Source organism: Sus scrofa, chromosome 1 (genome assembly GCF_054392235.1).
Source record: "Sus scrofa isolate SSC_HxYL_T2T_F1_AM1 chromosome 1, Sscrofa_HxYL_maternal_Yorkshire_Landrace_v2.0, whole genome shotgun sequence".
In the NCBI taxonomy this organism is placed as follows: Eukaryota; Metazoa; Chordata; class Mammalia; order Artiodactyla; family Suidae; genus Sus; species Sus scrofa.
The window spans coordinates 277,037,304-277,159,199 of NC_139383.1; the positions used below are offsets into that span (position 1 = coordinate 277,037,304).

The following is a 121,896-nucleotide window of genomic DNA, read 5'->3' on the forward strand; positions in this document are numbered from 1 at the left end:
ACATCGCTGATTATAAGAGAAATGCAAATCAAAACTACCATGAGATACCACCTCACACCAGTCAGAATGGCCATCATTAATAAATCCACAAATAACAAGTGCTGGAGGGGCTGTGGAGAAAAGGGAACCCTCCTGCACTGTTGGTGGGAATGTAAACTGGTACAGCCACTATGGAGAACAGTTTGGAGATACCTTAGAAATCTATACATAGAACTTCCATATGACCCTGCAATCCCACTCTTGGGCATCTATCCGGACAAAGCTCTACTTAAAAGAGACACATGCACCCGCATGTTCATTGCAGCACTATTCACAATAGCCAGGACATGGAAACAATCCAAATGTCCATCGACAGAGGATTGGATTCGGAAGATGTGGTATATATACACAATGGAATACTACTCAGCCATTAAAAAGGATGACATCATGCCATTTGCAGCAACATGGATGGAACTAGAGAATCTCATCCTGAGTGAAATGAGCCAGAAAGACAAAGACAAATACCATATGACATCACTTATAACTGGAATCTAATATCCAGCACAAATGAACATCTCCTCAGAAAAGAAAATCAATCATGGACTTGGAGAAGAGACTTGTGGTTGCCTGATGGGAGGGGGAGGGAGTGGGAGGGATCGGGAGCTTGGGCTTATCAGTCACAACGTAGAATAGATTTACAAGGAGATCCCGCTGAATAGCATTGAGAACTATGTCTAGATACTCATGTTGCAACAGAAGAAATGGTGGGGGGAAAAACTGTAATTGTAATGTATACATGTAAGGATAACCTGACCCCCTTGCTGTACAGTGGGAAAATAAAATAAAATTTAATAAAAAAAAAAAAAAAAAAGAAAAGAATGGCATTTCTATACACTAACAATGAAAGAGCAGAAAGAGAAACTAGGGAAGAAATCCCGTCTACCATCACATCCAAAAGAATAAAAAACCTAGGAGTAAACCTACCTAAAGAGAAAAAAGACCTGTACTCTGAAAACTATAAGACACTGATGAAAGAAATCAAAGAGGACACAAATAGACGGAAAGATATACCATGCTTGTGGATTGGAAGAGCTAATATTATCAAAATGACTATACTACCCAAGGCAATCCACAGATTCAATGCTATCCCTAGCAAATCACCAAGGACATTGTTCACAGAACTCAAACAAAATATTTTAAAGTTTGTTTGGAAGCACAAAAGATCCACAAGAGCCAAAGACATCCTGAAAAAGAAAAATGGAGCTGGAAGAATCAGGATCCTGGACTTCAGACTAAACTACAAAGCAAAAGTCATCAAAACCATATGGTACTGGCACAAACACAGACATATAGATCAGTGGAACAGGATAGAAAGCCCAGAATTAAACCCATGCACCTACAGCCAGCTCATCTATGACAAAGGAAGCAAGGATATCCAATGGAGAAAGGACAGCTTGTTCAATAAGTGGTGCTGGCAAAACTGGACAGACACATGGAAAAGAATGAAAGGAGAACACTCCCTAACACCATACACAAAAATAAACTCAACATGGATTCAAGATCTACATATAAGACCAGACACTACAAAACTCTTAGAGGAAAACATAGGCTAAACACTCTCTGACATAAACCACAGCAACATCTTCTCAGATCTACCTCTTAGAGGATTGACAACAAAAACAAAAATAAACAAATTGGACCTAATCAAACTGAAAAGTTTCTGCACAGCAAAGGAAACCCTAAACAACATGAAAAGACAACCCACAGAATGGGAGAAAAGCTTTGCAAGTGGTTCAACTGACAAGGGATTAATCTCCAAAATTTATAAACACCTTCTGCAGCTCCATACCGAGAAAAAAAAAAAAAAGCCTATGAAAAACTGGGATGAAGATCTAAACAGACAGTTCTCCAAAGAAGACATACAGGTGGCCAAAAAACACATGAAAATATGTTCAACATCACTCATTAGTAGAGAAATGCAAATCAAAACCACGATGAGGCACAACCTTACACCAGCCAGAATGGCCATCATCAAAAAGTCTACAGACAATAAGTGCTAGAGAGGGTCCTGAGAAAAAGGAACCCAAGTACACGTTGGTGGAATTGTAAATTGGTGCAACCACTGTGAAAGCAGGATGGAGATTTCTCAGAAAACTAAACATAGAACTCCCATTTGATCCAGCAATCCCACTCCTGGGCATCTATACAGAGAAAACCATGACTCGCAAAGATACATTTACTCCAATGTTCATGGCAGCACTACTTGCAATAGCCAAGCCATGGAAACAACCTAAATGTCCATTGACAGAGGAGTGGATCAAGATGTGGTACATACACACAATGGAATATTACTCAGGCATTAAAAGGAATGAAATACCGGCATTCTTAGCAGCATGGATGGACATAGAAATTATCATGCTAAGTGAAGTCAGCCATACAATGAGACACCAACATCAAATACTTTCACTGACATGTGGAATCTGAAAAAAGGACAGACTGAACTTCTTTGCAGAACAGATGCTGACTCACAGACATTGAAAAACTTACAGTCTCTGAAGGAGACAGTTTGGGGGGTGGGGGGATGTGCCTCGGCTGTGGGATGGAAATCCTGTGAAATTGGATTGTTATGATCATTATACAACTACATAAGTTCATTTGTGTAATAAAAAAAGAAAAAATGATAATATAGCAGTATTATCAGTAGCCAAAAGATGGAAACAACCCATGACCTTTAGCAAAGGATAAATCATATCTGGTCTATATATACAGTGGAATATGATTCAGCCTTAAAAAGGACAGAAATTTTGAAACAGCCACAACATGAATGAACCTGGAAGACATTATCCTAAGAAAAATCATGCAGTCACAAAAGTGTAAATACTGTAATATTCCATTCATATGAGATTCCTGGATGTATAATTAATAAAGACAAAATCAGAATGGTGACTTTCAGGGGCTTGTATGGGGAGGAAAATGAGGAGTTATTGTTCAGTGGTCATAGGGTTTCCATTTGGGCAGGTGGATGGTGGTGATGGTTGTATAAGACATGAATTACGTACTGCCACAGAAATGTATGCAGAAATTATTGAAATGTTAAATTTTGTTACATATTTTAGCACAATAAAAATTTCAATTTAAAAAATATATCACAAGAGTCAATGAATTTTGACAAAAATAGCAATCAAAAGGAGAATGACACAAAAAAGTAAATAAATCAGCTCATTATTTGGGTAGGATATGTAAGCAGACATCAGAAACTAAAGATGACAAAGATATAGGAGGCCATTAAGCAAGATCAAATAACTTTCTGAAAATGTGTGCTTAACTCTGAGGACTCATTCGCACATTGAGGAAGCAGTATAGGCTCACACCACAGCCCTTGATGATTAGTAGGTCCACAGAGCTTGACTCATTGTCTTTGTTAAAATTTTTCCAATAAATGGTTTTCTTCACATCTGCCATTGTCTTTCTCTCCCCTTCCATACCACGGCTTTAAAATGGCATAGTTCTGAGCATACAGGAAAAGTGAGTGATGTGAGAATTTGTCTGATGACATCACCAGAGAGCTAAGATACTACAGATGCTGTAGGACCAAGGACCTATATCAGAATTCAAAGTCATCTGATTAACTAGAAAATGTTGAAAAACTGACCCCACCTTCTTCCCCAGAGTGAAAATGTGGAAATTGACAAACATCAATTAGGAACATAGTGAGAAATTCAGTAGCCTTCAAACCATCTGGACAAAGTGCCACCAACTTAGGGTGAAGAGGAATTTGTTTGCTGCCTGTTTGTGTTTAGAGCTGAGACAAAGAAAGACTCAGGCTGTGAGGCTATCTGACCAGGTCAAATGCATACACATATTTCAGAGGTCCTCATGTGGCCCTCTCTGCCCTACAGCCGTCCAAGGAAAAGAGAAGTAGATTGTGAGTATATTATATATACAGACACATACATGACACAGAGTGACACAAAAACAAAACTCCAGGTGCTTCTATTTGTCCTTCTCCAAGCTATACTCATCCTAGTTGGAAGTGAGGTTTGTACAGATTCATACGAACTTACTTACAACATTATAATGAAACATTTTGTTACTCACAATTTTTAAAACATGCAAATGAGAATACTTCCAAGCTGTTTGAGGGATGTAAAATGGGGCTGCCAATATGGAAATTGTTTGGAGCTTGCCCAAGACATTCAAAATAGAACTACCTCATGATCCAGCAATCCCACTTCTGGGTGTAGACCAGAAAGGATTGGAATAGGGATCTCAGAGATGGACCTACTCTCCCTTGTGCATTGCAGCTCTGTGCACAAAAGATAAGCTATGGAAACAAGTTGAATATCCATCAACAGATAAATGTATAAATGTGGCATGTGCATACAATGCAATGTAATTTTGCCTTATAAAAGGTAATCCTGTCATTGATGACAGAAGGTATGACCTAGGAGGATATTATGCTAAGTGAAAGAAGCAAGCCCTAAAAAGACAAATACTGCATAATTTCACTTGGAGAAACTCATAGAAGCACAGAATAAATGGCAGTCTCCAAGGGCTATGGGGAAGGGTAATGGTAGTGTTGATATTTAATTGAAATAAATTGTCAGTTATGCAAGATGAATTTGTTCTAGAGACCTGCTATACAGCAGAATGCCTAGAGTCAAAAACACTATATTGTGCACCTAAAAATTCCTTAAAAGAGTAGATCTCATGATAAGATTTCTTACCACATAAAAAAGACACGAGGAAATTTTGACAGGAGACAGATAAGCTGATGACCTTGATTGTGGTGGTAGCTTCACAAGTGTGTGCACATGTCCAAATTCCTCAAATTATATACAATAAATATGTGCAGATTTTTGTATATCAATTTCACCTCACAAGCTGTTTTAAAAAAAACATGCAAAGACCACATCCAGTCACCCACAAAACTCACAAACCATACACACTCGCACACACAGAAACTCCACTACACACACTGAGAATCACGTATGATCAAACCCAACACACAAATAACATAAAAAGAAGAAACATGCAAATAGCAACACAAGAACATACATGTGTATTGCAGATTTTCAGCCTCCATGGACTATTATTAGCACTGAAAAATAGGACTTTCCAAAAGGTGGAAATACTCTATCGTTGTGTTGTCCAAAACAGTAGCACCAGTCTCTTGTGGCCACTAGAGACTTGAAATATAGCTAGTGCAACTGTGGTATCCAAATTTTAATTTTAGGTCTTTTTAATTAGTTCTAATGTTATAGCCACATGAGGCTGGTGGCATCATGTAAGTCAGTGTGTGACTCAGTCACTAAAAACACATGGTTATACGATCAATGTAAACACATTTTCTCTATCTCTTCTTTCTTGTCCTCACATCAACACACTCATCTAGGCCAAGTGATGGTTCCCCACATTACTCCACTCTCTGCTGGTCCAGGCTACTACCTGAGGACTCACCTCTTATGCATCCATAGCCTAAGAATATTTAGCATATCCAAGCCTGTTTACAAAAAGGAGAACAATGAGCAGGATCCAAATTTACTAACAGGACTGAGACCCCAGGGAACACACCCCCAAGCTTATGGTTAGAGAAGAAGACAACTGAGTTAATTGCCCAATTTCTCACATTCCTCTGGAGATGGATCCAGTGCAGGGACCAAAGGGACTGAACTACAGGAGTCCCAGAAGATGTCTCTAGTGTCAGTGACACATTGGTCTTCCCTCTACCTGCTCATGTGGAGAAGTAGAGACCATGAATACCCTTGAACTTTGAAGAACCTACGATGGAATCTCCCACTCCATCCACTGCAGAAAGAAACAAACAGAGTAGGACCAGCCCTTGAGAGCCCACACCACTGACCGTGTAGTGTGTTGGAGCTCACATCCATCACCATCACTTATTCCATCCACATGAAACCACAAAAGAGCTACAAACCCAAAGCCATCTTGAGAAAAATGGGCAATACTTTAGGCATATACTTCCTGATTTCAAATCAAATTCAAACCTTTAGAAATCAACACAGTATATTACTGACTTTAAAATACACATATCAAAAATGGAACAGAATATGGAGCCCAGAAATAAACACGCACATATATGATCAACTGATCTTTGACAAGGGAACCAAAAACACACAATGGGGAGAGGTGAGACTCTTTAATAAATGGTGCTGGGAAATTGGATATCCATACACAAAAGCATGAAAGTGAATTCCCAACAGTGAAAACAACTGTCTGTACCATCCCATCCTGGAACTAAAAATGTTTTCCACCTTCGTTGGCTACAACATTCACAGCCATGTTCCAATAACATGGATGGATCTAGAAGGTATTATGCTCTGTGAAATAAGGCAGAGAATCAAAAATTAATATCATGGTATCTCACTTATATCTGGAGTCTAAAAATCAAAACAACAAATCAACAAAACCAAATGAAAACAGACACATAAATACAGAAATGAAAATGGTGGTTGCCACAGGGGACAGTGTCTGGGGGTGGGGGTATGAAATAGATGATGTGGATGAAGAGGAACAAACCTCCAGTTATCGAATAAAGAAACCACCTTGATCTAATATACAACACAAACAATACAATCCATAATCCTGTAAAAGCTTTTGGACAAAGTTGCTAGATTAATAATTGTGGTGATCATTTCATAATGTATGAAAATGTCAAATCACCATGCAATATACCTGAAACTAACATAATATTGTTTGCAAACTACATTTTACACAGCCCCTGACATGGACTTGAACCCTGGACCCTCAGATTAAAAGTGTGATGCTCTACTGACTGAGCTGCCCAAGCCAAGCAAATTATATTTCAATAAAGTTAATATAGTGGCTTGGTGCTAGAATATTCCACAAACTATCATTCATAATACTGAAAGATTTTATGAACTTTTGTGTCCTATGCTAAAGGCTTTACCCATGCTAAAGGCTTTACCCATGCTACTTAATTAGTACCAAACATAAAACTTACACTCCCAGATTTTTTTTAAATTGCACAGCTTCATTAAGAACTTGTGTTCTTTAGAGTTCCCTGTGGTTCAGCAGGTTACAAACCTGACTAGTATCCATCAGGATGCAGATTCGAACTATGACCTAGGTCATTGGGTTAAGGATGCTGTGTTGCCATGGGATGCATTATAGACAGCAGATGCAGCACCAATCCTGTGACTCTGTGGCTGTGGTGTCAGCCATCAGCTTCAGCTCTGATTCTACCCTTAGCCTGGAGACTTCCACATGACTCAGGTACAGCCCTAAAAAGAAAAAAAATTCCAATTACTACTGATTTTATCATTGATTAAGTGCTTAGGGTGGTGTTTACCAGCTACTCTACAGTAACTTACTATTTTAACCTTTGTAATTTTATCATCTGGTATATATTTTGAGGCTATATTACCACAACACTTTTCTTAATACAATTAACCCACTATATCTAATGTTCATTGATGATTCTTATTTGTAAAAAACTATTGTAAATGTGGAGGCCAAATGATGATTTTCTAATTTGATCATTTCCTCTATGTTGATTAGCTGTATTCTCCTACAGGATGGAACTTCCCTTACTCCACATGCATTTGTTTCTTCATTGATTTATTTATATCATCAAGGACTCATGAATTCTTATTTACTCTCTGAGTTGTAACCCATTACTGATGTTATTCATTTTGAAGCTCTAATTATCCACATTTGGCTATTGAGAGCCCCTGCAAGCTGGTTTCTGTTTCCCAATGATTCAATGAGCACTTTTTATTTTCATGCTCAGAAAAATTTCCTTGGTCTTTTCATCTCCTTGCCCCAGACCTAAAATCAGCCATTTTTCTAAGTCACTTTGGTTCCTGTTAGAAGACACCGATATTTGAAAATCAAATTTGGCATTACATGTGTTTGTTGCTTACAAGGGTTCTAAGTGATCTCAGAGAATACAGACAGGAAATGTATATAAAAGAAACACAGGATGTAGAAACTAGAAACAAGCAAACTAAAGGAATGGTTACCCCTAGGTCAGGAGTGGGACAGAAAGAATGGGAGATAGAAACCAGACAGATATTGATATATAATTTCAATCTGTTTCTACACATTAAAACCCATGGTTTCAAACTGGTATCTTCAATTCTAGTTTGACAACATAGAGTTCTTTCTAGCCTCTCTTTTTCCATGTACATTGCACCTTTGTCCCAGTGAGGAGTCAGTCCCTTTTCCAGGACAAGTTTACTAATTTACTAAATCTCTGAATACACATAATTTCAGAATCTTGAACCCAGACCACTATTAATGACAAATTAAATGCAACCCCCAAAATTTGCTTCCAAAAATACGCTTACAGTTTTTTAGTTATTGTGATAGTAGTTTATAAACAAAATTCACTCTTCAACAATAACCTAGTTACTTTATTTTCCCCTAGTCTGATTATGGTATCAACTCAAAATATAGTTAGGCTCATTTTTGTTTTATTCTATTTTGATTTATTTTCCATTTCCTTCATAATATTTCTTACTAGGTAAAAATTAACATAGTCCAAGAACTCAAGGAAACAAAATTAGAAACGAAAAAGGAGAAATCACAATGGATACTGCAGAAATACACAATACCATAAGAGAACACTACGAACAACTATATGCCAACAAGTTTGACAATCTGGAAGAAATGGACAATTTTCTAGAATCTTACAGCCTGACAAAACTGAATCAAGTAGAAACAGACCAATTGAACAGACTGATCACTAGAAATGAAATTGAAGAGGTCATAAAAACACTCCCTACAAATAAAAGTCCAGGACCAGATGGCTTCGTAGGTGAATTCTATCAAACATATAAAGAAGAACTGGGGACCATCCTCCTTAAGCTTTTTTGAAAGGTTGAAGAAAAAGGAATACTCCCAAAGACATTCTATGATGCCACCATCACCCTCATTCCAAAATCAAAGATACTGAAAAAAGAAAACTATCAGCCAATACCTTTGATGAATATAGATGCAAAAATTCTCAACAAAATCTTAGCAAACCAAATCCAACAACATATCAAAAAGATCATACACCATGACCAGGTAGGGTTCATCAGAGGTTCACAAGGATGGTTCAACACACACAAATCAATCAGCATCATACACCACATTAACAAAAGAAAAGTCAAAAATCATATGATCATCTCAATAGACGCAGAAAAAGCATTGGACAAAGTCCAACATCCACTCATGATCAAGACCCTCGACAAAGTGGGTATAGAGGGAACATTCCTGAACATCATCAAAACCATTTATGATAAACCCACAGCAAATATAATACTCAATGGGGAAAAAAATGAAAGCATTCTCACTCAAGTCTGGAACAAGACAGGGATGCCCACTCTCACCACTGCTCTTCAACATCGTTTGGGAAGTCCTAGCCACTTGTCACAGCAATTAGACAAACAAAAGAAATAAAAGGCATCCATATAGGAAGAGAAGAGATCAAACTGTCACTGTATGCAGATGACATGATACTATACATAGTAAGCCCTAAGAACTCAACCCCAAAACTACTTGAACTGATTCATAAATTCAGCAAAGTAGCAGGATATAAGATTAACATTCAGAAGTCAGTTGCATTTCTATATACCAGCAATGAAACATTAGAAAAGGAATACAAAAATACGATACCTTTTTAAATTGCACCTCGCTAAACCAAATACTTTGGAATACACCTGACCAAAGAGGTAAAGGACCTATATGCCGAGAACTATAAAACTTTAATCAAAGAAATCAAAGAAGATGTAAAGAAATGGAAAGATATTCCATGTTCCTGGATTGGGAAAATAAATATTGTGAAAATGGCCATACTACCCAAAGCAATCTACAGATTCCATGCAATCCCTATCAAATTACCCAGGACATTTTTCACAAAACTACAACAAACAATCCAAACATTTATATGGAACAACAAAAGACCCAGAATCGCCAAAGCAATCCTGAGAGACAAAAACCAAGCAGGAGGCATGACTCTCCCAGACTTCAAGAAACACTAAAGCCATAGTCATCAAAACACTGTGGTACTGGTACCAAAACAGACAGACAGACCAATGGAACAGAAGAGAGAATCCGGAAATAAACCCTGATACATAGGGTCAATTAATCTTTGACAAGGGAGGCAAGAACATCAAATGGGACAAAGAAAGTCTATTCAGCAAGCATTGCTGGGAAACCTGGACAGCTGCATGCAAAGCAATGAAACTAGAACACACCCGCACACCATGCACACAAATAAACTCAAAATGGCTGAAAGACTTAAATATACGACAGGACACCATCAAACTCCTAGAAGAAAACATAGGAAAAACACTCTCTGACATCAACCTCATGAATATTTTCTCAGGTCAGTCTCCTAAAGCAAGAGAAATGAGACCAAAAAGAAACCCATGGGACCTCATCCAACTGAAAAGCTTTGGCACAGCAAAGGAAACCAAAAAGAAAACAAAAAGACAACTTACAGAATGAGAGAAAATAGTTTCAAATGATGCAACAGACCAGGGCTTCATCTCTCTATATGTATGCAATTTATACAACTCAACAGCAAAAAAGCCAATCATCCAATGGAAAAATGGGCAAAAGACATGAATAGACTGTGCTCCAAAGAAGATATACAAATGGCCATCAAGCACATGAAGAAATGCTCAACAACCATGATTATTAGAGAAATGCAAATCAAAACTACCATGAGGTAGTATCTCACATCAGTCAGAATGGCTGTCATTCATAAGTCCACAAATAACAAGGGCTGGAGGGGCTGTGGAGAAAAGGGAACCCTCCTGCACTGCTGGTGGGAATGTAAACTGGTACAGCCACTATGGAAGACAGTTTGGAGATACCTTAGAGATCTATACATACAACTTCCATATGACCCCGCAATCCCACTCTTGGGCATCTATCCGGACAAAACTCTACTTAAAAGAGACACGTGCACCCACATGTTCATTGCAGCACTATTCACAATAGCCAGGACATGGAAACAACCCAAATGTCCATCGACAGATGATTGGATTCAGAAGAGGTGGTATATATACACAATGGAATACTACTCAGCCATAAAAAAGAATGACACAATGCCATTTGCAGCAACGTGGATGGAACTAGAGACTCTCATACCGAGTGAAATGAGCCAGAAAGACAAAGACAAATACCATATGATATCACTTATAACTGGAATCTAATATCTAGCACAAATGAACATCTCAGAAAAGAAAATCATGGACTTGGAGAATAGACTTGTGGCTACCCAATGGAGAAGGAGGGAGTGGGAGCAATCAGGAGCTTGGGGTTATCAGACACAACTTAGAATAGATTTACAAGGAGATCCTGCTGAGTAGCATTGAGAACTATGTCTAGATACTCATATTGCAACAGAACAAAGGGTGGGGGGAAAATGTATACATGTAAGAATAACTTGATCCCCATGCTGTACAGTGGGAGAAAATTTAATATAGTCCAAACTATACAAATAAATATACTCATCTCTCCATCTTTTCTAACCTACTCCCACTTCACCCCTGTAGTTAAGCAGTCTCATTAGTTTCAACGATTCCTCACTTATTTCTTCTTGCTAAATGGGAATATATATGTATATATTATTTTCCCTTCTTTTTCACATAGGAGGTAGTATACTATAGATGGGCTTTTATGCATTGCTCTTTTCCATTTAATACTATATCTTGGGAAATCCCTCCATATTGATTCATAGGTATCTTTGCCATTACTTTTCATAGCTTCAAAGTACTCAACTGCATTGATGCTCCATAGTTCCCTTTTGAGACCTTAGGATAAAACAGCAGTGATGAATGGACTAAATGCCACCTCATTTTATACCTCAAATGATTAAAATGGTAAATTTCATGTTGAGTAGGATATTATACCACAATAACTTTTTTTAAAGGAAAAGCAAGTCTGAATCTCTACATAAAACACAGAAAAGATCTATAAAATAATAATGTATGGTTAATAAGTTAATCTAGGACTTATCAAATAAAAACATGTATTTAATTAATCAAAAGATATAAATAGAAGTAAAAATAAATATGAAATTTTGTCTCAGAAAACATATAGAAACACAGAAAACATAAATTCAGATACAATCCGATTATATTAGATGTTGAGATCAAATTCTCCAGAAATACAATGATCATCAACCTACATAAAAGAGCAAAACCCAACTTAAACTGTTGACAACTGACACTTTACAGCTGTAAGGACACAAAAAAGTTTAAGTGATGGAAAATATATGCCATGTAAACACCAACCAAAAGATAGCTGGTATAGCTAAGCTAATATCAGAGGAAGTAAATGAGATGTGAGGGTAGGTGTCATGGCTAAAGAGAAAACTCCAATCACTCTAACTGCAGTGGTGTGCTCTTCAGTGAATCAGAAAGGACTCCCTATGATAGGAGAGCATGACTTTGTAGCATTAGCCAATTTCTGTAATGTAATTATGTCCCTCCTGGCTGATTTCAATCCACCTGTATGTTGTCATAGACTGTGGAATTGAAAAGAGATGTTCATAATCAGCTTGCAGCCACTACAAGCCAATTTCAGCACATCTTACAGAGAAGAATCAGTCCACAAGGAACAGAACAGAATGCTAAATCAGTGTGTTCTCAAGAACATAGTATGAAAAATATCTAAGCAAAAATAGACATATCTGAAAAGAGAAAAAGGCAAAAAAACACAGTCATAATTAGGTGACATTTTCTGTGTAGGATTTTTCACATCTTCTATAAGAGATGATGAAGAAGCAGAAAAAAAATAAAGATCAAGAATGCCAATCACAAACTGGACCTTACTGACTTGTTAACACAATATATCACAGCTGAATGCATATTCCTTTGAAGTTACAGAGTTGCCAACCATATGATAATTTTAGGAGGTAGATCTCACTGTGCTCATGTTTGCAATAAGAGGATTTAGTGATTGTGCCTTCAAGAAGTTAGCCCTATTGACAGATATCTATTAACACCTGTTTTATGTCTCTGTTCCTGGGGCTATAGATGAAGGGGTTCAGCATGGGGGTAACTACTGCATAGAAAATGGAAGGGATTATGTTTTTGTCACTGCAGTCCCATGATGATGAGAGCAAGTAAACACTAGCAAGTGTCCCATAGCATAAGGATATCACAAAGAGATGGAAGCCACAGGTGGAACAAACTTTAAAGAGTCTCTTGGTGGGAGAGACACTCAGAACTGTGGTCTCTCTACAAATACATGAGTCCAGGATACTACACAAAGGCAGGATGAATAGCCTTTCTCCCACAGAAAAGGTGACCAGATCATTGAGGGAGGTGTCTGAACAGCTCAACTTCAAGAGGGCAGTGAGGTCACAGAAGAAGTGGGAGATTGTATTGTCTACACAGAAGGAGAGTTATGCCAAGAGAGTGTGTGCAACAGGGCATGGATGCAACAGAGGAACCAGGACCCAGCTGCTAAAGAGAAACACAGTTCCTGCCTCATGATGGTGCTGTAGTGGAGAATCTGACATATGGCCACATAACTATCACAGGCTATTACTGTGAGAATGAAATTGTCAAGACAACCGAAAAGGATGAAAAATTACATCTGGAACATGCACCCTGCATAGGGGATGGATTTTTGCTGAGTCTGCATGTTCATCAGCACCTTTGGGACTGTGACAAATGAAAGGGACATATCTGTGAGGGCCAAGTGGCTGAGGAAAAAGTACATGGGGTGTGGAGGCAAGGATCCAGACTGATGAGCAGGATGAGGAGTAGGTTCCCCAGCACTGTGGTCAGGTACATGCCCAGGAACAGAGCAAAGAACACGCCCTGCTGCTCTGGCTGTATGGGAAGCCCCAGGAGGAGGAACTTGGACACACTGCTCTGGTTCTCTCTCCTCGTTCTGCTCTTGCCTCAGCTGGGAATTGGTGAAAGTGAGAAACCTCAATGAACATGCCATAAGATTATAGTCATATCCTTTGTACCATGAAAAGTCTTAATTTTTGCTACCTTTCTCTTTATTTCTCTTCATTGTTAGTGAATGAATCAGTCTTTCCAATTCTGTGTATAATAATACATCAAACCATTACATTAACCAAGGCTTTTCCCAAAGGAATGAATGGATATTTATTCTTCATTCAACAAATAGTTATTAAACCACTGCTTTGTCCCATTTTGAGTACAAGATCTGAGAACTCTCTGTGTTCAAGTTTATATCTTTACATCAAGCCATGTTCAAACCTCTATAATTTGCTAAGATGAAAATGTGAGTGGGGCACAAGAGGTGTCAATCATTCATTTCCTCTTAAAAAGAATATGAAAATCACTTGAAGAGAATTACTGAAGCTGTGTCAACAGCTTTTGGTGTAGTTCACTGCATCCTACGTGTTTTGAGTCACTTAAAATCCTGTTAACAAAAATGTCCAATCCAGTCTTCCAAGCCAATGTCAATTGTTCCAGGCACTGTTCCAAGGGTTTTACACACACTTTCAAAATAAATCTTCCCCATAATCCAAATAAATATTATTATACACATTTTGACCATAAGAAAACAGAAGTATACATTATTTAAATGTGCAAAGATTCATACAATTAGGTGCAAGAGATGGAATCACAACATCGAAAATCATCAAAAGTAACTTATTAACCTAATACAGCACTGCAAAGGAGAGCATTTTGGACTCTACTAAAAGTAAACATTGGAATATTAACTGAATGTTTGTAGCTTTGGAAGCCAAGGAGCCAAGACATGGAAGCAATCAAACTATCCATCAAAAAATGAATGATAAAGAAGATGTGGTAATTACATTTAATAGAATATTATTCAGCCACGTAAAAAATGAAATTATGCCATTTGTAGCAACAAGGATGGAGCTGGAGATTTCCAGATAGAGGAAAACATATGTCATATGATATTGCTTACATGTGGTATCAAAAAAAATGACACAAATGAACTTATACACAAAACAGAAGTAGACCCACAGACATAGAAACAAAATTATGGTTACCCAAAGAGAAAGAGGAAGTATAAATTTGGAGTTTGGGGTTAACATGTAAACACTTCTATATGTAAAATAGATCCTATCAAGTACCAATGGTATAGAATGTGAAACTATACTCAATATTTGTAATATAATATAAGGGAAATCAAAGAGAACAAAATATAAGGTATACAATATATTTAAAACTGAATACTTTGCTCTACACCTGAAACTAACATAACATTATAATACACACACACTTTAAAAACCTGTAAAAAATCCAAATTTAATAATAACTCATTGAAAGAAAAAAATTTAACCACACTTACAAATACACACAAAGGAGTTTGGTGCTTTGGAGATCAAAATTTGAAGGTATGATTTGGGTAATATCACATTTAAGCTTATGGAACAATAATGAACAAGAGATACGAACTAAGGGAAAGAGATTTTTCCAATAACAATGACTTTTTTTTTTGTCTTTTTGCCATTTCTAGGGCCGCTCCCACAGCATATGGAGGTTCCCAGGCCAGGGGTCCAATCGGAGCTATAGCTGACAACCTATGCCAGAGCCACAAGACAAGCCACGTCTGCAACCTACACCACAGCTAATGGCAACACTGGATCCTTAACCCACTGAGCAATGCCAGGGACCAAACACGCAACCTCATGGTTCCCAGTTGGATATATTAACCACTGCATCACGATGGGAACTCCTCCAATAACAATGACCATTTAAAGGACAGTGAGTTAAAGTGCTAGAGACATGAGTGCTCAACACACTACTTCTTAAGGATTTTCTAACAAGGGCAGTGAGTGAAATAAGAATGTGGTTAAGTGATTCTCACTTGGCTAAAAGGTTATTGTTTCTGAAAAGAATCCACAAAGCCAATGTCATGTCTCTGTTTCGCAGGCTGTAGATGAAAGGGTTCAGCATGGGGGTGACCACTGTGTACATCACAGAAGCAATGATGTCTCTGTCATGGGACTGGCCTGATGAGGAGGAAAAGTATACTGCCATCATTGTCCCATAGAATAGAGACACCACAGAGAGGTGGGAGCCACAGGTGGACAAGGCTTTGCAGATCCCTTTAGTAGAGGGGACCCTCAGGATGGAGAGCCCAATGCGGCCATAAGAGAACACGATGCCACTCAGGGGGAAAATGACAACTGCAGGTCCTGTAGTGAATAGGACCAGCTTATTGAGAGAGGTGTCTGAGCAGGACAGCTTAAGCAGGGCAGCATAGTCACAGAAGAAATGGGGGATGATGTTTTTAGAACAGAAGGACAGTTGCGCCAGGAGGATGGTGTGGGTGAGGGCAATGGCACAGGAGAGGAACCAGGATCCAGCCAACAGACATAGACACAGCTCCTCCCTCATGATGACTGTGTAGTGTAGAGGGTGACAAATGGCCACATATCTGTCATAGGACATCACTGCAAGAAGAAGGTTATCAATGCAAGCAAAAATCATGAAAAAACATGTCTGTATTACACACCCTGCATAGGGAATAGATTGATCCTGAGTCTGCATGTTCATCAGCATCTTTGGAACTGTGACAGATGAAAAGGAGACATCCGTGAGGGCCAGTTGGCTGAGGAAGAAGTACATGGGGGTGTGGAGGCGAGGGTCCAGCCTGATGAGCAGGATGATGAGTAGGTTCCCCAGCACTGTGGTCAGGTACATGCCCATGAACACGGCAAAGAAGAACCCCTGCTGTTCTGGCTGGATGGGGAGTCCCATGAGGAGGAACTCGGACACGTGGCTCTGGTTCTCCCTCCTCATGCTCCTCTCCTGTCTGCTGGGGAAGGATGGGAGCAGGAATATCAGAGACATTGAACTCATATTGTGGCCACCACATTAGGTCTCTCACCTTCTCATGGAGAAAAAGGATAACTGCCTGCATTTGTTTTATCACCTGTTCTTGCCAAAGCAAGTGACATACCCTCAACGCTCAACATGATTCCTTTCAATGAAAACCAGAGAAAATTCTACACTTTTTCTTTTTAATCAACCATGTTACTGACACTAAGCTAATAACTGGACATAGAAGAATAAATACAACATACAGGACCTCCTCCCTCAGGAGACTATCCCTCAAGGACACACTTGACCAAGGACTAACTAAATGAACCTGAAGCCAGATTCACTGTGTTGTAACTTTGGTCACATGAAATTCTTGATGTAGGACTTTGGATGCTAAATCTCTATTAGCCTCATGTTGCCCTTCTATAATACCATGAGGCTGCCAATATCACACTTCCATAGATTTAAAAAAAGGATTCTAATTCATGAGGCATAAATCTCCAAGAACAATTTTCTGCATAAAATAAACACCAAAAATTGCATAGATTATTTTTATGAGAGGATTTATATCCCCCCAAAAATCAACATCAAGTTCAGGAATTTAAGAGTATTATGACGTGGTCACTATAAAGGACCAAGAAACTGCCCTAAAATTGAGCAACTGAGCTCTCTCATTCTTTTATTTATTTATTAATTTATTTATTTATTTATTTATTTATTTATTTCTCTTTTGTATTTTCAGGGCCACACCCAAGAAATATAGAGGTTCCCAGGCAAGGGGTGTAATTGGATCTACAGATACCAGCCTATGCCACAGACGCAGCAATACCAGATCTGAGCTGCATCTGTGACCTACACCTCAGCTCATGGAAATGCCAGATCCTTAAACCACTGAGCAAGGCCAGAGATTGAAATCCCACAACCTCATGATTCCTGGTCAGATTCCTTTCCGCTGCTCCATGATGGAAACTCCTCTCTCACAATCTTAAGGTGAGTTTCTGAGCTCATACCCTGTCACAGGGATCAGTTCCTTCCTCAAACTTTTCTTAATGTATGTTTATCTTCTTGCCAAGAAATAAACCTTACTTCAGGGCATGGACCTCCATCTATCTCCATCTACATCTGATCCTCCAAGTCGGCTCAGATCTGGATATTCATCGTTAGGAAGACACCTGAGATCTAAGATGTAGTCTGAGAGGTGAGAGGTACTGAAAGATTGGGGTGTCTCTTAGAAGTCAGTTTCCTGATTGACCAGCACTATTTCCCAATATTGAGCTTCACACTGATAATAATGGAAAGTTAATGAACACAATGGCAGACAAATACATTTTTGCATGATTGCCTCACTGAACTTTTCAAGAGTCCGAGGAGGGATCATATTAAAACTTCACTTTGGGGAGTTCCCATTGCAGCTCAGCAGGCTAAGAACCCAAGTAGTATCCATGATGATACCGGTTTGTACCCTAGCCTCACTCAGTCAGTTAAGGATCCAGAATTGCCATGAGCTGCAGTGTAGGCTCCAGATAGGGTTCGGATCTGGCACTGCTGTGGCTGTGGTGTAGGCCAGCAGATGCAGCTCTGATTTACCCTAGCCTGGGAACTACCATATGCTGCAGGTGAAGCCCTAAAAAATTAAAAATTCAAAAAAAATTTAAAAACTGCACTATCAACATACTCAGAAGGAGTAGGAAATTAACATGATCATAGTGAGTAACAACTGTAGTCACATTTCTCTCACATGCTTTTAAATATATACTGAAATCTTTGCTTCTATGACTCCATGTTCCTCCCTCTGTTTAATTAGACAAATAGGCAGGACCTCAAGAAGAAATGTTTTGTGATTTGAAGGAGTCCTACTGCTCAGATAACTGTCCACTCTCATATTCCTGCAGACGTTTAGTTTGCCATATGCCTTCCATATCATTCAAACCATCATCCTTTATTTCTCTCTGGGAAGCAGAGAACAGTGTTTGTTCCCTGCATTTTACCATCAGGAGTAGGGATATAGTTATTGCATAGTGGAACCTGCTCTCAAACATTGATTTTCTGATCATTTTTCAGTACAGAGAATCCACCCATTTCTTTTTATGAGGGGGAGAGAAGCTAATGTGAAATGTTAAAAGTGAAAATTTCATGTTAAAACATGCCTGGGAGAGGAAAGCTATATTAACATTATGTAAGATTCTGTCAATAGATGCTCGCTTCTGACAAGGGAGTTGCTTGGGGTTATTAACTGACTCAGTTCACAGGAAGCAAGGAAGAACCAGGCACTTCACCCTCCTGCCAAGCATAGGCTTCTCACTGAAAGCTGCTGGGTCAGACTTAGCCCAGGAACTCATAGATCACCTGCAGGAGAACCACAGCTCCTAATGACACCCAGGAGATGCAATGGGAACAGAAGAGAACAATACAGACATGAAACTTTGATTCCATCAGCACTCTGTGCAAAAAGGTTGTTGGGAAACTGCTCAGTAGTGAAGAGGAGATGATGTGTGACCTAGGAGTGGGGTGTTGAGAGAGATTATAAATGAGCTCATTTTCCTAGCTTCATACCAAATACCATCCCCTGCACAATCAGGACATGGAGATTCAGGGGTGTGGGTCTCCTCGAGGCTACAATTTGCTAAGTGCTAATGATGTGTCTGGCTTCTTCAGCACCGTACATGCAAGGTCTGTCAGCAATTAGCATGACCCCATGGAACAGCACTGGATGCGGAGAATCACCATGGCCAAACCCAAGGCCACCAAGCTATTACATGGGGAATGATGAAGATCTGAGTGTCAAAGTATGTGATTCCAGAAATGAGCATTTCATTTGTAAATGAACTGACCAAAATTGAAGCAGGGTGTCAAAACTATTGGGCTTCCAGGGGCCCTGCTGGCAGAGTCAAATCACAGGAAAATGGATGCCAATAGCTCTGCAAAGTCTGTTTCCTGAGGAGCTGCCTGTGTATCTTCTGGTCTCAGGCCAGTGGAGGGTAAAAAATGAGAGAATGTCCCCCTACACACAACACACAGATATTTATTTCTTCTCTGAAGGAAGTCAGGCATGGGTTTGGTACCCAAAAGTACTCACACACTATCACAGACACAAACTTGCCAAGTAGAGATTTATAGGTTTTTCTGATTTATTCTGTGAACTAGAGAAGTACAGTCAGGGTATGAGTCAGCTTCACACAAATCTATGCAAAACTCACAAACAAAATACCCATGTACCACACAGCTACACACACAGAACTGTCAAGCATCCTAGACCAGAGGCCTTGTTGACACAAGAAGTCATTCATATTAGAAAAACAAGCAGTGCGCAAGGTCTTATACACAGCACACAAGCAGTAGATGCACATAGAACAGGCATACAATGAGGAAATGTGCAGGCTTCTGTAGTCTGTCACATGGATTATTTGCATCTCTCTATATTCTAGTATGTGTCATTCAGTGTCTTTGTCAGTTACACATACACACATAGACTCATACAACACCACACACACACAAATATAACTAATGTCTCTGATGGTCACACAAACACTTACACATTGATACACATGCCCGACTAGGGAGGTTTCTGGTCTCCTTCTGAGCTATACCTGTGATCTGAGTTCAAATACCTTCTGCTTCATTCTGTTACCTGAATCCTCACTTTCTGTCCAGAAGACCCAGGGTCCAATGAAAAGAGGAAACCTTGGAGGCCAGAGGATCTGTACAGACTCTCATGGTGGTTCTCCAGCTTCAAAATGATGCACAAGGGGATCTGTCTTTCTGCATCCTAAAGAGACCCCAGAGGAAATCTTCCCCAGTCAACAACTAGAGAAGCAATCCACTAAGGCAACTGCCCAACTTCTTCCTGGCCCTTTGGGAAGGTTGTTGTTTAGAGTCCACAGGGGCTGAGCTGAACCTGGCTTCAGAGGGAGAGAGTCTCCCAGATATGAATGGTACCTTGGGCTTCAAGTCGAGTCTCTGATGAAAAGCAGGAGTTCCCCCATTTCCCGTGGCTGTCGTGCATACAGCTTCTCCCAAGGGTGGTGTATGGTACAGGCAGGATAAGGGCTTCTGCAGGGTCCCCAACACTGACACAGGCTCTCATTAAAACCTAAAGGCCCTTAAAATGTTCATGTCTCCCCACTCCCCTGGAGGTTTTGTAAGGTAGGTCTATGTCTTGTTCAGGAGAAAGGGGATTGAATATAAAACTCAAAAACATTCTGGGTACTTCTCCTACTAAGAGAGCATATTTGAGCAATTTATCCAAGGTCCTTGGACCCAGTTTCTTGAAAGTGGAAATGATAATCATAGTCCGTGTGAGTTGGAAGGATGGTTTAATGAGCACCTAATGAAAGCTTACTAAATGGTTTATTGTCAATGTCTTTGTATCACTAGAGATCAGCTATGGCTCACAACAGGCAATTGTGACTGGTAACTGTTGAATGAATTCATCTGTTCATTCATTCACCCATTCCCTCAAATAATCATTAAGATTCACAAAAGTGTAATACTGATATATTCTCCAGAGACATAACAGATAATAATATAATCAGGAATCCTTTTCTTACCACACATATCCAATTGGGAGGTGATGCAAAAAAATCCAGGCAAAATAAATGGCAGGTAAATGGTAACAAGTGTTGCAGAATTATGAGAATCATGCATGGAACTAGAGGGTTCTATAAGTTAAAAAAAATACCCCAGTGCTAGAGGATTCTTTTACAAAGGAACACAGACACCCCTTCCATCAAGTGGATCCAGGTCTGTAAACTGGTTTACACAATTACATCCCTATTAGACTGGATAAAATTGAAAAGAATGATGCTCTCAGTGTCATTTAAGATGTGATGGAACTGGAACACCAATACGCTGCTCGTGGGAATACAAAGCTGTTTGAAAATGTTTTAAAAAGTTAAACATAAATTTAGCATGCCATTAAGTATTTGTAAAGGTAAAAGAATGTATATAACTTACATAGATTTATACAAGAAGGTTCATACCAGCTTTACTAATATCAAAAAGCTAGAATCAGCCCAGATGTTCATCAAAAGACTTACTGTTAATAAGTAAGTACGTGTGGGTATATAACTAAATCATGTGTGTGTGTGTGTCTGTGTGTATAACTAAATCACTTTTCTTTACACTTGAAATTAACACTATATTGTATATGAACTATACTTCAAAAAAAAATAAACTCTGGTTAAAGTTAAAAAGAATAAACAGAAACTCTTTAAAAAATAAAAATTAAAAAAATTTTAATAATAAAAAATTAGCAATATTTTAAATGTGAGTGGATGCAACAGCTGTGGTATATCCTTAAAATGGAATGCTACACAGATTTAAAAAATGAACTATTGATACATAGTACAACATGAATAAATCTCAAAATACTTATGCACAGTGAAAGAAGGCAGGGAAAAAAAAGAATACACACTGAACAATTACACTGAAATAAGCTTCTAGAAGATGCAAATAATCCATGTGACAGACACAGAATAGTGCTTCCCCTGAGGACAGATGGGAGAAGAAAAGAGAAGGCAGGAGGGTAGACATCGGAGAAATTCCTGATCTTGATGGCTGTGGTGGTAATTTCATGTGTATATACATATGTCAAAACTCATCTAATGATATATTTTGATTTCTTTACCTTTCTTTAAATTGAAGTTGATTGGCAATGTTGTGCCCATTTCTGCAGGACAGGAAAGAGACCCGGTCCTGTACATACACATTCCCTTTCTTATATCCTCTTCCATCATGGGCTATCCCAAGACACTGGATATAGTTCCCTGTGCTATACAGTAGGACCTCATTGCTTATCCATTCTAAATCTAAAAGTTTGCATCTAATAACCCCAAACTCCCCATCCACCCCACTCCCCCCTCCTCCCCCTTGGCAAGCACAGGTCTGTTCTGTATCTCTATGACTCTGTTTCGATTTTGTAGATAGGTTCATTTGTGCCATATTTTAGATTTCACATGTAACTGATATCATATGATGTTTCACTTAGTGTGAGACTACCTAGTTGCATCATATTGCTGCAAATGCCATTACTGCACTCTTTCAATGGCTTAATAGTATTCTATTCTCTACATATACCACATCTTCTGTAAATATTCATGTCTTGATGGACATCTAGGTTATTTCCAAGTCTTGGCTATTGTGAACAGTGCTGTTATGAACACAGTGGTGCATGCAACTTTTAGAGTTTTTTTATTTTTTTATTTATTTTCTCTTCTGCTGTACAGCATGGGGACCAAGTTACACTTACATGTATCCATAATTTTTCCTCCCATTTTTGTGTTGCGATATAAGTATCTAGAGATAGTTCTCAGTGTTAAACAGTGGGATCTCATTGTAAATCCATTCCAAGAGCAATAGATTGCATCCATTAACCCCAAGTCTCCAATCCCTCCCACTCCCTCCCTCTACCCCGGGCAGCCACAACTATATTCTCCAAGTCTATGATTACATTTTCTGTGGAAATGTTCATTTGTGCTGTATATGAGATTCCAATTATAAGTGATATCATATGGTATTTGTCTTTCTCTTTCTGACTCATTTCACTCAGTATGAGAGTCTCTAGTTCCATCCATGTTGCTGCAAATGGCATTATGCCATTCTTTTCTATGGCTGAGCAGTATTCCATTGTGTATATATACCTCATCTTCCTACTCCAATCATCTGTCAGTGGACATTTGGGTTGTTTCCATGTCTTGGATATTGTGAATAGTACCTACAACTTTTTGAATTGTAGTTTTATCTGGATATATGCTCAGGACTGGGATGGCTAGATCATATGGTAGTTCTATATGCAGTTTTCTGAGTCCAATGCTATACTCTACGTATATGAAGTTTACTGTATGCCATTTATACCTCCAAAACTCTGTGTGCTTTTAAAGAAACAATAACAAAATCAAGTATGGCCATGTTACTCCTCTATGGAATCCCTTCTAGCAGGTTCCCAAATCAGACTGAGAACCAAAAATGCAACTATAATGGTCAGTTTTATATGTCAGCTTGGCTAGGCTACAGCACCATGATATTTGTTCTAATACACTTTTAGATATTTCCATGAAGGTATATTTGTGGGTGAGATTAACATTGTAATGCACAGACGCAGAATAAAGCAGACTGTCCTCCATAATGAGGGTGGGCCTCATCAATCAGATAAGGACCTTAGGAAAAAGAAGGACCTCCCACAGAGAAGAGACACTTCTGTCACCAGCCTGCCTTCAGACTCAAAGAGCAACTTTCCCCCGGGTTTCCAGCCTGCCAACCTACCCTGCAGACTTTACATTTGCTGGCCTCCACAATTCTAAGAGCCAATTTCTTTCTTTCTTTCTCTCTTTCTTTCTTGCCTGCTTGCTTGCTTGTTTACTTGCTTGCTTGCTTTTAAGGCTACATCCATGACCTATGGAAATTCCCAAGCTAGGAGTCACATTTGCTACAGCTGCTGGCCTACACCTCAGCCACAGCAATGTGGGATCCAAGCTGCATCTTCAACCTGCACCACAGCTCACAGCAACACCAGATCCCAGAAACACTGAGCAAGTCCAGGGATTGAACCCATATCCTTATGGATACTAGTCAGATTCATTTCCACTGAGCCAAAAAGGGACTCCTAGCCAACTCATTAAAATAAATCTCCATATCTTTTTTTTCCTTCATTTTTTGGCCATCCCATAGCATATGGATGTTCCCAGGGCAGGGATCAGATCAGAGCTGCTGTTTCAGTCTATGCCACAGTTGTGGCAACTGGAAACTTTCACCCATTGTAGAGATGCCACCAATCCCATAATGCCACAACAGGAACACCATAAATCTGTCTCTCATAGACACACACACACACACACACACACACACACACACACACACACACACACTTGTTCTCCTTCTCAGGAGAATCTTGATCAATACACCTACTATGACCTTAAGTGCCCTATGAATCTGGTCCTCTGATGTCTCTATACTTATCACCCACCATCCCTCTCCCACTTAGTCCTGTCCAGGTACACAGGCTCCATTAATGCCCATCCCTGGGACAGACCAGGCACCATCTCCCCTCAGAATATTTGCAGGTGCTGATCTCCATGCCTTTTCCCAGGCAGCCCCATGGCTCACCTCCCTTTCCTTGCAAGTGTCTTTGGATGTTACCTTCTCAATGAGCTCTACCTAGACCACACAGTGTGAAATTATGAACCAGCACTGTTGCTCTCCAAAAATCCCTTTTTTGTTGTTGTTATTTTTTTAGGGCCAAACCCCTAGCCTATGAAAAACCCCATGCTAGGGGTGGAAAAAGATCTGTAGCTTCTGGTCTATACCACAGCCACCCCAATGCAGGATCAGAGCTGAGTCTGTGACCTACACTGTAGCTCACAGCAATACTGGATCCTTAACCTGCTAAGAGAGGTCAGGAATCAAAAATGAGTCCTAATGTACACTCATCAGGTTCTTTACCTTTGAGCCATAACAGGAACCCCTTGCTCTACCTTCTTATGCCTCCTTTATTCACAGAAGTTTTGGCCTATTGAAACATAGAATTTATTTTTTTCAGACATAGAAATCCATTATCCATAGAACTTTCATCCCAGTAAAGAAACAATGACTGTTTTGAAAATAAATAAATTTTATGGTATGTTAGGTTAAAATTTAAAAAAAGAAAAATATAAGATAAAATTATTTCTTTGAAACAACGTAAAAAAATAAAGACATTCATTCCAAAACAGAAAAAAGGGAGGTTAAAACCTTCTATGGAAGAAAAAGGAGAATGATGAGCTCAATCAGGAGGGCTGGAAGGTAAACTCTATAAGGTGATACTTTTTTTAAACTTCTATTCTCAGAATACAGAACATTGCCTGGCATATAGTGACCAATAGTCAATGTTCTTCTGTGCAGAAATTTTAAATTCAGGCATTTAGCATGTTTTCTTATTGGAAGAGAGATCTCTGGAGAAAAGACAACACTCATTTCCAAGACTAAAATTAATCCAATAGCTGTAGAATGTTCTCTACACAAACATCCAATTTAGTAGGAACAATTTAGTCTTCCTGGAATGGAAAAATTGGTAATCAGATTGACTACTCAGTGATCTCTTATTGTCAAAAGCACAATCAAAGTTTATTTAGGTTTAGCAAGCCATCATAAGTACTTCATTAACTTGATACTGCATTGACAAGATGAGCATTTTGGACTTCACTAAAATGAAACAATAGAATCTTAGCTGAATATTTGTAGCTTTGGAAGGCAAGAAGCCAAGACATGGAAGCAACCCAAATGTCCATTGACAGAGGAATGATAAAGAAGATGTGGTACATGTATACAATAGAATTCTACTCAGCCATAAAAAGAATGAAATCATGCCATTTGTAGCAACATGGATCAAGCTACAGATTATCATACTAAATGAGGTAAACCAGACAGTGAAAAACATACAAAATATGACATCACTTATATTTGGTATCTGAAAAAAAAGTTATGGGGAATTTCCATTGTGATGCAATGGAAATGAATCCAACTAGTATCCATGAGGATGTGGGTTTGATCCCTGACCTTGCTCAGTGAGTTGGGGATCCAGCATTGCCCTTAGTTGTTGTATAAATGGCAGACATGGCTTGGATCCTGTATTATTGTGGCTGTGGTATAGGCCAGAAGCTTTAGCTCCAATTCAACCCCTAATCTGGGAACTTCCATATGCCTTGGTTGCGGCCCTAAAGACACACATACAAAAAAGATACAAATGAACATATACACAAACTGAGGTAGACACACTGACACAGAAAACAAACTTGTGGTTACCTAAGAGTGAATGGACAAATTATGAGTTTGGGGTTAACACATACACACTGCTATAAATAAAATAGATAACTAACCAGGACCAATTGTAGAGTACACAGAACTGTATTCAATATTTTGTAATAACATATAAAAGAAAACAATCTGAAAAAATATATATATATAATGTATAAGATACTTAATCACTTCACACTATGAAACAAACATATCATAGGCCAACTGTACCTCGAATTAATTACTTAATCAATTAAACAATTTAAAAAGCAGTGCCCAAGAATAGATGACCATAACACAACTAAATATATATATACACATTTCATAAAAGCTGTAAAGGCCTAAATGTAAGAATAATATAACACAGGGAAAAATAAATTTAAACATACTAACACATAGACATAAAAGAGTTTGGTATTGTTAAAGATGCAGATCCCAGCTCCACATCCAGGGATGCTCATTCATGAGACCTGGGGCCAGGTGATTCTCAGGCAGAGAGTTCTTAGGGTGGACTGTGAGGCAACACAGTCCTTAGGAAATCATCAGGGAGATGCCCTGTGTGTGGGAGCCTAGCAGGAAGTGTGGGGAGACCTCCTTACTGGCCCTTCCTACCAGATTCATGTTTTCCCTGACAGGTCATAGCCTAGGATGTGAAGAGGAATTTTTTCCTTTGAAGTGCAAACTCCTATTTGATTTGCTGCTTTAAAAAATCAATTCTGCATAATGATGGAAATCCAAATAAAACAAACATGAAAACAACAGATAAAGTCAAAGAACATTGCCCATCCATTTTTCATTTTTTGTATTCTACAATGGTATTTATCAAGAAAATTTTAGGTTTATATAAGTCCATTTAATTTTCTATCATATTTTATACCTTTTTTCCCATGAGAACTATTTTGATAGTATTTGTATTACTACTTCTATGCATATGAATACATTGAACACATAAAACCACCATATATAGAACTATATAATTTTTAATTTTTAAACTGAGCATTTGTTCAATGAACACATTATTTTTTAAATTTCTTTACTGATAATTCCCCACAATTTTTTTCCACTGTACAGCATGGTGACCCAGTTACACATACATGTATACATTCTTTTTTCTCACATTATCATGCTCCATCATATGTGACTAGACATAGTTCCCAGTGCTACACAGCAGGAATCGCATTGCTAATCCATTCAATTCCAAAGACAATAGTTTTCATCTATTAACCCCAAGCTCCCAATCCATCCCACTCCCTCCCCTTCCACTTTGGCAACCACAAGCATATTCTCCAAGTCCATGATTTTCTTTTCTGTGGAAAGGTTGATGTGTGACATATATTAGATTGCAGAAATAAGTGATATCATATGGTATTTGTCTTTCTCTTTCTGACATACTTCACTCATTATGAGAGTCTCTAGTTCCAACCATGTTGCTGCAAATGGCATTATGTCATTCTTTTTTATGTTTGAGTAGTCCCATAAAAAAGGGACATTTGGGTTGTTTCCATGTCTTGGCTATTGTGAATAGAGCTGCAATGGGCTGTCTGCCTGCCCAGGAGCTGGAGCTGGAGGTGTGAGCCAGAGAGGGGTCAATCCATGCTCTCCCTTCAGACAGTGCACCCTGGGCAGGGTCCTGCCTGGGGATCCAGGATGTTGACTGGTGCTTGCCCATCTTCCCTAGGCCCCAGCTGGCAGAAAGGCATCATCGAAGGCAAGGGTCAAGCAAGGCCCCAGCTGGCAGCAAGGTACCATCAACTGGTGCAGGTCGAGCAAGTGTATTTTCAATGAGCAAAGATGAGTGGACTAAGAGCCACACAAGTGGAATATAAAACCTCCTGGTCCAGTGACTGTATCTGAGCTAAAGTGGTGACCTACCATGAAGCCACTCAACATTAGATCCTTTAAACCACTGTGCCATGCCAGGGATCATACCTGTACCTCTGGAGTGATCTGAGCCACTGCAGTTGGATTAACACACTGCACCACAGTAGCATATGGAAGTTCCTGGGCCAGAAATCAAATCCAAGCTTCCTCTACCACAGCTGTGGCAACCTTGGATCCTTAACCCACTCTCCTATGGTTAAGTCTGATGCAGGTGATGTGCATGATACAGACCATTCTTCAAGAAATACTAGTGAAAATGGCATAATAGAAGGACTGGAGCTCAACTTCTCTCCTAAAAAAACAAAATTCACAACTAAAGACTGAGCATTCTCCACAAAAATGGATGGGAAACATTAAAAAAGATATCCTGAGGATGAGATTAAGATGGCAGAATAGAAGGACTGGAGCTCAACTTCTCTCCTAAAAACAACAAAATTCACAACTAAAGAAAGAGCACTCTTCACCCAAATGGACTGGAAACACTAAAAAAAAATCCTACTCCAGAAGAAAAAGAGGAGGACACATCAAGAGGTAGGGGGGTGATTTCATGATATAAACAATGCCATAGCTCCTGGGTGGGAAGCTCCACAAACTGGAAACAGACTAGTTCACAGAGATGCAAAATACAATAACTGAAATAAAAAATTCACTAGAAGCAGCTAACAGCAGAATACAGGAGGCAGAAGAATAAATGAGTGAGGTGGAGGACAGATTAGTGGAAATTATGGATGCGGAGCAGAAAAGAAAAAAAGATTGGAAACAAATGAAGAGAGTCTCAGAGAACACTGGGACAATGTTAAATGAACAAAACATCCATATTATACGTGTGCCAGAAGGAGAAGAGAGAGGAGACAGAAAAAATATTCCAAGAGGTAATAGCTGAAAACTTCCCTAACATGGGGAAGGAATCACTCACTCAAATCCAGGAAGCACAATGAGTACCATATAAAATTAACCCAAGGAAGAACACCCTGAAACACATATTAATCGAACTGATCAAAATTAAAGACAAAGAGAAAATCTTGAAAGCAGCTACAGAAAAGAAACAAATGACATACAAGGGAACCCCAATAAGGTTATCAGCAGATTTTTCAGCAGAAACTCTGCAGGCCAGACAGGAGTGGCATGATATACTTAATGTGATGAAAGGAAAAACCCACCAACCAAGATTACTCTACCCAGCAAGACTCTCATTCAGATTTGAAGAAATTAAAACCTTCACAGATAAGTAAAAGCCGAGAGAATTCAACAACCCTAAACCAGCCTTACAACAAATACTAAAGGAACTTCTCTAGGCAGAAAAGAACAAGGGAAGAAGGGAAGAAAAAAGAGCAACAAAAACAAATCCAAAACACTCAATAAAATGGCAATAAGAACATACATATCAATAATTACCTTAAATGTTAATGGACTAAGCGCCCCAACCAAAAGATATAGTCTACCTAAATATATATGCTCTCTTCAAGAGACCCACTTCACTTCTAGCGACACATACAAATGGAAAGTGAGAGGATGGAAGAAAATATTCCATGCAAATGGGGATCAAAAGAAGGCTGGAGTAGCAATACTCATAGCAGACAAAATAAACTTTAGAATGAAGAATATTTTAAGGGACAAACAAGAACATTACATAATGATCAAAGGATCAATCCAAGAAGAAGATATAACAATTGCAAATATCTATGCACCCAACATAGGTTCACCACAATATACGAGGCAACTGCTAACAACCTTAAAAGGACAAATCAACAATAACACATGAATAGTGGGGGACTTTAACACCCCACTCACAGCAATGGACAGATCAACCAGACAGAAAATCAATAAGGAAACACAGGCATTTAATGAAGCATTAAACCAGATGGACTTCATAGATATTTATAGGACATTCCACCCAAAAGCAACAGAATACACATGCTTCTCAAGTGCACATGGAACACTCTCTAAGATTGATCACATCCTGGGCTACAAATCCATCCTCAGTAACTTTAAGAAAATTGAAATCATATCAAGCATCTCTTCTGACCACAATGCTATACGACTGGAAATCAACAACCAAAAATTGTCTGCAAAAAACACAAACACGTGGAGACTAAACCATGTGCTACTAAATGACCAATGGATGACTGAAGAAATCAAACAGGAAATTTAAAAATACCTAGAAGCAAGTGACAATGAAGATACGACACTCCAAAACCTATGGGATGCAGCAAAAGCCATTCTAAGAGGAAAGTTTAGAGCAATACAAGCCCATCTCAGGAAACAAGAAAAAAGCTCAAATAAACAACCTAACTTTACATCTAAAGCAGCTCAAGAGAGAAGAACATATAAGAGATAAAGTTAGTGGAAGGAAAGAAATCATAAAGATCAGAGCAGAAATAATGAACTAGAAACAAAGAAAACCATAGAAAAGATCAATGAAATGGAAAGCTGGTTTTTTGAAAAGATCAACAAAACTGATAAACCCCTAGCCAGACTTATCAAGCAAAAAACAGAGAGGACTCAAATCAATAAAATTAGAAAAGAAAAAGGAGAAGTAACAATGTACCATCACAGAAATAGAAAGGATCATAAGAGACTGCTATTTGCAACTATACACCAATAAAACAGAAAACCTAGAAGGAATGGACAAATTCTTAGAAAAGTACAATCTTCCAAGACTAAACATGATAAAATAGAAAAGATGAATGGACCAATCACAAGAACTGAAATTGAACTGTGAAGAAAAAAAATCCAACACACCAAAGTCCAGGACCTGATGGGTTCACAGGTGAATTCTATCAAACATTCAGAGAAGAGCTAACACCTAACCTTATGAAACTATTTCAAAAAATGGCAGAAGGGATTTTCCCAAACTCATTCTATGAGGCCACCATCACCTTGATACTAAAACCAGACAATGATTCCACAAAAAAAAAGAAAACTACAGGCTAATTTCACTGATGAACATCAATGAAAAAATCCTCAACAAAATACTAGCAAACCACATTCAACAATACAACAAAAGAATTAAACAACATGATCAAGTGGGATTTATCCCAGGGAGGCAAGGGCTCTTCAATATCCACAAATCCATCAGTGTGATACACCACATTAAAAAACTGAAGAATAAAAATGATAGGATCGTCTCAATAGATGCAAAAAAGCCTTTGACAAAATCCAACACCCATCTCTGATTTAAAAAAAAAACACTTCAGAAAGTGGGCATAGAGGGAATATACCTCAACATAATAAAGGCCATATATGACAAACCCACAGCAAACATCATTCTCAATAGTGAAAAGCTGAAAGAATTCCCACTGAGATCAGGAACAAGACAAGGATGTCCACTCTCGCCACTACTCTTCAACATCCTTCTGGAAGTCCTAGCCACAGCAATCAGAGAAGAAAAAGGGATAAAAGGAATCCAAATTGGAAAGGAAGAAGTAAAACAATCACTATTTGCAGATCACATGATACTATACCTAGAGGATTCTAAAGACTCTACCAGAAAACTGGTAGAACTCATCCATGAATTTGGCAAAGTCGCAGGATACAAAATTAATACACAGAAATCAACATCATTTCTATACACTAACAATGAAAAAGCAGAAGGAGAAACTAGGGAAGCAATCCCATTTACCATCGCATCCAAAAGAATAAGATACCTAGGAGTAAACCTACCTAAAGAGACAAAAGACATGTACTCTGAAAACTATAAGACACTGATGAAAGAAATCAAAGAGGACACAAATAGATGGAAAGACATAACATGCTCATGGATTGGAAGAGTTAATATTATCAAAATGACTATACTACCCAAGGCAATCTGCAGATTCAATGCAATCCCTATCAAATCACCAAGGACATTGTTCACCGAACTCAAACAAAATATTTTAAGGTTTGTTTGGAAGCACAAAAGATCCAGAAGAGCCAAAGACATCCTGAAAAAGAAAAATGGAGCTGGAGGAATCAGGCTCCTAGACTTCAGACTCTACTACAAAGCAACAGTCATCAAAACCGTATGGTACTGGCACAAACACAGACATATACTTCAGTGGAACAGGATAGAAAGCCCAGAATCAAATCCATGCACCTATAGCCAACTCATCTATGAATGACCAAGGAGGCAAGAATATCCAATGGAGAAAACTTAGCTTGTTCAATAAGTGGTGCTGGGAAAACTGGACAGCCACATGGAAAAGAATGAAAGGAGAACACTCCCTAACACCATACACAAAAATAAACTCAACATGGATTCAAGACCTACATATAAGACCAGACACTATCAAACTCCTAGAGGAAAACATAGGCCAAACACTCTCTGACATAAACCACAGCAACATCTTCTCAGATCCACCTCTTAGACGATTGACAACAAAAAGAAAAATAAACATATGGGATCTAATCAAACTGAAAAGTTTCTGCACAGCAAAGGAAACCCTAAACAACACAAAAAGACAACCCACAGAATGGGAGAAAAGCTTTGCAAGTGATTCAATTGACATGGGATTATTCTCCAAAATTTATAGTCACCTTCTGCAGCTCCATACCAAAAAAACAAACAACCCCATCAAAAAAAATGGGCCGAAGATCTAAACAGACAGTTCTCCAAAGAAGACATACAGATGGCCAAGAAACACATGAAAAGATGTTCAACATCACTCATCATTAGAGAAATGCAAATCAAAACCACTCTGAGGTACCACCTTACACCAGCCAGAATGGCCATCATCTAAAAGTCTACAGACAATAAGTGCTAGAGGGGGTGGGGAGAAAAAGGAACCCTGTTAAAAACTGTTGTTGGGATTGTAAATTTGTCCAACCACTGTGGAAAGCAGGATGGAGATGCCTCAGAAAACTAAACATAGAATTACCATTTTGATCCAGCAATCCCACTCCCTGCAATCTATCTAGAGAAAACCATGACTCTCAAAGACACATGTACTCTAATGTTCATTTCAGCACTATTTACAATAGCCAAGACATGGAAACAACCTAAATGTCCATCGACAGAGGAGTGGATCAAGAAGAGGTGGTACATATACACAATGGAATATTACTCAGCCATTAAAAGGAACAAAATACTGGCATTTTTAGCAGCATGGATGGACCTAGAAATTATCATGCTAAATGAAGTCAGCCATACAATGAGACACCAACATCAAATGCTTTCACTGACATGTGTAATCTGAAAAAAGGACAGACTGAACTTTGCAAAACAGATGCTGGCTTCACGGACATTGAAAATCTTATGGTCTCCAGAGGAGACAGATTGGGGGGTGGGGGGATGTGCTTGGGTTGTGGGATGGAAATCATGTGAAATCAGATTGTTATGATCATTATATGACTACAGATGTGATAAATTCCTTTGAGTAATAAAAAAATACTAGGATAAGCTAAAAAAATAGAGCTGCAATGAATATGTGGGTGCATGTGGCTTTTTCAAGGAACATTTTGACTGGATATATGCTCAAGAGTGGGATTGCTGGGTCATATGTTAGTTCTACATATAGTTTTCATAAGGTACCTCCAATCTGTTCTCCATACTAGCTGTATCAGCTTACATTCCCACCACCTGTGCAGGAAGGTTCCCTTTTCTCCACACACCTTCCAGCATTTGCTATTTGTGAACTTATGAATGATGGCCATTCTGAATGGGTGAGGTGGTATCTCATGGGAGTTTTGATTTTTGCATTTCTCTAATAATAAGTGATGTTGAGCATTTTTAATGTGCTTTTTGGCCATCTTTATATCTTCCTTGGAGAAATATCTAGTCAGCTCTTTTGCTCATTTTTTATCTGAGTTGTTAGTTTTTTTGCTGTTGGGTTGTATAAGTTGTTTGTATATTCTATAGATTAGGCCCTTGTCCATTATATCATTTGAAACTATTTTCTCCCATTCTGTAAGTTGTCTTTTTGTCTTCTTTTTGGTTTCCTTTGCTGTGCAAAAGCTTGTCAGTTTGATGAGGTCCCATTGGTTTATCTTTGCTTTTATTTATGTTGCGTTGGGAGACTGACCTAGGAAATATTTGTAAGGTTGATGTTACAGAATATTTTGCCTATGGTCTCTTCCAGGAGTTTGATGGTGTCTTGTCTTATATTTAAGTCTTTCAGCCATTTTGAGTATTTTCAAGCATGGTATGAGGGTGTGTTCTAATTCCATTGATTTGCATGCAGCTTTCCAGGTTTCCCAGCAATACTGTCTTTTCCCATTTTATGTTCTTACCTCCTTTGTCAAAGATTAATTGACCATAGGTGTCAGCATTTATTTCTTCAATCTCTATTCTGTTCCATTGGTCGGTCTGTCTGTTTTGATACCAGTACCACACTGTCTTGATGACTGTGGATTTGTGATTTTGCATGAAATCTGGGAGAGTTTTGCATCCTGCTTGGTTTCGGTTCATCAGGATTGCTTTGCCAATTCTGGGTCTTTTGTGGTTGCATATAAATGTTTGGATTGTTTGTTCTAGTTCTGTGAAAAATGTCATGGGTAATTTGATAGGGATTGCATGGAATATGTAGACTTCTTTGGGAAGTATGGCCATTTTTACAATATTAATTTTTCCAACCCAGGAGCATGGAAAATCTTTCCATTTCTTTATATCATCTTTAATTTCCTTGATTAATGCTTTATAGTTTTCAGCATATAAGTCTTTTACCACCTGGGTTAGGTGTATTCCCAAGTATTTGATTTTTGGGGGTGTAATGTTAAGGGGTGTTGTATTTTTATATTCCTTTTCTAACATTTCATTTTTAGTATACAAAAATGCAACTGATTCTGACTGTTAATCTTATATCCTTCTACGTTGCTGAATTTGTTGATCAGTTGAAGTAGTTTTGGGGTTGAGTCCTTAGGTTTTTCTATGTGTAGTATCATGTCATTTGCATACAGTGACAGCTTTACCACTTGTCTTCCTATTTGGATGCCATTTATTTCTTTGATTTGTCTGACTTCCTCATCTATTGAGATGATCATGTAGTTTTTGACTTTTCTTTTTTTAATGAGGTGTATGACATTGATTGATGTGGCTAGGACTTCCAGTACTATGTTGAACAGCAGTGAAGAGAGTGGGCATATTTGTCTTGTTCCAGATTTTAGTGGGAAGGCTTTCAGCTTTTCTTCATTGAGTATTATATTTGCTGTGGGTTTGTCATAAATGGCTTTGGTTATGTTAAGGTATATTCCCTCTATACCCACATTGGTAAGAGTTTTGATCATGAATGGATGTTGGACTTTGTCAAATGGTTTTTCTGCATCCGTTGAGATGATCATGTGGTGTTTGACTTTTCTTTTGTTAATGTGGTGTATGACATTGATTGATTTCATGTCTTGAACCATCCTTGTGAACCTAGGGTGAATCCCACCTGGTCATGGTGTATGATATTTTTGATATGTTGTTGGATTTGGTTGGCTAGGATTTTGTTGAGAATTTTTGCCTCTATATTCATCAAGCATATTAGCCTATAGTTTTCTTTTTTGGTGGTATCCTTGTCTGGTTTTGGAATTAGGGTGACAGTGGCATCATAGAATGTCTTTGGGAGTGTTCCTTCTTCTTCAACCTTTCAAAAAAAGTTTAAGAAGGATGGGCATAAGTTCCTCTTTGTTTGTTTGGTAGAATTCTCCTGTGAAGCCATCTGGTCCTGGACTTTTATTTGTAGAGAGTGTTTTTATGACACAGTCAATTTAATTTCTAGTGATAGATCTGATCAGTTGATCTATTTCTTCTTTTTTTTTACTTCAAAAATGTTCTTAGATTTTTGAGACATAAATTACCATGTGTACTTTACAAAACATTCAGCTCATTTTATGAATGAACTGGTATAATTCTTTTTTTAATTTTTTTAATTTTATTGTCATTTCCCCAACACTTTTTTCCACGGTATAGCATGGGGACCCATTTACACATACATGTATACATAATTTTTACTCCCATTGTCATGCTCCATTTTAAGTATCCAAAAAAAATCAGAATACACATTCTTCTCAAATGCACATGGAACAGTCTCAAGAATTGACCACATATTGTGGCACAAAGCTAACCTCAACAAATTTAAGAGTATAGAAATTATTTCAAGTATCTTCTCTGAGCACAATGGCACGAAATTCTTTCTTCTTGATTCAGTTTTGGCAGGCTGTCTCTAGAAGGTTGTCCATTTGTTCTAGGTTGTCAAATTTGATAGCATACAATTGTTCATGGTATTCTCTCATTTTTTTTATCTCTGTACTATCCATTGTGACTTCTTTCTTTTCATTTCCTATTTTGTTTATTCGGGTTTTTCTCTCCTCTTCTTGGTAGTGTCTAGCCAGAGGTTTGTCAATTTGTTTACCTTTTCAAAGAACAAGCTCTTGGTTTTATTGATTTTTCTCTATTGTTTTTGGACTCTATTTTATTGATTTCCTCCTTGATCTTTATGATTTCCTTCCTTCTGCTGATTTTAGGGGGGTTTTTTGATCTTCTTTTTCTAATTCATTCAGGTGGTGGGTTAAGATGTCTATTTGAGATTTTTCTTCTTTTTTGAGGACGGCCTGTATTGCTATAAATTTCCCTCTGAGCACTGCTTTTGCAGCATCCCCAAGATTTTGTGTGATTTTGCCTTCATTAGCATTTGTCTTGAGGTATTTTTTTTCTTTCTCGATTTCCTCATTGACCCATTAGTTTTTTAGCAGCATGTAGTTTACTCTCCATGTAGTATGTTTTTTTTCTCATTTCTTTCCCTGTGGTTAATTTCTAGTTTCATGCCATTGTAGGCAGAGAAGATACTTGAAATAATTTCTATGCTCTTAAATTTGTTAAGGTTAGCTTTGAGTCCCAGTATGCAATCAATTCTTGAGAATGTTCAATGTGCACTTGAAACGAACCTGTATTCTGATTTTTTGTATGTAATGTCAAGAAAATGTTGAATAAGTCTAACTTTTCTATCATGTCCTTTAGGATTTCTGGTGCCTTGTTGATTTTCTGTCTAGAGGATCTGTCCACTGATGTGAGTGGGGTGTTAAAGTCTCCTACTATGATTGCATTCCCATCAATTTCTCCATTTATATCAATTACTATTTGTTGGAGGTATCTGGGTAGTCCTATATTAGAGGCATATATATTGACCGTTGCAATGTCCTCTTCTTGAATGGATCTTTTAAGCATTAAATAGTGTCATTCTTTGTCTTTCCTTAGGGCCTTCATTAAAAGTCTATCTTGACATATAGATTGAAAGTGAAAGGGTGGGGAAAAATATTTCACGCCAATAGACATGACAGAAAAGCAGGAGTCACAACGCTCATATCAGACAAAATAGACTTTAAAACAAAAGACATAAAGAAAGACAAAGAAGGACACTATTTAATGATTAAGGGATCCATCCAAGGAAAGGATGTTACTATCGTCAACATATAGGCCCCAAATACAGGAGCACCCAGATACATACAACAAATATTAACAGACATAAAGGGAGATATTGATGAGAATACAATCATAGTAGGAGACCTAAATACCCCCCTCACATCAATGCACACATCCTCTAGACAGAAAACCAATAAAGCAACAGAGATCCTAAAGGAAACAATAGAAAAGTTAGACTTCATTGATATCTTCAGGACACTACATCCAAAAAAAGCAGAATACACAGTCTTCTCAAATGCTCATGGAACATTCTCAAGAATCGACCACATATGGGGACACAAAGCGAATCTCAATAAATTTAGGAGCGTAGAAATTATCTCAAGTATCTTCTCTGACCACAATGCCATGAAATTAGAAATCAACCATGGGAAAAGCAAAGAGAAAAAACCTACTCCATGGAGACTAAACAACATGCTCCTAAAAAACCAATGGGTCAATGAGGAAATCAAGAAGGAAATTAAAAACTACCTTGAAACAAATGATAATGAAGACACAACCTCTCAAAATCTATGGGATGCTGCGAAAGCAGTGCTCAGAGGGAAACTTATAGCAATACAGGCCTTTCTCAAAAAAGAAGAAAGATCCCAAGTTGACAACTTAACCCTCCACCTAAATGAATTAGAAAAAGAAGAAAAAAAAGTCCTAAAGTCAGCAGAAGGAAGGAAATTATAAAGATCAAAGAAGAAATCAATAAAATAGAGACTCAAAAAACAATAGAGAAAATTAATAAAACCAAGAGCTGGTTCTTTGAAAAGGTGAACAAAATTGACAAACCCGTGGCCAGACTCACTAAAAAGAGGAGAGAAAGAACCCAAATAACCAAAATTATAAATGAAAAAGGAGAAATCACAACGGATACAGCAGAAATACAAAAAAACCATAAGAGAATACTATGAACAACTACACAGCAACAAGTTTGACAATCTGGAAGAAATGGACAGTTTTCTAGAATCTTACAGCCTGCCAAAACTGAATCAAGCGGAAACAGACCAACTGAACACACCAATCACTAGAAATGAAATTGAAGAGGTCATAAAAACACTCCCTACAAATACAAGTCCAGGACCAGATGGCTTCACAGGTGAATTCTATCAAACATATAAAGAGGAATTGGTGGCCATCCTCCTTAAACTCTTTCAAAAGGTTGAAGAAGGAATACTCCCAAAGACATTCTATGAGGCCACCATCACCCTCATTCCAAAACCAGGCAGAGATACACCAAAAAAGAAAACTATCGGCCAATATCATTGATGAATATAGATGCAAAAATTCTCAACAAAATCTTAGCCAACCGAATCCAACAACATACCAAAAAAATTATACACCATCACCAGGTTGGGTTCATCCCAGGTTCACAAGGATAGTTCAACATACGCAAATCAATCAGCATCATACACCACATTAACAAAAAAAAAAAAAGCCAAAAATCATAGGATCATCTCAATAGACGCAGAAAAAGCATTGGACAAAGTTCAACATCCATTCATAATCAAGGCCCTTGCCAAAGTGGGTATAGAGGGAACATTCCTGAACATCATCAAAACCATTTATGATAAACCCACCGCAAATATAATACTCAATGGGGAAAAATGGAAAGCCTTCTCACTCAAATCTGGAACAAGACAGGGATGCCCACTCTCACCACTGCTCTTCAACATCATTTTGGAAGTCCTAGCCACAGCAATTAGACAATCAAAAGAAATAAAAGGCATCCATATAGGAAGAGAAGAGATAAAACTGTCACTGTATGCAGATGACATGATTCTATACCTAGAAAACCCTAAGGACTCAACCCCAAAACTCCTTGAACTGATTAATAAATTCAGCAAAGTAGCAGGATATAAGATTAACATTCAGAAGTCAGTTGCATTTGTGTATACCAGCAATGAAACATTAGAAAAGGATTACAAAAATATGATACCTTTTAAAATTGTACCTCACAAAATCAAATACCTCGGAATACACCTGACCAAGGAGGGAAAGGACCTATATGCCGAGAACTATAAAACTTTAATCAAAGAAATCAAAGAAGATGTAAAGAAATGGAAAGATATTCCATGTTCCTGGATTGGGAAAATCAATATTGTAAAAATGGCCATACTACCCAAAGCAATCTACAGCTTCCATGCTATCCCTATCAAATTACCCAGGACATTTTTCACAAAACTACAACAAACAATCCAAACATTTATATGGAACAACAAAAGACCCAGAATCGCCAAAGCAATCCTGAGAAACAAAAACCAAGCAGGAGGCATGACTCTCCCAGACTTCAAGAAATACTACAAAGCCACAGGCATCAAAACAGTGTGGTACTGGTATCAAAACAGACAGACAGACCAATGGAACAGAAGAGAGAATCCGGAAATAAACCCTGACACCTATGGTCAATTAATCTTTGACAGGGGAGGCAAGAACATCAAATGGGACAAAGAAAGTCTATTCAGCAAGCATTGCTGGGAAACCTGGACAGCTGCATGCAAAGCAATGAAACGAGAACACACACTCACACCATGCACAAAAATAAACTCCAAATGGCTGAAAGACTTAAATATACGACAGGACACCATCAAACTCCTAGAAGAAAACATAGGCAAAACACTCTCTGACATCAACCTCATGAATATTTTCTCAGGTCAGTCTCCCAAAGCAACAGAAATAAGAGCAAAAATAAACCCATGGGACCTCATCAATCTGACAAGCTTTTGCACAGCAAAGGAAACCCAAAAGAAAACAAAAAGACAACTTACAGAATGGGAGAAAACAGTTTCAAATGATGCAACCGACAAGGGCTTTATCTCTCTATATATATGCAATTTATACAACTCAACAGCAAAAAAGCCAATCAACCAATGGAAAAATTGGCAAAAGACCTGAATAGACTGTTCTCCAAAGAAGATATACAGATGGCCAACAAACACATGAAAAAATGCTCAACATCGCTGATTATAAGAGAAATGCAAATCAAAACTACCATGAGATACCACCTCACACCAGTCAGAATGGCCATCATTCATAAATCCACAAATAACAAGTGCTGGAGGGGCTGTGGAGAAAAGGGAACCCTCCTGCACTGTTGGTGGGAATGTAAACTGGTACAGCCACTATGGAGAACAGTTTGGAGATACCTTAGAAATCTATACATAGAACTTCCATATGACCCCGCAATCCCACTCTTGGGCATCTATCTAGACAGAGCTCTACTTAAAAGAGACACATGCACCCGCATGTTCATTGCAGCACTATTCACAATAGCCAGGACGTGGAAACAACCCAAATGTCCATCGACAGATGATTGGATTCGGAAGAGGTGGTATATATACACAATGGAATACTACTCAGCCATAAAAAAGGATGACATCATGCCATTTGCAGCAACATGGATGGAACTAGAGAATCTCATCCTGAGTGAAATGAGCCAGAAAGACAAAGACAAATACCATATGATATCACTTATAACTGGAATCTAATATCCAGCACAAATGAACATCTCCTCAGAAAAGAAAATCATGGACTTGGAGAAGAGACTTGTGGTTGCCTGATGGGAGGGGGAGGGAGCGGGAGGGATCAGGAGCTTGGGGTTGTCAGACACAACTTAGAATAGATTTACAAGGAGATCCTGCTGAATAGCATTGAGGACTTTGTCTAGATACTCATGTTGCAACAGAAGAAAGGCTGGGGGAAAAAACTGTAACTGCAATGTATACATCTAAGGATAACCTGACCCCCTTGCTGTACAGTGGGAAAATAAAAAAAATTTATTAAAAAAAAAGTCTATCTTATCTGATATGAATATTGCAACTCCTGCTTTCCTGTCTTGTCCATTGGCATGAAATAGCTTTGCCCATCCCTCACATTCAATCTATATGTGTCCTTTGCCCTAAGGTGAGTTTCTTGTAGACAGCAGATTGAAGGTTTTTGCTTTTTTATCCAATCTGCCACTCTGTGTCTTTTGATTGGAGCATTCAGTCCATTGATATTTAATGTGATTGAGGATAGCTGTGTATTTATTTCCATTTTAAACTTTGTTTTCTTTTTGATTTTATATTTCTCTTTTCTCCCTATTTTTTTTTTTTTGGTTGGATGATTCCCATTTATTTTATGTTCAAATATTTTTCTTTTCAGTTTTTGTGAATGTAATGTTCGGTTTTGATTTGTGCTTTCCCTGTTTTTTAAATATGTTAACCCCTTCCTATATCTGCTTGCTTTAGCCTGAGAGTCATATATGTTCAAACACATCCTGAAAATAAAAAAGAACCTATATTTTCTTACTTTCCTTCCCATTGTATGGTTTTGATGTCTTTATTTTTTTCCAACATCCTCATGTTTAGATCTGCACGCTGGCTTATTTAAGTGACTGCTTTCCAGTTACGGTTTTCTCCAGCCTAATATTTCTTTTCTTCCTTGTTTTTTTTTTTTTTTATTTAGAGAAACCCTTTCAGTATTTCTTTTAGAGTAGCACTGAGAACTATGTCTAGATACTCATGTTGCAACAGAAGAAAGGGTGGGGGAAAAACTGTAATTGTAATGTATACATGTAAGTATAACCTGACCCCCTTGCTGTACAGTGGGAAAATAAAATAAATAAATAAATAAAAATGAATTGGTTTAGTATTGCTGTACTATTTTAGCTTTGGTTTCTTGAAGAAATTCTTTATTTCCCCTTCTATTTTTTTTTTTTTTTTGTCTTTTTTTGCTATTTCTTTGGGCCGCTCCTGCGACATATGGAGGTTCCCAGGCTAGGGGTCAAATCGGAGCTGTAGCCACCGGCCTATGCCAGAGCCACAGCAACGTGGAATCCGAGCTGCATCTGCAACCTACACCACAGCTCACAGCAACGCCAGATCGTTAACCCACTGAGCAAGGCCAGGGACCGAACCTGCAGCCTCATGGTTCCTAGTCGGATTCATTAACCACTGCGCCATGCTGGGAACTCCTCCCCTTCTATTTTAAGTGATATTCTTACTGGATAGAGTATTTTAGGTTGCAAATTTTTATCTTTTTAGCATTTTAAATATATCTTGCCACTCCCTTCTGGCCTGTAGTGTTTCTGTAGAGAAATCAGCTAATAGACTTATGGGGGTTCCTTTATCATTAATGCTTTGCTTTTCTCTTTCTACCCTTAGAATCCTCTCTTTAACTTTTGCCACTTTTATTATAATGTGTCTTGGGGTGGGCCTGTTTGGGTTCAACTTGTTTGGGGCCCTTTGTGCTTTCTGCATCTTGATATCCCTATCCTGTAGGTGTGGACAGTTTTCAGCCATAATTTCTTCAAATATATTTTCAATCCTGTTTTCTTTTTCTTCTCCCTCTGAAATTCCTATTGTGCATAGATTGGCCCACTTTATATGTCCCATAGGTCTCTCATATTGCTCTCATGTTTTTTCATTTGGTTTTCTGTCTGCTGTCCTGATTTGGTGATTTCCATTGTTCTATCTTCCATGTCACTAATTTGTTCCTCTGTATTATTCATTCTGGTCTTTGTCTCCTTTAGCTCAGTTTGCATCTCTGCAAATGAATTTTCTAGTTTTTCTTGGCTCCTCCTTTTTTTTCTAGTTCCTTTCTAAAGGAATCTGCATCATTGTTCATATCCTCTCTTAATTCCTTCAGTATGTTCACTATCTCCCTTTTGTCTGTCAGACTGCAGAGGTTTGTTTCATTGTTGCCTGCTTTAGGTGAATTCTCCTGTTGCTTTAACTGGGAATCATTTCTGAGCTTCTTCATCTTGATTGCGTTTTTCTTTTTCTGTGAATTTGGGGGAGCCAAACTGTAGTCTTGTAAGACTACTTCTATGCAAGAATACCACTTTGTATTTTCGGGGGGGGTTACTATTTATTTTTGGTCTGGGAGTTTGAATATTTGCTGTCTCTTTCTTCAGTGTTTGCAGGCTATTATTCCCAGGAGGCTCAGTATCTTTTCAGGGAGAAGGAGGCAATGGGTGTGGCCAATAGTCAATGCCTTGTCATTGGGCTCTCAAAAGCAGCAAGGACCTGGAGTAAGATGGCACAGGCTTCTCCTAGCTGCAGGGCCCTGGGAAGTGGTAATGAGCTCTACAAGGATCTACAAGGTGACTAGAGCATTTGGCAGTAGCAGCAGCAGGGTGTGTGAGTTCTCAGGGGAGTGAGAGCAACAATGGCTTGTGTTCCATTGCAATGCCTTCCTCCGAAGTGAATGGAAGTGAAGGTGGTGCCTTTCCATGGACCCCTAGTGGGAGAGGGGCATGACCATCTTTAGAGTCAGTGATAGCTGTGGTGGTTTTTCCTTTCCACCTGTAGACCATGCATAAAGCAATACATCTCACTTAGCCGCATAGGAGGTGCTATACAGGCTGCTCCTAGTTGCAGGATCCTGGGAAGGGACAGAGATGTGGGTACTACCCAGAACATTTGGAAGTGGAAACAGCATGGCTGTTGTGTTCCCAGGTGTGCGAGAGCACCAAAAGGTGGTGTTTGGTCACAATGCCATCCTCTGTAGTGCCTCTGAGGTGAATGGGGCTGCAGGTGGTGTCTGTTCACAGACCCCCAGGGGTCAAGAGCCACTCCCACCTCTGCAGCCAGAGATAACTGTGGTAGTTTGCCCCCACCTCCTGTAGACCATGACAGAAGCACCTCATCCTGCTTAGCCCCCACAGGAGGCGCTGCACAAGCTACTCCTAGTTGCAGGTTCCTGGGAAGGGACAGTAATAAGCATCTGGGCACTGCCCAGAGTGTTTGGTAGGGGCAGGTGCAGGGTGGATGTGATTCCAGGGGAGTGAGAGCAACAACAGGTGGTGTTCTGTGACAATGTCCTTCTCTGTGGTGCCCTCTGAAGTGGTTGGGGCTTTAAGTGATTTTTGTTCAGGTATCCCCAGAGGTGGTAGGTCATGCCCACCTCTGGAATCAAAGATAACTGTGTTGGTTTTCCCCTACCACCTGCAGACCATGCAAGAAGCACCCAGTCCCACCTAGCCTATGAAGGAGGTGCTAAACCAGCTGCTCCTAATTGTAAGGTCTTCAGAAGGGACAGTGACCAAGTATCTGGGTGCTGTTGAGCATTTGGCAGTGGCAGCTGCAGGATGGGTGTGTTCCCAGGGGAATGAGAGCAACAGCATATGGTGCTTGGTTGCAGTGCCTTTGTTTTTTCTTTTTTGCCAATCACTGTGGTGACTGGGGTTGCAGTTGGGAGCCCACTCACAAGACCCAGTGGTGGCAAGCCTCACCTCCATCTGGTCTCTGAGACAACTGCCATGTTCTGTCCATGCCACTTATAGATTGTGCAAGAGGCATCATGTTGCACTTATCCCCCTGATGTCCTTGGCCCACACAAGAGGTGCCTGGCTACTGGTAGCCTGAACAAGAAGCACCCAGTCTCCCTTAAATCAGCAAGAGGTTTCCCACTGCACATAGCCTATGCCAGAGCCACCCCATCTTCTGAGGGCCCATGGGCATGTGCATGCTCCAATGCAGGGAGTTTCTTATGGAATATACCCCCCAACTCCCCTCCCCAACAAGCTGCCTTGCCTCTCCTGTGGGCCTGGACCTTCTCCCAGGTTCTCTCTGCCATGGAATTCCCCTCTCCAGCCTGTTGTATACTGATCCCTGCCCATGCAACACTTCTCCTTAGCCCCTCGTGCTGTCACTGGGACAGCCAGCCCCAGTCCTCTCCCTGGGACTGACCTCCAGAGCCTGAGTCTCAGTGCCCAACCCCTGCCCAAGTTTCTCAGGCTGTGGTGTCCAGGCCAGTGGTTCAGGTCATCTGTGCAGCTCTCACTTTGCTTTGCTGTTCTCAGTCCAGCTGTTGTTCTTTTCTCGTGACTTTGAGGTCAGGCTGACTCAGCTCATCTTTCATCAGTTAGGTGGCTTCCCAGGGTGTGGGATCTTTTTCTCCTTCACAGCTCCCTCTCAAGAATGCTAATCCCATCTTGATTCCTTTTCTCTTTCTCTCTCTTGTTTTTTTTTCCTTTTGTTCTACCCAGCTATGTCAAGAGTTTCTTGCCCCTTTTGGAGATGTAAGTTCTTCTCCCAGCATTCAGTTGATGTTCTTTGTGAGTCATTTTACACGTAGATGTGTTTTGGGTTGTTTGTTTGTTTTTTGATGTGTTTGTGGGAGAAGGTGAGCATGACCTCTTACACCTCTGCCATCTTGCTCCACCTCCACAAATCATTCTCTCAATGAATACATCCTGAGCATTTACCATGTTACAGAGTCTATTAATAGGTGCTGAGGATAAAGTGAAAAACCATGTGTAGCAATGCCTGTCAATGTGCTCCCGGTCCTCAAAGTCACTGCCTTCAGTCAGGCTTCTCGCAGGCCTGCTGGAGATGCTGTGGTCCCTGCTCAAAGCCCTGAGCCCCAGCCCCACATGCCAATGAACACATCAATTGTGAAATTTTATTAAAGATTATAATATGCCTTGAAATATCTTTTGTCAGTTATCTAATGAAGACTACTTGAATATCCAAAAAGTACTCATTTTATTTTTTAATTTTTATTAGACAATTAATTTACAGTGTTGTGTCAATTTCTGCTGTACAGCATAATGACAAAGTCTTTTTTTCATACTCTCTTTCATCATGTCTATTAAAGTATCCACCTAATGGTCTCCATTGATTTAGCTCCAGACTGCCTTTGGCGTTCTCTGAATTTGTTTATTTTCTAATTTTTTTTTTATTGGAGTATAGTTGGCTTGCAATGTTGTTTTAGTTTTAGGTGTACAGCAAAGTGAATCAGTCACACATATACATATATCTATTCTTTTTCCCCCTATAGGTAATTACAAACTATGAAGTAGATTATCCTGTGCTATACATGGTTTCTAGTTAATCATCTATTTTATACAGTGGTATGTATGTGTTCTTCCCATCTTTTGGATTCTTCCCTCCCCACAATGGTTCCACCTATGGGAACCATAAGATTGGTTTTGAAATCTGTGTTTCTTTCTGTTTTATAAATAAATTCTTTTTATCATTTTTATTAGATTCCACATATAAGTGATATTATAGTTTTCCTTCTTTGTCTGCCTGACTTCTCTCAGGATGATAATCTCAAGGTTCATCCATATTGTTGCTTAAGGCATTAGTTCAGGCTTTTTTATGGCTGAGTAATAGAGAAGAGGTGGTACATGTTGCTTGTTCCTTTGAAAAGAGAATTTAACTGAAGAATGGAAATCCAGGTTGGATCTCATGAATAGAGACAACAAAGCTTGATTACCTTCATTCATCCATGGAATCACCTGAGTCAGAGCTTAAGGAAAGAAAGAAACCTATGATAAAGGAATGTTACTATCACAAATTCTTCACATGTATCAAATACTAAACTCCTGCAAAATATTTTGATTCTGGTTCCATCCATGTTGCTGCAAATGGCATTATTTTGTTCTTTTCTATGGCTGAGTAGTATTCCATTGTGTATCTATACCACCTCTTCCTAATCCAATCATCTGTTGATGGACATTTGGGTTGTTTCCTTGTCTTGGCTATTGTGAATAATGCTGCAATGAACATGTCTAGTCACTTATTATGGGGCTTGATAATGTGAGGAAAAAGTGTGTATACATGTATGTGTAATTGGATCAACATGCTGTACAGTGGAAATTTGACAGAACATTGTAAACCAGCTAAAATGGAAAAAAATAAAAATCATTACACAAATTTAAAATAAATAAATAAATAAACTTTAACCCAAAAAAATACTTTGGTTCCCAACTTCACACTCCAGACAGACTAGAGGTGGGACCATCAGCACAACATTAAATGTTAGTCCAAATGCTAGTTCCATAATGTTGAGGTTTATATTTATGAATAAAATTTGTAAAATTATTGTACTTAAGCATAGGGCATACAGACACACACACACTCAGACAATATCAAAATTTGAAGTGACTAAGGAAAAAACCTGAGGTTCAAAAAAAATATTTACCTAAGAAGATAATAGAGATAATAATAGAGAAAATGAATAATACAGATAGTTCCCATTGTGGCTTATTGGGAAAGAACCTGCCTAGTACCCATGAGGATTTGTGATTGATCCCTGGCCTCACTCAGTAGGTAAGGATCCCACATTGCCCTAAGCTCTGGTGCAGGTCATATATGCAACTCAGATCCTTTGCTGTTGTGGCTGTGGTATAGACATGCAGCTGTAGTTCTGATTTGACTCATAGCCAAGGAACCTCCATATGTCATTGCTGAGGCCAATAAAAGAAAAAAAAATGAGTCATACAAACAAAATTAATCTAAGCATTAATTCACTGTTAGAAATACAGTGAATGAAAACAAACAAATCTCCCTCTAAATCTATTTGAAATACATGAATTTAAAAACATAGCATGAAACAAGGCTAATGAATTAAACTGAAAAATTCACAGTATGTCTCTATCCCAGCAGTAGCATTGTGAATTGAGAATTTATATATAATATTATAGAAGTAGAAAAACCAAAAAATACACAAGGATGAATTTATCAAAGCATGTGCAACACACATTGTTAAAAACTACAAAACATTCATGGGTGAAATTAAAGAGAACATAAATAAAAGAGATATATTTTGCACATAAATTAGATAAGCCAATGAAATTACAGAGGGGGCTCTCCCCACAATTAACCTATAGACTCAAGGCAATCAGTGTCAAAATAACAGAGCCTACTTTAGAAGTTAATTCTTAATTTTATATAGACGTGAAAGGGAATCAAAATAGACAAAATAACTTAAAATGAGAAACACACCACCAGACGTACTTGACCTAATTTCAATTTCAGTACCTAATTTCAGCAACTCTTTCTTAATCCATAGCAATGGAAACAGCAATAATTGAATGAGGATAGAAATATACATCAATAAATAATTTGGATAGAGTGAATAAGTTTGAAATAGAACTATATATATATAAGTTTGAAATAGAACAATATATATAAGGTCAAATAATATTTTACAAATGCACCAAGGCATTTGAATGTGGAAAGGATATTGTCTCAATAAATGATGCCAGCATGATTCAATATCAACATGTCTTAAATGAACACTCTTGTGTTGCACCATGTGCAAAACACATAACTAGAAATGGGTTGAATTGTTAAAAATTAATGAGAAAACTATTTTGAAGAGAACATTGGACACAAAATTGGAAAATATGGGCTATCAAAATTTATGGAATAGGACACAAAAGTCATGAACTAGAAAAGAAAAAATAATAATTTAGACTTTATAAAAATAAGATGCACCTAATCTTCAAAAGAAACTCTTAACAGAATAAAACAACTAGCTTCAGACTGGCAGAAAATATTTATACAACATATTTCTGATAAAGATGTGAATCCAGAACACAGAGAGGAGATAAGAAAGTCAATTATTTTTTAATACTAGAGGTAAAAGTTTTGAAAGTATGTATCACTAAAGAAGATAGCAGATCAGTCTGTATAGAGACATCCAACATCATTAGCCATTAGATAAATGGAAATGAAAACCATAGCGAGATACCCCAGCAAACCACCTAGAATGGCTGACATCAGAAGACTGTCAATACCAGAGGCAGTGAGGATGTAATTAGAAAATGGGACACTCACTCATACATGGTGGGCAGTAACACATAATGTCGAAGATTGATGAGAATGTGTTGGTCAGTTTCTCATATAATTCAATATACACTTGACCCAGCAATTACGCTCCTAGTTAATTAAGCAAAAGAAACAAAAAAACTTCTTCCAATAAAGGGTTGGATGCAGAGCTATAAACATGAACATATACATGGGACCAAGGTGATACTGATGCATCACCTTTGATGAGGGAAAACTAATGTTCATTGTGCTTGGTCCATGGTCTTGTTAAGCCAAATTTCTTATTGCATTTGTTTCAAATCAAACATATTTTAGATGTCTTGCAATGTTCTCAATTTCCACAGAAGACAAAATGGGTATTCATAGGAGGGAAGGGAGTTGCCCCAGGCCACACACTCTGGCAGGTACAGCCTATAACTTGGATATGTTTTCCCAAATATTCTTCTCTTACAGCTATGTGGTGCTGAGCCTCAGAAGCAGTTTTAATCATATTCATCTTTAACTAAGTACAGAATGAAGGAGGAGAACTATGTGGTCCTTCACTGGATGTAGAAGAAAAGAGGTTATAACTTTGTCTCATAACATAAAACTGGTATCAAAAGGTGAGTAGAAATGATTTTCATGGTGATTCAGAGTGCAGGTATTGAATGAGACAGACACCAAAATCACTGGGGGCAACAGAAGACTCCAAACCACATGAGCTTCCTTTGTCCTCTCATTCCCAGTCTGGAATGAGCTGGAGCTGGAGTATTTTCCAAACACACTCATGCCATCAGACACTCCAGAAACAACTAATCTGAGAGGGAACTGCTGAGTGATGGGAACAGCACTGTCTTAGAGTGATCATTATTTCTAAAATCCAGAAGAATCCTTGAGTCCCTCAGTGGAGAACTGAACTCTTAGCTGTGGATTATTTCCTGGAGCAATAAAGGCTGCTCTACAATTTCTTCTCCTGACCCATCATCATCACCACCAACAACCCAAAACATGAAAAGAACACTGAATGGGAAGCAAAGAAAGGAAAAGCCATACTTTACCAAGTCCCAGTTCTGTCGCCTTGCTATGCCACAGGAGCTGGGTCAGCCTGGAGCTTCCACCAATTCATAAGGACCCTCATGTCCTCCTCCCCAGGCCCTAGCTACCACCATTCTGTCCTCTGCTCTATCAATTTGACTTTTTTAGTTTTCACATAAAATTAGATCATGCAGTATCCGTCCTGTTTTGAATCTGACTCCTTTCACTAGCATAATGGACAAAGTTCCAGTTTTGCAAAAGGAATAAGTTCTCAAGGTCGAATGCATAGCATGATGACTTGAGTGAACCAGACTGTATTGTATACACAGTAATTACTAATGCAGTGGATCATAAATTCTCTCATTGCACACACAAATAAATTAAAATGTTAAGTGTGTGGAGATGAAGAGCACAGCAAGTAACTTGATTGTGGTGGTTATTTCACAATGTACACATATCAAAATATCAATCTGAATACTTTAAATATGACACAATTTATGTATCAATTTAACCTCAATAAAGATATTAAGAAGAGAACAATAAATTCCTGGTAAATAAAAGAAGACTTAAGAACTCTTAGCTATGAAATTGCTCAATATTGTAAATAAGCAATAATCCATAACATCAATTGACAATTCATGGTTTATACTAATGAGTTGCTAGGAAAAGAAAGAATAACTGTAACAAACTGCAATTGTTACCAAATATTTACTGAGTATTCATTTCAGGCTGGGTCCAAGATTAGACTTGCAGGATATGAGGTTATGTGTCTACATGTGTCTGTTATAAAGATGAGCAAATGTCAGTAAGACAAGACTGCTGCCTTGTGGAAGAGTTTCCCTAGGGCCCCCTTCATGTCCCTATTTCTCAGGCTGTAAATGAAGGGGTTCAGCAATGGGGTGACCACAGTGTACATCATAGAGGGAATTATGTCCTTGGCACTGGAGGTGTTGGATGAGGGGACAAAATACAGCCCCATAATTGTCCCATAATACAGAGAAACCACAGAGAGGTGGGAGCCACATGTGGACAAGGCTTTGCAGATGCCCTTGGTGGATGGAACCTTGAGGATGGTGGCTCCAATGTGGCCATAAGAGGCCAAGATACATGTTAGTGGGATGGTGACGACTGCCAGTCCTACTAGAAAATGACCAGCTCATTGAGAGATGTGTCTGAGCAGGAGAGCTTGAGAAGGGCACCAAAGTCACAGAAGAAATGGGGGATGGTGTTGTCAGCACAAAAGGACAGCTGTGTCAGGAGGAGGGTGTAACACAGGACATCAGCACTGGAGAAAATCCAAGATACAGTTACTAGTAAGGTACATAGTCCCTCTCTCATGATAGTGGTGTAGTGGAGAGGGTGACATATGGCCATGTACCTGTCATAGGCCATTGAGGTGAGAAGGATATTGTCCAGAACAGTAAAAAAATAAGAAAATACATCCAAGCTATATACCATGCATATGAGTTTGATGGATCCTGAGTCTGCATGTTCATCAGCATCTTAGAGACAGATGTAAAGGAGATGTCTGTAAAGGCCAAGTGGCTGAGGAAGAAGACCATGGGGGTGTGGAGGTGAGGATCCAGCCTGATGAGCAAGATAGTGAGCAGATTCCCCAGGACCATGGTCAGGTACATGCCCAGGAACAGGGCAAAGAACACACCCTGCTGCTCTGGCCGAATGGGGAGCCCCAAGAGGAGGAACTCAGACACGCTGCTCTGGTTCTCCCTCCTCATGCTCCTCTCCTGTCTGCTAGGGAGGCAGGTGAGTGGGAAATGTCAGATACACTGAAGTCATGATTGTGGCTACCACACTAGCCTCTCTCACCTTCTCATGGAAAAAAAAGATTACCTGCCGCCATTTCTTTTACCACCTAGTGTTAGCAAAGCACATGACACACCCTCAGCACTCAACATGTTTCCTTTCAATGAAAACCAGTGCAAATGCTTCCTTTTTTCTTTTTAATAAACCATGTTTCTCACACTACACTGCTATTTGGACATAGAATAAATACGACATAGTCCTTCCATCAGGAGATCAACTCTCGAGGGCTCACCTGACCAAGGACTAAGTAAAGGTTTGAACCTGAAGCCTGATTCAATGTGTTATGATTTTGGTCCCACCACTTTCTCGCTCTAGGACTTGGGATGCTAAGTCTCTCTTGCCCTTTTGTTGTCCCTCTAAATGTGAACATGCCATAATCACACTTGCATAGAGATGACATAAAGAATTCTAATTCATTAGGCATTAATATCTAAAAACACTGTCCCACATCAAAAATTGCATGGATTATTTTGATGATCTGTATCCCCCACCCAAAACTAGTATCAAGTTTAGGAATTTCATAAAACAGTATTATGAAGTGGTCAGCATAAAGGACCAAGAAGCTGACCTAAAATTTATGTTCACTTATCTGAGATCTCACACTCTTAATGTGAGTTTCTGAGCTCATATCTTATCACTGGGGTAAATTCCCTGCTGGAACTTGTCTAAATGCATGTTTACCTTCTTGCCAAGAAATAAACCTTAATTCAGTGCATGTACCTACATCAATCTCATCTAAACTGCTTCCTCCAAGGTGGCTCAGTCCTGGTTATTCTTCAGTAGGAAGATACTTGAGATCTGAGATGGGATCTGAGAGCTGAGAGATCCTGGCAGACTGGGGTGTCTCAGAAATCAGTGACCTGATCAGCACTGTTTCCCAATATTGACCTTCACACTGATAATAACTGACAGCTAATAAGCACAGGGGCAGACAAATACATTTTTCCATGATTGCCTCATGGAACTTTTCAATAGTCCCAGGAGGGCGGTGCTTTCAAAATTTCACTCTCGGGATTTCTCATTGTAGCTCAGTGGGTTAAGAACCCAACTAGTATCCATAAGACTACAGGTTCAATCCCTATCCACCCTCAATGGATTAAGGATATGGGATTGCCATGAGCTGTGGTGTAGGCTCCAGACAAGGCTCAGACATGATGTTGCTATGGCTGGGTGGAGGCCAGCAGCTGAAGCTCTGATTCAAACCCTAGCTGGGGAAGTGCAATATGCTCAGGTGCAGACCCCCAAAAATTAGGAATTAAAAAATCTTCTCTATCAACATACTCAGAAGGAATAGGAAATGAGCATGATCATAGAGTTAGTAACAGCTGTCGTCACACTTCTCTCCCAAGCATTTAAAAATACCTTAGAAACTTTTCTCCTATGACCTACTGTTCCTCCCTATCTTTAGTTAGACAAATAGGCAGGACCTTTATTTATTTATTTTTCCATTTTTTTATTACTCATATAAATTTATCACATCTGTAGTTGTATAATGAGCATAACAATCTGATTTCACAGGATTTCCATCCCACAGCCCAGGCACATCCCCCCACCCCCCAAACTGTCTCCTCTGGAGACCATAAGATTTTCAATGTCTGTGAGTCACTATCTGTTCTGCAAAGAAGTTCCATCTGTCCTTTTTTCAGATTCCACATGTCAGTGAAAGCATTTGATGTTGGTGTCTAATTGTATGGCTGACTTCACTTAGCATGATAGTTTCCAGGTCCATCCATGTTGTAAAAAATGCTGGTATTTCATTCCTTTTAATGCCTGAGTAATATTCCATTGTGTGTATGTACCACCTCTTCTGGATCCACTCCTCTGTCGATGGACATTTAAGTTGTTTCCATGGCTTGGCTATTGTAAATAGTGCTTCAATGAACATCAGAGTACATGTGTCTTTGCAAGTCATGGTTTTCTCTAGATAGATGCCCAGGAGTGGGATTGCTGGATCAAATGAGAGTTCTATATTTAGTTTTCTGAGGCATCTCCATCCTGCTTTCCACAGTGGTTGCACCAATTTACAATCCCAACAACAGTTTTTAACAGGGTTCCTTTTTCTCCACACCCTCTCCAGCACTTATTGTTTGTAGACTTTTTGATGATGGCCATTCTGGCTGGTGTAAGGTGGTACCTCAGAGTGGTTTTGATTTGCATCTCTCTAATAATGAGTGACGTTGAACATCTTTTCATGTTTTTTATGGCCATCTGTATATCTTCTTTGGAGAACTGTCTGTTTAGATCTTCGGCCCATTTTTTGATGGGGTTTTTTGTTTTTTTGGTATGGAGCTGCAGAAGATGATTATAAATTTTGGAGAATAATCCCATGTCAATTGAATCACTTGCAAAGCTTTTCTCCCATTCTGTGGGTTGTCTTTTTGTGTTGTTTAGGGTTTCCTTTGCTGTGCAGAAACTTTTCAGTTTGATTAGATCCCATATGTTTATTTTTCTTTTTATTGTCAATAGTCTAAGAGGTGGATCTGAGAAGATGTTGCTGTGGTTTATGTCAGAGAGTGTTTGGCCTATGTTTTCCTCTAGGAGTTTGATAGTGTCTGGTCTTATATGTAGGTCTTGAATCCATGTTGAGTTTATTTTTGTGTATGGTGTTAGGGAGTGTTCTCCTTTCATTCTTTTCCATGTGGCTGTCCAGTTTTCCCAGCACCACTTATTGAACAAGCTAAGTTTTCTCCATTGGATATTCTTGCCTCCTTGGTCATAGATGAGTTGGCTATAGGTGCATGGTTTTAATTCTGGGCTTTCTATCCTGTTCCACTGTTCTATATGTCTGTCTTTGTGCCAGTACCATGTAGTTTTGATGACTGTTGCTTTGTAGTCTAGTCTGAAGTCCGGGATCCTGATTCCTCCAGCTCCATTTTTCTTTGTCAGGAGGTCTTTGGTTATTCTGGGTCTTTTGTGCTTCCAAACAAATTTTAAAATATTTTGTTCAAGTTCTGTGAAAAATGTCCTTGGTAATTTGATAGGGATTGCATTGAATCTGTAGATTGAATAGGCAGGACCTTAAGAAGAAATATTTCAGGATTTGAAGGAGTCCACCTGCTCATATAACTGTCCACACTCATATTCTTGCACCCCTTTAGTTTGCCAATGTCTTATACATGCCTTCAACTTCATTCAATCCATCATTATATATTTGTATATATATTTGTGTCTGTGAAGCTGAGAGCACAGTCTTATTACCCTGCATTTTACCAACAGGAGTTGTGAAATCACTTAATCTCATATAGATATTGCATAGTGGAACTGCATCTCAAATGTTGATTTTCTGATCATCATTTCACTACAGAGAGAATCCACCCATTTCTTTTTATGGGGGGTAGAGAGGCAAAGGTGAAATGTTAAAAGTGAAAAGGTAAATGTTAAATATGCCTGGGAGAGAAAATGGACACTAACACTCTATAAGAATCTGTCAGCAGATGCTTGCTCCAGACCAGGGAGTTGCTCAGGGTTCATGGGGCACAAGGAGGGACCAGGCACTTGACCCTCCTGCTAAGCACAGTCCTCTCACTGAAAGCTGCTAGGTCAGATGTAGCCCAGGATCTCACAAATTTCCTGCAAGAGAACCAGAGCTCCTAATGACACCCAGGAGCTGCAATGTTATCAGAAGGGAACAATACAGACGTGATGCATTGATTCCATCGGCACTGTCTGCAGAGGTGGCTGAGTTATTGCTCAGTAGAGAGGAGGGGAAGACGTGTGTGACCTGGGGGTGGGGTAGGGCTCTCATGTTGAGAGAACCTATGGATGGGGCTGATTTTCCTGTCTTCATACAAATATTGGCACCTCCACAATCAGGACATGGAGAGTCAGGTGTTTGGGCCTCCAATTGGCTACAATTAACTAAGTGCTTATGGTGTGCATAGCTTTTTAAGAATCTTACATGCAAGATCTATCAGCAATTAACATGATTCCATGTAATAGCAGTGGATGCTGAGAATCACCATGGCCAAAACCATGGACACCAAGCTATTACCTGGAGAAAAGACAAAACTCAGAGTGTCAAAGTACATGATTCCAGAAATGAGCATTTCATTTCTAAATGGTTAGACCAAAACTAAAGCAGAATGTTGAAAACACTGGGCTTCCAGGGATACTGCTGGAGTCAAATCACAGAAAAATGGATGCCAATAGCTCTGTAAAGTCAGTTTCCTGTGGAGCTGCCTGTGTGGATACTGATCTCAGGCAGGTGGAGAGCAAAAACATGGGAGAATGTCACAGACACACACACACAAACACACAGATTTATAACTTCTGTGTGAGAGAAGTGAAGGTGTGGGTTTGTTAAATAAAAGAACTAACACACTATCACAGACACATACTTGCCAAATGGTGATTTACAGATTTCTCAGGATTATACTCTCACTAGATAAAAACAGTCAGGGTGTGAGTAAGCTTCACATAAACTATGCAAAACTCAAAAAAAGTCATATATACAAGACAGCTACACACAAAGAACTGTCAAGCATCCTAGACCTGAGGTATTATCGTCACAAGAAGTCATTCATATTGGAAACACAAGCAGTGCACAAGGTCTTACACATGTCACACAAGCAGCAGATGCATGTAGAATAAGCACACACTGAGGAAATGTCCAGGCTTCTCTGACCTCTATATATCCCAGTGTGTGGCATTCAGTGTGTTTGTCAGTTATGCATACACACAGAGACTCGAACAACACACACAAACAGACATACCTTCTCTGACAGTCACCCACACACTTACACACAGACACATGCATGATTGGGGAGGTTTCTGGGCTCCTTCTGAATTATACCTGTTCTCTGAGCTAGAACACCTTCTGCTTCATTCTGTTACCTGAATCCTCACTTTCTCTCCAGAAAGCCCAGGATCCAAAGGAAAAGATCAAAACTTGGTGGCCTGAGGACCTTTACAAACTCACATGTCAGTTCGCCAGCTTCAAAACAAGGCATGAGGAGATCACCTTTTCTACATCCTAAAGAGACCCCAGAGGGTATCCCCATTGGGCCCCAACTAGAGAAGAAGTTCACTGGGGCAACTGCCCAACTCCCTCCTGGCACCTCAGAAACGAGGATGATTAGGGTCCACAGGGGCTGAGCTGCACCTGGTTTCACAGGAGAAAAGTACTCCTGATGTGAATGGAACCTTGGGCTTCTGGTCAAGTCTGTGATGAGAAGAAGGAGTTCCCCCATTGCCCATAGCCTCTGTGTCAAGCAGTTTCTCCCAGGGGCAGTGTGTGGCACAGGCAGTGGAAGGGCTTCAGCAGCGTCCTCAACACTGACACAGAGGTTCATTAGAACACAAAGACCCTTAAAATGTGCACATCTCCCAACTCCCCTGGAAGGTGTTGTAGACCATGGTCTATGCCTTGCTCAGGAGAAGGGGATTGAATATAAAACTCTGGAAAAGATTCTAGGTTCTTCCCCTGCTAAGAGAGCTTACTTCAGCAATTTATCAAAACAACTGAGACTCAGTTTCTATAAAGTGAAAATAATAATCAGTCTTTTTTTTTTTTTTGTCTTTTGTTGTTGTTGTTGCTATTTCTTGGGCCGCTCCCGCGGCATATGGAGGTTCCCAGGCTAGGGGTTGAATCGGAGCTGTAGCCACCGGCCTACGCCAGAGCCACAGCAACGCGGGATCTGAGCCGCGTCTGCAACCTACACCACAGCTCACGGCAACGCCGGATTGTTAACCCACTGAGCAAGGGCAGGGACCGAACCCGCAACCTCATGGTTCCTAGTCGGATTCGTTAACCACTGCGCCACGACGGGAACTCCAATAATCAGTCTTTGTGTGAGTTTGAAGGATGGTTTAATGAGCACCTAATGAAAGCTTACTAAATGTCACTGTCTTTGAATCACTAGAGATCAGCTGTGGCTCACAACAGGCAATTCTGATTGGTAACTGTTGAATGAATTCATCCGTTCATTCATTCACTTAAATAATCATTGTTTCCCACAAATGTAATACCGATATATTCCCCAGAGACAGATTATAATATAAACAGAAATATCTCTCTTAGGCCACACATACAAACTGGAGGTGGCTCAGAAAAAAATTTTAAGGCAAAATGAATGGCAGATAAATGGTCACAATAGCTGTGGAATGATGAGAATCATGCATAGAGCTAGGGAGACTCAAAAAGTTAAAAAAAATACCCAGTGCTATAGGATTCTTTTATAAAAGTACTCAGACACCCCTTCAATCAAGGGGCTCCAGCTCTGTAAACTGGTTCAACCACTACACCCCTATTAGACTGGCTAAAATTGAAAAGAATGATGCTCCCAGTATCACCGAAGATATGATGGAACTGGAACATGCATACACTGCTTGTGGGAATACAAAACACTTTGAACCTTTTTTAAATAGTGTGGGGAGCCAAGAAAATGCAGGGACTCAAAACAAGGACATTGCCTGATGGCAGAAAAACCTGAAGACAGGTTCCTAACCAAGGAAGGGAGCTCACCTGAATGGTACATGCCGAAGGTGGGTTTCTGGTCAGGATGAAAGCCTGTCTGCATGGTACAAGCTGAGGGCAGGCCTCAGGTTACACAGCTCTCATTTTGATGTTGATGGGAAAGAATTGGGGCTTTCCTGGGAAAACAATTTCCATGTTTGTGCCAGAGAACATGGATTGTTTCTTGGGTGACCTAGTCTTTCCTGATGTTTTATTTGTTATTCAGTTTTCCTTAGTCTTTCCTGATTATTTACTTATTATTCTTATTCTCCATTCTTATTTTCCTGTGGTGATTTGTGATTTAACAAAATTACAATAATAATACAATAAGAATTTCATTCTAAAGGACTTTCCCCTATTTAAATCCAAATTAATTAAAACATAGTGTTTGTCTACTAACTAGTTATACAGTAAACTTTAGAGTTAGGATTTTAATGAGGTTTATAGAAGTTAGACATATATTATTCTTGATCAAAAGAAACCCAGCTGTGAGTTTTGTCCTTGATTTCAGAAATTTTAGCAGTAGCTAGCTAAGCTGATTTGTATTTTCTCACACTGTCTCTCTGCCAAAGACACTTTGAAGATAGACACTAGCCTAAAGACAGGATTTTTTGTGTTTGTAACTTCTTCAGCTTGTGGGAACTGGCTGGCCATGAGATGGTTTGTGCTGGGGGCTCCTCTTTCCCACATGATATGCTGTGCCTGTTTGTCCTTGAATTGTACTCACTAAATTTACTTAAGTTGAAGATTTTAAAACATGACATATTGCTACTGTACCATGTGATAAAAAAAACAAAGCCTAATAGTTAACCAATGTACTTTTAACACTGTGATGTAATCTGTAGTGAAAAACTGTCTATATAATCAACCACTTATGCCAATAAAATTTGAGCAGTCCAGCCCCCTGAAAGAAGGGACAAAGAGGCTGTCTCCCTATCTTTTGCTGACGCCATCCATCTCCTATTGGGATGTATACACCCTGGCTGCCAGACCTGGTTGTTGGAGCTGGCCTCCGGCACTAGAGTGAACAGGACCAACTCATTGAGAGAGGTGTCTGAGAAAGACAGTTCAAGTAGGGCAGGAAGGTACCAGAAGAAGTGGGCAATGATGGTGTCAGCACAGGACAGTTGAGCCAGGAGGAGGGTATGGGTCAGGGCATAGGCACAGGACAGGAGCCAGGATCCAACCAACAGACATAGACACAGTTCTTCCCTCATGATGATGACATAGCAGAGAGGGTGAGAAATAGCAGCATACCTGTCAGAGGCCATCACTGCAAGAAGTAGGTTATCAATGCAAGTAAAAAATTTGAAAAAAAATATGTCTCTGTTACACACCCTGCATAGGGAATGGATTGATCCTGAGTATGCATGTTCATCAGCATCTTTGGAACCATGACAGATGAAAGGGACATCTGTGAGGGCCAAGTGGCTTAGGAGGAAGTACATGGGGGTGTGGAGGTGAGGATCCAGGCTGATGAGCAGGATGATGAGCAGGTTCCCCTGCACTGTGGTCAGGTACATGCCCAGGAGAGGGCAAAGAACACACCCTGCTGCTCTGGCTGGATGGGGAGCCCCAGGAGGAGGAACTCAGACACATGGCTCTGGTTCTCCCTTCTCATGCTGATATTTTCTCTTCTGGGAATGAAGAGAAAGCAGAAATGTCAGGAACATAGATATTTGGAGCATTTCAGTTACCATGTGGTCAGCGGGTTTTCAGAGTGACTGTGTCAGTGTGCAGACAGATCTCACTGCACTGCACTCACACACTCATGCCTCATCCAGTCTAGTGAGAGGAACACAACATTACTTGTCAGAACACTGACAGTCACATGGAGGAGGTATACGACTTTGATCAAGACCTTCAGTGGAAATACGGAACAGCACATTTTCTTTTTTTAAAGTGGAGACATCATGATAAACACTAGGTAGAGAGTAATAACTAAGACAAAATCCCTGCCATGGCTCTACTGTCAGATGGCTTACATGCTTGTGTCTGTATTACACACATACACATACACAAACACAATACAAACACCAAAGTATTATTTGGAAGATTAATGTACCATGTACAAAATAAAGTGCTGAACACATAAACTTATTTTTATCATTAGAATGACTATAAGAGATACAAAGAGAGAATGAAAGACAGAAAGAAGGAAGGAAGGAAAGAAAGATGAAAGAAAGATAAGGAGGAAGGAAGCAAGGAAGGAAATATGGTAGGAAGGAAGAGAGGAAGGATGGGAGAGAGGAAGGAAGTAAAAGACAAACATGTTTACTTCTGAGGTCTTGCTCTCACATCCAGGAAACAGCACAGGCCCAGATCATGCCCCATGAAGATTAGCAGGTCCACAGATCTTGAATCATTTTCTTTACAAAAAACTTTCCAGAAATAACTTCCTTCATATCTGCCATTGTCTCTCTCCCCCTTCCATCACCAGGGGTTTAAAATAGCTAGATCTGAGCATACAGGCAAAGGGAGGGACATGATAATTTGCCTGATGAGGTGACCAGAGAGCCAAGATATTACAGATGCTATAGGACCAAGGCCCTATATCAAAATTCACAGTTGACTGATTAACAGGACAAGGTTCCAAAATTGACCCCAACTTGTACCCCGGAGTGGAAAAGTTGAAATCATTAAACATTAATGAAGAACACTGGGAGAAGTTCAGTAACCTTCAAACCATCTGGACAAAGCACCACCAACTTAGCATAAAGTTGGCTTTGTTTGGTGCCTGTTTATCTAGAGCTGAGACAAAGGAATAGTCAGGCTGCAAGGCTACATTACCAGGACAAGTGCATACACATATTTCCAAGGCCGTCACATTGGCCTATCTGCTCTACAGCCATCCAAGGAGAGGATAAATAGATTGTGAGTGTATTATACACACAAACAGACACTCAGCATGAGACATAGTGACAAAAAAACAAAACCCCAGGTGCTGCTTTTTGCTACTCTCCAACCTGTACTCATTCTAGACAGAAGTGAGGTTTGCATGGATTTGTACCAACTTACTTACAACTTTAAAATGAAATCTTTTGTCACACAGGACTTAAAAATCAAACAAACAAGAACTCTTCTACACTGTTGGTGGGGAGGTAAAATGATGTGGCCATTATAGAAAACAGTACGGAGATTCCCCAAGACATCGAACTAGAACTACATGATCCAACAATCCCACTTCTGGATGTACACCAGAAAGGACTGGAATCAGGATCTCAGAGATATATCTACTCACCCACATGCACTGCAGCTCTGTGCACAATAGATAAACTATGGAAAGAAGCTGCATGTCCATCAACAGATGAATGGATAGATGTGGCAAATACATACAATGGATTATAAATTTGGCTTCAAAAATGGAAATCCTACTTTTTCTGACAACAAGGATGAAGCAGGAGGACATTATGCTAAGTGATATAAGCCAGTCCTACAAGGACAAATATTGCATAATTTCACTTTGAAAAACTCACAGAAGAGGAGAATGAATGGCAGTCACCAAGGAATGGGGGGAGGGGAAATGGATTGTTGTTGTTTAATTGAAAAAAAAATATAAAAAAGAAATAAAGTGTCAGTTTTGCAAGATGAATTCGTCCTAGAGACCTGCTATACAGCATAATGCCTAGAGTCAAAAAGACTAAACTGTGCACCTAAAAATTCCTTAAAATAGTAGATCTCATGTTAAGTTTTCTTACCACATCAAAAGGACACAAAGACATTTTGAAAGGAGACAGACATGTTGATGACCTTGACTGTGGCAGTAGCTCCACAAGTGTGTGCACATGTCCAAACTCCTCAAATTATATACATTAAATATGTGCAGTTTTTGTATATCAATTGTACCTCACAAGCTGTTTAAAAACAACTTGCAAAAAGCATATGCAGTCGCCCATACAACTCTCAAACCATACAAACTCATACACACAGAAACTCCACTACAAGCACTGAGAATCACTTGTGACCAAACCCAACACACAAATAACATAAAAGGAAGCAACATGCACACAGAAACCCAAGCGCACACACATGTACTGCAGATTTCCAGCCTCCATGGTCTATTATTAGCAATATACAATAGCACAATCCACATGGATGAAAACACTCTATAGCTAAGTTGCTCAATACAGCAGCCCCAGTCCCCTGTGGCTACTGGATACTTGAAATATAGCTAGAAACTGAGCAACTGAAATATAGCTAGAAACTGAGGAAACCACATGTTAATTTCAGGTCATTTTAATTAATTTTAATGTTATGCTACTTGAGGCTAGTAGCACTGTAGGTCAGTGCACGAATCAGTGACTAAAAATACATGGTTACAGGAGCAAGGTAAACACACATTTTCTCTACCTCTTCTTCACAGTCCTCACAGCAATGCACACATCTAGGCCAAGGGATGGTTCCCCACGTTTCTCCAGTCTCTGCTGGTCCAGGCTACTACATGAGGACTCATCTCTTATGCCTCCATGGCCTGAGGATATTTAGCACTTCTATGCCTGTTTACAAGAATGAGAACAATGAGCGGGAAGATCCACATTTACCAAAAGGACTGAAACCCCAGGGATCACACCCCCAAGCTTCTGGTTAGGGAAGAAGACAACTGAGTTAATTGCCAAATTTCTTGTGTCCCCCTGGAGATGGATCCAGTGCAGGGACCAAAAGGGATGAGCTACGGGAGTCCCAGAAGGGTCTCTAAAGTCAGTGACACATCCATCTTCCCTCTGCCTGCTTGTGAGGAGAAGGAGAGGCCATGAACACCCTTGAACTTTGAAGAATCTACAATGGAATCTGCCACTTCATCCACTGCAGAAAGAACCAAACAGAGTAGGACAGCCCTTGAGACTCCACACTACTGACCCTGAAGTATGTTGGAGCTCATATTACATCACCATCATTTATTCCATCCATGTGAAACCACAAAAGACCCACAAAAAAAAGCCATCTTGAGCAAAATGGACAAAATTTAGGCATTACAATTCCTGACTGCAAACTATACTTCAAACATTTAGAAATGATCACAGTAAATTATTGACATTAAAATACACATACAAAAAAAATAGAAAAGAATATGGCACACAGAAATAATCACACACATATGCCCAATGGACCTTTGACAAGGGAGCCAAAGACACAGAATGGGAAAAGGTTAGTCTCTTCAATAAATTGTGCTGGTAAACTTTTTATCCACATACAAACTGGTTATCACTTTGGTGCCTGTTAGAAGACACTGATATGCAAAAATCAAATTTGGCATTACCTGCGTTTGTTGCTTACAAGACTTCTAAGTGATCTCAGAGAATACCGACAGGAAACATGTATAAAAGAATCACAGGAGATGGGATTAAGATGGCAGACTAGAAGGACTGGATCTCATCTTCTCTGCTAAAAACAAAATTTACAACCAAATACGGAGCAATCTTCAACCAAATGGACTGGAAACTTTCAAAAAGATACCCTACTCCAGAAGACAAAGAGGAGGCCACATCAAGAGGTAGGAGGGGAGATTACATGATATAAACAACCCCATACGTCCCAGGTTGGAAGCCACACAGACTGAAAAGTAACCGTTTCACAGAGACTCACCTACAGAAGTAAGAGTTCTGAGCACCACATCAAAATCCCATGTGTGGGGATCTGGAACTAGGAGAAAGAGTAGAATACAGGAGGCAGAAGAACGAATAAGCGAGGCGGAGGACAGATTAGTGGAAATCATGGATGTGGAATAGAAAGAGAAAAGAGATTGAAAACAAATAAAAAGACTCTCAGAGAACTGTCGGACAACGTTAAACCCACCAACATCCATTTTATAGGGGTGCCAGAAGGAGGAGAGAGAAGAGAAGGAGACAGAAATAATAATCGAAGAGATAGTAGCCAAAAATTTCCCTAACACAGGAAAGGAACCACTCACCCACATCCAGGAAGCACAATGAATACCATACAAAATAAACCCAAGGAGGAATAACCCAAATGCATATTAATCAAACTAACCAAAATTAAAGACAAAATCTTGAAAGCAGCTAGGGAAAAGAAACAAATAACATACAAGGGAACCCCAATAAGGTTATCAGCATATTTTTCATCAGAAACTGTGCAAGCCAGAAGGGACTGGCATGATATACTTAACGTGAGGAAAGGAAAAAACCTCCAACCAAGATTACTTTACCTGGCAAGGCTCTCATTCAGATTTGAAGGAGAAATCAAAAGCTTCACAGATAAGCAAAAGCTGAGGGAATTCAGCAACACTAAACCAGCCTTATGATAAATACTAAAGGAACTTGTCTAAGAAGAAAAGAAAAGGCTGCAACCAGAAACAAAAATACCACAAATGACAAGGCTCACCAGTAAAATATATATACAGTAAAGATAGTAAATCATCCACACACAATTATGCCACCAAAATCAGAAATCATGAGCAGAGGAGGGTACAAATGCAGGATATTGCACATACACTTGCAATTAAGAGACCAACAACTTAAAACAATCTCATATACATATAGACTCATATCAAAACTTCAGGATAACTGCAAACCAAAAATCTACAATTGATACACAAACAAATTGATACACAAACAAAGAAAAATCAACACAAATACAAAACTAAAGATAGCCATCAGACCACAAGAGGAGAGAACAAGAGAAGGGAGAAAAAAGAAAAACAAAAACAAATCCAAAACACTCAATAAAATGGCAATAAGAACATACATATCAATAATTACCTTAAATGTTAATGGACTAAATGCCCCACCAAAAGATATAGACTGGCTGAATGGATACAAAAACAAGACCCATACATATGCTCTCTTCAAGACATCCACTTCACTTCTAGTGACAGATACAAATTGTAAGTGAGAGGATGGAAGAAAATATTTCATGTAAACGGGGATCAAAAGAAAGCTGGAGTAGCAATACTCATATCAGACAAAATAGACATTCAAATGAAGAATATTTTAAGGGACAAGGAAGGTCACTACCTAGTGATCAAAGGATCAATCCAAGAAGAAGATATAGCAATTTTCAATTATCTACACACCCAACATAGGTTCACCACAATATACGAAGCAACTGCTAACAACTTTAAGAGGACATATCAACAATAACACAATATAGTGGGGGACTTTAACAGCCCACATACAGCAATGGACAGATCAACCAGACAGAAAATCAATAAGGAAGCACAGGCCCTGAATGATACATTAAACCATAGGGACTTCATAGATATTTATAGGACACTCCACCCAAAAGCAACAGAATACACATTCTTCTCAAGTGCACATGGAACATTCTCTAAGATTGATCACATCCTGGGCTACAAATCAAACCTCAGTAACTTTAAGAAAATTGAAATCATATCAAGCATCTTTTCTGACCAAAATCTCTATGACTGGAAATCAACCACAAGAAAAAAAACTGCAAAAAACACAAACACATGGAGACTAAACAACCAATGGATCACTGAAGAAATCAAAGAGGAATTTTTAAAAAATACCTAGAAGCAAATGACAACAAAGATGTGACACACCAAAACCTATGGGATGCAGCACAAGCCATTCTAAGAGGAAAGTTTATAGCAATACAAGCCCACCTCAGGAAACAAGAAAAAGCTCAAATAAAAAAGCTAACTTTACATCTAAAGCAGCTTGAGAGAGAAGAACAGACAATACCTAAGTTAACAGAAGGAAAAAAGTCATAAAGATCAGAGCAGAGACAAAGGAAGATGGCAGAAGAGTAGGGGGACACGCTCACCATTTCCCACAAACACACACCCAAAAAATACATCTACACATAAAAAGACTCACACAGAACAGCAAATGAATGCTGGCAGAAGAATTTAAACCTCCAAAAATGGCAAGAATCTCTTGACATAACTGAGTAAAACAAGAGAAGAGAGGAGAGTGAGAGAAAGGGAATCAGGACCAGACTGGCACTCACAAGAGGGAGCCGTGAAGGAGAAAGGGAACTCACACCCTGGAAAGTCACACAGCAGACAGAAAGATCAACAGAGTCAGAGGGATCTCCAGAAACTGAGAAAAGTGCAGCAGCAGGTCTGAGATCTAAAAAGGAGAGTGAGAGCCACACAGATCATCTGAACCACTGGCACAGATACCAAAAACAGAAATGCTTGGGTGGGGGCTGGGCACTGAGACCTAGGCCCCAGAGGTTAGTCACTAGGCTCTGGAGGTTAGTCACTGGGTTGGTGGTGTGCAGACAGCCCTAGGGACTAGGAAGCAGTTCATTGCAGGTGGAGGGAGCAATATGCTAAGGGATGGGGAGTGGAAAGTCACAACAGAGGGAACCTGGATCTGCAGGAGAGACAAGGTACCAGTGTGGGGAAGGGGAGAGGAGGAGGCGCAGGCCACCATAGAATACCCCTTGCACCCAAGCATGACTGCTTGCCCACCAGCTGGCAGAGAGCAGAGCTTCCCAGTGCATCTCCCCTCCCCCATCCTGCATGCACCTGGCCAAAAGCCACCTGCCATCACAACGGACTGGCCTCACCACCCACAGGAAGCCATCCACCACCATGGCATTCCAGGGCGCAGCCTGCCCACACACAGGAAGCACTCCACTCCTACAGAGCAAGCCACCCAGCACTGCTTGCTCTCGGGAAGAGCTCAGAGGCCCAGGAGCACAAGGGAAAGCCCTTCCCAGCCACAGGAAGAGTACTTCCACCACAGTGTACACCTGCCAGTCCCACCCACACTCAGGAAGTGCTCCTTTGCCTCAGAGCAAGTGGGATAGCCCCACTGCACTGGGGAAGTGCTGCACTGGAGAAAGCAGCCCAGCACCATCCACCCTCAGGAAGAGCTACATGGCACAGGAGTGCCAGGACAAGCCCTGCATGGCCATGGGAAGTGTGCTTCCACCACGGTGTGCACCTGCCAGTCCCATCCGCCCTCAGGAAGTGCTCCTTTGCCTCCAAGTGACCCAGCTAGCCCTCCTTCCTTTGGGAAACACCCCACTGACTCAAAACAGGCCAGCCAACACCACCTGCCCTCAGGAAGCACTCTGCAGCAGCACCAGGGCAAAACCTGCCCAGCCACAGGGAGTGCACCTCCACCATAAAAAAAGAAAAACACAAGCAAGATGAAGAAGCTCAGAAACCATTCCCATTTAAAGCAACAGGAGAACTCACCTAAAGCAGTCAACAGTGAAACAGAGCTCTGCAGTCTGACAGATATTGAGTTCAAAAGGGAGACACTGAATAATGCAGAGAAACAAATTAGTGACATGGAAGACAGAATAATCAAAATACCCAAACAGGACAACACACAGAAGACCAAATTTAAAAAGCATGAAAGAAGTATAAGAGATCTATGGGATAATATAAAGCAGGCCAATCTATACATAATAGGAATTCCAGAAGGAGTAGAAAAAGAAAAGGGGATGGAAAATATATTTCAAGAAATTATTGCTGGAAACTTCCCAAATCTAAAGGATACTAATTTTAAGACACAGGAAGCGCAGAGGGCCCCAAACAAGTTGAATGCAAATAGACCCACAGAAAGACACATTATAATAAAAATGGCAAAACTTAATGATAAAAAGAGGATCCTAAAGGCAGCAAGAGAAAAGCAAAGTGTCACTTATAAGGGAGACCCCATAAGGCTATCAGCTGATTTCTCTACGGAAACTCTACAGGCCAGGAGGGAATGGCAAGAGATATTTAAAGCACTGAATGGAAAAAAAATATGCAATCTACAATACTCTATTCAGCAAGAATATCATTTAAAATAGAAGGGGAAATAAAAAAATCTCTCCAACAAAAAAAAAGCTACAAGAATATAGCAATACAAAACCCATTCTAAAAGAAACACTGAAAGGGCTTCTTTAAGTTAAAAAAAAAAAAGAGGAAGAACTAGAATAGAGGAAACCACAATCAGAGAGCACTCACTTAAATAAGCCAGCATACAGATCTATTCATGAAGATATTTAAAATAAAATAACATTTTTAAAAAAGACATCAAAATATTAAAATGTGCACAAGGGAAATAAGGAAATAAATAGACTTTTTTCTTTTTTTAAATTTTATTATAGTGGAGTTCCCGTCGTGGCGCAGTGGTTAACAAATCCAACTGGAACCATGAGGTTGCGGGTTCGGTCCCTGCCCTTGCTCAGTGGGTTAAGGATCCAGTGTTGCTGAGAGCTGTGGTGTGGGTCGCAGACATGGCTTGGATCCCATGTTGCTGTGGCTCTGGCATAGGCCGGTGGCTGCAGCTCCAATTACACCCCTAGCCTGGGAACCTCCATATGCCATTGAAGCGGCCCAAGAAAAGGCAAAAAGACAAAAAAAAATTATTATAGTAATGAAGTGTTTGAACCTACAGGAATATCAGACGAAAACACTCAATTATAGGAAGGGTTAACGTACTTAAAAAACAGGGCAAGCACAAATCAAAACTGAACATTACAGGCACAAAAAATGAAAAGAAAACTACTCAAGCAGAAAATATTTGGAGACCATACAACCAAAAACAGAAAGGAAGAATGGAGAATCATAGAATCAACTGGAAAATGAGGTTTAAAATGGCAATAAATAATCATATATCAATTATCACCTGAAATGTCAATGGACTGAATGCTCCAATCAAAAGACACAGAGTGGCAGATTGGATAAAAAAGCAAAAACCTTCAATCTACTGCCTATGAGAAACTCACCTTATGACAAAGGACACATATAGATTGAAAGTGAGGGGGTGGGAAAAGATATTTCATGCCAATGGAAAAGACAGGAAAGCAGGAGTTGTAATACATATATCAGACAAAAGAGACTTTAAAATGAAGGCCATAAAGAAAGACAAAGAAGGACACGATTTAATGGTTAAAGGATCCATTCAAGAAGAGGATATTATAATCATCATTATATATATGCCCCAAATGTAGGAGCACCCTGATACATAAAACAAATATTACCAGACATAAAAGGAGAAATTGATGAGAATACAATCATCGTAGAAGAGTTTAACACACCACTAGCATCAGTGGACAGATCCTCTAGACAGAAAACCAGTAAAGCAACAGAGATCCTAAGGGAAAGAATAGAAAAGTTAGACTTAATTGATATCTTCAGGACATTACATCCAAAAAAAATCAGAATACACATTCTTCTCAAGTACTCAGGAACATTCTCAAAAATTGATCGCATATTGGGGCACAAAGCTAACCTCAACAAATTTAAGAGTATAGAGATTATTTCAAGTATCTCCTCTGACCACAATGGCATGAAACTAGAAATCAACCATAGGAAAAGAAATGAGAAAAAAAAACCTACTACATGGAGATGAAACATGATCCTAAAAAACCAATGGGTCAATGAGGAAATCAAGAAAGAAATTTAAAAGTACCTTGAGACAAATGATAATGAAGACACGACCTCTCAAAATCTATGGGACGCTGCAAAAGCAGTGCTCAGAGGGAAATTCATAGCAATACAGGCCTTCCTCCAAAAAGAATAAAGATCTCATATTGACAACTTAAACCACCACTTAAATGAATTATAAAAAGAAGAACAACAAAAAAAAAAACCTAAACTCAGAAGGAAGGAAATCATAAAGATCAAAGAGGAAATCCATAAAATAGAGATTCAAAAAACAATAGAGAAAATTAATAAAACCAAGAGCTAGTTCTTTGAAAAGGTAAACAAAATTGACAAACCCCAGGCTAGACTCACTAAGAAGAGGAGAGAAAGAATTCAAATAAACAAAATTAGAAGTGAAAAAGGAGAAATCACAACAGATACTTCAGAAGTACAAAAAAACCATGTGAGAATGCTATGAACAATTATGTGCCAAAAAATTTGACAATCTGGAAGAAATGGACAATTTTATAGAATCTTACAGCCTGCCAAAACTGAATCAAGAAGAAATAGACCAACTGAACAAAAAGATCACTAGAAATAAAATTGAATATGTCATAAAAACACTCCCTACAAATAAAAGTCCAGGACCCGATGGCTTCACAGGAGAATTCTACCAAACACACATAGAGGACCAAGTGCCACCTTCCTTAAATTTTTTCAAAAGGTTGAAGAAGAAGGAACACTCCCAAAGATATTCTATGATGCCACCATCACCCTAATTCCAAAACCAGACAAAAATACCATCAAAAAAGAAATTATCAGCCAATATCTTTGATGAATATAGATGCAAAAATTCTAAACAAAATTCTCGCCAACCAAATCCAACAACATATCAAAAAAAATCGTACACTATGACCAGGTGGGATAAATCCCAGGGTAACAAAGATGGTCAAAATACATAAATCAATCAATGTCCTATACCACACTAACAAAAGAAAAGTCAAAAACCATATGATCATCTCAATAGATGTAGAAAAAGCATTGGACAAATTCCAACATCCATTCATGATCAAGACCCTCACCAAAGTGAGTATAGAGGAAACATTCCTGAACATAAAGCCATTTATGATAAACCCACAGCAAATATAATACTCAATGGGGAAAAGCGGAAAGCCTTCCCACTCAAATCTGGAACAACACAGGGATGCCCACTCTCACCACTTTTATTTAACATAGTATTGGAAGTACTAGCCACAGCAATCAGACAAACAAAATAAATAAAAGGCATCCATATAGGAAGACAAGAGGTAAAACTGTCACTGTATGCAGAAGATATGATACTATACCTAGAAAACCCTAAGGACTCAACCCCAAAATTATTTGAACTGATCAACAAATTCAGCAAAGTAGCAGAACATAAGATTAACATTCAGAAACTGGTCACATTTCTGTATAATAACAATGAAATACTAGAAAATAACATGGAAATACAACACCCTTTAAAATTATACCCCCAAAAAATCAAATACCTGGGAATACACCTGACCAAGGAGGTAAAGGATTTATATGCCAAGAACTATAAAACTTTAATCAAGAAATTAAAGAAGGTATAAAGAAATGGAAAGATATTCCATGTTCCTGGATTGGAAAAATTAATATTGTAAATATGGCCATACTACCCAAAGCAATCTACAGATTCCATGCAAACCCAATCAAATTACCCATGACTTTTTTCACAGAACTAGAACAAACAATCCAAAAATTTATAGGGAACCACAAAAAAACCAGAATCACCAAAGCAATCCTGAGAAACAAAAACCAAAGAGGAGGCATAATTCCTCCAGACCTCAAGCAATATTACTAAGCCACAGTCATCAAACATTGTGGTACTGGTACCAAAACAGACAGACAGACCAATAGAAAACAACAGAGAATGTAGAAATAAACCCTGACACCAGTGGTCAATTAATCTTTGACAAAGGAGGCAAGAATATAAAATGGGAAAAAGACAGTCTATTCAGCAAGCATTGCTGGGAAACCTGGACAGCTGCATGCAAAGCAATGAAATTAGAACACACCCTCGTGCCATGTACCAAAATAAACTCAAAATGGCTGAAAGACCTAAACGTAAGACAAGACACCATCAAACTCCTGGAAGAGAACATAGGCAAAACATTCTCTGACATCAACCTCATGAATATTTACTCAGGTCATTCTCCCAAAGCAACAGAAATAAAAGCAAAAATAAACCAGTGGGACCTCATCAAACTGGCAAGATTTTACACACCAAAGGAAACCAAAAACATAACAAAAAGACAACTTACAGAATGGAAGAAAATAGTTTCAAATGATGCAACTGACAAGGGCTTAATCTCTAGAATATACAAGCAACATATACAACTCAACAGCAAAAAAGCCAACAACCCAATGGAAGAGTGGGCAAAAGACCTGAATAGACAGTTCTCCAAGGAAGATACACAGATGGCCAACAAGCACTTGAAACAAAGTTCAACATCCCTGATTATTAGAGAAAGGCAAATCAAAACTACCATGAGATACAACCACACACCAGTCAGAATGGCCATGATTAATAAGTCTACAAATAACAAGTGCTGTGTGGGGTGTGGAGAAAAGGGAACACTCCTGCACTCTTGGTGGGAATGGAAGCTGGTATGACCACTATGGAGAACATATGGAGGTACCTTAGAAATCTATACATAGAACTACCTTATGATCCAGCAACAATATGGAGGTACCTTAGAATTCAATACATAGAACTACCTTATGATCCATATCTGGACAAAACATTCCTTAAAAAATATAAATGCACCCGCATGCTCATTGCAGCTCTATTCACAATAGCCAAGACATGGAAACAACCCAAATGTCCATTGACAGATGATTGGATTAAGAAGAGGTGGTGTATATATACACAATGGAATATTACTCAGCCATAAAAAAGAACAAAATAATGCCATTTGCAGCAACATGGATGGAACTAGAGACTCTCATATAGAGTGAAATAAGTCAGAAAGAGAAAGACAAATAACATATGATATCACTTATAACTGGAATCAAATATACAGCACAAATGAATCTTTCCACAGAAAAGAAAACCATGGACTTGGAGGATAGACTTCTAGTTGCCTGGGGAGTGGGGTGAGGGAGTGGGAGTGATTGGGAGCTTGGGGTTAATGGATGCAAACTATTGATCTTGGAAAGGATTTACAACGAGATCCTACTGTGTACCACTGAGAACTATGTCTAGATATTTACAACGCAGTATGACAATGGGAAAAAAAATTATGTATATGTGTATGGGTAACTGGGTCCCCATGCTGTACTCTGGGAAAAAAAATGTGTTGGGGAAATAACAATAAAAAATAAATTTAAAAACATAAAATTTTTAAAAATGCCAAAAAAAGAGATCAAAGCAGAAATCAATGAAGTAGAAATGAAGAAAACCATAGGAAAAAAATCAATGAAACCAAAACCTAGTTCTCTGAAAAGATCAGCAGAATTTTTAAACCCTTAGCCAGACTTATGAAGAAAAAAAGACTCAAATCAATAAAATCAGAGATGAAAAAGGAGGGAAGTAACAGCATACCAGCACAGAAATAGAAAGAATCATGAGACTACTATATGCAACTATACGCCAATAAAACGGACAACCTAGAAGAAATTGACAAATTCTTAGAAAAGTACAATCTTCCAAGACTAAACCAAGAGGAAATAGAAAATATGAATGGACTAATCACAAGAACTGAAAGTGAAACTGTGATTTAAAAACTTCCAAACAAATGTCCAGGACCAGATGGCTTCAAGGCAAGTTCTATCAAACATTCAGAGAAGAGCTAACACCTAACCTTATGAAACTATTTCAAAAATCACAGAGGAAGGGACACTCCCAAACTCATTTTATGAGTCCACAATCACCTTGATACCAAAACCAGACAAAGATTCCACAAAAAAAAGAGAAAACTACAGGCTAATTTCACTGATGAACATCGATGAAAAAACCCTCAACAAGATACCAGCAAACTGCATCCAACAATACATTAAAAGGATTAAACATCATGATCAAGTGGGATTTATCCCAGGGAGGCAAGGGCTCTTCAATATCCACAAATCCATCAGTATGATACACCACATTAAAAAACTGAAGAATAAAAATGATAGGATCGTCTCAATAGATGCAAAAAGCCTTTGACAAAATCCAACACCCATCTCTGATTTAAAAAAAAAACCTTCAGAAAGTGGGCATAGAGGGAACCTACCTCAACATGATAAAGGCCATATATGACAAACCCACAGCAAACATCATTCTCAATAGTGAAAAGCTGAAAAAATTCCCACTGAGATCAGGAACAAGACAAGGATGTCCACTCTCGCCACTACTCTTCAACATCCTTCTGGAAGTCCTAGCCACAGCAATCAGAGAAGAAAAAGGGATAAAAGGAATCCAAATTGTAAAGGAAGAAGTAAAACAATCACGATTTGCAGATCACATGATACTATACCTAGAGAATCCTAAAGACTCTACCAGAAAACTGGTAGAACTCATCCATGAATTTGGCAAAGTCGCAGGATACAAAATTAATACACAGAAATCAAAATCATTTCTATACACTAACAATGAAAAAGCAGAAGGAGAAACTAGGGAAGCAATCCCGTTTACCATCGCATCCAAAAGAATAAAATACCTAGGAGTAAACCTACCTAAAGAGACAAAAGACATGTACTCTGAAACTATAAGACACTGATGAAAGAAATCAAAGACGACACAAATAGATGGAAGACATACCATGCTCGTGGATTGCAAGAGTTAATATTATCAAAATGACTATACTACCTAAGGCAATCTACAGATTCAATGCAATCCCTATCAAATCACCAAGGACATTGTTCACGGAACTTGAACAAAATATTTTAAAGTTTGTTTGGAAGCACAAAAGATCCACAAGAGCCAAAGACATCCTGAAAAAGAAAAATGGAGCTGGAGGAATCAGGATCCCAGACTTCAGACTCTACTACAAAGCAACAGTCATCAAAACCGTATGGTACTGGCACAAACACAGACATATACCTCAGTGGAACTGGATAGAAATCCCAGAATTCAACCCATGCACCTACAGCCAACTCATCTATGACCAAGGAGGCAAGAATATCCAATGGAGAAAGGACAGCTTGTTCAATAAGTGGTGCTGGCAAAACTGGACAGCCACATGGAAAAGAAGGAAATGAGAACACTCCCTAACACCATACAAAAAATAAACTCAACATGGATTCAAGACCTACATATAAGACCAGACACTATCAAACTCTTAGTGGAAAACATAGGCCAAACACTCTCTGACATAAACCACAGCAACATCTTATCAGATCCACCCCTCTTAGAGGATTGATAATAAAAACAAAAATAAACAAATGGGATCTAATCAAACTGAAAAGTTTCTGTACAGCAAAGGATACCCTAAACAAAACAGAAAGACAATCCACAGAATGGGAGAAAAGCTTTGCAAGTGAATTGACTGACAAGGGATTATTCTCCAAAATTTATAGTCACCTTCTACAGCTCCATACCAAAAAAACAAACAACCCCATCAAAAAAATGGGCCAAAGATCTAAACAGACAGTTCTCCAAATAAGACATACAGATGGCCAAAAAACACATGAAAAGATATTCAACATCACTCATTAGTAGAGAAATGCAAATCAAAACCACTCTGAGGTACCCCCTTACACCAGCCAGAATGGCCATCATCAAAGAGTCTACAAACAATAAATGCTAGAGAGGGTGGGGAGAAAAAGGAACCCGAGTACCCTGTTGGTGGGATTGTAAATTGGTACAACCACTATGGAAAGCAGGATGGAGATGCCTCAGAAAACTAAGCATAGAACTCCCATTTGATCCAGCAATCCCACTCCTAGCAATCTATCTAGAGAAAACCATGACTCTCAAAGACACATGTACTCCAATGTTTATTGTAGCACTATTTGCAATAGCCAAGACATGGAAACAACATAAACGTCCATCGACAGAAGAGTGGATCAAGAAGAGGTGGTACATATACATGATGGAATATTAGCCATTAAAATGAACAAAATACCGGCATTTTTGGCAACATGGATGGACCTAGAAACTATCATACTAAGTGAAATCAGCCATACAATGAGACACCAACATCAAATGCTTTCACTGACATGTGTAATCTGAAAAAAGGACAGACTGAATTTCTTTGCAGAACAGATGCTGACTCACAGACTTTGAAAACCTTATGGTCTCCAGAGGAGACAGTTTAGGGGATGGGGGGATGCGCTGGGGGTGTAGGATGGAAATCCTATAAAATTGGATTGTGATGATCACTGTACAACTATAAATGTCATAAATTCATTAAGTAATTTAAAAAAGAATCTGGCTACAAAAGCATCCCCATTTGGGGGCCCTCATCAATACTTGCCCAAGCATAAAATACACACTCATGGAGGCTCAAGGCAGCATCCCCCACCCCAATTACAAACAAATAAAAAAGTAAGAAAGAAACACAGGATGTAGAGACTATAAACAAGCAAACTAAAGTATGGTTACCCATAGGAGAATGTCAGAAGTGGGACAGAAAGAATGGGAGAAGGTGACTAGACAGATATTGATACATAATTTCAATCAGTTTATACACATTACAACCCATGAGTTCATGTTGGTAACTTCAATTCTAGTTCAACACCGTAGAGATCTTTCTAGCCCATCTTTTTCCATGTACATTGCACCTTTCCCCCATTCAGGAGTCATTCTCTTTTCCAGGACAAGTATATTTATTTACTAAATCTTTGAATAAATGTAATTTCAGAATCTTGAACCCAAACCACTGTTAGTAACAAACTAACTTCAGCTCAAAAATTTGCTTGCCAAAAAAAGTGTTTTCATTTATTTTTTATCATTGTGAGAGGAGTTTATAGACAAAATTCAGTGTCCAGTAAAAACTTAATTACTTTATTTTCCCCTTTAGTCTGATTATGTTATCAATTGGAACTATAGTTAGACTCATTTTTTGTTTTATTCTATTTTGCTTTATTGTCCACAAACTTCTTTTTTGTTAGTAGGTAAAAGTTAAAATAGTTGAAACTATACAAATGAATATACTCATCTCCCCAACATTTCTATCCTATTCCCAGCCCACCCCTGTAGGTAAGCATACTCCTTAGCTTCAAATTGATTTCTGGTGTGTTTCTTCTTGCTCAATGGGAAGATATATATGCATATTTTTTCCCATCCTTTTCACATAGGAAGTAGCATGCTATAGATGCCCTTTTATGCATTGGTTTTTTTTCCATTTAATAATAAATCATGGAAAACCTTCCATATTGATTCATAGATATCTTTGTCATTATTTTTTAATAGCTGTGAAGTACTCAATTGCATTGATGGTCCATAGTTCCCTTTTGAAGCCCTGGAATAAAATGGCAGTGATGAATGTACTAAATACCACCTAATTACATATCTCAAATGGTTAAAATGGTAAATTTCATGTTGGGTAGCACATTATACACCACAATACAAAATTTTTTTAAAAAAAAAGGAAAGTCATATCTCTGCATAAACCACAGAAAAGAATTATAAAATAATAATGTATGATTAATAAGTTAATTGAGGGGATTTGAAATAACAAAACATAAATATACTTAATCAAAAGGGATAAAGAGAAGTGGGAATAAATATGAAATCAGATGTCTCAATTAGAAAACATATAGAAACATGGAAAATATAAATTCAAATACATTCTTGTTAGATTGGATTTTTTTAACAAATATTTATGGTATATTTTAGGTAATGGATATATAGTAAGAAGAAAACAGACTGAATGCCCTGACTTTATAGAACTTATATTTTAGGAGAAACTGATAGACTAGATGTTATTAGATCAAATTCTCCAGAAATACAATGATGGTCAAATTACATAAAAAGAGTAAAACCCAACTTTACACTAATAAGAACTAATGCTTTCCAGATATAAGGACATGAGAAAGTTTAAATTATTGGAAAAGAAATACATGTAAACACTAACTAAAAGAAAGTTGGTATATCTAAACTAATATCAGAGGAAGTAAATGAGATGTGAGGGTAGGAGCCATGGCTAAAGACAAATCTCCCCTCAACAATAAATGCACAGATGTGCTGTTCGATGAATAAGAAAAGGCTTCCTGTCATAGGAGAGAATTACTTTGTAGCATCAGCCAATTTCCATAGTGTAATTATGCCCATTGTGGCTGATTTCAATCCACCAGCATGGGGTCATTGACTGTGGAGTTGAAAAGAGATGTTCATGATTAGCCTGAAGCCAACGCAAGCCAATTTCAGCACTTCTTACAGAGAAGGATCAGACCACAAGGAGCAGAACAAGATGCTAAATCAATGTGTTCTCTATAACAGAGTATAAAAAATATATAAGCAAAAACTGACATATCTAAAAGTAGAAAAAGACAAACCACAATCATAAATATCTGCATATTTTATACAGATAAGGAAAAGGCATAAAAAATTAAAGAAACATTAAAAAATGTAATTGACAAACTGGACCTTATCATCATATTAACATGATATATGATGGATGGATATTCATTTCAAGTTACAGAGTTTCCAATCATATGATAATTTTAGGAGATATATCCCACTGTGCTTATGACTGCAATAAGAGGATTTAGTGATTGTCACTTCAAGAAATTAGCCCTATTGACAAGTATCTCTAAGGCCTGTTTTATGTCTCTGTTCCTGAGGCTATAGATGAAGGGGTTCAGCATTGGAGTGACTACGGTATACATGGCAGAAGCAATTATGTCTTTGTCATTGGAGTCCCATGATGAGGAGAAAAAGTAAACAGTAGCAAGTGTTCCGTAGTATAAAGACACCACGAAGAGATGGGAGCCACAGGTGGAACAAATTTTAAAGAGTTTCTTGGTGGGAGAGACACTCAGAACTGTGGTCCCTATATGAATATATGAGCCCAGGATACTGCACAAAGACAGGATGAAAAGTGTTCCTCCCACAGCAAAGATGACCAGATCATTGAGGGAGGTGTCTGAACAGCTCAACTTCAAGAGAACAGTGAGGTCACAGAAGAAGTGGGAGATGGTATTGTCCATACAGAAGGACAGTTGGACCAAGAGGAGGGTGTGCAACAGCGCATAGATACAACAGAGGAACCAGGACCCAGCTACTAAGGAGACACACAGTTCCTGCCTCATGATGGTGCTGTAGCGGAGAGGCTGACAAATGGCCACATACCTGTCATAAGCCATCACTGTGAGAAGGAAATTGTCAAGACAACCGAAAAGGATGAAAAAATACATCTGGGATATGCACCCTGCATAGGGGATGGATTGCTGCTGAGTCTGCATGTTCATCAGCATCTTTGGAACTGTGACAGATGAAAGGGAGACATCTGTGAGGGCCAAGTGGCTGAGGAAGAAGTACATGGGGGTGTGGAGGCGAGGGTCCAGCCTGATGAGCAGGATGATGAGCAGGTTCCCCAGCACTGTGATCAGGTACATGCCCAGGAACAGGGCAAAGAACATGCCCTGCTGCTGTGGCTGGATGGGGAGCCCCAAAAGGAGGAATTCAGACACGCTGCTCTGGTTCTCCCTCCTCATGCTGTTCCTGCCTTGAGGCAATCATACAGAAGAGCCCATTCACAGGCTGGGAATTGGTGAAACTGGGAAATGTCAATGAACATGCCATAAGGTTATAGTCATGTCCTTTATACCATGAAAAGTTAATTTTTGCTACCTTTCCCTCTATTTCTCTTAATTCTTGGTGAATAAAACAGTCTTTCCGGAGTTCCCATCGTGGCGCAGTGGTTAACGAATCCGACTAGGAACCATGAGGTTGCGGGTTTGATCCCTGCCCTTGCTCAGTGGGTTAACGATCCGGCGTTTCCATGAGCTGTGGTGTAGGTTGCAGACGTGGCTCGCATCCAGCATTGCTGTGGCTCTGGCGTAGGCCGGTGGCCACAGCTCCGATTCGACCCCTAGCCTGGGAACCTCCATATGCCGCTGGAGCAGCAGCCCAAAGAAATAGCAAAAAGACCAAAAAAAAAAAAAAAAAAGTCTTTCCAATCCTGGCTCCATTAATGCATCAGAACCTCACACTAACCAAGTCTTTTTCCAAAAAAAAAATTATAATAATGGACATTTATTCTTCATTCAACAAATAATTATTGAACAACTGCTTTCTCCCATATTGAGTACTGAGGAGTCAACCAGAACTGAGAATTCTCTGTGTTCAAGTTTACATCTTTTCATTAATCAATGTTCACACCTCTGTAATTTGCTAAGATGAAAATGGGAAAGGGGAACCAGGGAAGATGTATCGATCATTCATTTCCACTTAAAAAAACATGACACTCCTTTCATTTGAAGAGAATTACTAAAGCAATCTCATGGGCTTCCAGTATAGTTCCCTGTATCCTGCCCATTTTGCGTCACTGAACAAACCCTCTTAACAAAAATGTCCAATCCAGGCTTCCAAATCAATGTCAACAGTTCCAGGCATTGTTCCAAGTGTTTTACATGCATTTTCAATTAAATCTTTCCAGTAGCCCTAATCAATATTCTTACACAAATTTTAACAAGAAAACAAAAGTATACGTTATTTAAATGTGCAAAGATACACACAATTAAGTGCAACATGTGGAATCACAACATAGACCTGTCTGACCAAGATCCATGCTCTTAACCAATCAGCATGGAAATAATACTGTCAGTAGTTAAAATACCCAGATAAGCTATTTTATGTCAGCTACCTTTCTCCAAAATTTTCCTAACTCCCTCTAAGAAGTTTATGTCTCATATTTATATATCATACAAAAGATTTTCACATGCTTTAACCTCTCAAAGCAATGACTTTAAGTCAGCTTCATACACTGGGCAAATCTTATGTCTTCATTTTATAAATGTGGAAAGTGAAGCTAAGATCTCTTACCTCCGGTGACTTGGCTTTTTGATGATGGATTCCAGGTTAGTGTTCCTTTAGAAGTTAGGCTGGAGGTAAGGATTACCAAACACATGGCCCTGGAAAAGAACTCAAGATTCACATTCTCACTTAAGTATAGGGGCGGGATAGCAAGTCTCCCTCAGAGACTGAAACAGAAGAACAAATCTGACTCATATTGAACCTGTTTCTTTTACTTTAACCATTGTATTCTATTACTTTTGCTAAAAGTGGAAATGTTGCCTCTAGCCTGAATCATACAGAAGAGCCCACTCACAAGCCTCTGACCTTTAACGGGTTAACACTCTCCAATTCCTAAAGAGATAAAAAGTTGCAGAGCAGAGAATAAAGTTGCCTTGTTGGAGGTTTACAGGAGCACTGTGACCTGACCTATGCGGACAGCTGCAAGAACAGAATATTCCAACACCAAGAAGTTTGCACAAACCAACCATACATACACTTACCCCCTTTAGTATAAGAGAAGCCTGATTTCTAACTCATGGACGATGGTTTTTGAGGAACCATCTTATCCAACTGCTGCCTTTCCAAATACTTTCACTATTAATTGCCCCAACAAATGGTCTCTCAATTTATATGCAGCAAGCAAAACAAGTTTGGAGAGAGTAAGAGGACCAGAATCTTACTTGGCTCACTGGTTATTTAAGCTCATGGCCACCAAAGAGGACAATGACAACCACCTATAAAAGCATGGCCACTCACTCACGTAAATTGTGTTGGTCCACACAAAGAAACCAGAAGAGATGACTGGAAACACCCAGTAACCTTGACTCAGATAGGACCTTGTGAAGGAGGCAGCTGGGCCATGAGCCCTGGAAAGAAGGTCAGACTGTGACCTTGAAATTTCAGAAGGAAGCTTTGGATGGACCTGTTTTCTCAGATTTCTACCTGTCCTACCCCAGACAATATTGAAAGAAGAACCTCCAGAACACAAACATGGAGTCTGGAGTGAGATAATAGAATTGTTTTACTAAAAGTGAAGCAGAGTGTCAAAAACCTTGAGCTTCCGAGGGCCCTGCTGGAGTAGTCAAATCACAGAAAAATGGAAGACAGCAGCTCTGCAAAGTAGATTTCCTTTTCAGCTGCCTGTGAAGATTTTGGTCTCAGGCAGGTGGGGGGTAAAAAATGTGAATGTCAAACACACACACACACACACAGATATTTATTTCTTCTGTGTGAAGGAACTCAAGGTGTGGGTTTGTTGCACAAAAGTACTCACACACTATCACAGTCAGATATAAATGGAGATTTATGGATTTCTCTGGCTTAAACTCTCACTAGGTAAATACAGTCAGGGTGTGAGTCAGCTTCACACAAATACATGCAAAACTCACAGACAAAATATACATGTACAACACAGCTACACACACAGAACTGTCAAGCATCCTAGACCAGAGGCTTTGTCTTCATTAGAAGTCCTTCATATTCGAATCTCAAGCAGTGCACAAGGTGTTACACATGGCACACAAGCAGCAGATGCATGTAGAATAAGCACACACTGAGGAAATGTCCAGGCTTCTCTGACCTCTGTATATCCTACTATGAGTCATTCAGTGTGTTTGTCAGTTACACATACACACAGAGACTTGAACAACACAACACACACACGAATACACATAACTTCTCTGACGGTCGCAAATACACTTACACACGGACACACATGCATGACTAGGGAGGTTTCTGGACGCCTTCCAAGTTACACCTCTGCTCTGAGTTCAGATACCTTCTGCTTCATTCTGTTACCTGAATCCTCACTTTCTGTCCAGAAGACACAGGGTCCAAAGAAAAAGAGCAAACCTCGGTGGCCTGAGGACCTTCCAGACTCTCATGTCAGTTCTCCAGCTTCAAAATGATGCACAAGGAGATCTCCTTTTCTCCATCCTAAAGAGACTCCGGAGGGAATCCACCCTTGGCCCCAAGTAGAGAAGCAGTCATTGGGGCAATTGCCCAAATTCCTCCTGGCCCCTAGGGAAGTAGGATGATTAGGGTCCACAGGGGCTGAGCAGCACCTGGATTCACAGGAGAAAGTGTCACTGATATCAGTGGTACCTTGGGCTTCTGGTCAAGTCTCTGATGAGAAGCTAGAGTTCTACCACTTTCTCTGGCATCCATGTCATGAACTCAACTTCTCCCAAGGGCAGGGTATGGCACAGGCAGTGTAAGGGCTTTTGCAAGTTTCTGCAGCCTCCCCAATACTGACAAAGGCTTTCATTAGAACACAAAGCCCATTAAAATGCACAGGTCTCAGAGTTCCCACTGTGGCTCAGCACGTTAATAACCTGACAGTGTCTGTGAGGATGGAGGTTCAATCCCTGGCATTGCTCAGTGGGTTTAGGATCCCAGGTGGCTGCAGGCTGCAGTGTAGTTTGCAGATGAGGCCTAGATCCAATGTTGCTGTGGCTGTGGCATATGCCTGCCACTACATCTCTGATTCAAACCCTGGCCAGAAACTTACATATTCCACCAGTATGGCCATAAAAAAAAAGTGTACATCTCCCCACTCCCCTGGAAGTTTTGGAGGGTATGGTCTGTGCCTCATACAGGAGAAGGGGCATGGAATCTATAACTCTGGGGGAAAAAAAAGACTCTGGGTTCCTCCCCTACTAAGAGAGCACACCTGAGCAATTTATCAAAGACCAGTGAGACTGTTTTTTCAAACTGAATTTGAAGGATTGGTCAGTGAGCACCTAATGAAACTTTACTAAAAGTTAATGTTTATTATTAATATCTTTGTATCACTAGATATCAGCTATGGCTCACAACAGGCAATTGTGACTGGTAACTGTTGAATGAATTCAACTGTTCATTCATTCACTTAAATAATCATTAAGTCTCCCACTAAAGTAATACTGATATATCCTCTAGAGACATAATACAGAATAATGTAAACAGAAATCCCTCTCTCAGAACACACATCTAAGTGGAGGTTGCTGCAGAAAAAAAGTTATTAAGGCAAAATAAGTGGTAGGTGAATGGTGAAAAGTGCTGGGGTATGATAAAAGGCATGGAGCTAGGGAGACTTCAGAATTTTATGGAGGCCTCTGGTGCCTACTGGTTAAGGATCTGGCCCTTTTCACTACTGTGGTATGGGCTGGATCCCTGGCCTGGGAATTTCTGCATGCCATGGGTGTAGTAAGAAAAAAAAATTATTTTCAAAAAATATCCAGTGTCACAGGATTCTTATACAAGAAACCCAGACATCCCTCCAATCAAGTGGCTCCAGGTCTGCAAACTGGTTTACCCCACTACACACCTATTAGACTGGCAAAAATTGAAAGGACTGATGCTCTCCAGCATTAGTGAAGATATGGTAGAACTGGAACTCTCATACCATACACCTAGCATGTGACTAGGTATTGGTCCAAAGGAAAAGAAAGTAGACTTACACATGACATAGACTTATACAAAAGTGTTCATAACAGCCTTGTTTAATAGCCAGGAACTGGAAACAGAGCAGATGTTCATCAGTGGACTTAATGTATAGAGCAGGGAACAATACTCAGTATTTTGTAAAAACCAATCAGGGAAAAGAACCTGAGAATATATACATGAGTGTGCGTGTGTGTGTGTGTTTGTGTGTGTGTATAACTGAATTTGCTGTACACTTGAAACTAACACAACATTGTAAATGAACTACACTTCAATAAAAAATAAAATTGAATGAAAATATAAAATTAAAAAATAGGAAAACTAAAAATTAAAAAGAATGAGTGATTTAAAATTTAAAAATAATTTTAAAAATTAAAAAAAAAACTGAGATGAATATACCCAACAGCCATGGTATATCCATACAATGGAATGCTACTAAGCAATAAAAAGAATGAACTATTGATACAGGCTACAACATGAATGAATCTCAAAATGCTCAAGCTGAGTAAAAGAAGGCAGCAAGAAAAGAATAGACACTGCATGGTTCCACTGAAATAAGCTTCTAGGAGATGCAAACTAACTTATGAGACAGAAACACATTAGTTTTTCCCCTGAGGATAGATGGGAGGGGCAAAGATAAGGCAGGAGGGGAGACATCAGTGAAATTCACAATCCTGATGGCTGAGGTGAATGTTTCATTGGTCTACATGTATGTCAAAACTAGTCAAACGGTATAATTTAGTCATTTGAAGTTGATGGCATGTCACCCACACCTCAAAAAATCTCAGTGTTTTTAGAGAAATGATAACAAAATCAAGTATGGCCATGGCATTCCTCTATTGAATACCTTCCAGTGGGTTTCCAAATCAGACAGAAAACCAAAAAATTTATTATAATGGTTAATATTAATATTAATATATAATATTAATATATAATGGTTAATATACGTATCAACTTGGCTGAGCTACAGGACCCAGATATTTGGTCAAACATAATTCTAGATGTTTCCATGAAGGTATTTTTGTGGATGAGATTAACATTGCAATCAGCAGACTGAATAAAACAGATGGTTCTCCATAATGTCTGTGGGCCTCATCTAATCAGTTGACAGCCTTAAGAAATTGATCTCCCACAAAGAAGAAGCACTTTTGTCACCAGCCTGCCTTCAGACTCAAACTACACATTTTCCCTGGGTTTCAAAACTGCTAAACCATCCTGCAGACAACACTTGCTAGCCTCCACAATTATACTAGGCATTTGTTTAAAATAAATCAATCTCTCTCTCACTCTCTCTCTCTCGATCTATCTTTTCCTTCTTTTTTGGCGACCCTGTGGCTTATGAAAATTCCCAGGTCAGGGATCAGATCCAAGTCACAGTTTCAACCTATGCCACAGCAGTGGCAACGCTGAATCCTTTAAACCACTGCAGAGAAGCCACCAATCCTTTTGCATCAGAGCAGGAACTCCATAATCTCTCTCCATTATACCCCCTGCACCAACACTATTCGTTCTATTTCTCTGGAGAACCTTGACTAACACAACTTCTATGACATTAAGTGCCCTACAAATCTGGTCCTCTGATATTTCTAAAGCTTATCACCTACCATCCCTCCCCTACTCAGGCCTGTCCAGCTACAGAGGCCCCCTTAATGTCCCTGGAATAGCCAGGCACCATCTCACCTCTGAGCATTTCTAGATGCCGATCTCCATGCTTCTGCTCAGGTATCGCCATGACTCGCTTACCTGTCCTCACTAATGTCTTTGTTTGGATGTTACCAGGAGGATGAGCTCTACCTGGACCACATGATGTTAAATTATGAACCCCACTCCCAGTACTCTTGCTCCCCTTTTTATGCCTCCTTTATTCATAACAGTTTTTAATCACAAAAAAACTTAGAATTTATTTATTTCAGGTATAGGAACCCATCATCCATAGAACTTTCATCCCAGTAAAGAAACAATGACATTTTAAACATAAATAAAGCTTATGGTGGGTGAGAGGGTTTAAAGCTGCTATGAAAAACAAAAGGAGCATGATGAGCTGGATCAGGAGTGCTGGAAAATAAACTCTACAGGGGATACATTTTTTTAGCTTGTATTCCCAGAATGTGGAAAATGGCCTGGCACATAATAGTCATGCAGTAAATATTTCTGTATGCATAAATTATAAATTCACACATTTAGACTTTTCATATTAGAAGTGAGGACTCTGGGGGAGACAACACTCATTTTCCAAGATTAAAATTAATCCGATAGACATAGACTCTTCTAACCCCAAAATCCAATTTAGGGGGAAACATCAGTCTTCCTAGAATAGGGAAACTGGGTAATTGGATTGACTGCTCTCTGCTCCCCTGCTGTCTCAGGCACAATCAAATTAAAGGTTATTTAGGTTTCAGCAAACCATCAAAAGAACTGTATTAACAAGTTACTGCGTTGAGAAGATAAGCATTCTAGACTTTACTAAGACTAAATATTAGACATTAACGTCTGTAGCTCTGAAAGGCAAGAAGCCAAGATGTGAAAGCAATCTAAATCTCCATCAATAGAGGACTGAATAAAGATGTGGTACATATATGTAATGTAATACTACTCAATATAAAACAGAACAAAATAATGTCATTTGCAGCAACATGGATGGACCTAGAGATATCATATTAGGTAAAGTAAGCCAGACAGAGAAAGACAAATATCATATGATATCACTCATATGTGTGAGCTAAAAAATGACAGAAATGAACTTATGTACAAATCAAAATAGACCTACAAATAGAAAACAAGTATATTCATGAGAGGCGGAGCAAGATGGCAGAGGAGTAAGAGGTCACGCACACCTTCTCCCACAAACACATCAAAAAAACACACCTACGTATAAAACTACTCACACATAACATCAACTGAATGCTGGAAGAAGAACTTAAACCTCCAAAAAGAGCAAGAAACACTTGACATAACTGGGTAGAACAAAAGAAAAAAAGAGAGAGAAAAGGAATCAGGACTGGAATGAGAGGGAGCTGTAAAGGAGAAAAGGAAGCCACATCCTGGGAAGCCACCTAACCGATGAAAGATCAACTGAGTCAGCGAGACCTCAAAGTCACCAAGAAAAGCATTGCAGCTGGACTGAGAACAGCAAATCAACGTGAGAGCTGCACAGATCATCTGAACCACTGGCCCAGAAACCACAGCCTGAGACACTCGGGCGGCGACTGGGTACTGAGACTTGGGTCCGGAGGTTAGTCCCAGGGAGAGGACAAGGGATGGAATGAGGGGCTAAGAAGCAGTGCACCACTGGCTAAGGAGGGGAACACCATGGCAGAGGGAACCCAGGAGAAGGCCCAGACTCACAGAAGAGGCAAGGCACCATTATTGAGGAGGGGAGAGGAAGAGGGGCAGGCCACCATAGGAAACTCCCTGCACCTGAGCAAGTGCATGCCCTCGGGCTTAGAGGGCAGGGCAGGTCTGCAGAGACTATGGGTGGCCAGAAGCCTCTTGCTCCTTTAGGGAGATTAGGTGCCTCTTTTGCAGACTACTGGTGTCCAGGCACCTACTGTGTGGGCTAAGGGCATCGGGAGCTAAGTGTGATGTGATGCCTCTTGCACGATCTACATGTGGCAGGGACAGACTGCAGCAGTCATCTCAGAGGCCAGAGGGAGGTGTGGCTTGCCACCACTGGGGGGCATGTGAGTGGGCTCCACCTGTGACATCGGTCACCTCAGGGATTAGCAAAAAGTAAAAAAGAGGGCACTACAACCAAACACCATACACTGCTGCTCTCACTCCCCTGGGAACACACCTGCCCTGCTGCTGCCACTGCCAAAAGTTCTATGCAGTAGCCACATGCCTTATCTCTGTCACCTCCCAGGATTCAACAACTAGCAGAACCCTGTAAAGCACCTCATACGTGGGCTAAGTGAGATGGGCTTCATGCATGGTCTACAAGTGGTGGGGGCAAACCACATCAGTTATCACTGTCTCTAGTGATGGTCATGGACTGCTCCCAATAGGGATCCCTGAATAGGCACCACTTTCCAGTTCCAATCACCCTGGAGAAGGGCATTGCAATCAAACACAAACTGTTGTTGCTCTCACTCCCCTGGGAACACACACAGCCTTCTGTTACCACTGCCAAATGCTCGGGTCACCTGGAATATCTGCCTAGAGCTTATTACCACTTCCCATGGCCATGCAACTAGGAGTAGCCTGTGCCACCTTCTAGCAGGCCCTTGCTACTGTTGAGAGCCCAATGACCAGGCACTGACTGCTGGCATAGCCAATGCCTCCTTCTCCCTGAAAACACACTGAGCATCCGGGTGATAACAGCCTGGTCACACCAAAGAAAGAGACAGCAAATATTTAACTCCCACACCAAAAATAAATAGTAACCCCCCCCCAGAAAATACAAAGGGTTATTCTTGCACAGAATTAGCCTTACAAGACTATAGTTTGGCTTCACCAAACTCACAGAAAAAGATGAAGAAGCTCAGAAACCATGCCCAGGAATAGGAACAGGAGAATTCACCTAAAGCAGTCAGCATGAAACAGACCTCTGCAGTCTGACAGACAGTGTGTCCAAAAGTGATGTGTTAAAAATACTGAAGGAATTAAGAGAGGATATGAACAGTAATGCAGATTCCTCAAAAAGGAACTAAAAAACATAAGGAGGAGCCAAGAAAAACTAGAAAACTCATTTGCAGAGATACAAACTGAGCTAAAGGTAATAAATAGCAGAATATATGACAAACCCACAGTGAACATCATTCTCAATGGCGAAAAGCTGAAAGAATTCTCACTGAGATCAGGAACAAGACAAGGATGTCCGCTCTCACCACTACTCTTCAACATCCTTCTGGAAGTCCTAGCCACAGCAATCAGAGAAGTAAAACAAATAAAAAGAATTCAAATTGGAAAGGAAGAAGTAAAATGATCAATATTTGCAGATCACATGATACTATACCTAGAGAATCCTAAAGACTCTACCAGAAAACTGGTAGAACTCATCCATGAATTTGGCAAAGTTTCAGGATAGAAAATTAACACACAGAAATTGACGGCATTTCTATACACTAACAATGAAAGATCAGAAAGAAAAACTAGGGAAGCAATCCTGTTTACCATCACAGCCAAAAGAATAAAATACCTAGGAGTAAACCTACCTAAAGAGACAAAAGACCTGTACTCTGAAACTATAAGACACTGATGAAAGAAATCAAAGAAGACACAAATAGATGGAAGACATACCATGCTCATGGATTGCAAGAGTTAATAGTATCAAAATGACTATACTACCTAAGGCAATCTGCAGATTCAATGCAATCCCTATCAAATCATCAAGGACATTGCTCACAGAACTCAAACAAAGTATTTTAAAGTTTGTTTGGAAGCACAAAAGACCCAGAAGAGCCAAAGACATCCTGAAAAAGAAAAATGGAGCTGGAGGAATCAGGATCCCAGACTTCAGACTCTACTACAAAGCAACAGTCATCAAAACCATATGGTACTGGCACAAACACAGACATATACCTCAGTGGAACTGGATAGAAATCCCAGAATTCAACCCATGCATCTACAGCCAACTCATCTATGACCAAGGAGACAAGAATATCCAATGGAGAAAGGACAGCTTGTTCAATAAGTGGTGCTGGGAAAACTGGACAGCCACATGGAAAAGAATGAAATGAGAACACTCATTTAATATTACCAAAATGACTATACTATCTAAGGCAATCTACAGACACAAAAATAAACTCAACATGGATTCAAGACCTACATATAAGACCAGACACTATCAAACTCTTAGTGGAAAACATAGGCCAAACACTCTATGACATAAACCACAGAAACATCTTCTCAGATCCACCTCTTAGAGGATTGGCAATAAAAACAAAAATAAACAAATGTTACCTAATCAACCTACAAAATTTCTGCACAGCAAAGGAAACCCTAAAAAAAATGAAAAGACAACACACAGAATGGGAGAAAATCTTTGCAAGTGGTCCAACTGAGAGGGGATTCATCTCCAAAATTTATAAACACCTTCTGCAGCTCCATACCAAAAAAACAAACAACCCCATCAAAAAATGGGCAGAAGATCTAAACAGACAGTTCTCCAGAGAAGACATGCAGATGGCCAAGAAATACATGAAAAGATGTTCAACATCACTCATTATTAAAGAAATGCAAATCAAAACCTCTGTGAGGTACCCCCTATACCAGCCAGAATGGCCATCATCAAAGAGTCTACAAACAGTAAGTGCTAGAGAAGGTGGGGAGAAAAAGGATCCCTAGTACACTGTTGGTGGGATTGTAAATTGGTACAACCACTGTGAAAGCAGGATGAAGATGCCTCAGAAAACTAAAAATAGAACTACCATTTGATCCAGCAATCCCACTTCTGGGCACCTACCCAGAGAAAACCATGCCTCGCAAAGACCCATGTACTCCGATGTTTATTGTAGCACTATTTGCAATAGCCAAGACATGGAAACAACCTAAATGTCCATCAACAGAGGAGTGGATCAAGAGGTGGTACACAGAGTTCCCATCGTGGCTCAGTGGTTAGCGAATCCAACTAGGAACCATGAGGTGGCGGGTTTGATCCCTGGCATTGCTCAGTGGGTTAAGGATCTGGCATTGCCATGAGCTGTAGTGTAGGTTGCAGACGAGGCTCAGATCCCACACTGCTGTGACTGTGGTGTAGGATGGCGGCTACAGTTCCGATTAGACCCCTAGCCTGGGAATCTCCATATGCTGCGGGAGTGGCCCGAGAAAAGAAAAAAAAAAAAAAAGAGGTGGTACATATACACAATGGAATATTACTCAGCCATTAAAATGAATGAAATACCAGCATTTTTTGCAACATGGATGGACCTAGAAATTATCATGCTAGGTGAAGTCGGCCATACGATGAGACACCAACATCAAATGCTTTCACTGACATGTGGAATCTGAAAAAAGGACAGACTGAACTTCTTTGCAGAACAGATGCTGACTCACAGACATTGAAAACCTTATGGTCTCCGGAGGAGGCAGTTTGGGGGGTGGGGGGATGTGCTTGGGTTATGGGATGGAAATCCTGTGAAATTGGATTGTTATGATCATTATATAACTACAGATGTGATAAATTCATTTGAGTAATAAAAAAATAAAATTTAAATAAAATCTTTAAAAAAAGAAAATAGTTTCAAGTAATGCAACCAACAAGGGCTTAATCTCCAGAATATACAAACAACTCAAAGAACTCAACAGCAAAACAATTAAAGAAAGAAAGAAAATTGGGCAGGAGCCCTGAATAGACATTTCTCCAAAGAAGACATACAGGTGGCCCACAGACACATGAAAAAATTCTCAACATCATTTATTATTAGAGAAAGGCAAATCAAAACTACAATGAGGTACCAATTCACATTGTCAGAATGGCCATCATTAGTAAGGCTACAAATAACAAATGCCAGAGAGGGTATGGAGAAAAGGGAACCTTCCTACACTGTTGGTAGGAATAAAAATTGGTACAACAAGTTTGGAAAGCAGTATGGAGGCACCTCAGAAAAATAAACATAGAACTACCATATGACCCAGAAATCCCATTCTTGGGCATATATTCAGATAAAAATTTCATTGAAAAACATACATGCATCCATATGTTCATCACAGCACTATTCACACTAGCCAAGACATGAACACAACCTAAGGGATGTCCATCGACAGATGAGTGGATTAAGAAGATGTGGTACATAGACACAATGGAATACTACTCAGCCATATAAAAGAACAAAACAATGCCATTTGCAACAACATGGATGGAACTAGAAATTCTCAGACTAAATGAAGCAAGTCAGAATGAGAAAGACAAATACCATATGATATCACCTACATGTGGAATCTAACATATGGCACAAACGAACCTACCTATAGGAAAGAAACAAACTCAGGGACTTGGATAACAGACTTGCAATCGCCAAGGGGGAGGGAATGGGATGGACTGGGAGTTTGGGGTGAGTGGACGCAAACTATGGCATATGGAGTGGATAAGCAATGAGATCCTGCTGTACAGCACAGGGAACTACATCTGATCACTTGTTTTGGAATATTATAGAGGATAATGTGAGAAAAAAGAATGTATGTATACATACATACACACACACATATATGTGTATGACTGGTTCACTTTGTTGTACAGTAGAATTTGACAGAACGTTATAAATCAACTATAATAACAATTTTTTTAAGAATAGGTTGCATGAGTGATTTGCGAGAAACAGGGCAACTCTCAGCAATGGAAGTGAACAAATTACCACTCCATATGGCTACCTGGATGATCTCACAAAAGTAAGACTGAACAAAATAGCCTGAAAAAAGAATGCATGTTGTTTGAGGGCACGAATATTAAGCTCAAAGGCAGGCAAAACAAAAATAAAATGTTATCAAGATGGTAAGGATTATTTTACTTTGAGAAGAGAAAGTAATGACTAATAGGATACAAAAAAGGAGACTCACCCTGCTGGTAATGATGCTCTCCTTCTAAATCTGGGAACTGATACATACGTGATTGGTTTCTAAGAAATTCTTGGGCCTTACGCTAAGAGAACTATGTCACACAGAAGAAGACAAACACTGTACGATATCACTTATATATGGAATCTAAAAAATACAAGTGAATAAAGCAAAAAAACAATAAGACTCACAAATATAGAGAACAAACTGGTGGTTACAGAAAGGAAAGGGTAGTATTAATGTGGGGGAGTGGGAGGTACAGCTTTTCATGTGTACGATAGGTTCAAGGATATAGTGTACAACATAGAGAATACAAGCAGTATTTTGTAGTAATTGCAAGTGAAAATTAAGGTTTAAATATTGCATTAAAATATTTTCAATTAAAAAATTTTAAACAACCTATCTTGGATAAATCAATAAATCAATTAAAGATTGACCCATATACTATTTAAGCTGAGTGATGGGAGAATAGGCATTAATTTTATAAACATTCTTAACAGAACTTAATGTTTCAAACACTCTTTTTTTTATAATTTTTTTTATTTTCCCACTGTACAGCAAGGGGGTCGGGTTATCCTTACATGTATACATTACATTTACATTTTTCCCCCACCCTTTCTTCTGTTGCAACATGAGTATCTAGACAAAGTTCTCAATGCTATTCAGCAGGATCTCCTTGTAAATCTATTCTAAGTTGTGTCTGATAAGCCCAAGCTCCCCATCCCTCCCACTCCCTCCCCCTCCCATCAGGCAGCCACAAGTCTCTTCTCCAAGTCCATGATTTTCTTTTCTGAGGAGATCATTTGTGCTTGATATTAGATTCCAGTTATATAAGTGATATCATATGGTATTTGTCATTGTCTTTCTGGCTCATTTCACTCAGTATGAGATTCTCTAGTTCCATCCATGTTGCTGCAAATGGCATTATGTCATTCTTTTTTTATGGCTGAGTAGTATTCCATTGCAAACACTCTTTTATATGTAGAATATGCTTAAACAAAAACAAACTTATCCAGAAATTATTTTTATAAATTATTAGACACCCTCTCCCAATGCAGAATCTAAGTATTTTTCATATCTCTGTTCTCTAAGATCACTAAATAAGAATGTTTCCTCTTCTATGTGACATTTTAAATCAATGACTATGACCTTGGATCTAGTCTCTATTTATAACTTATTTCCTGGGACATAATGTATTCACCCATTTGGATGGGACTAATTAGGAAGCATGGATGCCACAAACAGAGTGTGGACCTGTTCAGGGTTAAGGCTGGGAGAATGGATCATACCTGCTCCTCACCCAGGGGAGAAACCAGCATGTGGCCATGGAGATAAGCCTGGCCCATCTGAATGGAATTATCACCTTTGCTGCTAAGACACAGGGGGACAACATCAAGAGGGAACAGCTGGCACATTGGATGAGTGTCCCATCTCATCTCTAACTAGCAGGTCTGGGAATGGGCTTCAGGAGACAGTGCCTGTGAAAAGGCAGCAGCTCCTTCCAGCTCCTGAGCCTGGGGCATCACCAGTGATCTGAGTCTTCAGTCTCTCTGGTCCCTACACACAAGGAAGAGTTCTGTGACTCCAGTCAGGTCTTCCGGGGGAGACAACAGGACAGCAAACCCAAGCTCCTTCATGTAAGTGTCACAGACTGAGGCTGGATAGCATCTCCAGGTGAGGACAGAGGCACAGGGAAGGTGACAGCGAGCAGAGTCTACCTAAGGCCACATGTGTACATCTGCACACTTGAAAACGCACACATACACACATATACACATGCACAAACACAGCCCATAGAGCCTCTTCCTCTTCATTTCTGCCTTCTTTTCTACATCTCTCTTTGACATATGTTTTCTGGATCTTCTGATCCCCATACAAGGTAGCTAGTCCGGGATTTATCACATCCCTGAAGGTGCAAACCAAAGGCCTTGTGGAGAATGGGTCTCAGACCACCCTTCTATGAGCCCCATCAGTGACTAGGACTTAGCACCTGTGCAATCACAGAGCATAATTCACTCTCAGTCCACTGGAAAAATCATACTTCCCAGAGACACTCTCAACCGCCACACCATGTCAACACCACTAATTCACTCCTCTACTTCCATTTAAAGTTTGTCAAACTCATTCACACCCTTTATTTTTCTTCAGAGTTGATCTAGCAAGGAGTTTCCATTGTGGCTGAGCAGAAACAAATCTGACAAGTATCCATGAGGACTCAGGTTCGATCCCTGCCTTGCTAAGTAGGTTAAGGATTTGGTGTTGCCATGAGCTGTGGTGTAGGTGGCAGGCTCAGCTCGGATCCGGCATTGCTGTGACTGTGGCGTAGGCTGCCAGGTACAGGTCATATGCAACTTGTAGCCTGGGAACCTCCATACGCCACAGGAGCGGCCCTAAAAAGACAAAAAAAAAATTGATCCAGCAAATAACTACCTAAGATAGATAGACTTATGCCTATGAAACACTTAATAATTCAGGGGCTCTTATGATTATATGACCCAGTAAATCCGACTTGGTTTCCAGATGCCAACATAAATGCACTGCCACTGACGGTTCTGATAAGAATCAAAACCTTGACACTGTGGTGCTGCTGTGTTGAGGATGAGGATGAGGATGAGGATGATGGCTTTGTACACTGACAACTCACAATCTACAAGCCCAGGATGCAGGTGGTACCCAGGACCAAAAAAAAACAAATCTTCTTTAAAAAAAAAAAAAGCAATAGTAATAACAGATCATATTTAATGAGCGCTATTTGTCAATCTAAATATAACTCACCATTATCAAATTTAATCCTCATAACCACTTAATACAGTAAACATCATAATCGTATTTAAGCCAATAAAAAATGAAACTGACAAGTTTATGACTTTCTCAATATCTGATCAAGAGTAAAGAGTGGGGAAATTCTGTCAGAATCCAGTGGCATCTTATATTTTCACTCACAACCCCAAACGTACATGGCTACCACTGACTGATCACATTATCCCCCCACACCATCACACAGGTCATTTGAATTCCACATCTTAACTGCACATCATAATTCATGAAGAAACTGACACAAGTTCCAGTCTTTGGTCTCTTCAACGATCCTATCAGCTAGGGGTATTATCTACATCTTATAGAGAAGAACAGCAAAGCTCAAGGAGACTAAAAATTCCCCTAATTGAAAAGGCACATGAGGAACAGAGCAGTAAAGCACATCACCCAGAGCCTTGTCACCACATCCTGTGTCCCACGTTCGCATTTCATCACCTGAGACTAACAATGACAGTAACATCACTGCCCTTACTAGAAAATAGACCAAATTCTTTGGACTCTGTCATATTGACAGTCTATCTTTTTTTTCAGTCTATCTTTATTTAAGGAAGATTCTACTCTATTTTCTCTAATTTAGAAGGACATTAGAAACCAAACCAGCATCTCTGACTTCCTGCTCCTGGGCTTCTCTCCACACCCAGATCAGCAGCCTCTCCTGTTTGGGCTCTTCCTGGCCATGTACCTGGTCACTGTGCTGGGGAACCTGCTCATCATCCTGGCCATTGGCTCTGACCCTCACCTCCACACTCCCATGTACTTCTTTCGGGACAACCTGTCCTTCATCATCACCTGCTCCTCCTGCACCAGTCCCCAGTGTGCTGGTCAACATCCAGACACAGAACCACACCGTCTCCTACACTGGGTGACTCGTGCAAATGTACTTCTTCATGGCATTAACCCTGCTGGATGACTTCCTGCTGGCTGTGATGGCATATGACCGCTACGTGGCCATCTGCCTCCCTCTCCACTACACCATGATCATGTGTCCCCAGTGGTGCCTACTGCTGGTCACCACATCCTGGCTCTGCACCCACCTCCTGGCCTTCTCACCCACTCTCCTCATGTCTCAGTTCTCCTTCTGTGCCTCCCATTCCATCCCACACTTCTTCTGTGATCTTCACCCACTCCTCAAACTTGCCTGCTCAGACACCCACATCTTTCAGGTCGTGATGTTTGCAGCAGGTGCACTCTCGGGTGGGTCCCTCTCACCTGTGTCCTGGTCTCTTATGTCTACATCATCCACATCGTCCTCAGGGTCCCCTCTCCTGGGGGAAAGCACAAAGTCTTCTCTAACTGTGGTGCTCACCTGACAGTCGTCACTCTCTTCTATGAGACCCTCTTTCTGGTGTACTTCCAGCCCTCTTCCTCCTATTCTGCAGATACTGGAATGGTGGCCTCTGTGATATATACAGTGGTCACCCCCATGCTGAACCTCTTTATCTACAGCCTGAGGAACATGGACATGAAGGAGGCCTTGAGCAGATTATTCAACTGGGGGAAAGGAGGCTTTCCCAGATTAGAAGCTCAGGGTCCAAGTAATGCCTTCTTCCTGGTTGTCTTCATTGTAACTTTGAAAACCTCGAATTCAAAGCAAGATGGTTCTCAGCATCCCAAGCAGGTTTTTAAAAGGGAGAATGCCTGACTTGGCAGGACTGGGTTAAGATCAACTGACCAAGGAAAAATATACAGCCTGGACGAGGAGTAGCCGGCAACCTCTGAAGGATGACTTGATTACTAGGTACCAGTCACCAAGAAGATTCAAACCAGAGAGTGGGAATCCTCACAAGATGACATCAGACAAAATGTAGGTTCTTGGAGGAAGCCCAATAACAACTCAGTCTATAGTTAACCTGTCCATTCACTACAAGGAATGTTAACATATGCCCATTTGAGGGTCAAATGTCCAAGTTTCAGGGATCACCTCCAAGCCCAGCTTTAGAAACAACTCACTTACAGGGATTAAGCTACACAGAGGAATGGTGAACCAATAAGAAGCGCTATTTGCTGGGAATAAGTGAGGAAGAATAATTCTAGGAGAGGAAACTAGGCACAGATATACTGGGGGCTGGTCCAAAATCACACAACTGTGATAGAACTAAGACTGTGGGGAGTAGTAGCAAAATGGGTTAAGGATCTTGCATTGCTGCAGCTGTGGCATAGGTCCCAACTATGGCATGGCTTCAATCCCTAGCCAGGGAACTTCCATGTACCACAGTGTAGCCAAAACAACAACGACTGTGAGAGTGAGTGATTACAATGTATTGGGACAGATTTGTGGGGTCTGCTTTTGTTTTTTGGGGTTTTTTTTAGTTTTTAAGTTTTGGCTTATTTCAATTTTTGTATATCAGAAAAATATACACTTCTTACAGTAAATTTGTAAAACACAAATAGGAAAAAGAAGAAAATGAAATACCATCTCTTCATTTAAAGACAACCACTGACAATATTATGCATCATTTCCCTCCTTTTTCTCATTGCTCTTTGTCCTTTACTTTGTTGAGAAAATACTGGATGTACAATTATATACGTATTTTTTTTAATCTTATTACAAGAATTTTCTCCGAGTTATTAAATGGGATTACACCAGAAAAAAAGATCCATGACTTATACAATGTTTCACTATTATTGGTTAATTAGGACATGTTTAAGCTTTCTCTATTACAAATAACAAGGCAATGAAAGACTCTGAAATTATTTTTATATTCATAGTAAGTTTTAATATTTTCAAAAGTAGAAATTCTAAGTAGAACTTCCTAGAGGCCCCTTATCCACAGTGCTGAAATGTGCAAATGACTCTGCCCTTCTGTCTACGTCCTGTCTGAATTCTGATGTTCACATTTCCCTTTAAATGTAACTAATATGACAGCCAAAATGGTATCTCCTTGCTTCTGTTTTAATTGTTTTGATTATTGGTAAGGAGACTAGTTCCCTGGGTCTAATATGAAATTTTTTTAAATTCTCTTATTGTTTATTCATGTCATCTACCCATTACCTTCTGGAAGTTTTATTGACATGTATGGGCCTGTTTATATTAAAGACATCATAGCCTTGTCTTCTTTGCCTTGGTAATGTTCCTAGTCAATTCTTTATTACTTAACTTTGTGATTTTTTTAACGTAAGGAAGTTTTTATTTCATTTTCAATTCAGGACATCATCTTTGCAACCCCTTTTGCTAGAGCTATAATAAAAAAATCCTCCCTTTGCAGAATTCATATGGTCAAATTTTTAATTAACTTACTTAAAAATTATAGTAATTATTCCATTTTCTTATTAATTTTCTTACAAAAATTATTATTTTATTTTCTTATTGTATTATTTATAGTATAATCATGTATTAGTTTACAATGAAATCATATCATTAAAGTGGTTCTAACACAGAACAGTATTACCTCTGATATTAAAATAAAGAGGATACTATGAATAAATTTTAAATTTAGATTAAATAAGACAAATCTCTAAAAAAATATATAACCCATCAAAAAAGCGAGTAAGAAATTAGACCTATAACATTTGAGGAAATTGGATCAGTAGAGAAAAACCTATCCTCAAAGACAATTTCAGGCCTCGATGGCTGCAACAGTGAATTTAGTTTTATAAACAGGCAAGAAAGAAATCATTTCTGGCTTGCAAAACTCTTTCAGGAAATAGAAATTAAAGGAGAACTCGCCAATCCCCATTTAGAGATAAGCACAACCTAGATACATAAAGTTATGAGAACACTGCAAAAGAGTACAGGAATAGACTGATCTCATTCATGAATTAAATACACTGATTCAAAATAAAATATTAGTAAGACAATTAAAAACAACTCAGAAGAAAATATGATGTTATTGCTACCAAGCTGAGTTTTCCCAGGAATGCAAAGTTGATTTCACTTTCAAAAATCAATCAAAGTGGGTCACTACAATGACAAAACAAATGACAAAAATTATATGATGCAAGAATAATGTCTCAACAGATACAAGAAAAAAAACATTTGAAGATTAGGACAAGATGGCGGAGGAGTAGGGAGACACGCTCGCCCTCTCCCACAAACACGACAAAAAAAGCACATCTACAGAATAAATGACTTGCACAGAACAACAACCAATCGCTGGCAGAGGAACCTAAACTCCAATAACGGCAAGAAGTTCGTGACATTATTGGGCAGAACGGGAGAAAAGAGGAGAGTGAGAGAAGGTGAATCCCAGCGGGACGGGCGCTCCTGAAAGGGAACTGTGGAGGAGAAAGTGATCCCGCACCCTGGAAAGTCACCTACCGGGCGAAAAGATCAAACGAACCGGAGGAATCCCCAGATGCAGAGAAGAGTGTAGCAGTAAGTTGGAGTACGGAAAAGCCGATCAAGAACCCAACGGACCATCTGAACTACGGACACAGTCACCAAAAATTGAGACGCCTGGGTGGGGGCTGGGCACCGAATCCTCGGCTCCAGAGGTTAGTCCCTGGGAAAGGGCCGGGGGACGCCCGGGGGTGGCGCTGGGCACTGAGACCTCGCCTCCGAAGGTTAATCCCTGAGAAAGGGACAGGGGACACCTGGGGGGAGGGCTGGGCACCGAGACCTCGCCACTGAGATTAGGCCCCCGAGAGGGAGCCGGGGGACACCTGGGTGGGGGCTGGGCACCGAAGGTTAGTCCCCAGGCTGAGGGGGCGGGGCAGAGCGGAAACTGCTTGGGAGGTCTAGAAACCATTTGATGGGGCAGAGACTGCCTGGGAGACTAGAAAACAAAGCTGTCGCAGAGGAAGGGAGCAATACTCCAGGGGCGGGGAAGTGGAAAGCCACATCAGAGGGAACCTGGGAGAAGAGCCTGGTCTGTGCCCGAGTTGGGGAGGGGAGAGAAGAAGGGGTGGGTCCCCATAGAATACCCCCCACGCCACAGCAAGCTTACAGGCCCGCTAGCTAGCAGAAAGCTGTGCTTCCCAGAGCATCCCCTCCCCACACCCCCGCCATCCCCTACGCTCTCACCGGACCTGGGGCTGCCTGCCATCCAGGAGGGCTGGCCTCAACAATTGCCTGAAGCCTACCACTGCAGGGGCTGTCCCTGCACAGGCCTGCTTGCCCTTTGGAGGGGCTACAGTTCCGAAGAGCAGCACCAAACACCACCAGCCCCCGAGAAAAGGCCTGCAGCCCAGAAAAGCTAGAATAAGCTTAGCCAGGCTGTGAATAGATCGGCCTAATTCTCAGACGGTTTTTCTGAGTCGGGTTGCCCCGGGGAGGAGACTCTTGGGTTTCCAACGGCCCTGCTACCCACCCAAGCCCCCAGGGGATGCTCTAGTGGATCAGCTGCATAGGACAGCCAGCTCCAGGCAGGACCCAATGCAGCCCAGAAAAGCTGCAACAAGCCTGGCCGAGTCGGGAAAAGATCTCAGATGGTTTTTCTGAGTTGGGCTGCCCTGGGGAGGAGCCTCTTGGGTCTCCAAGGGCCCTGCTACCCGCCCAAGCTCCCAGGGGGTGCCCCACTCCCGTGAAATAACTGCTCAGCACCACCAGCCCCCTGGAAGAGCCCCTGCAGCCCAGAAAAGCTGCAACAAGCTCGGCCAGACTGTGAAAACATCCGCCTACATTCTCAGGCCGTCCTTCTCAGGTGGGCTGCCCTAGGGAAGAGCCTCTTAGGTTCTCAGTGACTCAGATAGCTACTCCAGCCCCCAGGGGGTGATGCAACCCTGAAGAACAGCTGCCCAACACCTCCAACCCCCTGCAAGAAGCCCACAGCCTAAAAACACCAGAGCAAGCTCTACATGACCAAGTGAAATCTGCTATCATCGTGGTGTGGACCTCCCAGTCCTGTCTGCCCTCAGGAAGTCCTCCTTTGCTTCAAAGAAACACTGTTAGCCCCATCAACACTCCAGAAAAGCCACACTGCCTCAAAAAAGATTGACCAACAACGCCAGCCCTCAGGAAATATTCCACGGCAGTGACAAGGCAAACACTACACGATCACGGAGAGTACAACTCCCTCAGGAGAAAGAAGACAACAAGCAAGATGAAGAAGCTGAGAAACCACCCCCAGTCAAACCAACAGGAGAACTCACCTAAAACAGTCAACAATGAAACAGATCTCTGCAGTCAGACAGACCTGGAGTTCAAAAGAGAAATACTGAAAATACTGAAGGAATTAAGAGACGATATGAACAGTAATGCAGATACCCTCAGAAAGGAACTAGAAAATATAAGGAGGAGCCAAGAAAAACTACAACATTCATTTGCAGAGATGCAAACTGAACTAGGGGCAGTAAAAACCAGAATGAATAATGCAGAAGAATGAATCAGTGATATGGAAGAGAGAATAATGGAAATCACTCAATCCGGTCAACAGACAGAAAACCGAATCAAAAAACTGGAAAGCAATATAAGAGACCTATGGGATAATATAAAGCGGGCCAATCTACGCATAATAGGAATTCCAGAAGGAGTATAAAAAGATAAGGGAATGGAAAATATATTTGAAGAAATTATCGATGGAAACTTCCCAAATCTAAAGGATACTGGATTCAAGATACAAGAAGCACAGAGGGCCCCAAACAAACTGAACCCAAACAGACCCACACCAAGACACATCATAATAAAAGTGGCAAAAGTTAGTGATAAAGAGAGGATCCTAAAGGCAGCAAGAGAAAAACAGAATGTTACCTACAAGGGAACCCCCATAAGAATATCAGCTGATTTCTCTACAGAAACACTACAGGCCAGGAGGGAATGGCAAGACATATTTAAAGTGCTAAAAGGAAAAAATATGCAACCTAGAATACTCTATCCAGCAAGAATATCATTTAAAATAGAAGGGGAAATAAAAATTTTTCCCAACAAACAAAAACTTAAAGAATACACCAACACAAAACCCAGGTTAAAGGAAATATTGAAAGGGCTTCTCTAAACCAAAAAGAAAGGAAGGAAAGGGAAGAAAAAAGAAAAAAAAAGAAGAAGAAGAAGAAGAGGAAGAACCAGGACTGAGGAAACCGCAATCAGAGAGCAGTCACTCAAATAAGCCAGCATACAGATTTAATCATGAACATGTTTCAAACAAAATAAAATTAAAAAGAAAAAAATAAAAAAGAGTCATCAAAACCATAAAATGTGGGCAAGGGATGTTAGGAAGTAAATAACCCTTTTTGTTTGTTTGTATGATTCTCTTCTTAATTTTAATATAGTAATGAAGTGTTTGAACTTACAGGACCATCAGGCTAAAACACACAATTATGGGAAGGGGTTAGCATAAAAACAGGGCAACCACACGCCAAAACCAAATATTGCATTTGCAAAAAATGAAAAAAAAAATACACTCAAGCAGATAATAACAGGAGACCATCCAACCAAAAAAAAAAAAAAAGAAAGAAAGGAAGAATGGAGAACCATAGAATCAACTGGAACACAAGGTTCAAATGGCAATAAATAATCATCTATCAATTATCACCTTAAATGTCAATGGACTGAATGCCCCAATCAAAAGACACAGAGTGGCTGAGTGGATAAAAAGGCAAAAACCTTCAATATGCTGCCTACAAGAAACTCACCTTAGTACAAAAGATACATATAGATTGAAAGTGAAAGGGTGGGGAAAAATAATTCACGCCAATAGACATGACAGAAAAGCAGGAGTCGCAACGCTCATATCAGACAAAATAGACTTTAAAACAAAAGACACAAAGAAAGACAAAGAAGGACCCTCATTAATGGTTAAGGGACCCATCCAAGGAGAGGATATTACTATCATCAACATATATGCCCCAAATATAGGAGCACCCAGATACATACAACAAATATTAACAGACATAAAGGGAGATATTGATGAGAATACAATCATAGTAGGAGACCTAAATACCCGCCTCACATCAATGGACAGATCCTCTAGACAGAAAACCAATAAAGCAACAGAGATCCTAAAGGAAACAATGGAAAAGTTAGACTTCATTGATATCTTCAGGACACTACATCCAAAAAAATCAGAATACACATTCTTCTCAAATGCTCATGGAACATTCTCAAGAATCGACCACATATTGGGACACAAAGTGAATCTCAATAAATTTAGGAGCGTAGAAATTATCTCAAGTATCTTCTCTGACCACAACGCCATGAAATTAGAAATCAACCATGGGAAAAGCAAAGAGAAAAAACCTACTCCATGGAGACTAAACAACATGCTCCTAAAAAACCAATGGGTCAATGAGGAAATCAAGAAGGAAATTAAAAACTACCTTGAAACAAATGATAATGATGACACAACCTCTCAAAATCTATGGGATGCTGCGAAAGCAGTGCTCAGAGGGAAATTTATAGCAATACAGGCCTTTCTCAAAAAAGAAGAAAGATCCCAAATTGACAACTTAACCCTCCACCTAAATGAATTAGAAAAAGAAGAACAAAAAAGACCTAAAGTCAGCAGAAGGAAGGAAATTATAAAGATCAAAGAAGAAATCAATAAAATAGAGACTCAAAAAACAATAGAGAAAATTAATAAAACCAAGAGCTGGTTCTTTGAAAAGGTGAACAAAATTGACAAACCCCTGGCCAGACTCACTAAAAAGAGAGAAAGAACCCAAATAACCAAAATTATAAATGAAAAAGGAGAAATCACAACGGATACAGCAGAAATACAAAAAACCATAAGAGAATATTATGAACAACTAGACGGCAACAAGTTTGACAATCTGGAAGAAATGAACACTTTTCTAGAATCTTACAGCCTGCCAAAACTGAATCAAGAAGAAACAGACCAACTGAACAGACCGATCACTAGAAATGAAATTGAAGAGGTCATAAAATCACTCCCTACAAATAAAAGTCCAGGACCAGATGGCTTCACAGGTGAATTCTATCAAACATATAAAGAGGAATTGGTGCCCATCCTCCTTAAACTCTTTCAAAAGGTTGAAGAAGAAGGAATACTCCCAAAGACATTCTATGAGGCCACCATCACCCTCATTCCAAAACCAGGCAGAGATACCACCAAAAAAGAAAACTGTCGCCCAATATCATTGATGAATATAGATGCAAAAATTCTCAACAAAATCTTAGCCAACCGAATCCAACAACATACCAAAAAAATTATACACCATGACCAGGTTGGGTTCATCCCAGGTTCACAAGGATGGTTCAACATACGCAAATCAATCAGCATCATACACCACATCAACAAAAAAAAAAGTCAAAAATCATATGATCATCTCAATAGACGCAGAAAAAGCATTTGACAAAGTTCAACATCCATTCATGATCAAGACCCTCGCCAAAGTGGGTATAGAGGGAACATTCCTGAATATAATCAAAGCCATTTATGAGAAACCCACAGCAAATATAATCCTCAATGGGGAAAAACTGAAAGCCTTCTCACTCAAATCTGGAACAAGACAGGGATGCCCACTCTCACCACGGCTCTTCAACATAGTTTTGGAAGTCTTAGCCACAGCAATTAGACAAACAAAAGAAATAAAAGGCATCCATATAGGAAGAGAAGAGATCAAACTGTCACTGTATGCAGATGACATGATACTATACCTAGAAAACCCTAAGGACTCAACCCCAAGACTCCATGAACTGAGTAATAAATTAAGCAAAGTGGCAGGATATAAGATTAACATTCAGAAGTCAGTTGCATTTCTGTATACCAGCAATGAAACATTAGAAAAGGAATACAAAAATACGATACCTTTTAAAATTGTACCTCACAAAATCAAATACCTCGGAATACACCTGACCAAAGAGGTAAAGGACCTATATGCCGAGAACTATAAAACCTTAATCAAAGAAATCAAAGAAGATGTAAAGAAATGGAAAGATATTCCATGTTCCTGGATCGGAAAAATCAATATTGTGAAAATGGCCATCCTACCCAAAGCAATCTACAGATTCAATGCAATCCCTATCAAATTACCCAGGACATTTTTCACACAACTAGAACAAACAATCCAAACATTTGTAGGGAACCACAAAAGACCCAGAATCACCAAAGAAATCCTGAGAAACAAAAACCAAGCAGGAAGCATAACTCTCCCAGACTTCAAGAAATACTACAAAGCCACAGTCATCAAAACAGTGTGGTACTGGTATCAAAACAGACAGACAGACCAATGGAACAGAAGAGAGAATCCAGAAATAAACCCTGACACCTATGGTCAATTAATCTTTGACAAGGGAGGCAAGAACATAAAATGGGAAAAGGAAAGTCTATTCAGCAAGCATTGCTGGGAAACCTGGACAGCTGCATGCAAAGCAATGAAACTAGAACACACCCTCACACCATGCACAAAAATAAACTCCAAATGGCTGTAAGACTTAAATATAAGACAAGACACCATCAAAGTCCTAGAAGAAAACATAGGCAAAACACTCTCTGACATCAACATCATGAATATTTTCTCAGGTCAGTCTCCCAAAGCAATAGAAATTAGAGCAAAAATTAACCCATGGGACCTCATCAAACTGAAAAGCTTTTGCACATCAAAGGAAACCCAAAAGAAAACAAAAGGGGAACTTACAGAATGGGAGAAAACAGTTTCAAATGATGCAACTTACAAGGGCTTAATCTCTAGAATATATAAGCAACTTATACAACCCAACAGCAAAAAAGCCAATCAATCAATGGAAAAATGGGCAAAAGACCTGAATAGACATTTCTCCAAAGAAGATACACAGATGGCCAACAAACACATGAAAAAATGCTCAACATCCCTGATTATAAGAGAAATGCAAACCAAAACTACCATGAGATACCACCTCACACCAGTCAGAATGGCCATCATTAATAAATCCACAAATAACAAGTGCTGGAGGGGCTGTAGAGAAAAGGGAACCCTCCTGCACTGCTGGTGGGAATGTCAACTGGTACAGCCACTATGGAGAACAGTTTGGAGATACCTTAGAAATCTATACATAGAACTTCCATATGACCCTGCAATCCCACTCTTGGGCATCTATCCGGACAAAGCTCTACTGAAAAGAGACACATGCACTCGCATGTTCATTGCAGCACTATTCACAATTGCCAGGATGTGGAAACAACCCAAATGTCCATCAACAGATGATTGGATTCGGAAGAGGTGGTATATATACACAATGGAATACTACTCAGCCATAAAAACGGATGACATCATGCCATTTGCAGCAACATGGATGGAACTAGAGAATCTCATACTGAGTGAAATGAGCCAGAAAAACAAAGACAAATACCATATGATATCACTTATAACTGGAATCTAATATCCAGCACAAATGAACATCTCCTCAGAAAAGAAAATCATGGACTTGGAGAAGAGACTTGTGGCTGCCTGATGGGAGGCAGAGGGAGTGGGAGCTTGGGCTTATCAGACACAACCTAGAATAGATTTACAAGGAGATCCTGCTGAATAGCATTGAGAACTATGTCTAGATACTCATGTTGCAACAGAAGAAAGGGTGGGGGAAAAAACTGTAATTGTAATGTATACATCTAAGGATAACCTGACCCCCTTGCTGTACAGTGGGAAAAAAAAAAAACATTTGATATCACTCAATATATGCTCATTAAAAAGGTGTGTTAGCAAATGGACATAGAAGAAAATTTTCTTCGTCTGCAAAAAGGAGTCTTTTTTCAAACATACAGCATAGATAATATGGATGGTTTTATATTTAATTCTTCCTAATTCCATGAGGAACAAGATAAAACACCAGCTCTTATCACAACTATCCCACATTGTACTTGAGGCCACAGTACGATAAGAAAAATAGGTAAAAGAAATTCTCTAGGAAAAGAAACAAAACTGCATTTTATTCACAGCTGACAGTTTCATACTATTGCAATTCAAAGGAGTCTATACACGAACCATTCAAATTATTGTGTCTTGATGCAAACAAAAATAAGGGGGAAAAAAAAGAAAGTCATCCCCACCATCACTTCACAACATACACAAAAAGTCAATTCCAGGTAGACGAAAGTGCTAATTTTGAAAAGCTACCAGGGAACTCCAGCATGTTATATTTTTTTTACTGAAACAATACATGACTTTTAGAATGATATTACATATTTAAGAGGCTCTCCTCCTTACACATCTCACTTTCTTCCAGCATTTCCTGGAACTGCCCTGATGGTGCAGTGGGTTAAGGATCCAGCTTTGCTGCAGCTGTGGTATAGGTTACAATTACAGCAGAGGTTCAATCCTGGCTGTGGCCAAAAAAAAAAAAAAAAAGAGTTTCCTCCCCATTTCAGGTCTCGTAAGTATTCAAAACTAGGGTCCTAACTACAATGGGCTCTCATTCTCTCATATCGAGCATATACATTTTCCCTCAGGGCCTTCCCACTATTATTTCCTCCTCTGTGGCACTTTACGGTAAGCCCACCTAGTTTAAGTGCCATGTCATCTTCTAAAAGTACCCTCTCACACCAGCCCACTCTAGTCATCAGACAGGATCTCTTTTTCTTGTGAGCTTCACTAGCCCTTTAGCTTAGCTTCCTAGTCCTGCCCTTCTAAGATCAAGAATAACAATGACTCTTGCCACTTCCATTTAACATTGTACTAGAGGTTCCAACCAGCACGTCTAAGTAAGAAAAAGAAATAGAAGGCATCTAGATTGTAAAGAACGAAAATTATCTCTACTTGCAAATGGAAGATGCTGTATATATTTAAACTCTTAAGAAATCAACCCCCAAAAAACCTAGTAGAAATAATAAATAGTCTGAATTCAATACAATCCCCATTAAAAATCTCAAGCTATATTTGTTGCAGAAAATGACAAGCTGATCCTACAATTCACATGGAAATGCAATAGAACCAGAATAATCAATACATTCTTGAAAAAGATTAAAGTTGGTCGACTCACACTTCCCAATTTCAAAACTTACTGCAAACTAAGGAATTAAGTACTAATTCATGCGTAGACTTCACATGAAAAGATGCTCAACATTGCCAATTATCAGAGAAATACAAATCAGACTGTGATGAGATATCACCTCCCACCTGTCAGAATGGCCATCATCAAAAAGAATGTAAATAACAAATGTTGGCAAGGACGTGGAGAAAAGGAACCCTGGTACACTGTTAGTGGCACTGTAAATTGGTGCCGCCCCAGTATGGAAAACAGTATAGTAGTTTCTCCAAAAACTAAAATAGAACTAAAACTATGACCCAACAATTCCACTCTTGGGTGAATAACCCCCCCCAAAAAAAGCAAAACACTAATTCAAAAAGATATATGCACCCCAATACTCATAGCAGCATTATTTACAATTGCCAAGATATGGAAGCAACCTAAGTGTCCACCAACAGATGAATGTGTATGTGTATAAATATATATACACACACACATATAAATACACATATTACACAATGGACTACTACTCAGCCATAAAGAAAATGAAATTGTGCCATTTGCAGCACTATGGATGGTATTGAAGAGATTATACTAAGTGAAAAAGGTCAGAAAAAGACAACTAATATATGACATCACTTATATATGGAATCTTAAAAGTACAACAACCTTTGTTTTTGTTGTGAACATAACAAAAAAGAAGCAGACTCACAGATATAGAGAACAAATCAGTGGTCACCAGTGAGCAGAGGGAAGAGGGGAGGGGCAAGAAAACTTCAGAAGATTAAGAGGGACACACTATTAGGTATGAAATAAGACACATGGATATATTGTACAGCAGGGGGAATATGGCCAATATTTTATAATAACTATAAAGGGAGTATAACATTTAAAAATTATGAATCACTGGAGAGAGGATTAAGATGGCAGAATAGAAGGACTGGAGCTCAACTTCTCTCCTAAAAACAACAAAATTCACAACTAAAGGCTGAGGAATCCCCACCCGAATGGACCAGAAACCTTAAAAAAGATACCCTACTCCAGAAGAAAAAGAGGAGGCCACATCAAGAGGTAGGAGGGGTGATTTCGTGATATACACAACCCCATACCTCCTGGATGGGAAGCTCCACAGACTGAAAACTAACTGGCTCACAGAGAGAGACTCACCTACAGGAGTGAGAGTTCTGAGCCCCACATCAAACCCTGACGTGCTGAGCTCTGGCCCTGGGAGAAAGAGCCCCTGGAGCATCTGGCATTGAAGGCCAGTGGGGCTTGTGCGCAGGAGCTCCACAGGACTGGGGGAAACGGAGACCCCATTCTTAAAAGGTGCACACAGAGTTTCACGTGCATTAGGTCCCAGGGCAGAGCGAGGTCTCCATAGGAATCTGGGTTAAATCTGACTGCAGTTCTTGGAGGACATCCTGGGAAAACAGGGGTGAATGTGGCTTGTTGTGAGGGAGGGACATTGAAGGCAAAGTTCTCCTGAATATTCAGCAACATGCCTTTCTCTGAAGGTGGCCATTTTGGGAAAATCTGGCCCCACCCATCAGTCAGCACTGAGAAGCCCCAGGGCAAACAACAACCCATCTGGGATCACAGCACCCCCCCTCAGTAAACAGGCTACACAGCTGCCTCTAATCCCACCCAGAGACTAAGCCCCACCCACAAGAGGGATTAGAATCAGCTCCACCTGCCAGTGGGCAGGCATCAGCCGCTCCCATTAGGAAGCCTACAGCAAGCCCCCATACAGACTTCAGCCACAAGGGGGGCAGACACCAAAAGTAAGAGAGGATACAACCCCATTATCTGTAAAAAAGTCACCACACTAAAAACCTATAAAAATGAAGAGACAGAGAACTATAACTCAGAAGAGGGACTAAGGTGAAACCCCAGAAAATCAGCTAAGCAATGAGGAGATTCTTAGCCTCCAGGAAAAAGACTTTAGATTGTTGATGCTGAAGATGATGCAAGGCATTGGAAATAAACTGGAGGCAAAGATGGATAACTTACAGGAAACACTGATCAAAGAGATACAAGATATAAAATTTAAACAAGAAGAGATGCAAAATACAATAACTGAAATAGAAAATTCACTAGAAGCAGCCAACAGCAGAATACAGGAGGCAGAAGAACGAATAAGCGAGGTGGAGGACAGATTAGTGGAAATTATGGATGCGGAACAGAAATGAGAAAAAAGATTGAAAACGAATGAAGAGAGTCTCAGAGAACTCTGGGACAACATTAAACACACCAACATCCACATTATAGGGGTGCCAGAAGGAGAAGAGAGAGAGAAGGGGACAGAAAAAATATTCCAAGAGATAATAGCCGAAAACTTCCCTCACATGGGAAAGGAACCACTCACTCAAATCCAGGAAGCACAAGTACCACATAAAATAAACCCAAGGAGGAATACACGGAGACACATATTAATCAAACTGACCAAAATTAAAGACAAAGAGAAAATCTTGAAAGCAGCTAGGGAAAAGAAACAAGTAACATACAAGGGAACCCCAATAAGGTAATTGGCAGATTTTTCAGCAGAAACTCTGCAGGCCAGAAGGGAGTGGCATGTTATACTTAACGTGAGGAAAGGAAAAAACCTCCAACCAAAATTACTTTACCCAGTAAAGCTCTCATTCAGATTTGAAGGAGAAATCAAAATCTTCACAGATAAGCAAAAGTTGAGAGAATTCAGCAACACTAAACCAGCCTTACAACAAATACTAAAGGAACTTCTCTAGGCAGAAAAGAAAAGGCAGCAACAGGAAACAAAAATTCCACAAATGACAAGGCTCACCAGTAAAGTTATACATACAGTAAAAATACGAAATCATCCATGCACAATTATACCACCAAAATCAGAAAACATAAGAGGTGGGTACAAATGCAGGACACTGGAGATGAACTTGCAATTAAGAGAACAACTTAAAACAATCTCATATACATATAGATTCTTGTATCAAAACCTCAGAATAACTGCAAACCAAAAGTCTATAATTGATACACAAACAAGGAATCTCTGAAGAAGAAATATATCTCATAGTAAATAAGTGCATAATCCACCATGAAGGGGGTCATTTGACATCATTCTTGGAATGCTGAAGTCTTCTTAGAACTGATTCTGATTTCCTCTCCATCAAAGAATTTATGATAATTATAATTATATAATGCAACTGTACAATTAAATAATATAGTTCTACAATTGTGTTATTAATAAACATTTCTCTCCATGGTACAATGTAAAGTCTATAATATCTTGTTTATCACATCACCTAGAATGGTGTAATGCCTTTATTGAAGAATCAATAAGATGTAACAAATTGTGAGGACATATTTATATAGTTACACTGTTTTTTAAACCAATTTGTGTATTTTATGTTTTACTTCTTTTCAGAGGGTGTATTATTTTTGTTATTCTTACCAGTTATTTTTTATTATGCTATATAAAATATTTAATGGTATATAAGGCTTTCTTCTCTATAAATTTTAGTTGCATAGTATACACAATTTTAATATAATGCTAATTTTAAAGAAAAATTAATGTAATAGATAATACTAAATAGTAAAGGCGAAAGCCATACAAAATGGGATAAAGTATAGAATAAATTTCCTATTTGTCTCAGCATATTTTCCATTCCACTTCTCCAGAGGGAGTCACTTAATCTGTTTCTTTTTTTTTTTTTTTTTTTTTTTTTGTCTTTTTGCTATTTCTTTGGGCCGCTTCCGCAGCATATGGAGGTTCCCAGGCTAGGGTTCTCATCGAAGCTGTAGCCGCTGGCCTACGTCAGAGCCACAGCAACTCGGGATCCGAGCAGCGTCTGCAACCTACACCGCAGCTCACGGCAACGCCGGATCCTTAACCCACTGAGCAAGGGCAGGGACCGAACCCGCAACCTCATGGTTCCTAGTCGGATTCGTTAACCACTGCACCACAACGAGAACTCCTTAATCTGTTTCTTAAGAGCCAATGATATAATAATCTGTGTGAATGTAATTGTGTTTAAATCTATGTATTTTATTTTGTAAAAAAAAATTGAGCACTATGTCAGGTAAATAAAATTAACTGGAAATCCAATTATACACAGATGTGTTCAAGTAGAAAATAAAAAGGATATGGCCCACAAAAAAATAATCAAAAAAGTAAAAATTAAAAAATTAAAAATTAAAATTATGAATCACTATATTGTACACCTGTAAGTTATATAATTGTCATACAGAAACTATATTTCAATTAAAAGGGACAATGCCATATAGCATAATGCTAGACAAAGGAACACAACTGAGAGCCCACACATAAACCTTCACATTTATGGGCAATTTATTTTCAAGAAGGCTTCCAGGGAAATTCAAGGGGGAAAGAATAGTGCTTTCAACAAACTGTGATGAGACAACTGAATAGCCAGACACAAAAGAATGAAGCTGGACCTTCACATCACACTACATTAAAAAATTAGCTCAGGAGTTCCCATCGTGGCGCAGTGGAAAAGAATCTGACTAGGAACCATGAGGTTGTGGGTTCGATCCCTGGCCTCACTCAGTGGGCCAGGATCTGGCATTGCCATGAGCTGTGGTGTAGGTCGCAGATGCAGCTTGGATCTGGAGTGGCTGTGGTGTAGGATGGCAGCTATAGCTCCAATTAGACCCCTGGTCTGGGAACCTCCATATGCCACAGATGTGGACCTAAAATGACAAAACACACACACACACACAAATAACTCAAAAGGATGATAGAGCTCAATGTAAGAGCTTAAACTACAAGACACTTAGAGAAAAGCATTGGAGTGAGTCTCTTGTGACCTTAGATTAGGCAATGGTTTCTTAGGTATGACACCAAACTGCTTGTCTGCACAAGAGGTAATAGAAAAACTGGGTCAACAGGAATTCAGCAAAATAACCAAGTTTTGTACTTCAAAAGATACCATCAGGAGAATGAATAGACAACGCACTGAAAGGTAGAAAATATATGCAAACCACATAGTTGATAAGATATTTGTATAATAACAGATGAAGAATTCTTACACTTCAACAAAAAGACTATTAACCCAATTTTAAAATGTGCAAAGGATTTAAATAGACGTTTTTCAATGAACCTTCCCACAGAAAAGAAAATCATGCACTTGGAAAATAGACTTGTGGTTGCCAAAGGGGAGGGGGAGGGAGTGGAATGGATTGGGAGCTTGGGGTTAATAGACACAAACTATTGCTTTTGGAGTGGATTAGCAATTAGATCCTGCTGTGTAGCACTGGGAACTATGTCTAGTCACTTATGATGGAGCATGATGATGGGAGAAAAAAGAATGTATACATATACGTGTAACTGGGTCACCATGCTGTACAGCAAGGAAAAAAAATTTGTATTGGGGAAATAACAGGAAAAAATAGTTGAAAATAAAAAATAAAATTAAACTGGCCAATTAGCATGTGAACAATACTCAACATCATTAATCATTAGAGAATACAAATAAAAATCACAATGAGATACCACTTCATTTCCACTAGGATGGTTAATTTTTTTTTTAATTTTAATGGTCAATATCCAAATGTTAGCAAGGAATTAGAGTCAGGTGAACTCTTCTATACTGGTAATGAGAACTTAAAATAATGTAGCCAATTTGGAAAACATGGGCAGCTTATCAAAAAGTTCAAACATAGAGTTACCATAGCACCCAGCAATTCCATTCCTAGGCATATAACTAAGAAAACCTACATCCACGTAAAAGCCTGTACATGAATGTTCATAGCAGCACTATTCATAATAACCACAGAGCAGAAACCACCTGAAAAAGCACACAATTGCTGAAAATTTTCTGTTACCTGTACTATCAGTTCAGGTCCACAATAAACAAATGTCAAAAACTAATTAGGGGAAAAATATTTTAGGGAAGATGCTTTTGAAAGGTAAAGAGCATAGGAAAGACACCCACACACAAGCCCCTCCATTCACACAGAGCGTAATTCAGTTGCCGTGGAGGAGCGGGGGCAGAAAACCCACCTGTCTGTTCGCAAACTGGCCTCTGAAAAAAAAAGCCAGCCACCATCCCCCTGCCCCAGAATGGTAGGAGGCAGTTTTCATAAGCAAGGGAACTCACCTACAAGGCTTGTCTTGGTAGCCAAAAGCTACTCTCCACCCCCGCTGGCCAGGATCTTGAAAGCTTTTACAGAGGCCCTCAGTGGGTTTAGACTCGCATGTTGTCCAGAGAGTCTCAGCAACACACAGTTCCTTCAAGGCTGCCTCCTCAAAAATGGCTCCCAGCCTGGGAACCAAGGGCAGAGGGTACATTTCAAGGAAACAGGCAGGATCAAGGCGCCTCCAATCAGCCAAGTCCAACTTGCAGGTCAATCAGCAGTCACCTCTTCTCTGTCCTCTCTGTGTCCTCTCCAGATGTACCTGAACAGGACCCTAGGGGGTCTTCCTGGGAAACTCGACCCCCCTCCACTGCTCCACCCTGAGTCCTCAGCCTGCTGCTGGTTTGTAGATAAACGTTAGCCTCCTAGGGCTTCCCCGAGTTCCAAAGAATACATTTAGTCAGAGCCATGAGAAAAATACAGAAAGAAAGGGAAATAATCAAGCCAGACAAAAAAAGAATAACTTAGCCACAAAACAAAATCAAGGACTTTTAGTTCCTCCTCAAGGGCTAAAGGTAATATTCTGAGCCGTATCCTTTGAGTTGTTTGGCAGACACTGAAAGCCCTACCAGGTGGGAAAAATTAACTGCTTGCTAACCACAAGCACGTGGCCTGGTTGGAACCCCAAGTTTAATGATGTTGACTCCTAATTACCTCACTACCAACCAATCAGAGGAATGTCTGCCAGCTGGTCCTGCACCTGCAACCCTCGAACTCACTGTCTTTAAACACCTTTCCCTGAAAGCCATTGAGATTTTTGACCATTAGCCATCTTGAAGCCCTGCAACAAATGCTGCCCTTTCCTTCACTGCAACCCAGAGTAAGGAGAGGCTTTACTGCCCACAGGTGAACAGACCGAAATTTGGCTTGGTGACACCAACACTCTAGTGACCAGCTCCTATGATCTCACATGTCTCCCTCTTCTTCAATGTGCCCTGAATGGCCAGCAAGGGTGTGACTGGCTTGGAGGTGGCTCATTTGGTGGTTATCTGGCTGCATCTGGAGGCAGGTATTGCAGCAACAGTGTAGGCTCCTGCAAGAAAAAAACACAGTTTAGGATAATGATTTCCAAAATAAGTAGCAAATTTTTCCACCACAAGCCCATGATCTGAATCATTTATTAAATCCCCTAGCCTGGGGACTCAGGACAGTCACTTGTGCCCTCATGTGATTTAATAAAATGATACATTCATAGACTCATCAGGTATGAACACACAACACTCTGGACAATGGCACAAGTGCCTCCTTGCAAGGCAGTGATAATGCTGTCCAGGCCATCCTTTTTGGGGGGAGCTCAGGCCAGGAATATTCTACAGCAGTGACAAAGCCAGTTGCTTAACCTAATGAACCACCAAGGAACTTCCCCCGTCAGCAGTTTGGTGGGTTGTCTGTATACTGTGATTTACGTAAAAAGAATACGCATGCCCAATGTTATTGTGTGTGCCCCAGGCCAGGTTTCTGGATCAGTACTGGTTATAGCAAATGAATCAACAGTGGTCTTAAAGAGAAAGACAGATACCATATGATATCACTTATATGTGGAACCTGAAGTATGACATAAATGAACTTGTCTACAAAACAGAAACAGACTGACAGACATAGAGAACAGACTTTTGGCTGCCAAGGAGGAAGTGGGTGGAGGATAGATTCATTGGGAGTTTGGGATTAGCAGATGCAAACAATTATACATAAAATAGATAAATAACAATGTCCTACTGTATAGCACAGGGAACTATGTTCAATATCCTCTGATAAACTAATGGAAAAGAATATGAAATAGAATGTGTATAACTGGAGTTCCCATCGTGGTGCAGTGGTTAACGAATCCGACTAGGAACCATGAGGTTTCGGGTTCGATCCCTGCCCTTGCTCAGTGGGTTAACGATCCGGCGTTGCCGTGAGCTGTGGTGTAGGTTGCAGACACAGCTCGGATCCTGCGTTGCTGTGGCTCTGGCGTAGGCCAGTGGCTACAGCTCCGATTCAACCCCTAGCCTGGGAACCTCCATATGCCGCGGGAGCGGCCCAAGAAATAGCAACAACAGCAACAACAAAAAAGACAAAAGACAAAAAACAAAAAGACAAAAAAAAAAAAAAAGAATGTGTATAACTGAATCACTTTGCTGTACAGTAGGAATGAACACAACATCGGAGTTCCCATTGTAGCTCAGCAGGTTATGAAACCGACTAGTATCCATAAGGATTCAGGTTTGATCCCTGGCCTTGCTCAATGGGTTAAGGATCTGGCATTGCTGTGGCTGTGGTATAGGCTGGCAGTTATAGCTCAGATAAGAGCCCTGGCCTGGGAACTTCCATATGCCACATATGCCATGGGCACAGTCCTAAAATGACAAAAAAAGGAAAAAAAAAAAAAGAAAGAAAGAGACTGGGCGTTCCAGGCAAGAGGGAAATGTGAAGTGTTAGGAGACCCACAGGAAGAATATGTGTTGTGAAAAAGGTCATAAAGCTTAAGAAAAATATGGAGTCCCAAGAATGGATTGCAGTCTGGGGTGGGGGCAGGGAGAATGGATGGGGAAAAGGAGCCCAGGGGACCCCTCTAAACAAGCAACATGACTGTGCTCCCCACACAGAGCCTGGGGACCCACTCAGCCAAACTTTTCCAACCTCCCCAGGCTACAAAGCATGTGTCATCCTGGGCATTCCCCTGCCACCGCTGTCATGGAGTCCCCAAAGGCTGTGGAGAAGGAGTCTCCATGGAGTTCAGGATAGCGGGGGTGGGGGGGAGAGGAGTCAGCAGGCAAATAGAGACCCTTCCCCCAGGGGCCAAAGAGAATACAAATCCCCCGGTTCCTATGTCTGGGGTGGGGCATATCTATGCCACCTCCCCCTGCCATCATCACCCCATGGCTGGACTGAAGCTGCTCTGTGGGAAGAATGCCTCACCCACCTCCACCTTCTAGGTATGTCCTACCAACCAACAAACCCTGCACCATCACAGTGACAGCAGCCTGAGACATATCAAATGTCTGTGTGCTGAGGAGCTAAGAACAGGGGCTCCTTAGGAAATGGGGAGGCCACATCCTGATAAATACCAGGAGTCCAACCTCACTAGACTGAAAAGTGTGCATGAGTACAGTGGGGCCTGGGAAGAGAGGAGGAATCAAAGCAAAGTCATCAGCAGAGAGAAAGGAGCTAGCAGATAGGAGCTGAGAACCCTCCAGCAAGCTAGAATCTTAAGATGTCAGAGCCAGGGGACTTCCCATTGTGGCTTGGTAGGTTAAGAACCCACCATAGGGTTCATGAGGATGTGGATTTGATACCTGGCCTCACTCAGTGGTTAAGGATCCAGCTTGCCAGGAGCTGCAGTGTAGATCACAGATGCAGCTCAGATCTGGTGTTATTGTGGCTATGGTGCAGGCCAGCAGCTACAGCTCCGATTCAACCCCTAGCCTGGGAACTTCCATATGCCACAGGTGCAAACTTGAAAGAGGAAAAAAATACATCAGAACCTGAAATGCTTTCCAATATGACCTAGGCTCTCGATTCACCAAGCGTGGTACCCAAACCAGCAGCATCAGCATCTCCTGAGAGTTTGTTAGAAATGCAGAATCTCAGGCCCAGCCCTGTCCTTCTGAGGCAGAATGTGCATTTATCAAGTTGCCTAAGTGCATTAAAGATTGAGAAGCTCTGACACTCAGGGGTCCCAAATCAAGCTACATATCAGAATCACCTGGAATATTTTCTCACAAGTACAAATTTCTATGCCCTGCTCTAGATGAAGTGCATCAGAGTTTCTGACCACTGTGTAGAGCCATACAGTTTTTCACACAGCTCCACCAGTAATTCCAGTGACAGAGGTCCACAGAGGAGACCAGAAACCCCTGATCTGGCCCAATCTGCTTCATCTGAAGATGAGAGGACTGAGGCAAGACAGTGGCAACACTAATTTGGAAATCTTTTAAGAGATCTAATTAGGGTCTCTGCCTAGAGACAAAGAAAATTGGATTTGGTGCTAGATCTGCGTTCAAGCCCCAACTCCATACCTTCAGAGCTGTGTGTCTTATCTCCTTCTTTCTATGGAATTCCATCTTCTTTCCTTCAAGGAAAAAAATGAATGTCCCTGAATGTCAGGATTACTCCTCATGGGCAGTAAGGCAACAGAGAGAAATTAATGGAGAATTCACTCTATGTTTTGTGCACACACACACTCCATAGTAACTGCTTAACTAATGTTTTGGGATCCTTGGGCCCCAAAATTTCAAAGCAATTTCAAAGCCTTGAAGTCTCATGGTCCCCATTTTACAGATGAAGAAGTGGAGCTGTGCTCAAAGCTACCCTGCTCCTCACTTTGTGATGGTAAGTAGGGTTTGCTTCCATGTGAACAGACGGAAACACACAAGGGCTTTGCTACCAGCTGGATTCTGGATGCAGAACTTCAGCCGGCAAGTTGATTTCATTCATGGAGAAGTGTGGTTTGGTGGAGCTGGAGGTCACAGCTTTCAACCCCCAGACACTGTCTGACCTCTAGCAGTGATCCCCACTAAGGAGCAGGGGAAGACCCCTAAAATTCTTTTTTTCTAAAATTCTGGGAGCTCCTGTTGTGGCTCAGTGGTTAACAAATCCGACTAGGAACCATGAGGTTGCAGGTTCGATCCCTGGCCTTGCTCAGTGGGTTAAGGATCCGGCGTTGCCGTGAGCTGTGGTGTAGGTTGCAGACGCGGCTCAGATGCCGAGTTTCTGTGGCTCTGGTGTAGACCAGCGGCTACAGCTCCTATTTGACACTTAGCCTGGGAACGTGGGGGCAGCCAAAGAAATGGCAAAAATAAATAAATAAATAAAATTCTGTATCATGAAGAGTAGGGGAAAGAATTATGCATGGTCCCAAATGTCCAGTTAGGTGAGGGGAACATCGCTTAGGTAATTATAAAATGATGAAGTAGGGTTATAATAGAGAGAGCCCTGTGAGTGGGGTTCCAGAATGAGAGGTGGGGTGGTTGGATGTTCACATAAACTCTCCTGGGAAAAGATGATGACCCCTGAGCTGAGTCTTAAAAGACAAGAAGGGAGCTCCTTGGTAGCCTAGCAGTTAAGGATTCAGAGTTGTCACCTCTGTGGCTCAAGTTACCACTGTGGCATGGTTCCCCTGGACAGGGAACTTCTGCATTCCACAGATGGGCCAAAAAAAAAGGAAAAACAGAGAAGAAGGATCAGCTATGAAAATGGAGATGAGGCAAAGCTGATGAAATCCTTTGAGATGTCCCGAGGCCCTCTAAACTGGGACCCCATCTCTGCTTGGGGCAACCAGCAGTACATCTGATGTACAAAGAAAACCATATATTATTTTATGCTTTCTCTTCAATCTATATATTTTTCCGCAAATTTAGGTTTTTATCTAAATATGTTTATGAGATTTCTCCACATTGATACACAGACAACAGATCCACATTTAACTCCCATGAGGCTACAGACAAACATTAAGGTTTGGCTAGTGTTTGGCCATTACAGACAGTCCAAGACTGCAGGCACTGTTGTGCATGTCTCCAGTTGTGTACATGAGGGAGAGTTTTCAAAACACCAAGAAGTGGAGTTACTAGATATTATGGACTGAATATGTCCCCACCCCACAAAATTCATATGTTGAAGCCCTAACCCCCAGTGTAATTGTATCTGGAAAAGGGGCCATTGGGAGGTAATTAGGGTTAGATACGGTCAGAAGGGTGGGGTCCTCATGGCAGAATTACTGGGGTCCTTAGAAGAAGAGTCTAGACAACCTGCTCTCTGTCTCTCTCCACCACATGAGATAAAGCAAGCAGGCAGCCATGAGCAAGTCTGAAACTGGGCCCTTGCCAGAATCCAACCATGCCGACACTCTGATCTGGGATTCCCCAGCCTCCAGAACTGCAAGAAATAAATGTTGCTTAAGCCTCCCAGTCTACGGTACTTTCTGAAAGCAGCCCAAGTAGTCTAAGACATAGGGTATGCATGGTCGTGGATAGTTCATTGCCAAATTGTCCTCCAAATTGCTTAGTTTATATTTTACCAGCACAACCTTATGAACATGTGATATAATCAATTTTTGGTCTATTTTTAGAGCTGCACCCACAGCGTATGGAAGTTCCCAGGCTAGGGGTGGAATCACAGCTACAGTGGACAACCTACACCACAGCCACAGCAATGCCAGATCCAAGCTATGCCTGTGACTTACACCAGAGCTCAAGGCAAGACCAGATCCTTAACTGAGCAACACCAAGGATCAAACCTAAGTCCTCATGGATATGTTGGGTTTGTCACCCCTGAACCACGATGGGAACTCGATATAATCAAATTTTTTATCCAAATTGTGCTCTGAAGGAAGCTCTTCATCATCCTCTCAAGGCACAGGTAAGGTCCCAAACATTTAAACTAGTCTGTTTGTTTGTTTGTTTGTCCACAATCACGTCATGTGGAAGTTCCCAGGCCTGGAATCCAACCTGTGCCACAATTGTGACCTGAGCCACAGCAGTGACAACACCAGGTTCTTAACCCGCTGAGCCACCAAGAAATTCCTAAACTCCTCTTAAAGGAAGGAGAAAGATCATTTGCTCAATTCCAGGTGCTGCACATTGCTTGCCTCCAACAGAAATATTACACCTCCCACTTGACAATGAGAAAACAGTCTGCAGAAGGTAAAGTGACCTGCCCTAAGTTACACAACAGAAAGTGGTGGAACCCAGACTTAAAGCCAAGTCTGCATGATATTAATGTTCACATTCTTTTCAGTTTCATATATTCAACTAATATTTATTGAGTAGTGATTACATACCAGACCCTGGAGGGACAAAAATGAATCACAAAGTCATACTTAGCACATACAAGGACTAAATAAACATTTGTTGAATGAATATTGAACCAAAGCGCTCAAAGCCCACAGGCAAGACAGTCACATAAGCAATATCTGCAATAGAATGAGGAAACACTGTGATAGACATAAGCTCCAGTGCAGCCAGCACACAGAAGGGAGAAGTTTACTTTCCTCTGAGTCATTTGAAGGAAGGCTTTACTTCCGAGATAGTTTTTGTCAAACACAAAAAGAGGAAATGGGTTCTAGGCAAAAGAAACAAGTGAAAAGGCACAGGAGTGTGAAGAAATGTTATATTTTCTGGAAAGTACAGTACCTCTGGTTGCCATAAAAGTGCTTTCTTCCAGAATCAAGGCAAGACATCTAGCTCAATTCATTCAATTAACTGATCCTTCATTAAAAGCCTGCTGTGTGTCAGGCTTTGTGGGAGATGCTTTACATGCATTATCTCATCACATCCTTGCAGCTTTTTTCTCATTATACACATAAGAAAACTGAGGATGGAGAGAAGAAGAGTCCAGTCCTAGAATACTTTCAAATCTATTCTTTCCCCTCCTGGCCACTTCCCCCAGATGGCAGCCACTGCTGCACTATCCCTTCCCAGCTGTCATTCCAATGGAAAGACGTCC

General features: G+C 39.9%; 2 protein-coding genes and 3 pseudogenes across 6 annotated transcripts; 1 reads left to right on the forward strand and 4 right to left on the reverse strand.

Moving 5' to 3' along the window:
- Positions 1-12,943: 12,943 nt before the first annotated feature.
- On the reverse strand, positions 12,944-13,920 carry LOC146407253 (olfactory receptor 1J4-like; annotated as a pseudogene).
- Positions 13,921-14,051: 131 nt separating this feature from the next.
- Positions 14,052-115,029, reverse strand: LOC146407254 (olfactory receptor 1J4-like). Its single transcript, XM_084995140.1, has 2 exons — positions 114,435-115,029; positions 14,052-16,743 (listed from the first exon to the last, which is right to left on the reverse strand). The coding sequence occupies exons 1-2, from the start codon at positions 114,623-114,625 to the stop codon at positions 15,786-15,788; spliced, it is 1,149 nt and encodes a 382-aa protein (XP_084851266.1). The 5' UTR covers positions 114,626-115,029; the 3' UTR covers positions 14,052-15,785.
- LOC100623462 (olfactory receptor 1J4-like) lies at positions 51,115-52,048 on the reverse strand (annotated as a pseudogene).
- LOC110257124 (olfactory receptor 1J4-like) lies at positions 76,681-115,029 on the reverse strand. Of its 5 annotated transcripts, XM_084995163.1 has the most exons (5): positions 114,435-115,029; positions 92,751-92,894; positions 82,632-82,853; positions 80,862-80,950; positions 76,681-79,593 (listed from the first exon to the last, which is right to left on the reverse strand). In XM_084995163.1, the coding sequence occupies exon 5, from the start codon at positions 79,529-79,531 to the stop codon at positions 78,593-78,595; it is 939 nt and encodes a 312-aa protein (XP_084851289.1). In that variant the 5' UTR covers positions 79,532-79,593; positions 80,862-80,950; positions 82,632-82,853; positions 92,751-92,894; positions 114,435-115,029; the 3' UTR covers positions 76,681-78,592. The 5 variants fall into 5 exon arrangements, with proteins under 5 accessions (XP_084851289.1, XP_084851284.1, XP_084851291.1 ...); XM_084995158.1 differs by lacking the exon at positions 82,632-82,853; XM_084995165.1 differs by lacking the exon at positions 92,751-92,894 and having other exon boundaries at positions 82,686-82,853; positions 114,435-114,594.
- On the forward strand, positions 81,377-97,206 carry LOC146407255 (olfactory receptor 1G1-like; annotated as a pseudogene).
- Positions 115,030-121,896: the final 6,867 nt, after the last annotated feature.

Excerpts from the sequence above, each read along its gene's own strand:
- LOC110257124 (XM_084995152.1), bottom strand. The coding sequence starts at position 79,531 with ATGAGGAGGGAGAACCAGAGCAGCGTGTCTGAATTCCTCCTTTTGGGG.
- LOC146407254 (XM_084995140.1), bottom strand. The coding sequence starts at position 114,625 with ATGTACCCTCTGCCCTTGGTTCCCAGGCTGGGAGCCATTTTTGAGGAG. Across the intron at positions 16,744-114,434 it reads TACCAAGACAAGCCTTGTAG|CAGACAGGAGAGGAGCATGA; the intron begins GTGAGTTCCCTT and ends ATCCTTCCCCAG.